We start from the raw sequence: 129,379 nt of genomic DNA, 5'->3' as shown, positions 1-129,379 counted from the left end.
GCTTCCCTCTGCCCAACAGCAATACCCGCCACTGGTGCTCAAGCTGTGGCTAATGTCCTTTCACCGTGTATTATACAAATAATATAAATAACTCGTCCTCGGACTTCAAACATGCCACTTCAGATGTATGGTGGGAGATTACAGAGTTTGTTAAAGCTCAGGTCTTCAATCACCCGGGCAGCTTCGAAGCTGCTCACTAAAATACAGATCAATGCTTCAATTTTATGGGAGGCCTGTCCCATGTGACCAGACTCAAATCCCTTATTTTATGGCTTGCTTATACATTCCTGGTGAAAAACGGTTTACATTTTGGGCCCCGGGAGCTCTCCTAAATCAGCTGCCAGGTTTTTGCAGCTGGTAGTAAAGGGAAGCGCTGTCATCGGGCTGCCCAGAGGTGAACAAACGAGCCGCCAAGCACGGGACCGACAGCTCTCCCCGAGCCATGAGCCAGCTCCCCGGCTGCTACTGCGGCAAGGACACCACTCTGGTGAGGGGACACCGGCTGCGACATCCTGGGCACCCCCCCAGCGGTGCTGGCCCCACGGCAGCATCTCCCTCAGGAGATCCCAAAGCTTCGGGGCTTCAGAAACATGCGGATGAAAGGGTTAAGCTGGGCTGGACGGCTGGGGAGGAGAGGGATGCTAATCCCCCAGCTCTGGCTGCTGCTAATTATTTGCTGATTCAGCTGCCGAGCTGAGCCCAGCCCCAAAGCGGGGCCTTGGCCCACGCCTGTGCTGGGGATGCTCGGGGCTTGGCGTCGCCTGTTTTCTCTTGAGAGCCAGAGCCAAGCGCGGTGCCCGAGCCCTGGCTGCCCTTCTGCCTTGAGAGCGGCAGTGCATGGCAAGCAGTTTTTGCAGGGAAACTGAGGCACAGGTTATCCCTGGGCAGAGCGGAAGGAGTCATGATTTTATCCTGTCATCTTCCTGCAGTGTTTCACCCCTTCCTTTCACCGGTGACTGTGAGAAAGGTCCCCTTGAAGGACCCCAAGGCCTGATGAGGACCAGAGCTGCCACCGCAATGGCACGGGGACATGTCACAGGGGCAGAGCTCAGCAGCACACTCCCACCTTTGCCCACTGCATCGTGTCCCCTCCTTTAATGAGCACAACAAGCTTCCAGTGTTTCCCAGCAGCAAAGTCCCTTGAGGTTACCACTAACAAAGTCCCCTCCACAGTCTATAAACCCCCCGTTGTTGGCTGTCACCTTGCCCGGGCAGCTTTGGCATTGAGTTATGGCTGGGCTCTTCGCTCTTGCCAGCCAAGCAGAGCACAAGGTCGGTAGCAGGCGATGGCCATAACTCCTGCCTGTATAACCACCTCCTCGCCCCGGCTCCTTCCCAACGGTGCCGTGACAGAAAGCAACTGCTTTGCCACAGAAGGGACCTTGGGCTGCAGCCAGCGGAGGTGGAAGGAGCCCAAAGGATGAAGGTGTGTGCCCCATTGTGCTGATGGGGTGGTGAACCCAAGCAAATCCAAAGCAATGGTTGGATGTGATGCTGTGGGATGGGAGGATGGCTGAGCTCATGGGACACACAGCTTTTCCCTCCCATTATTTCCTGATGAGGATACCGGCATGGGAATGGAAAGCCCCACAGCGAGATCTCACCCAGCCCACTCCCCGGCTCTCCTGCGTGAGGAGGTTTGTCTCCCCATGGGTTTACCCCAGGTTTTCCACCCGGGGTGGCTGTTTCCCCAGCTCAGCAGCTGAAACTGGCCCCAAAGAGAGCATGTTGCCTCCAACATGCCCCGAAGCAGAGAACAGAGCCGCTGCTTCACAACACAGGTGTCTTATGGTACCTAAATCTGTGATGGGATGGTCTGAAATCCAGTTGGGCTGAGCTCCTCCAGCTTCTGCCCAGGTGAACTTCAGTGGTACCCGGGCAGCACCCAGAGAAAAGCCAGCTCCTCTCACTGAGACACCCAAAACAAGGTAAAACCAGCCCTTGGTTCCTGATCCTGCAGTGCTGAGGTGCCAGTCTCCTGCTCTGGGCATGGCTGGGCAGGGTTCCCTGTCCCCCACTCTGGTGATGGCCAGGACAAGGCTGCAGGAAAATGTCAGGCAATCCTATCCCACCCTTACTAAACAAAGCAGGATTTCTGTCTTGAGGAAAGCAGGCAGCATCCTCCTGCTTCCAGCTATTTAGGGGATGGTTGGAGGTTTTTTCCCTCTTGCAAATGGGTAGCTTCATAAAGAGAAAAAAAAAAAAAAAAAAAAGAAAAAGCCATATTCATCTTGCTTTGAAAATGCTGTAAATAAATCAATTCACTCCCAGGGATAAGCTCTGCCTTCTCTTTGCGGTTGACTCCTGCCAGTGCTAATTGGAGCCAATAGGCACATCATGAGGGGAGCAACCCCCTTTACAGGCAACACTTTAGCCTGGCGAGCATGTTTACAGCCTTATTTCAAAGCCTTAAGGAGGAGGGATCTGTCATAAACCCTGGCAGCTTTTGCCGAGCAAACAGTGCTGCTAGAATATTTAAAAACCCAGCGTTTGGGTGGAAAAATATAGAAAACACATGTGTTTCCATGAGAGCTCTGCTGCAGCTCAGAGCTGGATTTGTGGCAATGCAGGGCGACCGGGGAGCCTGGCAGGTCCCGAGGGGACGAAGAGCTGTCCCTGGCAGGGATGGGGGACCAGGGCCCAAAGGCACTAACAGGTCTGAGCGGCCCTGAGGACTCATTGGGACCCCCACCCTGCCCGTGTCAAGGGATCCACATAAGATCAGTGCAGGGCTCAGGGACACATATTCCTTATAAAGTGTTTCTCCTAAAATGAGCCCTCCAACTTTCGGTGTGCTTGAAGGCTGTGATTTAGAAGAAATTCGCTTTTCCCAGTCAATGAAAGAGCTTGGTGTTTGTTTTTTTAAAGAAATAAATATCATGAGGAAACTATAGAAGTTAGTAAAGGTGTTTTCAGGATTAGTATTATCTGAAGAAAATACGGAGAGATTTCCTGCATTAAAGATTTCAATAAGGTTTATAGGGAAAGCACTGTGGATGGGTTGGTGAATGGGTGAAGGAGCCACGCTCTGGGTATGGGATGGTCTGACCACAGCCCTTGAGGCTGGAGAAGCAGCAGGACTGGCCGCAGCCAATGCTCCTCGATGCTGGACGCTGCATCTCTTGCTGTGGTGCCGTCTGCTCAGCACAACTGCCTCGTCTCTAACACTTGGGGATAAACTAAGTGCAAATAATCAGCAATAATTCAGGTCTTCCTTGTGCAGACCCCCCTGATGGTGCCCTTTGCCACCCCCCCCCACCCACAGTAGCTAGTGGTGTGATTTCCCACCCTCCGCAGGGTTAGGACCTCTCTGTCCCACAGCGGGGTAGGGAGCAGGAGGTTGGCAGGATTCCAGCGGGGACACAGCTCTGCCACAAGCCTTCCCCCAAAGATGAATGGCTGCCAGTTTTCTTAATCCAGCCACTTTGGAAAAATTGTTTGTTCTCATCCTGTTTGAAACAGCTTCAAAGTGGCTCCAGTCTAGACTGTGCCAAGATAAATTACAAACCCAAAGCACTGATATAAACCATAGGGGAAGGAGTCATTTGCTCTAATGTAATTAAAACAAGATATCATAATGTATGTAAGTATGTATATTTGCAGGCATGCTCTCTCCTGGCAGAGCAGCAGGGAAGGAGCAAGATGCTGCCAGGCTACTCCCAACAAAGGCTGGACCACCTCCATTGGGGTGGGGGCTTCTGCCCCCTTTAGAGAGGGGTTGAGACCACGCCCCCAGCTCCCACCAGCCAATCAGGCTGTGGGAGGCACCTTTGACATCATTACTTCTGGTACAAAAGGTGAAGGGGCTGAGCTCTGCTGTGGAGGTGTGGTGGTTGCTTGTGTCCATGATCCTGGTGTGTGGTAGTTGCTCATGTCCATGATCCTGATGTGTGGTAGTTGCTCATGTCCATGATGCTGGTGCGTGGTGGTTGCTCGTGTCCACGATCCTGGTGTGTGCTGGTTGCTTGTGTCCACGATCCTGGTGCGTGCTGGTTGCTTGTGTCCATGATCCTGCTGTGTGGTGGTTGGTGCCCATATTGGGGCCTGTGTGTGGTGCTGTTGCTGGAAGCAAAGGGGAGGACTCTGGAAGGGTGGCAGCATGCCAAGGAAGGCCCAGGCCATAGTCATGGTAGGAAGAGAAAGGAGAAGAAGGGCTGCCCCGATGCAAGAGGTAAAGCAAGGAATGCAGGTCTTCCAGCATCAGGATGCCTCTCATCAAAGTGCATCTGATGAGACCCTCCCTCCATACCTCCTGTGGGGGCAGCTGAGGAAAAGGGCCTTTTATCCACAAAAGGTACAGGGTGAAATAAACACTTCTTCCTTCACCTGGAATAGGTCTGATTTGTGATGAACTAGGTAAAAAAATATGTAACCCTTCCACTTTTAATTCAATTAAATCGAACTCAAGTGAAATAGGTGGGGATCCCCTTACCCCTTAAGTCTCCTCTCATTTACTAGAAATGAGGAGGAAGGAAAGAAAGGAAACAGAAAGGCTCTCAAATTTGGGGAAAGGAATTTAAATCAAATTAAGACAAAAATTCTAATTTTGAGACACTTTGTTGACAAATAAATACAAGAGTCCTTGATGAATAATGCTTATATAAATTTAAGAGACTTCTTAAAAAGTTAATGATCATTAATTTTTCAATATGACTTGGCATACAGACAAAGCTCAAAGAAATGGAATCCTATAAAAAGAGGCCATTATCAGCAAAGGTGTGTGTCATTTTGTTTCAATAGCATTATCGCACTTAAAAATTAAGATATGTGTATGTACAGCTGGAAATTAATACATGTATGCATGCATGTTTCTGAGCACATGTATGTTGCTATACATCATCCCCCCCAAACCGCATTCCTGCTCTCCCCAAGGCCACTGCCGTGCTGCAGCCTGGCTTTGACCTCCCTTGGATCTCCTCCCTGGGTCTCTTTCCCTGCAGCAGGAGATCATCCAAACGTCATCTCGGGTGTGAGATGCTTTCACCCCTGCGTTAACTGCCACACAGCTCTTTTGCCAGTTAGTCTTGAAATGGCTCTTCCCCCGGTGCTGCCCAGATGCTGGCCCCGAGGGCGCGGTGGCAGTGCCGATGGGGTGGCAACAACCCCACAGCCGTGGTGCCCCGATGTGATGTCTGAAGGACGCGTGTGGAGTTTCAGCTCATGCCACAAGAGGTCTCACGGATTTCACTGGGACCATCAGAGGACTAAAATCCTGGTTAATGTGAGCAGGGATAACGCTCTTGGGACCTCCCCAAGGCAGGTGGAGCGTGGTTGTGTCTGGGCTCTTACTTTTGTCAGGAACAGCCCTAAATCTTCTGCCTGACAGTCCACGAGCCAGTCTCCAGAGCTACTTTATGCCTAGTGAGACAGTTGCACATGAAAAGCAAATGGCTCTCATCGCTCCTGGCAAATCACCTGCAATATATTTTTATGGGATGCTTTGGGAGCCTGTGGGTGCAGAGAGCCCACAGCCACAGGGCACAACCCTGCCTGGGGCTGAGCTGCTGCTTTTATCAGGCTGTGCCCATCCCAGGGCAGGGCAACCTGCTTTGCTCCTTGCCTGCATCCCATTTACATCCCGTAGGAGACTTTGTTGGAGCTATGGCTCCGCGTGGGCAAACTGTGGTCCTGGCACCGTATCCTGCCCACATCCCCCTCGCAGGGGCTGCCCCCACCCTCCCAGCACCCACGCCGTCTTTGCAGCTGCATAAATTTCAGCTCGGTGCTTTGAAGTCCCCAAAGAGGGGAGTAGTTGTTTTTGTTTGTGGCGTGGCTTATCACTGTGATGCCTCCTGCCTGTCTCCCGCCACACGGCCCCGGCCCGCCGTCCGTGCAGCCCTGCTGCCAAGGACCGCTGGGCTGCCAGCGCTGGCTGATAAGGATGATGGATGGGGAGGAGGCTGGCTCCACCACGGCCCAGTCGCTTCCTGGGAGCTGGAGCCGGCCCAGTGCTCCCTGGGCCTGGAGGAATGCGTGTTGAAGGGACGGAGAGCTGGCACGGGATGCGAGCGGCTCCCTGCCCGTCTGAGCCCACCATCAGCCCTGACAGCGGGTGTGGATACCACACGTGGGTACCCCCACATCAGCCAGGGTCCTTTCTGTATCCCCTGGCCCAAGCAGTGTGGGCAGTACAGGCCCAAATCCACAGCCTGGAGGTGTCCCCCACCCTGCTCAATCACCTCCAGGGTGGCTCTGCAGCCCACCCTGGTCCCCTCTGTGGGATGAGGGCAGTGGGTGGCATTGGCAGGTGATGGGAGGCCGCAGCTACGGTGCTGCCAGGGTGGCATCACAACTATTAGCAGCAGCCTGATGGCATGGGGAGACCTGCAAGCAGATGGTCCTCGTTTGTCATGCCAGGGAGGTGCTTTTGTTTAAGTTAGGTGTCCTGGGGCTGGAGCAGGGCTGAGCGGCCCTTGCACACCCTGGTCCCTTTGGGATGTGCAGTGGCTCCAGCATCAGGAGGTCCCTACCCTGGGTTTAGGGCACCCCAGCTGGGAAATGATGCTGCATCACATCCCTCCATATCTGGGTCTCCCTGCCCTTCAGGGAAGTTCTTTGTAGTGATTTTCAGAGTTGAGCTGCTGCTAATATACCTGGAGCAACTCCCTCCGTGGGTCAGCTCTTGTTTCTGACTCAAAGCAAGCCAAGGGAAACTTTTTCATGCAGCTACCAACTACATCGTAGTTTCTTTGCAATGCCATTCTTACTTCTCTCCCTTACCATGATTTTTCTTTGCCTCCATTTGACCCACACATCCCTTCCTTTCATATTTCTTTCCTATTCCCTTTCCCCCAACCTGTTCCATGGAGGAGTAAACGTCTCTGCTCCCAGGTTCGAGCAGCAGAAAGCAGCCAGCCCAAATCCCCTTCCCCTGGCAGGAGTCTGGATTCAGCCCCCTCTAACAGGCAGGATAACAAAGAGCCCAGAGCGCAGAGATTACCGCTAGCCCATTCCCCAAAGCATCACTCACCGAGCTGTGCCAAATACAAACCTGGGATAAAACACACTAATTGCAGCGCCTCGGTCAGACAATGGAAAAATCGGATGCCTTTCCACGCCAGCCTCATTACAAGGGTTTCTTAAATGGAGGTTGTGCTTGTAATTAAATAGCCATATCTTGGCTCCCCAAGACAGAAGGAAAAGGCAATTTGAAAATGTATTAAAACAGGGAGTTTGGCAATTCTCCTGGATTTAGAACAATTCATGGATTTAAATTGTTCCATTTCAAGTATGTGTGCTTGCTTTCAATGGAATTAAATAAAGATGTGTAAGATGGAGGGAAAGCAGTGCTTTCCTGGATGCTTTTCCCTCTCCAGCTATCAAGGGAAGGGGTAACACTGGGCTCTGAGAACTTACTTGGTAGCAATGTGTTTTCTCGGCTGCTCTGTGCAGCTGACACTGTGGCTGACTCAGCTGATGAGTATAGGAAAGCAAGAAGTCCTATTAATGCCAAATTCTCTGAAGTTTTTCAGCCTGGCTCCTGGTTTTATGCTTACCTCCTGTACTCCCTGCCGTGCCTCTGCCCCTGGTGGGACCGGCTCCCTGAGCACAAGCCATGACTGTCTAAGGATGGACAGTCTCCTCTTCTCCAGCTGTTTTTTCTGCAGGGATGCAGCATTAAAAATAGTAGTTTAAAGCTTAATAACAAAGGACTCCTTGGGCACTGTGCCTTTATACACACCCTTTGATTTGGCATGAAACATTGGTAATATCATCATTATACAAGTTTCTACACCTACAGGATGAAACGCATCAGATATTTGAGAACCACATGAAAATCTAACACTTCTTTTACTCCAAGAAAAGAATAAGAAACCACCCTTAATTTCTCTTTAGACAACAGCTCTTGTGCTGGGAAGGTTTATCTCAGTGATAACAGCTCCTCACTTGACCGTGGGTAGCTGTTGGGGAGGAAGGGGCCGGCAGCACCCCAGAAGGATGTCCCCCCTTTTCACAGAATCACAGAATCACAGAATTATCTAGGTTGGAAAGGACCTTGAAGATCATCTAGTCCAACCGTTAACCTAGCACTGACAGTTTCCAACTACACCATGTCCCTAAGTGCTATGTCAACCCTACTCTTAAACACCTCCAGGAGAGAGCAACCTCTTTGCAGAGCACTTGCACACCTTTGCCTGCTTGTGCATTTATTAGTCACTTATCTGAAGCTCAAGTAACAGAAAAATCCCCTCCCTGCTCCCTCTGGCTCCTCTGGCATCATGTGTGCGTGTGTGTCAGTGGGCAGCTGAGAGGTGAACAGGAGATGAACTATGAGATGACTGACTTGGGTATCAGGGAGGATGGAGGAGTTGTTTGAATCCAGCCCAAATCCTGAGTTCTGTGGGCTTGACATAAGCATTTAAGCCTTTGCCTGGGATCTGGTGATAGAAGAGGGCTGGAAAGCACATTTCTTTTGTGGTTAAAGGTCCTTTTGTCGGTCCATAAATCCAGAGGGAGGTCTGTTTATTCTGTTTACTGCAGTTACCTAACCTGTGAGCCTCTGTGTAAATCATGGCAAGCCATGATTTAGAGGGGAGCTGGTCTCCCTGTGGCGTGTGCACCGTGTCCCTGCCCAGACCCCCACGCAGGCAGCGTGCTCCTCCAGAAGCTGGGAGATAAGAGCAATAAAAGCCACAGTTCTCTCTCCAGCGCCACTACTGCTTCATTTTTTTTGGCACAATCACGCATTGCTGCTAACTGATGGAAAGAAGAACCCGAGCCCAAGTTATTTTTCTTTCTTTCCTTATTTTTAGGAAGCAGCAGGCATTTCCTGGGGTTCCCTGACTGCAGTATGCCATTCCCACCCCGTCACCCCCAGGGATGTCCAAGCACCACTATCTGATGGGGCTTGGCTAGACGAGGAGGTGGCCAGGCTGATAACCCCCCTGCGGGTGCCCGGCACAGGCAGCTGGTAACCCAGCCTTCCTCACCTGAGACGTGCTGACTCCCCGGAGCTGAAATCGGCTGCCAGATAAGGGACTGACTCCCAGATAATGGTGCCAGCTGCTCCATATGAGCCCCCCAGGCCCCCAGGGAAAACTGCCTGTGTTATCTGTTGGTAGAGCATGGGAAAGCAAGAGGAAGAGGAGGGTTTGGGCAACTGAAGGGGAAAAAAAATCACCTTTGAAACCCCAGCCCTGGCATGCTGGGCTTGGACATGCAGGTTTGGTGATGGAGGAGGGATGATCTGAAGCTGGAGGACTGCAGCCAGGGAGCCAGCTCATCCTGGGGAGAGCAAGCCCCCAGCCCAGGGCGGGGTCCCCACTTCCCACAGCCTGGGCTCCATCCTTCAGGGTCCCTTCAGCCCTTCCTCCACCTCCTCTCACCCGTCTCCATTAAGCAGCCACAGGATTCCCTTGGCCTTCTCCGTTAGGATGTTGCTGCCAGTTTTGATGCTAACCATTGCGCTCTCCCCGAGCCCTCCCCATTTCCAGGCCAGAGCAGCGCAGGGGGGGATCAGCCCAGGTCCTCGCTGTTTAGTCTACCGATCAGATTGGTGACGAGGAGTCTAGCAGCTGGCAAAAAGCACTTTTATAATTGCTTAGATGCTGGCTTCGAGCTGTTTGCCCAGTGGATCTTTCTTTCTTTAAATCCTAGAGCAGGGGGAAGGGGAGGATGATTGGCAGGGGGATGAGTGAAAAAAGTTATATCCCTGGTGCTGAAGTCTGGGCAGCTGGAGAGGGTTCTCTGCTGACTTCAAAGGCTTGTGGTGTTGGTCACTGGGAAAAGTAAAGACAAGAGGCAGCTGGGAAATGCACAGCGTCCTCCAGGTTGGCTCGCTCCACCTTCAGGCTGGAGCATCCTTGGCTGAAAAGCTGGACAGGCAGCACATGGCTCTGGGTGTGCAGATGTGCATACAGGTGTGCATGTGCATTTGGTGGCCCCTCACAGGGAGGGTGAGGGTCTGAGGACCCCCCAGCCTGGAGCCTGTGGGCAGCTTGGTCCCTCCACCCCAGCCTCAATGCAGCGGGATGTCCTGCCTCAACTTCAAGGCTTGAAGGGTTGAGGAGCCCATGCCCCATGTCCAGCAACAGATGTACCTCATTTGCTGGAAACCAGAGCTGCGTTTCTGAGCAAAACGTGGCAGAGTGCTTTACTGCACACAGCATCACTGAGAGGCACACCGGGGCTGGCATGTGCCAAAGGGGGAGCCCAGATGGCCAAACCTCACTCAAAGCCTGCGAGTCATCTGTCTGGCTTCAACTCACGTGTGTGCTCAAGTGTGTAGGCAAAGCAAGCGACCTAGGATGGTCTTCAGGGTGTTGGGGCTCCTTCTTTGAACACCGATCAAAGTGAGCCCCACAGAGCTCAGGGCTGCTAGCTTGGAGTGGGATGCAGTCACTCAGAGGAGTCAGCACAGCGACCTGGATGATGAAGTGGATGGTCCAATCTGGTCAAAGAGATGGTGTTTGTTTTCTCTAGAAAGCCGGAGATGAAGGGGGACATGATAAGAGCTTCCCAAGACCTCTGAGACAACAGTGATCAATTGGTCTTGGGGCCTGCTGGAGTTGGGACAAGATGTAATTAACTTAATTTGCAACGAGAAAGCTCAAAGGTTAGATATTAAGACAAATGATTCAGGCATGGTAGGAGGATAGTCAGCCCTGGGCCAGGTTACATGAAGAGTATTTTAAAACCGAGCTGGACGAGGCTCTGTGGGGAGCAGTCAGGTGCAGGCATGGGGCTTGGAAGGACTTTAATTGCCCGAGCTTGGCAGCCAGGCAGGGGACACACAGCAGTGCCATGTGACGAGGACATCCCTATCCCGCATCCCTGGCTGCCCCCATTTCAGCAGCTCTGTCTGCCTCCAAATTAGCTGGATAGGCTTGACCCAAACCATCCATCTCTCTGTCACAGCACAGCCTGGACCACTCAACATCCCCTCGGCAGCTCCTGCCCTGTGGTGGTACAGGGACCAGCGAGACCTCCCCAAGCCCTCCCATGTCTCGTGGCACCACTCTGGCGGTGGCATTTCTAAGCCCAAGCGGGGAAAGCTAGGAGGCTTTTAGTCACTTACAAGCTATTTTACAGGAATTTTCTAAGCCTTGTTTTGGGCTGGTGCCTTTTGGCATTTTAAAGAGAAAAATTATGAGGGGGCTGAGGCTTATTAAAATCCGAAACTCGACCACTCCTGCAAAAACAACCTCGCTTGTTCCAGGCTGGTTTTTATGGCTGTTATATGTGTGTGATAAAAATTGGCTGGGGCTAGCGGCAGAGTGGTGTGGCTATTGCCATATCCCAAACCGCATGTTCACGGGTGTGTTAGTGATTTGCTGAAGCGCTCTGATTTTGGAAAGGTTTCATTCAGAGAGGGTGAGGAGCAGTGATCGTTTGGGGTTTTGATGGCTCTTTTCACATGAAGTTAGGTCTCTGGTTAAATAAGCAGAATTAATCAAAATTAGCAAAAAGAAAAGGACTTTCCTTCCTTTTTGGAGGGTGGATCCGAGGATGCACACTCCATAGCCACCGGCTGTTGCAGGAAAACTCCCAAATCCTGTATCTCCCCAAGCCCACACTCCTGCCCACATCATTTTGGTCGGTGCCTGCTGTCTGCTGGTGACTAAGGCGATTTATCTGCAGGATTTTGCAATCAAAGGGTCATGATAGGCAGGGAGGGATTAACCCCAGAAGGGGAGGAAAATCCCTCGCTGGCCTCCTGCCCCATACATCAAACACAGCGGTCCCACGGCTAATCTGCAGTGCGGCCGAGCAGTTAATCACAGAGAAGCCTGACCCTTTGAGATGAAGAAGACCTGAGATCTGGCTCCTCCAGCCCTGGGCCAGGCTGCCACAGGACCCTCTGTGCACCCTCCCACTGATGCCCATCACCCTCCTCCAGACTGCTCTCCCAAGCTCTCCCACTCCACACCTGGTTGGGGCTGGGTGTCCATTTGGCATCGCTTTTCCTGCAAAGGGAACCTGATGGGACGTTTCATCCCGTGCCCATGGGACAGGTTGGAGACAGATTGTTGGACATGGACACTCCAGCTGCCGAGACTCCCATCCCACCCAGCCACCAGCAGCTCCAGCCCCTCGGCTGCCCACTGAGCCCTCCTGCAGCCCTGACCCAGCCTTGGCATCGTCTTGAGTTTGGGGATCAGGTGCAGGGTGGCCGGGGGACAAGGAGGGTCATTAGATCCATCTGTTGACAGGCAGATACAGCAGCCAGCACCAGCGGTGGGCTGGGAGAGCTGCTCTCTGCACTGCTGGCTGCGGTGCCAGGCAGTGCAATGCAGTGCAGGGCAGGACAGTGCAGTGCAGGGGTGCAGTGCTGTGCAGGGGTGCAGTCTCCCCTAGGACCAGAGTGCCTCCCTGGGGGTGCAGCAATCTTTAGGAGCAAACTGGACCAGAAGCTACAGTGGTGAAGCATCAGGTGGGGTGACCCATCTTCCTGCAGGTGTCAGGGACGGTGATGAAACCAGGGCTCTACGGAGCTCAGAGGGGATGGGCTTTGGAGACAGCCTTGTCACACACCCCTTGACTGGAGGTGAGGGGCTGGGGGGCGATTGGGAGGGACACTGCCACATCCCCTTACCCTGAAACTGAGGTGGCTTGTGAGGCCACTCTGGGACCTGCCCTTCAGCCTCCTCTGCCTCACTTCATGGCCCTGTACATGGCTTCCTCCCATATGGTTTCCATCCCATGAGCTAATGCTTATTGCTGATGATTCTTTTGAAGCTTTTCCCAATTACCATGAGAGGCAGCAGTCTGCAGCACAAACCCCACAATCCAGCGTATTTATGAACTTGCTACCTGTACACTTCCCTCCTACCTTTTGGACCAGCCTGCACATCCTGTCCCCCATCCCAGCACATTCCCTCCAGTGTCGAGTGCTGGATCACACCCGCTGCAGGCTGGCGGCAAGGTGATGTGCTGGGGACAGCCCTTTGCTGGGCAATGCCACCATCTGCAAATGGCACTATGCCACACAGATCTGCCAAGAAGATATATCCCCACCAGGAATTCAGAGGAGAGCGATGGTGACCTTGGGAGCTGGATGGATGTGTCAAAGAGAGTGCGCACAGCTAACACCTTGGTGCCTCGAACACAACAACCGAGAGTAGCTATAACATCTGTCTGGCAGGTGAGTGGCCCCTGAACAAGCAGAGTAGTTTGATATTTGGAGAAAAGCTCAAGGGAGTTTTTATGGGGAAAGATCCTGGGTTTGCAGCTGTTAGAGTTTCCTTAGGGGAGAAGATGGCCATCCCTGCCCTGTCCACAAGCTGTCCTGTGGGAGGCAGCCAGGCAGGGATGCCCCAGGCTGAGCTCTTGTAATCCATGGCCACCTCCAGTTTAGAGGGAATCACCTCTGGGACCTGCATGGCAGCCAGGAGGGGAGTAACCAACCCAGCACCGGGGATTTGTGCTGCCGCCCTGGCAGCTGTCAGCTGGGCATGTTTTCAGGCAGCTGCTCAGTGACAGCCAAACCCCTGGAGAGCCAGCAAATCCCCCACCCACCTTGGTGCATCATCCTGGCAGCTCATCCTCGCTGGTCACAGAAAGGACCAGCACTGAAGTGAGAGCGTTGTGTTGGGCAGGATGCGAACGGCTCCCAGGGCGCAGGCAGCGCAGGCAGCAAGCGCATCCTGCACGTACATCTTAGGGGGTGTTGGGAAGGCAGGACCCCCGGGGAGGGCTCTGCTTCACCATCAGCATCAGGTAGTGCCAGACCTGTAAGGGATGGGAGCTGAGGGCCAAGGGGGTGAGCCCAGCCTGCCTGCAGCTCTGTCTTGTCGCCCTGCTCATCTGCAGTGGGAAAAACTCAAAGGAGCAACGCGGGATGCCCGTGTTGCCTGTGCTGCAGGGACTTCCCGACCACGGGTGACTGTCACCCGGCCAGCAGCATCCCTGGGCAGGAGGTGACCTGGGACCGGCTGTGGGGCCCAGACAGGAGGGCTGGATTGGGCCAAGCCCCGAGTGGAGCCACTGGCCACAGTCCACATGTGCCACCCCCTGGACACTCGGCGTAAATGACTGGAAGCCACTGGATCCCCGCAGCAGAAACTTCCAGGTCTGGCTGCTGTTGGTGGGAAAGGCAGATGTTTGGCACTCCTGGGACCCACCTCCCGGCACAGCAGGACCCAAAGGGACACCGGGGCTCAGAGACGGACCCTAGGATGAGGGGTGCCGTGGGGTGACTTAAATTTTGCGCCCCACAGCCCTGCCAGCCCTCGGTGCATCCTCCCAGCAGGGCTCTTGCTGTTTTGGGGGGGGATTTGGCTCTTCTGTCTCTGAGGAGAGCAAGGCACCGCAGGGAGCAGCAGGGTTCCATTAAATTCTCTCCAAATTTGCAAAGAGCACATAAACTCTGGGCTTTTCCACTGTCGGGTTTCTGCCAGCCCACCCCTCTGGGTTGCAGCTGAGGTTGGTGGCAGCTGGGGTGTCTGTTTGGGGAAATGGGGGGAAGGAATTGGCTCTCACTGGCCCTGAGAGCAGGGGACACAGAAACAAAAAACTGCCTCTTTTGGGAACCCCTGGAAAATGGGATCTAGTTGCACATATATCTATTTGCATCCATACATACACAAAGGCTATTGCTCTTGCAAAAGCGTCGCTGTCTCGCCTGGCACTGGCGCTGTGGGATGCCAGCTCTGGGAGCTGAGATGCTATCTCGGGGACTAGCTGGCAGTCCCAGCCAGAGCCAGGGCGTATCAACCTGTACTGCGGTGAGGACACCTTGCAAACATCCCCATGTGTTCCTGAGATTTATTTCTGGGCCAAAGCCAGGCAGGAGGAGGCTTTCTGAAGGCAGCTGCCTGCCATCAGAGTTTTCCCTGCCCCAGGCTAGCTGCTTTTCAAGCAAAGCCTTTGTCCCCACAGGTCAAACGCCCCCCTTTTGAATGAGGGGAAGGGCTGATTTCAAGGTTTTTAGGTGAAAGGAGGATCCTCCAGCTGAGCAAACCGGTGTTCTGGGTTTCCCTGTGAGTTGGGCGGTGCTTGGTCCCCGGGCTCGGTGGGCGGCAGATGGCAGCAAAGCCGGGCTCAGGCTGCGCCTCCGCTCCCCGGGGCTGTCCAGCTCTCGGGCCTAGCCTGGAAGAAGCCACCAGCAACATTTCCTTCCTAACTGATTTTCCTTGCGGGGCGAGGAACTTTTTCCCCTGCTCTGCCGTGCTCTGGCTCCTTTCCCAGCAGGAAGCGGGAAGCACGCTGGCAAATTCAAGCCGGCTCTGGGCTGCTCCCCATCCCCAGCCATCCCAAAGCTGCCACTGTGACCTTGCCAGGGCTCCGTGAGGCACGGTGGCAGTCCAAACATCCCTCTCCCTAGCCCATGCTGGGGTCTCATCCCTCCCGGGAAGAATAAGCAATTCCCACTGCATCGAGCGGTGGTTTCTGATCCCTCTCAAGAGAGAGCCTTGTGGGCTGGGGAGAGGGGGAAAGGCCCCCCCACCAAAACACTCTCTGCGAAAATAAAAAAAAAAAAGCAAAGCACAAGTCTGTGAGAGCCGTGAACAGGTTTTCAGTGGGTTTTCCGTGGCACCTGCCTGATGGCTGAGAGCACAGCCAGAGTTCACAGGGGTGCACAGCTGGCCAGGGCAGCTGAAGCTCTCCCTTGGCACCCGGTGCCAGGGTGATGCCGGGAGGGGGCCAAGGACACCCCCCTTCTTGGGACACCCTGGGGTGCCTCTTTACAGGGGTGGGTGATTTTGTTGAGTCATAGGTTGGGGCTGGCAAGCACCCAGTGATGCAGAACCAGCCAGAGGGAGGCTTGGGACTGTGTCACTCTCAAAGAAATAGTGGGGGAAAAAACTGTAAACCCTGGCAGGGAGCTGGGAGCATCTTCTCCAGCCCACCGGGCTCCTCTAACACCCCACATGGTTAAAAAAAAAAAAAAATAGGGAGAAAGCAACATCTGCTTTGTGAGTGCGGAGCCCTTGCTGGTGGAGCAGGTCCTGCCAGAAGAGTGGTCATAGGGACAGGGTCGAGCTGTCCCCAGAGGCATGGTAGGGACTTCAAAGCTGGGGCTAGGCCCTGCTTTGGTGTTATATGATTTTAGGAAGCCCAAGCCTGGCCACAGGGGCACATGAAGGCTGCTGCAAGCAAGTAGTGAGTCTGAGCCTGCAAGTGCCTCTGAGCAGGAGAGGAGATGGTTGGGACCAGCTGGGGATGCTGGTGGTGGAGGATCTGCAGTCCCCAATGCTGAGCTACCCCCAAATACCTCTGTTTTACTCCCTGGACCTCCTCTCTCTAGAAGTACGGATGGGGGGATTTCTCCTATGGGAGCCTGGTGCAAGGGAGGCACCACCAGCACTGGCACTGCCAGTTCCCAAAGGACCGGTGCAGGGAAGCCCACCACAGCTGACAACCTTTTGGGCTGCACCAGCACCTGCCATGGTGGGAAATTCTCCCTGTCAGAAGCAAACCCCTCTCTCCCTTGCAAGCTCTGCCTCTTTGGGCGTCGAGTTATCTCCAGCGCTGCTGTCCTGGATGCCTGTGTCACCCCACCCAGCATGGCTCACCAGAGATGCAGTTAAGAGCCAGGGCTGCCCTCTCCTGATTACACACGCGGGTGCTGAAGCTTTTATCGTGGGCAAAGCCCTGCTGGCTCACTCAGTCTTTTCAGCTGCTCCCGAGAGCCCTGTGCTCAGAGCCTGGCTGTGCTATCTGCCCTCTTCACGTGAACCACACCACTTGCAGCCTGCCTATCTGAAAAGCAATGTTGAGCAGGACAGGGTCCCTGACCTCTGCCCAAGGGAAAGTGCCATTTGCCACTACCAGTGGAACTGGTTGTTCCAAGGAAGGATGGATTTTGATTGCTCTTGTGCTGGTGTTGTGACCCCCTGAACACCAGCAGCTGCTGCTGGGACAGGTCCGGGCCAGGAGCCAGCTCCAAGCCCTGTCCTGTCCCTGGGAGTGGGATGAAGGGGCAGGACTGCCCGCCAGCAGCCAGCAGACCTTCAAGATGGGCTGAAAAGGGTTATGCAGTGCATTAGAAAATGTTTAAATGTGAGCATCCGACCTCACTGCCATTTCCCTGGGGGTTTTCCTCATGTTTGGGCTATCACACAACCAAGGAGGTTGCTAGAGGGGTTGCATGGAGAATGGCTTCACTAGGCAAAGCATCCAAAACAGCAGTGCTTGGGGGATCTCCACGGGAGCATCTTCCACTGCCCTGTGAGAGGACAGTGCCATCCCAAAAAGTCCTCAAAGAGCAGTTGGGGTCCTGCATCAGTCATCAGGTTCCCTGCTTGGAAAAGAGTCAACATGGAAGTGTTTGGTCCTCCAGGGAGCATAGGGAGGGGGAGACAGGCTGGAGATCCCTGGGAGGAGGTATCTGTGTTTGAAGATCAAGCAGACAACGTGCCCAGAAGCCCCACAGTTAGTGTGAGCACCAGCGGCTTTGGCCTCCACCAATATTATCAGCAATCATAACGTGCTGTCACCACGTGTGGAAAGGCAGAATGTGCCTTAATGATGCTCACTAAAGTAAATTATTAAATTAACAGCTAAGGCAGAAGCGACCAGCGCTGGCACAGGATTTGCAGCGCTGCGTGGAGCAGGATGGCTCATGCCTCACGGAGGGAGCATGTTGGGCAAAGCTGCCTCAGGACCCACTGGGAAGAGGAAGGGGGGAGCTGGTGATCTGGCAGGTGCAGGAGGGGAAGGATGTGTGCACAAGGACTGATGTTGCCCTGGGTTTTCCCCTCTCTGGTGACTCTGTCCCACCAGGCAAGAGAGAAAATTAAAAGCAGCCTCTAACATGGCTTTTGTCCTTCTCTCGCGTTGTACTGGGGAGGTCTCCTGCCCCACCAGCATTAACCATCCCCAGCTGCTCTGCAGGCTCCAGCTGCCATCCCACTCCAGGCTCCAGGTCACCATCATGTGCTCCTCCCCACTCAGATAAACGACGGAGATGTTTTGGTTTGGCAGGAGCTTTGGTTTTGCATCTTTAGGAGAGGAGTTACAAAACAATAAGATAAGGCTGTAGACTGGAAGTAAGCTCAAAAAGCCCTGTTTCGTATGTAAAGAGGTCTCTCCTGCCCGGCAGACTTGTGGGGTGAATTTGGTTTAGGACCTAATTGCTACCAAGGGTTTCTGGAGAGCTGGAAAGCCCTCAGTGCTGCCTTAGGGTGGTCCTGTGCTGACCTTGTGCTGACTCTACTGAAACAGTGACAAGGTTTTGCTGCGGGAGCAGGAGCTTAAAAGCAACTTGCAGGGCTGGAAAGGGGCAATATGTGCTTTACCCCGTTTGTTTTTTTTTTTTTTTCCTGAGGATGGAGACAATCTGAAAGGTGTCTCTCTCTGAAGAGGATGAGCTCCTCTCTGCGTCCTGTTGTTTCCACTGAAGTCTTGGCCCTGCTTGCTGTCGGATGAAAACGTGTTTAGAAACAAATGGGATTAGCTGAGAAGCATGAAAATTGAACAGACTGAAACATAGGCGAGAAATCCTGGCTCTGACTACACACAGCTTCACGTTGCATTTATTTTACTTATGATTTAACTTCAAAGTCTAACAATCAGCCTGACAGGAGGTCAGGCTCCCTTACAGGTCAGCACTGTTCCTCTTGCAGGATGAGGGAAAGCTCTCATATCACAGTGAAATCAGGCAGACAAAACATAAAAATATCCACCTGCAAATCCTGCATTTCTGGCCTGAGATCCCTGTCACCCAGCATGGCTGGAACTGGTCAGTAATTGTCACTACTGCAACAACTTCCATCAACTAACATCATCAGGCCTTCTTAATTTGCTTGGTACAATTGATACTGCATGATATAATCGTAAAAAATGAATACATCAATGCAGAACATAGCCACTGCATTCCCCAGCTTTGCAATTAAACTTCCCATCCCACATTAATTTCCGCTGACAGCGTTGGAGGCAGAGGATGTCTCGGGTCCCTGGGGTGGGTCTCTTTTTCCCTCGTTGCTCACTTGGCAGTCAAGAACCTCAGGAGCTCATTGGGAAGTACAGGGGCAGAAGAGCCAAGAGCAAGAATAAAGTCATTAAGTACGGGCTCTCGCAGCCTGGACTCCTGGTCCACTGACTCTCCATGGCAGTGGATTCAGGAGCCTCCTGGATGCTTTACAGCAGCATGTCCATGAGCATCCCGTAGTCTTGCTTGCCCCCTGGAGCTGGGAAAGCAGGCATTACATTCTGGGGTTAATTAGAGATACTCTGGTTGATGCCTTTGCAGCTGCTGATCTCAATGAGCCTTTCCTACAGCAACAGCTTCAGGCTGACTTTTTAAAACCACTGATGGAGCGATTCCTTTTCATTCCTCCTGTCTCCAGAACCAGGTGAGATTCTCCAGCTCTCCCAAGGGGCACTACAGATCCAGGGAGCTCCCTACGACCTTCCAGGCATTACAGCATTATCTGACATCCCCAGTGCAGGTCTCTGCAGGGAGGGGAGCAGTGGGATGGGGGGGGTTCCCCTTGCCCAGGCCAATCTCACTCTGCTGTCCCCAGCCCTGTCACCCCTCTGGCTGCTCGGCCAAAGGGAGGGCTGACACAGATGCTGCACGTCCACCCCTCCACAAACCATTCCCATCCCTGATGACCTCCCTGGGGACAAAGCATGAACATTAGCCCTTTTAGCTGTCGTGTTTGTATACACAGGCCTGCTGCTGACACAGAGCTCTTAATCCCCCCGCCTGTGTCCCATGGACCGTGCTTGTACAATGGTGGCCACGGCTGGGTGCTGGCACTGCACTTTACTGAAGCCCTTTTACTCTGACTCGCTGATCAGCTGCTGACGGGGTGTTATTGGGAGGCTGCAACAGGCTCAGTTGCGGTGCCAGCGTCCTGGCTAAGGGGACTGTCCCCAGCTTGACTTGGTGGCACCAGGACAGACTGACGGGGGATGGGGAGGACCGGTGTGCGCTGCTCTGTGCTTTGGCATTGCTTTGCTTCCAGTTTATCATCTCTCCCACTTCACGGGCCTTCAGCTCAGAGGTGGAGGTGGCTCAGCTCATGATGCAGCAGGCTGATGTTTCCTTTGCACTAGCAAAATATTTGGGAAAGCAAACACACAGCTAGTAAGGGTGGGTGGGAGTTACAGCCAGAGATCCCAGGTCACTGCAGGGCACAAGTGAAGAGGAGGGGATGCTCAGGGCAGGCTGGAGCCATGACCCCCCCCAGCACCCTGGGTGCTGGGTGCACGGGATAGCTGTGCTGGCTGGTGAGGGAGTGTCTGTGCAGGATGGAGCTCTCCCCAAAAGACAGTGTGGAGAGGAAAGCCAGGAAAAACAGCTCAGCACAGAAACCTCCCTGCAATGGGAGCAGGGATGGGAGCAGAAACATGTGCAGTGCAGGAGGATCCTCGTGGCACTGGGAGCATGACAGCCCCATGCAGCACATCCCTGCAGTTAAAGGGAGTTTAGTCACACCTGGGGGTCAGGCAGAGCCAGGCATGGAACTGCCCTTTCTTTGGCCCCTTTGTTTATGTGCACGATGCAGCTCTCGGTCACAGAGAGATGTGCTGTCCCTTTCTGGGGACCTTCGCCGTGTGGGTGGTGGCTGGTGCTTGGGGCAGGCGGGTGTGTGTAGACCCTGCCCTGCGGGTGATGGGAGGAGAGCTGAGCACTGTGTGGGAGAGCTGGTCAGGCAGCTCGGCCCCACCATTCAGGACTGGCTCCTGATGGGGTTCCTGGCTGGTTCCTCCTCCTCTGGTACCCCTGGGATGCCCATTGGAACCCGCGCTGCTGGCTGCTTGAGCCAGGCACCAGAGTCAATGTGGCTGCAAAAGTGGGGAGGAAAGCATTGAGGTAGGATACCCGGTGCCCTCAAAAGTTGGGGACAGAAGTCAGAACTCTTGCAGACAAAACAAGAAGCTTTTAACTTTTCTTCTCACCCAGCAGCAATTTAATTGTGCTGGGGGTCAGGCTAGGATCTGAATGGCAAAGCCCAGGGCTTTGCTTTAACTGCAGAGGGGTAAAACAATACTTAAATAACTGCCAGCCACTGAAAGGAGCAGGAGTCCCATGGGAAAAGAGAGAATTTGCAGCCGTGCGTGCCTGATGGTTTTATCATGAATGTACAACCTGCAAAGGGAGCAAACGAAGCTTCTGGGAGCTGCCTCTGATTTAGTATTTCATAACTTTGGTGGTTGATTTCAAGTCTTTTGGCTGTTAATTATCCTTAGGCACTTAGAGGAAAATATCCCAGCAATTCCACCCGTAAATCTTATTGATTCTCACCTTGAGTCTTTGGGAGCTTTTAGGGCACCTGCACAAGCTGCCACCACTTGAATTAATTGAGCTCTGTAGAGCAGCTGCTGGATGGTGCCTCCCCGCACATTAGGCACGAGTCAGAAAGATGTATGTCCCCAGCCAGCTCTGGTGTGAGGTGCTGATGGTAGAGAAACACGAACTCCCAGGACTCGCAGCACATTGCCAGCATGCTTCGTTTCTCCGTAGGAGTGACACATCCCTGGCTGGGCTGAGCCAGGAGCTTCCAGGGCTGCTGTGGGCAGTCCAGGACCTGGGAGGGATGCAGGACGTCTCCTCTGAAGCACAGAGAGCTTAAGGCATTTTGGAGAAGGATGCTAGAGCATTTATACCTCATTTCTCTTTGCCAAAGTGTCTGAAATAATTTTGCTGAAATTTCTGATGGCAGAGGGGTGTCACGGAGGGTAAATATCCATCGAAGAAAATATCAGCCTCAGTGGTCAACTTATGCCATGTTTTCATGAGCACCTGGAAATTGAAATGATTTAGGGGACATGTTAAGCAACCTTGGGCTACTATATATCTACAGCAAAATATACAAGGTGGGAAATTCTGGTCTAGAGGAGGTATTGCTTTCTACAGCCAATGTCATCAATAACTAGGAAATGGGGGTGTTTTCAGAATTTTTCTTGAGCAAACTGGGTTATTTATGGGCTTTGGGAGAGTCCTACAAGAACTGTGGCTTTTGGAGGAAAAACTTGTGATGATAAAAGCAGTTATGTATCATTCCCTGCCTCCAATCCATTTATTAAAAACATGCAAAAACTGCATAGCAGACTTCACATTTTTAATTATGGGATATTTACTCTCATTTAAATTTAACTTCTTAATACCAGGAAAATCCATGCGGTGCGTTCTCAACACAAACATGTTTGCAACACCACTTCCCAGTGGGCAGCAGATGGGTGGAAGCGGCGAGGGGCCAGCAGCTCTGCAGAGATGATGGGAGCTGGTTTCTACCCCACACATGGCATGAGTGCCCAGACCAGCACGGTGCCTTCGGCTGGGCTGCAACACCAAACCACTGAGCCCCTGGGCCGTGGAGTCCTGCTAAGTGAAAGCACTTTTTAATGGGGATGTAATGGAACTCGTTAGTGTCTGCTGTTTTATTACACAGGTTGAAAATTACTTATTAGTGTGAATGCATTCACTCTTCATGCTGATTGTTCATATGCTTTGCTAGAAGGGTCCAACTGCATTTATCTCAGAGCCAGGGAGTATCTTCCATCTCTCTGGATCACACAGCCGCAGACAGAAAAAGCCTACAGGGCTGTCCATGAGTACTCGATGGGTTCTCATCCCCTTGCCCTCACAGGGGAAGTGGAGAGTTTCCTGCCCTGGCTGCGTGTTGTGCTTTCGTGCATGGCCCCTCTCCCCAGAGCAGGGGTGTGAGCTCTAGGGTTAAAAACCTGGAGCAAGGAGAGGTTAAAATCTGGGTTAAAGAAGGAGATTCGGGGGAGGTCTCTCTGGCAGAAACCTGCAGGAATGGGCGCTTTCTTCTGGTTCTGAGCTAAAGCTGGTTGAAGTGTCAGTATTTGGGGTAGCAGAATAAAAGGTTCAGGTGTTTCATTTTAAAAGTACTTGAGTCCTTTGTGATGGCCACAGTGTGCCACTAATAGGTGTCTGCTGGGGTTGGGAGGCACCTGCCATGGCAGGGTGACAGGGACTTGCTGGCAGCCTGCTCTTGGTTCCACTCGCTGCTGGGGCTGCAAACTGGGACTCGCATTTGGGCTTCCACCACTTTGTGGGAGAGAACCTGATCCAAACAGAAATGGTTGGGTTAGGGTTTCCTGATGAGGATTCATCCTTAGGGCAAGCTGGGTATTTTTCATTGGGAAGCTGCCAGGTTTTCTGAAATTGAAAATTCCCAGTTCAATCTTAGAGTTGTAACTGGTGTCCCAGAGTTGCGGGAATGGTTCCGCACCATCATGCTACCCTCTTCTCGAAGAGAAGATGTCTCTCTTCTAGGAATGAGCTCTGAGTGCCCTTCGAAAAGCTTTTCCCCCGTGGGTGGCAGAGGTAGCCCTGCAGTTGGTTGGTCACGCTGCATTTGCAAGTCCCTCGGGAGCAGGACTGTGACACCCCTCTGGGGCAGCTTCACTGGAGGGTGGCACTGCAGGGCTGCTGCAGGAACATTTGCCCAACCTTAAGCGCATCATCCATGACAATATTCCTGCCTGGCAGGATTCATGGACCAGTAATAACTACATAAATAAGTCAAAGCATATGACTCAGGATAGGAAGTTTGGGCTTTTCTTGGCAAAATCCCCTTTCTCTTTTGCAAAGCATTAAAGGTGCCTGAGCTTTACTATTCTGCTGTGCGCATGTAAAGCTTGGGCTTTACTCAACCCACCAGGGAACAGCATGACCAGCCGGCAGTGAGCAAGCTGGTCTGGAGGTGCTGGGGAGAGGAGAAGATTCCCTTTGGAAGTGTGCTCTTGCTCCGAGCTGGCTGCGAGGTCGGCAGAGCCCCTGGATGCAGGGAAAAGAGACGTGATCAGGAGTGTGCTGCAGCTGCTGATGGGCATTCGGCCCTCAGGACCAGACTAGAGCAAAAGGAAAACTGTAGGAAACATGTATAATGGTGATCTCCTCTCCCCAGCACCAGACAAAATTAGGGAAGTAGAACCTGAGAGAGGGACTGAGCTAACACCCAAACAGGATGGTGGAGCTAAGGGGTCTATCAGCCACATCAGCTGCTTTGTGCTTCCCCACCACGCACATCCCTTGCTCCAGGCCACTGAATTAAAGCTGTTCCCAAAGGGAGGGTCAGGACTCCAGGTGAGGTCGCCACACCGGCAGAAATGAAACGGGATATTCTGGGCCAAGCAAGACCCAGAGATGCTCAAAGAAGTTAACAGCCACCATCAAAGTGTCTTTAAACCTCCAGGCCAGCAACAAAGCATCCAGGCATCTGTGGTAAATACACAAGCCACACTTTGGTCAGGGAGAAAAAAGTAAGCTCTTGTACCGAGCAAGGGAGGTGGGGAGCTCCTGTCCAAATCACTGCTCGGCAGAGGAGTTTTCCCAGAGACTGCTTCCTTGGAGCCTGCACAGGGCCAGCACAGGGCAGCACCTGGAGCCGCTTGGCATGGCCTGGGCAGGCACGGGGACATGTCTGGGGTGAAGGGTGAGGCAGAGAAGCAGGCTTGGGGATGACAGGTGCTTTCATTGAATTTGGGGAAAGCAGAGCTGGATTACTTCCTGGTGAATTTTGCTGCAGAAATGCGGCGACTTCTTGGCTGCTTCTCTGCGAGTCCCTGGAGTCGAGGAGCAGAACATCCTGGTGCTGTAGATGCTGAGCAGAGCAGGAGAAGATGGGTCCGGCAGAGGTGAGGACACCAAGGGAGGAGTGGGGCGCATGGAGCTTGCTAGACACGGTCAGTGTGTTTACACCAGCTGGAGTTGGTGCAGACTCAGCTTCCCTTCACGTGAAGGATGGGTGTTTGAGAGCTGACCAGCCAAGGCTGTTTCTCCCTATGGCTGATGGCAGAAAGGTTGCACGGATGCTTCCCTTTCTTCCCCTTCATCCAAGCATTTATTTTCTAACATTTAAAATTCTGACTAGGTTTGGCCTGGCTGGCCACCGAGTGAGTGTGAGGGGCGAGACTTGCCCAGCTCCTTCCTGCCCGGCAGCTCTGGAGCCAGTTTGGCTCTCGGCCACTGCGGGCTCCTTCCCACTCACGTGGCAGGCAGAGCAGTGTCCCAAAGGGACCAAGCGGCAGGAATGCTGTGCCCTGGCTGGGGGACAGGAGAGGGACCCCGCTGGGCTGCATGTCCCCCCGCTGCAGCCACCTTCCTCAACCAGTGACTGGCTGCGCTCCTCACGCAAGGACCTGCTCCTAGAGAGGGTAACGGTGCAAGCCCAGCTGGCGGGGAAGGTGGCCTGAACAGGTGGGAGCTGTGCAGCCTCCGAGCCGCGCTTGCGAGGAGCGCAGTGACCCCCGGCAAATAGGGGGCCAGGAGTGCAGGACACAGCTCGTGTTATTGCAACTGGGGTCTCAGCACGTCCCCTCTGGGTATTCAGCCAGGCAGCCAGGCCAGCTGGAGTTATATATAAACTTCCTTTTGGAATTTTACCAGCCAAATTCTTAAACGTATTTGGGATGTGGCACACGCTGGTGATCCCGGAGGCAGCAGCACATGAGGGTGCTCTCTGAGCCAAGAGGTTGGGTACTGAGGGATGCAGAGAGCCGAGATGGTCTCAGTGGAGCAGCATCCCTGACAGCCTGAGTGAGACTCCCTCCGCAGATCCGCCAGGCCCGTGATGCTGTCGCCCTTCCAAATGGAGTGCTGAGCCCCTGTTCGTCGCTCACCCTCTTCTTTCCTTCTAACAGCTCCGCTGTGAAATCGACTTTTCATCCTTCTCCACGTGCCATCAGCTGGGAGCTGCATCTTCAGTGCCTTGTCAGGCTGGCGGCTCTCCTGCGGGGTCTGCACAGATGAGTCCCCGGGGCCATGGACTCGCCAGGGCTTCCAGATGAACCTTTCTGGGCAGAAGTGGAGCAGAGCAGCGTGCTGGCTGTTATGGGGAAAAAGGCCGGGAGAGGCTTGTTACCAATAAAAAAGACACCAACTAAGGGCTGCTGTGTATTAGACAGGTTGTGCTAAATGACATCGGCAGTGCAAGCTGCCTTTTAAATGTGGATAATTTGTGTGTACTTACACAGAGGGTTCGGGCTGTCTTGCCGGCCGCAAGAATTCAGGGACAAATACCGGGGACGTTAGTGACGATGATGAGCGAGCGACATCCCATCAGCTAGAGATCAATCAAATATTTTAACCTGCTCAGATGAAGGTCTGCGGGTTTTGCCGGGCTCAGGACACAGGAGGGGGGTCCCCAGGACAGGGTTATTTCCCAAGTCCCTTCCTGCACCTTCCACCGGAGATGAAACCACCCGCAGCCGCCCGGTCCGTTACCCCCGGGCGTGGGCACCCGCGAGCATCCCCATCCCTCCCGCCCCGGGTGCAGCGTGCAGGCGACACCCCCGTGGCAGCCGTTGCTTCCCGGCCCACACCCCCCACTCGTGTTTCTGTGCCGGCTCGGGGGCTCCGTCCCGCACCGGGGAGCCCCCGGAGACCCCGAGCCGGAGAGGGGCCGGGGGCTGAAGCCGGGCGGCGGGACTTGCCCCCAAGCGCGAAGAGACGGGGACTGAAGGGGCGGCGCGGGCGGGGCGGGGGCGGCGGCCCCTTTAAGCGCGCCCCCCCCCCCCCCCCCGCCGCCTCCCGCGCAGCCGGGCGTTGCATCAGGCACGTGCGCGCCGCCGGCCGGCCCGCGGGGGCGCGCCCCGCCCCGCCCCGCCCCTCCCCTCGCCGGCGGCGCGCGCGGGGCCGGCGCGGCGCGCGCGCCCCCGCGTTAGTCGCGTGGTCCCCGCGCGTCTCCATATTGCGGCGGCGGTTGAGGGGAAGGGGGGGAGGGGGGCGGGCGGGCAGCGCGGCGGCGGCGGGGCTCGGGGAGTTCCCCGAGCGGGGCGGGGGCGCGCAGATGGCGACGCAGGTGGAGGCGCTGCTGCCTGGCGCCCCGCTGCTGCCCGCCGAGGAGCGCGCCCTGGTGCTGAAGCCGCCGCAGGACGGCGGCCGGGAGAAGGGCGAGCCGCCCATGGGCCCCGACGGCGGTCCCGCGGCGCCGCGGCCGCCCAGCGCCAAGCAGCAGAAGGAGGAGAGCAACAACCAGGAGAAGGAGAGCCTGCTGCGAGCAGGCGGCGAGGCGGAGGACGGCGGCGAGGCGGGCGGCGCGGGGCGCCGGGAGTTCATCGAGGCCCCGCCGCCCAAGGTGAACCCCTGGACGAAGAACGCCAACGCCGCCGCGCCGGCGGTGAACGGGCAGTCGCCTCCAGGTGGGTGCCGGGGGATGGCGGGGGGGGGGGGGGGGGGTTGCGCCGCCGACCGCGCCCCGGCCGGCCGCGCCATGCGGCACGGCGTGGGGACGGCGCCGCGCCTGCGGCCTGCCGGGGAGCGGGGCCGCGGCCGGCGTGAGGGGAGCGCGGCGCGGGGACGGGGGGTGGCGGGGGTGGGGGGGTGTGTGTGTGTGTGTGTGCGCGCGCGGGGGGGGGGGGGTCGCTGGAAGTAGGAAGCGGCGGCGCAGTCTGTGGCCATGAGGCGGGGAGCGCGTGTGCGGGGGAGGGGAGCGCGGCCCGGCCCGGGCAGCGGCCATGAGGCGGGGGGGGGGGGTGGTGTGTGAGGTGAGGCGGGGGGCGCTGAGGGCCCGGTGGGCCTGGGCGTGCGGCGGTCGAAGGCGCGAGGCGACCGGGCCGTGGCGGCGGGCAGGCGGCGATCGCCACCCCCCCCCCCGGTCCCCGTTCCCCCCCCCCCCCCCCCCCCCCCCCCGCTCCCAGCATTCCGCCGCAGCGCAGCGCAGGCAACGTGGTCGCTTCTCCGGGCGCCGCCAGCGTGCGGCTTCCCCCGGGAGCGCGGCCCGGCCCCCGCCGCTCCCCGCCACCGCCCCCCCCCCCCACCCCACCCCGGGGAAGGCGGCGGGGGAGGCCCTTTCCCGGCCCTTTCCCGGCGCTGCCCACGTGTGCGCGGCGGCGGCTCCCCCCGTCGTGCAGGCCGCGCCGCCTTTCTCTGCCGACTCATGGCGGCGGCCGGGGCGGCGGGGCTGGGGGCTGCGGCCGAGCGCGGCTCTGCCCCTGCACGCTGCCACCGCGGGTGGAGGTTGTCAGCAGCGAAGCGTGCGCGGCCGGGGGGGGGGGGGTGTCCCCAAAAGGGAGTCGCGTGGGGAAGCGGAGGGGCAGCGTCTAGCGACTGGGCGACGCTGTCCAAATCGCGTTTGTAACCCGCTGCTGTCGTCAGCAAAGGCTGAAATTGCAGAACACCATTTCCTCGGAGGTTGGGATAGGGGCTGATTTTACCAGCGGGGCTTCGCTCGTACCTGCTTCAAGTCAATCGGTGCCATGAGGAAAACGCAGAAGTTTTCCCGAAGCGTCTTGTTTGGGAAAGACTTAATTTTTTCCGGCCTGCCTCTTAACTCTAAAATCACACTGCCAGATATGACATCAGATTCCCAGTTACTGTATGTGCTAGTGTTTTGCAAGAACTGTTACTGCCTGGCATGATGATTCATCAGAGGTATTGATCTTTGAAAGATGGACAGCTCTGCAATTTCCACCTGTAAAGCTGTCGTCTTAATGGGGAGTATAGAGGAGAAGTGAATTGTGCCAGGTAAAAGTCCATGTTTGGGTTGTTTGGTGGTTTGTCACTGTATGCATCAACATAAGCAAAGCTTAACGAAATCCAGGACAGCGTGGCTGTCTGCATTTGCCTCTTGTGGTATGGCGTAAAACTGGTCACATCACTCCTTTGTGTGGAAGCCTCGCTCAATCACACAACCTTCTCAGGTAACAGTCCCTAGAAATAAACCAAAAGATGCAAAACCACAAGATTGAACATTCCTGTTTGGGGCTTACATCTGAGGCGTGTCCAGATTCGTTACCAGGCCTGTCGCAAAGGTGGGTGACTCGTCGGAGCGAGCAACTGAGGCAGGAGCCAGCAAGACAGGCTGCCCAGCACAAGGAGGGAGCCCTTGCAACTCCTGACAGGACTTTTTGAGGGAGAGTGTGTCAGTAGCATGTCCACCCTATGGTAAGGCAAGGGATTAATGCTGCGACACTCAGAATTTTGGGCCTGGCACAGTTGTCCTGGGAGTCCCAAAGGTGTTTAAATAATGGAATTCGTTAGTAGTGTGTTTTGGGATGCTTGGCAGCAGCGACTGGTTCCTGCAGTGCCCCAGACACTGCTGCTTGGCTCTCCTCTCTTGGGGCATTGTTTCTTTTGCTGCTTGTTTGTTAGCAGAAGAGAAAACGTGTAAAATAAACACGGCTGGCAAACTCCCACAAGAGGCAGGCTGGCAGCTGACCGTGCCTGGCGGCCCTTCACCTAAGTACCTTCTTGTAGAGTTTGCAGGCTCCTGTTCTTTGCTGCTTTGGGTGGAGGATTTCTTTTGGCAAATACTTACAAAAAGACATTTGGAGCATGAGTTTGTGTGAAAGGTGGTGTGGTGAGGTGAGTTGTCTTGTTGAAGTGACCTCCAGGAGGTTCGCCTAAGGAAAGTGACTCGTTTGTACGCTTGAAGCAGACTGAGGGCTTTTAAACTCTGGAAAGTCACTGCTGGATGTTTTTTTGGTTTTTCAGCAAAGCTTAGCATGGCACACGATACAGCAGTGATCCAGAGCAGTGCTTGTCTTCTGGAGATACTAAAGTTTCCAGCCCTGATCCTGCCAGAGGTAGTGAGGAGACCAAGGAGCCTAGTGAGGACAGCTCTGTAAAGATAAAGGGATCCCTCTATGACTTGTTTTACAGGCTTTGAAAGCCCTAATTTTTTATAATAATTATATTAATTATGGACCTGTGGAGGAGATTTAATGGACAAGACCTACTCCTTAGGTGTTCACCCATTCTATAATGGTCTGTGTTGGAACTGGTGCTGATAAAAGTAAAGGCACTGGAGCTCTCGCTCAGAATAAACAGAGCCTCCTTCAAGATCTCTGTGAGTTTCTGCTGTCTGTGTCAGAATATGGGTAGGGAAGAGCTTAACAAATGCACCTCTGGTGGTTTTGAACTGTTTGACTCACTGCAGCTGGGAAAGTTAAATGCATTCGGGGGGCTGAGGTAGGGACTGAAGAACATTGTCCTTTTTTGACAGATTAGGATTTATCTTCAGAAGTTGGTGTCTTGCCTACCTGCTGCAGCATTTTTACGCTTGAGGGTGGCAGTGAGGTCTGTAATAGGATGTTTGAGTCAATGTTTCTGCTTTTTCAGGAAGGAGGACTATTGAAGCAAAGCCTCTCCTTGCTGCTTAACCCCTCCTCCCAAAAGCGCAACGGCGTGACAGTAAGTGGAGCAACCATTAGATCGAGTTAGACAACAGTGATACTGCTGATGCTGTAAGCAGAGGCTGAGGCTCAACTGGATTGGCACAGCAGAACATTTTCCTGGTGTCCTGACAAGATGCGTGTTACGGTTCTATTCGTGTGTGTTTCAGAGTCAGGGTACAGGAGAGCAGGGGGGATCCTTTGAGCCCTGAGATAACACGCGGTCCTGTCCTATGTGGCAAGGCTTGTACTTGACACAGCTTACTGCTTGTGAGGGACGCTGGCAGAGCTGGTAATGATGCCTCATTTTTACTCTCTAATGATCTAGTAATGAGGTCTGTGTGACTGTCCCCTCGTTATTATACGTTCTCTTCTTATCATGTAAATAAATGCAGCCAGCAGCCTGACTGGCGAAGGCATGATGGTAGTGTGTGTGTCTGCAGTAGCAAAGGAAACATTTTCTGGCAAAACCAGCTTTACACTTTTGGCTATAAACCAAATCCAAAGTATTTTCTCAAATTCTTCTATAGAGCAGAAGTGTGGCTTGCCGTTAAGACAGCTCGACCTTCTGGAACATGCTGTACTCCTCCGCTGTGCCCTGCACCAGGGCTGGTGCTGATGCAAGCATTGGTGCAGACAGGTGTTAACAGCACCCCGTTTTGAAAACCTGCTGGATTTATTTCAAGAAATGTTGCATCAAGGCACTTGGCACTTCTTAATTTTTAAACCTATTTACATCTTGGAAGTAAGAACACGCAGGTTTTAATCACTGGCACTGCAATTGCCGAGCTTTGCCTGCACTAAGTTTAATGCCGGTTTTTGTTCTCATTGCAAACGCTCGGCCAGGAGAAAGCGGCGTATTTCCTAGTGGAGATGCAGGAGGTGTTTTAATTTCTTGAGTAGAGTTTCTTGCTTGCCATTTGGCAAATGCACTGGGCGGATAGGCAGTGCTTTCCAGAAGGCACACCTTAGTTGCTAGCAGCAAGCACCAGAGGTTAGCTGACTATTGTTCAGAGAGAGCGTGTGTTGCTTTATGCCAGAACAGACACTAGGTTGGCTACTGGTACTGAGGAGAAGGCAGGGGAAGATTCATTAGCTTCTCACCCTTTGCTGACTAACTCCCCATGGGGCTTTCCTTGAAACCAGCCTCCAGTACAGGAGATAAGATGTATGGGAAGCTTATTTTACCTTTGGCATTTCTTTGCATTCAGAGTAGACGTGCGCATCTGCCTGCTTGGGTATCCAGCTCGGTAGTGCTGTGCACACCTATTTCCAAAGTGTTGGGCAATTCTTGCTCTGTCGTGGCTTGTAATTGTGGAGCTCTCCTGGCTGTTTGTTGCAACAGAGCTGCTATCGCAGCAGGAGTCCTCCCGCCCCGCCCCAAGTTTCCTCTCTGAAATACTGTTTTGTTCCGATCCCACAACTCACGTTTGAGTAACTCTTCCCGTTTTGTCGGGGAGGATGAGGGTAACTGGAACTTGCTGCTCCAAAAAACTGTGAAGCTTAGTGTTTTCCCTCCCCTGCATACCTTTGCCCTTCAGCTTTGTGCTGGACCTTTGCCCTGCTCTGCACTGTTTGTTTCGGGAAGGCTGGGGAATGCGGCGCAGCTCCTGAGAGCTGACTCACTGGCCCTGGTTGCTGGGCTTCAGCGCTCACTTCTGCTGCGACCTCCGGTTCCAGATTGCCAGGTCCAAGGCATCGCTGGAGGATTCTCACTGACCACCTCCTTACCCTCACAGCTCTTCTTTTAAGCTGTTTATTGCCTGTGGTGCCATGGGGGTTTCCACCAGCGTTGCGTCTGGGATCACTGGACTGGGCAGCAGAAAGACTTGGGTCAGATGTGAAGACAAAGTGCAAAAAGCTGGGCTGGGAATGGGGGCACTGGGGCTGCAATGCTCTGCTCTCCCTTCCAGATTATGACACCTGATCCTTTCGCTGTGCTTGAATAGTGTGAAATTATCCTCAGGGGAACGCCAAATGCCGATTTGGATAGAGTTAGGTTGCTCTTTGCATACTTGAAACTACTTTGTAATGTATCTCCGACAGCACCTCAGTGGCAGTGCTTGTTTGGCTAAATAAGGAATGTGCATTTTAGTAGAAAGCTGTGCTGTCTAGACCAGGTTGAATGTTTTAATCCTTACTACAGCTGCAAACAGAAGGGCTTTAAAAAAAAATCTTAATGAAAACTTAAGTAGACTTGAATACTGCCAGAGGTCTGTGGTGTCCTTTATGGTGGTGCACCTCTCGGAGGAGCTCTGCTCCCATCTCAGGAACCAGGTAAACAGAGGTACAGTGACCTCGCTGCAGATCTGGCAGATAACTGATAGGAGAGCTGGGAAGGCTTTTGGCTCTGCTCTTACCGTAAGTCCAGTTGGGAGTGGTGAGCTTTGTTCATTCCCAACCATGATACCCATTTACATTATGGTCTCTAATATGTTATTTATCCTCTGATCGTTTTGGCATTGGAACCTTTGTTGACTTCCTACCAACGGCTTAAGTCTCCGTGCTGCTGGCTCTGTCACATCCCTGGCTTGCTGTGCACACAGGGAGCTTGGGGAACGAGGTGGTGGTGCAGCCTTGGTGATACCTGCTGGGATCTCTCATGGTGGTAATGCCATCTGGGTGGAGCTTTGCATGGGCTGGAAGTCATCTCCTGGGGTTGGGTAGAGTTCTGGGTGCTCTCTGGCATGGCCAGTTCTGCATTTGTCCCTTTCTTTGCTTGAGACCTGCTTTAGTTCCAGACTCATTCTGCAGGTCCAGGTCCTTGTTAGTGATCTCTGAGTAGAGTTGGGAGACTTTTCTCCTTGCATTGAAATAACTGGCTAATCTGAATATCTAGTAGCAAATGATACAGCTGCGTGACTTGAGCAGGTCAGAGGAGAGGTAAAAGAAAGGCTTTAGAGAAGTTAATGCAGTGCTGTGAGAACTTAAAGCAGCTACTTGTGTATTTAGGCAACAATAATTGGTGATCAGAACAAACGGGAACTGAATTTGGCCTTGAATAAATCAATTGCCAGACTTCTTTCTGGGGAGAGTCCCAGGTCAGGGTCAGTCTGGATTGCTTGGCTGAAAGGAGAAGTGGGTGCGCTTGTGAAGGTCTCAGAGCCACAGAGTAAAAACTGGCACAAGGCATTTGGTGAAAATAGGTTTGCTGATGGCAGTTCTAACACTGTGCAAGATGCACGTTTTTTTGAGGAAGGGTTGTGGAAATGGTGGTCAAGTCAAGTGTCAACATGTTTCTAAACAGAGGCTCATCCTGTAATTGCAGGTTTCCAGAAGATCCTTCTAACTGAACTTTCCTCTGTCAGAGCATGTGTGTGTGTGACAGTTTGGGGGGCTTCTGTGGGCAGGCCTGGGTGGGTTGCCTTTTCTGAACAAATTGGCGTGTGACGTGTTGTGGCTCTGCTGGTTTCAGTACTGCATCGGGCTGCCAGAGCCATCCTTAGCAAGTTGTCCAGCCCAGCTTTGGTGTGACACTCGCTATGGATTTTGCCAGGATCAAGAGCTCTTCCCGCAGCATTAAAGCTACATGTGCCGGGGGATATTCTGCTGTGACGTACAAGGAGAGAGGGAGGAGGGGCTGTGAACTGGCTGATTTAATACCTGCCTTATCAGTGGTTTACCTTCAGTGTCCTTCTGGAGCAAAGCTGACTTAGGAGCAGCAGTTTGCCTTGACACTTCCATGTGTTGCAGCACCGTACAGGAATGCGCAGCAGGCTTCAGTACTCTGCGGTGGTTGTGATTTTATTTTTGTTTTTTTGGGTTTGAATCATCCTGTTCCTTTACATGGTCACAAGTCAGAAGGATTGGTAGAGATCTCTGCAGCGGATAGCTTGGGGCTCTGATGGTGTGTGGGAGGTGACCATGGTGGACCTGGCTGGGTTGGATGCTCTGGCACGACAGATGAGGCGGAAGCCTCCATTTGCTTTAGAAATGGTCAATGGAGGTGGCTGTTGGTGTGACACAGGTCATGTCAGTGCTGCTCAGTCTGGTTCAGGTGGCATCAGAAGTGACACAGGCACCCTTTCTTTCCTTGATCTAGAAGATGGTATTCTGGTTCCCTCTGAAGCGTGCGTGGCACGCACAACGTGCTGGCAGGTGCAGCTTGCCCTGACCTGCTGTCCTGGGGAAGCACGTTCGCTTCCTGCTGGGCACCCCTTGAAGTGGCTGGAAACAGAGTCTGCAACCTGCTGCTTTAGCAGGCGGAGCTGGCCTGTGACCTGGCCACATGCCTGCAGGTGCTTCTCTGCACTCCTGACTTGCTCCCTGAAGTGGCCCTGGCCTCGGCTGGGGCCCAGGAGAGGCATCCCTGCCCCACAAGGAGGGTGCTGGAGGAGAAGCATCTCTGGTGCTCCACAGTGATCCTTGCTCGGTTGCTGTCAGGCTCTGCGGAGATCCCTTGGTGACGGTGAGAGTGATAGCCAAGGGGGCAATGGGGAGAAACGGGGGCTTGGATGGGGCTTGTGAACCTCACGTGTCCTTGACACACGAGCCAGAGTTAAACCGTGATTGGAAAGCCGGGGAGGGGGGGTGGGGGGTGGAAACGTGCTGCGTGTCCTTCCCGTTGGGTGCCAGTGCATAAGCCTGGGTGGGGGGCGGCGTGCAGGTGGGAGCCCAGTGCTGCTCCGTTCTTCCCTACGCAGGTATGGGGGTGCAGCCCCAGAGGCTCGGGGGGTGGTGGGAGGAAGCAGAGTGCGCCCTAAGCACACTGCTGAGCACGTTTTTCCAGCTGAGCGGCGGCGTGTGCCGTGCTCCTGCAGAGTGACTCTGCAGTCTGCAGGTCATGGCTGCGTGCTGGAAGGGATCCGTCGGCAATAGGGAGGGTGCAGGGGGCTGCTTATCTCTTCTCCTTTCCTGGTAGTCATTTGACTTTTTTGACTTGGCTGCTGGATGCATGTGTGGAGAGAACAGAGGATTTTCAGGGCTGGATATGTTAGGTTTTAAGAAGTCTAAAACACTGAGAAAAGAGGTGAGTTTTTCCTGACTAAACATGTGGGGAAACAAGTATGGAATTGGAAAAGCCACAAAAATGAGGAAAGGGTAGAGTTTTGTTGATGGGAAAGTAAGAGAAAAGGTGTGTGAGGAGATGGGTGTTTTAACCTGCCTGGTAACTCGGAGGTGCTGCCAGAAGGTGGGTACATTGCTAAATACATAGGTAGCACTATCCCTCCGCAGATTATTTGTAATACATATTCAGCCTTCACACTAAATTCACTCTGCTTTTATTTTTTCTTTCCTCTTTATAACTGTGCTTTTGAAAGCTTCTGGTCAGTGGTGCAAATGAGTGATTATTATTTTACTGAATGTTAGTTACCAAACTGACTGGTTTGCGCACTTACGGACGATGAAGCTAGTGATGGAATGAAATAGAGAGAACTTATAAGCCAGCATTCACTTCACTTCAAACTATAGGAAATTAATTTCTTCAGATTCTCCAAATTCAGATACTCCATTTTTTTGTCTTAAGTGTTGCAAAAGAAGCACTGAGTTTATTCCCACAAGACACTTAGGATTCTCACTACAATAATTTTATACCTTTACTGTGACCCTTCTAAATAGTCACAAAGTCAGCATAGCTTGGGAGCAATGTCTGTTTATGTCAGCTCTCCCAGCCTCACAGAACAAGCCTACTGAAAATAAAGACTTGACCATAATAACAAATAGCAATGCTCTTGGCCTCATCTAGTGTGAGAAGAGACATTTAAAGGAGTGACTGAAGCACTTTGCCCTACCTGTGTATCTCCAGACCGACTCACGTTGACAAGTCAGCTACAAGGCTGTGCAAGGGGGCAAGTAAAGGTAAAAAAACAAAGCAAAGATTTAAGTGTGAAGAGTGACACCAGTATGCATGATGCCGAGAAGTTATTTGACTGTAGCAGTAGATACTGAAATGTGGAGAAATGCATCCCAAAAATGTTGTTGGGAGGTTTTACTCTGACTGAAACAGAAGTGATAGAATATTTGTGCATGAGATCCCACCCAACCAGACAGAAAAGTGAATCACGGAGGTGTCTCCAGCATGTGCTCAGATGACAAAGCATGAGACTTTGCTGGCTGTAATCATATTAAATTTCACTTCTCAGCTAAACCTTGAGAGCTCGGGGGAATACCTAATATGATCTAATGCATCTTCTGAGTGCTCAGAAATCCTCTGCCACTGCAGACAGTCCTGCACTGAGCTGAACAAAAGGGGGACTGATTTCTTGTGGCTTCCCAAACTTGGGTGAATTCTTCTAACTCCCCCTTTTTAGTTGGAGAATGACAGAGGTGACATTTGCATGCTCTGTAGGGGAGGAATTTGCTCTAAGTGACCCTTGTTTTTAAAATGTAAAATTAAACCTGTAAGTGCAACTGTGAATACGATTTGGAAGAGATGGTGCAGATTACAGGTGGACAACCCTCTTGACTTCAGTTGGAACTGAAATTGGAGTTGATCTAAATAACAGCAGAGAAGTGGAACCAAGCAAGGATGGAGTTTGAGGGTGATTGGAAAAGCTGTGTGTTTGATTAAAAACAATCAAATAGACTGGACCAGAGGGGGGAACATCTCAGACTGTGAGTCTGATTTCTGATTCAGTTAAGAGATTTAATTATTTTGTCTTCACTGTGCTGCCTTGTGTATCCTACAGACCCCCTGCTTGGCCCTCTGCCCACAGCCCTAAGGTGGAGAGTGCCTCGCAATTTTCAGTTGTGGCGTTTTATGGCATCCCTGCCTGATGTTACAGGGCAGACCCATAATACTGGGGCTTTTGGGGGGGGGGGGGGGGTGGGATCCTCTTTCATGGAGAGGCTGGATTTCTGCTACAGTAATGGGTTCTCCGCTGTAGTGTCTTGCTCACTGCTTATTGAGCTGTCCTTAGGCAAAGCTTCGTGGTGATGTCTGAGACTGCCTGCCCTTGACGCGCACTTAGAAAAGCGTGTTGCAGAGCAGTGTGTGATGACCCTGTCAGAGGGAAATGCCATCCTGTATTGATTTCCACAGCGTGGGATCCAGTTGGCTTCTAGGCCACACCAAAATGGTTCCTGTATTTCAGCAAGAGTCCCTGACACATGTTAATTTTGCTTGACCGTGTCTGAAATTCTAGTGCCTGTTCAATATCCAGTAGCTTAAAGAACAGTTTGGGAAGGGTGACTGTGATCATTGGGCCTAGACTGGGTTGGTCTTCTGGAAGGCTGGAGACTTCCAGTGGTGTCACTTGAGGCTTACTGGTGATTAAAGGATGTGAGGTGGAGAGCTGGGTCACCAGCTGCTTCGCGGGAACAGTAATCGGGCACCTTTAAGGTGCCTTGTACTTTCTCCGCAGCTTTTTGTCAGGTGCGTGAATAGCAGTGTTAGGGCTTATGGTTGGAGCAGTAGTGCTTTGCTGCTTGTCCATTTTGGAGATGGGGGGAGGAGTTAATGGCAGAGAACACCCAGTGTTTGTTCTTTCCAGTGCAAGCACTGATAAGTGGATGGGAGAAAAAACAGCCGTGACCTTACAGTTATTCCTCGTGTGCCTGCGCATATACGAGTGTTGCATTTGCAAGACTGTCTGTTTGGAGAGATCTCGGGTTTTTTTCTGGTCAGGCTGACCAGATGCATTCCTCAGAACCCCGTTGGCATCTCCGGTGCTCGGAGAAGAGACCTGGACCCTTTTCCAAGCAGATCTCTGGAAGGTGCTTTTGCCAGGCACAGTGCTGGTCCCAGTAGTGATCGTGTCTTCAGCCAGTGTCGCAGTCCTGCTCGGTCAGCTCTGCTCCTCTTCTGTCTGGAAGAGACTGAATGTCAGCATTAAGGTACTAATTTAGTGTGTGGTGAGAAGTTAAAGCTAGGGAGCTATCTCACTCAGTTAATGCTCTGATTTTGGAGTAGGTGATTTTTGTCCCATGGGTGTTCCTTTTGCAGCTCGGTGATGCTGGAAGTCTTCATCCCTTTTCAACTATATGAAGTTACAGGGGCACCCCAGCTGAGCTTCACCAAAACCATGGTTGTTTATACACTAAAAATGTATTTCAAGCATTTGTTTCCACATGGTTTGTGGGAAATCAGTGTCAGAGCTCACACTGACTGCAGCTCTTCAGCCTCTTAGTGTAGGTGATAGGGGTGTCTGAGAAGGAAACAAGCCTCTCCTTTGGATGGAGAGCAGAAAACCATTTACTGGGGGTCTGGTGGTCTGGATACCCATGCAGAGGAAGTGATTTGGGAGCTGATAAACGCTTCTGTAGTTTTTTTTTTTTTACGTTGCACAGACCTTATTGGTGTCATAGGACCTAACCAACATCAGGTTAGGGTTGAGCCATCTGGTTTGGATCTTTTACCCATCTCAAGCTTCAGCTTCTCTTTGAGGGGGTAAAGATACTTGTTATTACAGTAGCTGAGCATTGTTAAGAGATATGGGAGGTGTTTGCCCAGACCTGGCAGCTGGGGAGGGTTGGGAAGATCTGGGTGGCTGAGAGCCGGACCCTCCCTGAGCCTGCTTGGCAAGTAATGAAGGAGGAGAGCAGGAAGCGAGCAGGATCTCAGGAGGGACGTAATTGTCCATGCTAATCTTTGGGTTTGGGGTTTCTTGCTTTGCTACTTTTTCCTAGCAGACCTCACCCCCTTCTCTGCTGAGCATTGCTTTGAAGAGGCCTGTAACTGTCTTGGGAACCTGTGCAGGCACTACCTTGGCCTCTGAGGGGGAGCCAGGTGATACAGATTTGAGCTGAAAAGTTGCCTGAGGATGGTGAAGGGATTCGAGCAGCACTGGTCTCTTTGCAGCAGATGCTGGACTATGTAATTTGGACCTTCTCCCTGCCTGTGCTGTTTGCACTGGGAGGATTGCTGGCATAGCCAGAGGAGCAGAACTGAATTGTCCCTGCCGGGCGGCAGGACAGATTAGGAGGAGAGATCCTCAGACATCCTGCTGTCCGCCAGCATTTCCCTTCCCCAGCCCTCTCCCGGGCAGCCAGCGCAGCCCTGCAGCTTTCGAGCCATTGTGACCGAGTTCTGGTCACGTCTCTGCTGCCGAGTCCCCGCATGACCTTGGAGAGGTCATTTTTTTGCTGACGTCCAAGTCTTTTGTCTGCAAAACGTGGAGGATGATTTAGTTACAACTTAATGGGTCAAAAGCCAGAACAAATCAGCTGGCTTCTCCCTGTAGCAGTAGCAGTGTGGATGAGCCCTGTGTCCTGCTGGGAGCAGCGGAGGAGCGTGTTGTCGTGTATGCTTGTACCTGTGCATGCAGAGGAGCAGCCCTCGCTCCACACACCGGTGCAGTGGTACCAGTCAGTGTGCTTTGGTGACCGACAGGTAACAGAAAGCAGATGGAGGTCATTTTTCCCCCAGTTTGGAGAGCAGAAGGGTAATTGCAGGGGGCTGGTGGCGGGCGTCAGGGTGCAGGGAACTGGTCAGAGTGCTGGCACTCCGCCTGCGGCTGTGCTGCCCCTCTCGGCAGTTACGGCTGTGGGTTGCTGTAATAACGAGTCAGCGTTTCTCTTGCGTCAGGGCTAATGAGCTGCTCTTCAGCTACTGCCTCTCAGGCCCTGCTGGGAAGAAGCAGCATCCGTGACAGAAGAGGCGTGCTGGTGGCAGAGAGGCTGGGGGCAGGCAGCGGGTGGTGGAGGTCCCTTCCTGACTAGCTACTGTGCAGGGAGAAGGGAGGTGAGCAGGGAGAAGGCAGGCTTCCTGTGAGGGGGTTTGGATTTGACACTGAAGCGTGGCTGGCTGAGGAGCCTGGTTAGCAGCATGCTTCTGCAGTGAGCGGGGGGGGCAGCAGAGGGGAGATGTGTGCTCATAAATGGGATAGCCTTTCTGGACCTGTCCCAGATACCTGAATAGCAGTGGTGGCCAGATAACCCTTGGGGAGGGGGTATGTGTGTGGATGCATCAGCTTTTCTCTTTAAATGCCCCATTTTAGCATATGGTCTTCTCCTGCGTTTAAAAATACCATCAGGCAAAAATTGGGATTCTGTATCCACCCCCCAGCACTGCCTCAAGAAGGAGTGCCCTCAATTTGGTTATGTCTCATGGGCTTTATATGCAGCAGCTCTGGGTATTGTGTTCAGAGCGAGCACTCCTGTATCTCATCTGCACTCTCATGATAGTCCTGAAAGGGATGCTCCGCGCCTGTCCTGACATCCTGCTGCCTGCCACGTGCCTCTTGACCTCCGGCTCATTCCTTCCTCCACCCCCCTTTGCAGATAACAGGGAGATTCATGAAACGTGGTTTCCGCTGAGATGTTGTAGTCTGTATGGATAATGTACAGAGCTGAGGAGGATGAAAGGGCTTGGGAAATACCTGGCTTGGCAGAGGCTGGCCCCGTGATGAAGAGGTCACTGGTTCCTGTGGTGATTATAGTCCCTCTCTTTAGACTCCAAGTCTTTCTGGTTTTGGGCCCACGCTGAGAAACAAAGTGTCTGCGTGCAAGAAGGGGAAGGAAATGTGAGACCACAGGGTCCGAATTTCATGGGTCTTCCTTGCTTGCATCGCGATATTGTTACTTCTTGCTCCTTCCCATTTGGCTGCCTGGGGGCTGTTTTGTATTCGCCCAGCGCAGCAGGCTGGATTTGGCTGGGAGGTGTGGGAGCTGGCAGCTCTGCTCCTGCCTCCCACATAGGGAGTGCCCGCTGCTGGGCAGGTAGCGGGTTGGATGCATCATCCTCCACAGCATCTGGCCTGCATCAGGATACCGGGCATTGGGGTGTCTTGGTGGGGGAAAAGAAGGTGGGAAAGCGGGTCTGTGTGGTGGGAGGAATTGGTGGGGCTGGTTTGCTGGCTTTGGCTTTCTGCGTTGGGACTTTGCTTGAGCAAAACCCCAGCCTGGTCTCTGTGCCTGGGTCCTTCGTGTTTGATTTTTAACCTTGGGAGCACTGGGAAGGGAGCTTACCTGGACAGGCAGGCTCAGCCCTGCAGTGTGCTAGACGGGTTCCTTGGAGAGCAGCCGTAGGGGTTTATCTTTGCCCTGTCAGCCACGCACGTTTCTGCCTCCTTCCCCACCGTGGCTTTCTTGGGAAAAGAAGGCGCTGCCTGATTTAGACTTCTCTTGGGCACCTCAGGTGCTGCCCTTAATTGGCAGGCTAATTTCTAATCTAGTCCCTTGTGCTTGCAAGAGAAGAAGGCATCCCAAGGGTCTTTGTGCCTGGCATTCCCTGACCAGCCCTGCCTCATGTGTGTCCTCCCAGCAATCCTACTTTTCAGAAGAGCAAGTCCTGCAGACTGCTCTGTGCTTGTTCTCAGCTGTGGGGAGAGCTGACTGCAAGCCCAGCACTCTGGGTTTCTGCTCTGGAGAGCTTGGAGTCAAATCTGCATTAATCACAGGTGTGATGAGTTATGACAAGCTCCGTCTCTCCCAGACAGGAGGGTTGAGGACTGGAGGCAAGTGTCCTTCCCCAACAGGAGTTGCACTAGCAGACCTCTCCCTGAGTGTGAGCAATGTCTGCCCCTGGTCATCATGTGCAGCCCTTGCTTTCTACTGACCTGAGCAGCTGAGGACCTTCCACTGCTTTTTTAGCAAATGTGGTGGCAAATACACTGTCGGGTTGCTGTGGTTTCTAGAAGGAGATAGCCTGGACCCCTTGGGGATAGCTGGTTGTGCAGATGGCTGGCCAGGCTGTGGCGTGCATTTGATTGAGAGTTGGTTGGACAGGCTAGCAGGAATGCAAACTGGAGAGCTGCACCTGGCAGGGGTATAGCAGTGGGAATGGTTGCCAAGGCCTGTAGTTCTTGGCTGACACAAAGGAATTCCTTTTCTCAACCATTGTAGTATTATTATTATTTGTTAATTTTGTTTTTTGCTAATAGCTGGTACAGCTAGCTGATCCAAACAGGTGGGATATGCATTAACCAGTGCTTCCACTTTGTTCCTCTGTGGAGAAGCTGTCTGGGAGTTGCCCAGTAGGAAAATGCAGAAGTTGCCTCTTGGGACCTGTTAGATCAAGTACAGAATGTTTCTACTCACTGTTGTAGGAGCCTGATCTCGTCAGCAACCATCACAGAAATACAAAATGTTTAGGTGTACCTGGGTGACGTGCTGGTGGAGGGTTGCAGTAGAACATGCAGTCTGCAAAAGATCCAGGCTGGCTCTTGGAGACCTTTCTGGATGTGCTGGCTTTTCCCCAAGATCAGGCCTTCAATGCAGACCACAACCCTGTGTAACTACGGAAGGAGTTTTGATTTTTTTTTTTTTTTTTTTTTTCCTTCCCTCCCCACCACTTGCTTCTGCTGCTTATACGTGGGATGAAAGCATCCCTGCCTGAGGGTGCCTTGAACATGGTGCACTGTTAAAGGTAGATAAATAGGAGCTCTTTGGTAGAGGCATGTTTTTGCTGTTTCTGCATTGGTTGAGCCTGGGCCAGAGAGCATTGCCCTGTCCAAGGGGTAGTCCATGCTGCAACTCTTGTGACTTTACAGCTGAATGTGTGTTTTGGGCAGCTGATAAGCAGGAGCCAGGGGCCTGCCCCTGTCCTAGGAGGACCTTGGCTTGCTGGCAGCCTCCCTTCCCTCTCTTCCAAGTTCCTTGAAGAAAACAGTATGTTGCTCTCTTGAAAGTGCTGTTTTCATAGCTTCCTGGGGAGCCTTTATCAACAGGGTTTCTCCACGCATGCTGTTGTGCGTGCTTCTCAAAAGAACAAATCTTTCATCTGATCCTTCCCAGCTACTTCAGTGAATGTCTTTCTCCCAGCAATAAATAGGGTCTGTCAGGAGAGGGACCTATACCTCTAACTGGAAAGAGCATGCAGGGTGGGAAGGCTGAGTAATCCGTTTCGGCATCTGACACCCTCCAGACTCCAGCAGCTCTGCGCAACAGGCCGTGCTTGCTGGCAGAGCCACCTGAGATGGGAAGGGGAGGGCGAAGGCAAAAGTGATTCCCCCAGGGTGATGCGTGACGTGCCAAGGTGCGGGGCATCTGTTCAGGTGATGGATACATGCTTCTGGCTGCCTGTTCTCTGGTGTAGGTGCTGTGTTGGAGCCAGGCACAGCTGTTGATGTCCCTTGAGGCTGCGAAAATCAAGAACCATCAGGAAAGTGCTCATTTTGCTTTTGCTTTGGCTGCCACCTGCACTTCCCAGCCGGTCAGCATGTTGGATGTTCTCTGTTCAGGTTTTCATTTGATAATGCTGGCCAGGGGGAGCATGGGGGTGCCACCAAGTAGCTCATTGTGTGGATCTTTGTACATCTTAACAAGCTTTTCATTCCTCATGGCTGTCTGTTAGAAGCCAATTTAGAAGGTTGTTTATGAGAGCAATACATTCAGGTAAACACTGTCTCCTTCAAAATCTTTCTCACAAGTGGTTGAATTGAGGTGGGTTCCAAGCTGGATTGATGTTTAACTTGGGATACTAAGAAAATACTTCCTCTGTTTAGCTAAAGCAAACAAATCAAGAGAGGAGGGACCTTTTAAATATGATTCGCACTCCAGCTGCAACCAATACTGATTTTTTTCTTTCTTTTTTCTTTTACAGATATATTTCCAACTGATGGCCAGTCTGGTATGTATTAATTAAAAATAGAGTTCTTCAAACCTCCTTCCGCCATGCCTTCCCTGCACTTCTCTTTCTGCAGAGTCAGCACAAACCAGATTTAGAAGACTGGTACAGGAATATGTTACACATTAATTAAAAAAACAACCCCCCCAAAAAAAACAACAAAAAAACCCCTCCTCAGAAAAGCAAACCAAAAAAGCCCCATTAATATTTGGCCATTCCTGTATGACAGTGACATGTTTTATGCTTTCATGTAGTGATGACTACAACTGCTGGAAGGTGACTTTCCTCCCATACGTTGTAGCATGGCAAGTTTGGGTGTCCAGGGTGAAAGAGTTTGGGAACTTTTAGGTCTTGATCATCACAACTGAGAACACTAACGTGTCAAGATGCAAATGTAACTCAGAATTGCTACTGTTACTCTGTATGTTAGTTGTATACAGCTTGATGTGTCCATGAACCTGAAGATCTATATTTGAATTTGCAATACTTTGCAAAGATGCAGACTTCCCTCTTGGCTTGTTTAGTCTGTGTGTTGCTGCTGAGTATTGCTGTTAATGACAACCAAGATACACACTGCGTTGCCATCAGTGCAGAACCAGTGAAAACTTCCTGGCACCAGCAGTGCATGCAGCCGTGCTGGGAGGGACCCTGCAGAAATGGATTGGGGTCCTAGGGAGGGAGGGTAGGCTACTCTGGGTGGAGATCCCAAATCAGGAAGGGGATGTAGTTTTTAAAAGCAGGTATTGATGATCTCAATTCTTGCCTTTCCCAAACTACCAGGAGCTCTTCATCCAGGTTGGTGTTGCTGAAGTGCCAAGACTGAAGGAAATGTTTATATTTTACGCAGTGATACCAAGACCAGTCAGTAAGATCCTTTTGTCTCAGAGCTGTAGTGCCCTGTGGAGATGTCCTGTAGCAAATGCACCAGGAGTGGGTGTCAGTGCCCGGCTTGGCCTTGTGCAATCTTAGACACATCACTATGTCCACCCATCTTTGGCTTCACACGGGGTCACATTTCCCCAGTTCCCACGATAGTGTGAGGATAAATGGCTGGTGATTGTGGAGGCATTGCATGATCGGGATTTGGAAGTATGGAAATCAGCTCCATTGCCTTCGAGCTGATTTCAATAGAAGCAACTCACTGGTTTTGAGTGGCCTGGTGTGACGTTGGAGCCAGTGTAATTTGACTTCATGAACTGAACAGAGGGCTGGAAGTTGTGCATGTGTATGTGTTTCCAGAGCTCTAGCCAGCTAAAGAGGCTATGGTATATAACTAGATCCACTGGAACGTTGCAGAAGATGCCTCTGTAGGTGTTGGAGAAGTAACCCAAGTAGTAACCCAACCCATTTGTACGTCTTCCATGATTTTCCTGCTTTCGGAACATGTTTGAGAGTGAAATATTAAGACTGGTCTTGAAGGAGCAAAGGTATATTCCCATGTGTTGAGTTCATAAGAGGCTTTTCTCCACCCTGCTGAAGATCTGTATTCATGGGGTGTTTAGTTTTGTCTACCTGTGCTGCAGACTGGGAGATGTCCTTTGGTTGGCATAACTCTGTCCTCTGCTCTCCAGCTGGTTGGGGACCTTCACAGCTGCCTCCAGGGTGGGGCATGAGTGTGTGTCTGCAGCAGATGATAGCGTTTCAGTAAGTGCATGTTACATGTCAATAGTGTTGCAGAAAACATTACCTACACAGCTTGGGTTGTTTGGTTTCTGTTTTTTTTTTTACAATTCTATATTTTTAAGGAGATAAGTGAAAGCTTAAGCAGGATTTCTCTTAATAGTAGCTGCACAGGACACTGTCCAGAAGCCCTGATACCTCAAGACAGAGTGAAGTGTGAATGCAGCAGCCAAAGGCAGGGTAGCACGGCTGGCAGGGGGCAGCAGGCTTGCCTGGAGCATACCTGTTCCTAGCATCAGGGTGGTTGTGCAGTCCTGAGGCTGTTGGGTTTGACTCCCTTACCTCCCTTTCATTGCTGAGGTTGTTTAACAAGTTAATTTGCTCAAGTATGTTACTGCAAATCACCAGAACTCCCATATCTATGTCAGTGCCTATTTTTTAAGATTAATCTTGTAAGGCCAGGTGGGTCTGTATGACTGGTTTCCCCTCTTGGTGAGAAGTCCGTTGTTCTTCTGCCTAAGGAAGCGGTTAGCATAATGATGGAGGATGATGAGTTGTGGTAACAGAGTTGGGACTTGCATAGGTGGGGAGCCTGAGCCAAAAATCAACCATTTTGTAGGCACAGTAGCTGTAGCATGCCCCAAAGCATGTTCCTGCTTGTTAGCGTATGGATGCTGGAGGCGTTCTGCCCTCAGCCTGGTGTCACGTGCAAGCGCTATGGAGGTGGAAGGGCAGCAGTGTTTGCGTCCCAGTTACCTAACAGACTTTGGAAATAAAACTGTTCTCGGAGAGAGGCAACTGGCTTTCCTTCTGTCTAGCACAGCAGTTCCTCGGTCCTCTCCTCTCCCACATCCAGCGACTAGGATTTGGCAGCTGTAGGGTGCTTTTCAGAAGGCAGCACTTCAAACCTTGTGATCTGGAGTTCAGGTGGAAAGCTGGGAGACTTCAACAGCCATGAGAAGTGCGGGGCTGGGCTTGGTGGTGTGATGACAGAGCGGAGGGATGGACTCTCATTCCCCACTTCTGCTGTTAGAGGAGGGCTCTGAGGGCATTTCTTCACCCGGACCTCTGTGGACATTCTGGCTGTGAACACCTAACCCCTCTGCAAGGCTGCCGATGCTGTCCACCTCCCAGGACTTGCTGCCACAGGGGGTGGTGAAGTTTGATGCCTGCTATTTAAGGAAATATTTTTTTCTTGCTTTAAAAGGATCTCCTGCTAGCTTTGTGTGCTGTTCCTGTGCCCTCCTAGCATCGTACACTGCAGACAGCCCTCCTCCTCTCAGTGGAGGAAGATCCCGGCCCTTTTAGTCTCGCCTCTTAAGGGGCGGTGTAATTGCTTTTCTCTGTGCAGCTGTAGCACTGCTGTGCCCTTGTTGAAATGCAGAGACCAGAGTTGACCGCAGGGTGCAGTTGTGGATGCACTGGTGTTCAAGAGAGCGGCAAGTGATGTTCTGTCTTGGTCTCACTACTCCTGATGTTTTGGGTTTTTTTTAATCTTCTGCTGCACCCTGAGCTGATCATTTTGGAGAATTGTCAGCAGTGGCTGAGATACCTTTCTCAAGTTATAAATGCCACTTTGAATTCAATGCTGTGAAGTTTTCCATAAAGAGATGTGGGTGATGCTCTCACTGCAAGGAAGCAATTTTTAATCCTTTATAAAGAAAAGGAGGAGAGATGGATTTTTAAATTAGGAGAGAGTGAGTGCTGTGTTGCACTCTTTGTAGCTGGGTGTTCCTGACTCCTTTGGGAAGGCTCACTCTGATTAGGGTGTTCTTACTCTTATGCTGTGTATTGAGACAGGGAGGCAGCCACCTGTAGCACTGGAGTTACCGGGATTGGAGAGAGTGGTTTATGCAGCAGGATCCATGTGATTGTGCACCCAGGAAGGAAGTTGGCAGTATTTGTTATAACAAAGTTCTTTTGAAAAATCTTGAGTTTCACTGTGTCTGGCTTAAGGTGCGGGGTGTAAGTGGGGATGTTGTATCTTGTGCTTGGAGAGCATGCCCTGAAATTGGCTCAGCTGAGGTACAGTAATCCTTAAGTAGCAAAAAAAAGAGCCTTTCTGCTTGCTCTCAAAGAGTGCAAGGATATTTGGCTGCCTTGTTGTCACGATTTTAATACTCTGGATTCGCCAGTGGGAGGAAGCCCCCATACCTGTGCTTAGTTTAATCCAGGTGGTTACGGGACTGTAGGATTTCTTCAGCTCATTTCTGGAGACACCCTGCTTAGCAGGTGACCTAGGTCTGACCTCTCTAAACTCCTGAGAGTGTTTGCTGCACCTGGTCCTACCACCAAATCGCTATTGCTTTCCCTTGCCCCGAGAGATGGGGCTGGATTTCTGCCTGGTGGTGGCTTTGTCTTCCTTGGCCTCACAAGCTGAGCTGCTGCTCAGTTTCCTTTTGTTATATATGCAGTCGGGAAGCAGGTTTGCAGCTGACTTGGTGCAGGCTTCAAGGGCAAGGTCTAGCCATCACTTTGCAAGCAGCTGCTGCACAGGGGACACGCAGGTCCTGCAGAGATCCCCCTGGAGAAGTAACCAAAGTTGGGCACAGGAATCACAGCAGGGAGGAACTAAGAATGGTGTTACTTAAATTACGTCACAGTCTCATTTCTAGAAACCCAGTCTCTGTCTCTCTTCTTTAAGATGACGGGTTTTCCAGAGGCACGTTTTGTGTGGAGTTTGCACCTTTGCCTTGTGTGACCCCTCACCCCCTCCACTGGCACAGGCAGTGGGAGCTGCGCAGACCCCTCCTAGACAGCGCGAACGCTCAGAGCCAGAGGGTCTCATGGCAGGCGCTTGGCGCTCAATTCCTGTCTCTTCGTTGCTAAATATTTACAGTGAGATGTACCAGATGCTTCCCAGGAAGGGTTTTGTCAGCTTCCAAGTCCCCAGATGCAGCCGCAGAAGAGACTGACAGCCACTGAAGGGATCCCATCAGTGCGATGTCCTGTGTTCAGCAGCAGTGCAGTGACCTCTTCTCGCTCATCCTACGGGCACCGCTGGTTGTGCTGTCTCATCGGCCGCAGCGGGTCGCAGGCGGAGAGCACCCCTCTGCTGATGGCAAGAGATTAATGATGTCTGGTCTTCAGGCTTTGTTTTTTTTTTTTTTCTTCTCCTTTGAAGCTCTTCCACTGCAGTGGGAGGGGGAGCAGGTGATGCTCTCAGCTTTTGTTGCCGCACATCTTTTTTTCGGGGACCTTCTCTCCACAGCAGTGGCACACGTGTGTGACTGCTGCACAGCTGCCTTTGCTCCCTCTCTGTTCTCAGCATGGCCGTGTCTGTCTCATTCACCCAGCTGCCATGCGGAGAGAGGGGTGGACTGATCCAGACGAGGCAAACTCCCATCACCAGCTCTGATCATCCCCAGCCCTGGGCGGGCAGAGGCTGGCAGCCAGAGCGTTGCTGCTGAATGCCACCCTCGCACTGGTCACACTGGTCAGGTTCCCAGTGTGCCTCCTGCTTTCAAGATAAGGTCCAGGACGTTGGGCTGGGCCCTGTTTGTTGCTTTTGGTGCTTATCAGCTTTTGCCGCTGACAAGGTGACCCACTGTGCAGCACCGAGGATGGGGAGGGAAGGTGCTTGTGGCCCAGGGTGTGTGCTGGTCTGGCCCCCCAGGACAGCCTGTGCGTGTGTGTGTGCACTGGGCTCGCTCTCAGGCCAGGCATCCCCCTCTTGGTGTTAGAACTGGATGAGGGACTTCCCGGGTGCCATGGAGGTAGGATCTCTGGAGGTGGCAGGTCAGCTCCTCCAAGGGGGAGCCAGGGAGGGGCGGGCTCACTAGGTCATCGTTTTTCCAACTAAATATAGTTGCCCGTGCTTTCATAAGGCCGGGATTTTTGCATCACGTGACTGTCTTATCCCTCCCTGCTGGCAGGGCCGGCAGTCAGTCAGAGTAGGGGATCGTGTGTCTGAATGGGTAATAATTAACTGTTAACTAGCTTTTCATTAGAGCCTGGCAGAACAAGCAGAGCAGTGCAGCAGAGGTAAGCAGGAGAGGAGGAAAACTGCTCCTGGTCCCTCCTGGAGGGTGGACAACCCCCTTTAATTTGGAAATCAGTTGCCCCCAAAGGTGAGCGGGCTGGGTCTTTGCTGCTGTGTTTTATTAGGAGTTGGGAGTCCTGCCATGCCTTGTGTGTCTGTCCCTGCTGTCCTGTAGTCCTGCTTATGTCACCTCTCTCTCTCCCCCACCACTGATTTTTATTTTTTTAGGTCGTGAACTATCGGCTGGTCTTTGAGCCAGCTTGGAGGAGAGCCTGACCCTCTGGCTCTTCCATGATTTGGCCTGCCTGCATGCCCCGGGCCCCTGCAGCCTTGCCTCGGGCACCCTCCTCTCCCAGCGCCGAGGTGTCCTTGCTGCGCCTCGCCACCCTGAGCAGCAGCTGGATCAACTCGTGCCTTTTCTCAGGGAACCCAGCCCGCCTGTGATGGACTGATGTGGTGTTTGAGTGGGAGTGCCACTGGCTTTTCTAGCCCCTCCCCCTGAACCATTTAACCTGACAGAGTGTTTGCAGGTGTCCTTGGAGGCTTTTCTCTCTTCCATGATGGCAGAGGTATTGCTGGCTAAATGCTCTGCCAACGGGAGACTTGTATGTACTAGACAAGCTGGGTCAGGCACTGGTGCTGGAGTAGCCTCTCCTGCAGGGCTGGTGGGGTGATGGGTGCCTTTCTCCCTGCTCAGGGAAAGCAGGGTGGCTCAGCAACCGTGGGCGCCTGAGCCAGCCTGCCTCCCTCGTTTTTGACAGTTTCTGGATTCCAGTCAGCCGGGTGACCTTGACTGCGCCCCCAGTGTGATGCCTTCTGGGATGTGGGAACCACCAGCTTTCCCAACAGGGACCTTTTAGTTTAGGGCTTGGTTTTCCTTAGAAAACAAGGGGGTTCCTGTGCTGTTTCATTCTGCACGAGCCTGGCATCTCAGGGATCAGTGCAGTGGTGTGAGCGTGGATCGTGTGTCAAAAGCTTCCTAGAAAACCTCTTCAGGGAAGAGCGTTGCTTGAAAAGGCGGTGGAAGGATGTCAGTCACCCTTGAGAGGGTTCATTTACTACCTTTAATAGTAGCTGTCTGTGCCAGGAAGAATCCACGGTGCCCTTGCTGATGCTGTTAACGTTAGAAATGCCTGTCGGCATTTCTTAACCTGCTCCTTCTGGAGTGTAGCTTGGTCACAAGTTGAAGGGTTTTTGTCTTGGACTGGGAGGCTGCAGGGAGGATGGTTATGCATCTTTGCGAAGTCCAGATCCTTCCTGGCTCTCATCTGCCCTGGAAAGAAAAGTCAGACCCAGCAGATAACTTGTGTGTGTAGAGCTTATGACAGTTAAGTGCATTTAAGAAGCAATGCTGTTTGTCAGCTCCCTGTGACCAGGGCTGTGTTACATGTGGTGCCCCTGCCTGCTCTGAAGGTCTCTGTGCAGGTCTGTGCTGCCTGTAGGAGGGTGCTGTCGGCAGAGAGACAGGCTCTGCCAGTGTCTTGAGCTGCTTCACCTCCCCCTGCTCCGGGGCTGTTTTAGGAGTATCAGCCGAGGGATGTGAGGGCTTGAAGAGCTGGGAATATAACTCAATGCCCGCACTCCAAGCCCCTGACAGTGCTGTCCTGGCATGCTGTATTGAACCTGCTTGTACCCCTGGCCTCTCTCCCAGCACTTTTCCAGGGCAGACTCCCCAGCTTGGGGAGCCTGCCTAGGACACCCAGGTGGGAGTGTTCTCATGCTCTCTGTGGAGCTGTCAGATGCCCTTTTTGAAGTTATTTTTAGCGAGTGATCTTTGCAGCAGTTGCAGAGCTTACATTGCAGAGAAGTGTAGGCAGCTCCCTACTTCCTTTGCTGTTACAGTAGGGCTTGTAAGGTGGAGCTGTGTGCTGAGGAGCTGCACAAAATTGCTTGGAAGGCTTTGAGCCATGGTGCCTGCAGCTTGTTTCTTGCTCCTACTGAACAGGCTTCCCACATGCCTTACAAGCCCGAATCCTGCTCAGCCATGCAGCTTAAGGGTCTGGTCTTCTGCTTGGTCCTGACCTTGCCCATTCTACTGCAGTTTTTCTTGCATGTGCAGGAAACTTCTGATGTTGCAGAGGTATTGCAAATATCCCTCTTACCTTTGTAAACAAGGCCAGATGCTGCAAGTGGTGGGGCCTGGTGTGGTTCTGTGCAGTCGCCAGGCACTGGTGGGAGCCTGTTGACACTCACTCCTTTGTGCTGGAAGATGTCCTTGTGATAGCATCTCTTTTAAAGCTGTTGGAGAACTCCATCCAGTGCTCCCTTGGTTTCCCATGCATGCACCTCCAGCTACAACTGTGATTTGGCAGGAGGTAGAGCTGTAAAATGTTGCAAACCCAGAGAAGAAGCAGTCTGTGTGCCCAGTTTGCCCTGAACCTTGCTGGTTTTTTGTACCTTATGATGTCTTTAGCAAAACATGAGCATGCCAAGCAGTCAGTGTTATAAATCCCAGGCTTTTCCGCTTGTGCATGGAGCTGCAGAGACAAGCATTTCCCATCTCAGTCTGGCATTAGCTCTGACATATGGCTGAGGCAGGCAGAGGTGGAAGCTGCTCCTTGGTCTCTGGAGGTATCTGCACCTCTCTCTGCACACAGGGGTGCTACCAAATTGCTCCCTGGAGAGACTGAGGTCCCCTCCTGACTGCCTGTGCTTCCCAGCCCCTTTGCAATAAGGGTGTGTTGTCCACTGCTGCTCTCTTGCTGATGAAGAAATGGGTGCAGCAGCCACAGGAGGTGGTCAGGAAGTGTCTGCATGTCCCTCAAGGCTTTTTTGCCTGTAACTTCAAGGGGGCCCTCATGGGATGGACTGTCAACAAGAAAATCCTTCAGCACTGCCTGCAGCAGGTGGGCTGCTGGTGGGATGAGGAAGGCTGTTGTCAGCTTGCAGGTCACATCTGGCCTGCAGGACTGATCCTGCAAATGTCTCCAGAGAAGGTGTGGTGTTGGTGGGCACAAAGCTCGCCAGCTGTGTCCTCTGATGGCTCGGTCAGGTTCAAACTCGCAGTTGTGGAGTTTGAGTGCATGGGCAGTGATGAGTGTCACAGGAGAGGCTCCGAATCAGTGTCTTGCCCCTGCTGCTGTGTGGGTCAGGGTGCTATGGGAGAAAGCTTGCTTGAGGCCTGGAGGAAGGACAGGGTCAGGGTTGGTGCCCTGAGTTTCCCATGTTGGCAAGGTGGAGATAAACCTCTGTGTAGCTCTTCTCTATTGGCTCCCTAGGTCTCCTTTGGGGCAAGCAAGGGGATTTTTGCAGCCACGGTGGGGTCCTGGCAGGCTTGGCTGTGGCTGGCTGCCTGCTGGATCCCTCTTTCTTACGGGAATTGCTTTACAGGTTGGTGCTGTCCCGCCACACTGTCCTGTGTGTCGTACCCCAGGAGGGACTTTCCTGCCCTCCTGGAAAGACTGAAGGAGCTGGCTGTCTCCAGGGGAGACAGCTAATCCCCAGGCTGATTTTTCTCTGCCTGGACAATGAGTGCATATATACAAATAGTGTGAGTGAGTAGCAGTCCTCTTTGGTGTAAGCTGTCTAATGGTTTCTGTCTTTACTCTTCTCAGAAGTTGTCGTACCACGGTGTCCATTGGTTTCTCAGGAGGTTAATGCAATACTTTTTCCTTGCTGTGCCATTTTGACTGGGGCACTGTTCCCCCTCTCACTTGCAGCCTGCCCAGACCCCCAGGCTGCTCAGGGCTCAGCTCACCCTTGCCCAAGCTGCGCTTGCTCTTTCTCACATAGAGACCTTGAAGAAGCATTGCTGGAGTGAGTGTCCTGTCGTGTTGGTTATGAGTTGTGGTCCTTGCGTGCGCCAGGACGGTCCCATGGAGCGTGGGAAGGAGGGAAGATCGTTCAGAGGCTGTGGAGTAGTGAAGTGGATCCCGTTGGACTGCAGGGTTCGTGGCCGACTGTCCTGCGCAACGCCCTCAGGCTTCTACCAGGGCTCTGGGGAAACTGGGGATACCAGTTTGGCTCTTCCAGCCCCAGCAGGACCTGCGGCACGGAGCATGCGCCCCTGCCCTAGCCTCTCCAGCACAAAGTCCGGGCTCTTGGCTTCAAAACTGCCTTCATTAGCAGTTTTTCCTAGGTGCTGGGCTGTGGGCTGGAGCAGCTTGGGGGCAGGCCGGCTCCTTTCTGTTGACTTGGCTGCAGGGGAAGGAGGGGTGTGCTGTGTCAGGGATGGAGCGTGTGTCAGAGCTGAGGACTCTGCATTCCTGCTGGGAGCCTGGGCTGCCCTCTGAGGCTGTCCCAGCTGGTGCTGGGGTGCTCTGAGGCCTTGTCTATGTTGTACATGAGTGGTACACCAGGAGCAGGTACTACAGCTTTCTTGCTAGAGGTGCAGGTATTTTTGCAGTATAACGTCAGGTCTCTGCCCAGTCCTGCAGAGTTCATCTGCCTCCTCTAAAAAAATCTATCACAAGCTGCATTGAAGGTAAGATAAGACAGGGAACCAGGCCACTGGGTGATGGGTTTGCTTTTTCCCAGGTAAGATAGTAAATATGTCTCCTAGGCTGAGCTCAGTGGTCCTAGAGTATGTGTCTCTCTTGGGGCAGGGAGGCATATTTATCTGTGAAGCTGCTGTTGCCCTGGTTGTCTGGTGCTTGTGCAATGGCTCTTCTCCTTCCAGGTACAAGGTGTTTGCTCACCTGGATGCCCCCGCGAGCTTCCCGCCTCGAGGGCTGTGCCACAGCCAGCCGCGGGCTGGAAGGAAAGCACAAGGTGTCTGCACAGCCTTGCCCTTCTTGGTGCTCGCCGGTTGTGTTGGGGAGTGAGAATCAAAAGCCAGGGAATGCTTTGACGGTGCCTTGGCCATGGGAGGGGTTTGGCTGCAGTCCTGGCATCTGGGACATGGTGCTCCTACCTGTGCCTTGTCCCCTTGGTTGTTAAGAAATAACCTCTGCGTGGCTGGGCAACCCCACGGGCAAACGAGCTGGTTCTGGCTGCAGGCAGCAGATCAAAACTCAAGACCTGCTTATCTGTTCCTGGCTGTGCCAGCATCTGCTCTGTGGCCGCAGGCAAAGCTGCTCCTTCCTTCCCTGCCCACTGTCCCCTTGCCAGTCGCGCACCACTAAAGCCCTGGCTCCTGCTGCAGCTGTTTTGTCTGTCCACTTGCACGGAGGGATCCTTTTTTTTGGTGGGGGTGGTGGGGGCGATCAGGCAGTGCTACTACAACTGAAAATTACTTACTGCCACCAAATAAATGCAAAAGGAGGTCTGTGAAATGCCAGGAGGTCTGAGACATCTGTCAGCAGCTTTTAAGGGCTCGGCTATCAACCAGGGCAGTGTCTAGTATCCCTCGCTAGCACCGCTTGTCCTGAGCTCCTGTCCAGGGGTGAGCGACACCCAGTTGCTCCCTATTTCCTGGGCTGATGCAGTGCCAAAGGGCAGCAGGGTTTGCCAGGGGGTCTTTTCAGCAGTGCACCACAAGATACGTTGCTGTCCTTGTAGGAAGGTTTTCTTCTGAAGCCTTAGCACCTGAGGTAGGTAGCCTAATGTGTTTTGCATGGGTTGGGTTTGGTTTTTTTAAATGTTTGGGTTTCTCTGCAAGAGAACATGAAGAGCAGTTTGGGGTTTGATGTCCAGGAGCTTGACTACAGAATCGCTGATGGATTGGAGCTGGGGCCCTCGGTTAAGCTGGCGTGCCCTGGAGGGTGCCAGACATGCACAGCTTCTGCTCGCCATGGCTCTCGGCTCTGCGGACGGTGTGTCTGTCTGTCTATCCGCTAGGATGGTTACACCCCCTCGGTCTCCTGCCTTGGTCTGAGCAGTCTCCACTGTGACTTGCAGATCTCGATTCCATCCGCGCTGGCGAGAGCCACCTGCAGCTCCCACTGTGGTGCTGGCCTGGCTGTGCTCCCTGGAGCAGCCTCCCTGCCAGGCTGCAGCACTTTGCTTTGCATGTTTTGTCTTCCACAGCACTCTGCAAATGCTAATTAGTCTTCTCAGCACCTCAGCTAGATAAGGGATCCCTGTTCCTATCTTTCAGATAAGGAAAGTAGCAAAACTTGTTTCAAACAATCTCCTTCCTCCCCCACAAAGATGGAGTCCATGGCACCCACCTCTGCAGCCTGTGCTTCTGCATCCTCTTTCACTAGAGGTTGTGAGGGGGCCTCTTTGACTGGTCCCTGAAAAAGCACAAGGACATCTATGACCGTGAGGCTCCTGAGCTGAAGCAGCTGGAGGAAAGGCCTGGATGCCATTGCCACAAGCTCCGGGGCTGCAGTGCAGTGGGAGCAGGCACCCGGCTGAGATGCTCACAGTGAGAGAGGGAGCCCTGCTCTTCCCCAGCCGGGGAGATCGGTGCCTAATCAGGCTGCAGAGCAAGTTCAGTTATTTTTTTTCACGGTGCCAGGCATGTCAGTGCTGTCAGAGCAGGCAGGGGTGCTCCATACCTGTGGAAAACGAGGCTGGCTGCGGGTTTGTGCTGTGTAGCGCTTGGTGCCTTTTGAAGCTATATTTAGTTGGTGACATCTGTAGGCGTTTGAGTGGAGGATTTTAGGGGCTGTTTTGAAAGCACTTGCTCTTCCTACACTATCAGGAAAGTTTAAAAGCCTTGTGGCAAACTTTGTGTCGTGGAACTGGGATTCTCAATGAAGTGCACGTGGAATAAGTGAGGGACATGTGGGACTGCTGCTGCTCATGGGGGGAGGCAGTGCATGTGGGCTGGGGAGGTTCTGGGGAGAAAGGGGAAGATTTGGGGATCTAGCTGAGAGCTTGGACTCTCCCGAGGGTGAAATCCCCACAGAGGAGCCTTAGGGAAGGGGTGCACGTGGGTCTGTCATGCCATGTCTGACTCTGTCATATTGACACTTCAAAGCCTCCAGCTCTGAGCAAGGCTGGGCCAGCAGGATGAATCACAGGTTTCAAGGCTAGGAAGGGGACCGGTTTTGATCATCTAGGCAAAGTTGTCCTGCCTTACGCAGGAGATCAAAGCCAGCTTTGAGTGAAGCTGGGTAGGCTATTCCGGGTGTTTCCCAGGGCATCCCAAGATAGCCTCTGCTGTGCCTTGGGGCTCTCTCTTCACTTCCCTCCCACCCTCGCCCCCCACCCCAGTCTGGGATGCTTTTCTTTGAAACAAAGCCAGCGGAGTCAGCAGAAATGGTTGCTCCTGCTGGGCGTGTGGCATCTGGCATGGGCTGCCCCTCCCAGGGGCCAGCGGGCTCTCCTCTCCCTGCGGAGCACTGCTGTTGGAGAGGGGACCCTTGTACGTGCTCCTCCTGGGGCTGGTGTGTGTGAGGCAACAGCATGCTGCTCTCTTGGACTCTGTGCATGCCCTGCGTGAGCCTGGGACCTGGGACCTTGCAGCCGAACCTGGGAGGGAGAAAACAAGTCAAATTTCTTTTTCTGCTTGTAAGGAGGTGGTGTATGAGCAGGAGCCAAGACAGGTCATGGTGGGGCTGAAGTCCTGTGTGAAGTCTGCAGTGGTGTGAACCCCAGCAGTTCCACTCTGGTACCTTAAAACACCCCAGAGGCACTCAAGTGCCTAGATACTTTTGACCGTAGCAGGATTTAGGCATTTCCCAGATCCGCCTCCTTCTCTCTGTATGTTCCCTCTTGTGAACTTGCTGCCCCGTGCTGGGATGCACTGGAGATCAAAGCATGAGCTGAACAGCGCCTGTGTGCCACAGGCTTGCGCGTCCCTCTTTCAGAGCTTTCCTCTGCTCCCTGGGGAGGGCTGGCCGCCTTGGTTCAGTGATGGGCCTTGCCTGTTCAAGGGCATGTTTGTTTTGCTGTGCATAACAGCAGATCAGGTTCTGTGTGGCACTTTACAGAGCGACCTTAACTCCTCACCACCCCTCCTTCCTGGCTGGCAAGGCCAAGTGGGGAGGGCTGAGCTAAGTCAGGGAGTGCCTTCCTGTGGTGGGACGGGGTTAAAGGTCTGTTTCTTGGCCACCTGGATTGATCAGGAGTCATCTGATCTTGATGGGGCCCTTCTGAGACCCAGGTCAGAAGCTGGCTCTGTTTTCTGTTCACCTTTTCCTCTCAGCCCTCCTTTGCTGAAAGGGGAACTGGCTTGCTTCCCACCTGCTTCCCTCCAGAGCTAACACCTCCACGAGCCTCAGCTGTGTTTTAAGAGTTTTGTTCTCCTCCTCCTTCTTTTGCAGAACATACAACTCCTGCGAAAGTGGTGAGGGCTGCCAACCCGAGACAGCGGAAAGGAAGCAAGGTAAGGCTGTGCTGCTGTCCCCCTCGCTGGCCACCAGCTTCTGGCACAGTTGTCAGTGCTGTGTGAGCATCTTGAGGGTCTGGTGAGCAGACTGCTTCCTTCACAAGCCTGGCTGTGGAGGGGTTGATGTGCTGACCTGGCCACTTGCAAGAGCATGGAGGAGAACATCCTGATTCTCCCATCTCCTCTTCAACGTTTTAGTGGTGTTGCATGCTGCCTGGACTGATTTTCTGCCCAGCTAGGCTAGGGGTGACTTTCTCACCTCCCCTCTTGCAGGGAGGTGCTTGGAGCACGGTACTGGATGTGGAAAGACTCTCCCCCCACACCCAAGGACACCCTGAGTCCCTTGTGGGCTTAGCCAATGCTTTGCAGTGCAGACAGGGCAGTGCCGTGATGGAGCGCTGTGTCCACAGATCCTTTCTTCCCTTGTGCAATCTGTTCTTTACTGGCACACGGAGAGTCAGGGTAATTGATTTCAAACAAAGAGACTCTTTTGGAGGAACGAGGGCAGTCTGTTCCAGAGGATAAATGTGATGGAGGGACAGTTGCTTCTGAGGATGTTGCATGCAGTTGGGGCACATCTAGGGACATGGGCTGTTGGTGTTGGCTCCCAGCAGCCAGTGAAGACACCTCTGAAACTTGATATGGCTTTCCTTAACTGTTCCATCTTGGGGAGAGGAGGGCCCTGGGGCTGGAAGGTGCTCCTGTCTGTGAAACAGGCATGGTCCTGCATTGGAGGTGGCTTTCCCAGGAAACTACCTCCTGGGGAGAAGAGCATGGCACTTGAATGTAGAGATATGATCTTATGGGGGACTCGGGGACTCCAAGTTAATTTAGAAATAACCCCACAAGGGCAAGGAGTAGTTTCTGTGCTCAGCCATGATTCGTCATGTACCTGGGCAGCTGTTTGGGTCCTTTCCTTTCTGCCCTGCAGGTCCTCTCTGAAACCTGGAGGAAGTAGAAATGATGGTAGTGGCCAGCTCACTTATTCAGCAGAGAAGTGACTGGTGGTCCCCCATGCGGCCATGGGGTGTGTGGGACGAGGGAGCTCCTATCACCATCAGATACCTCTTTGAATTTCCCTGTCAATTCTACCACATGATCCCTTTGCTTTGTTGTTGCCAGCACTTGGTTGCAGTTGGGCACTTAAGCGAAGCTCTGCCTGGTGTAACCTGCCACTGGGTGGAGGCAGCTTCTTTGATGGGGTGTAGTTGGTTCAGGGGGATTGAGGATGCTGAAAGCTGTGTGCTTTGCCTGTCCAAGGGACAGGGCTATGATGAGTGAGTTACCTCAGGCAGCTTGGTGCCAAATGCTGCTGCTGGGGCAAAAAGTTTGGTGGGAGCTGGGAGGGTGATAGCTTACAGGACTGGTGGCAGCCTCGTTACAATCCCTGATAGACTTGTCTGCAGTTATTTGGGATTAATTTGGGTGCCCTGCTTGGGTGGGGGGAGGAGCTGTTTGTATGCGGTGTGGGTGCCACCCCCAAACCTCCCGGGGACAGCTGTCTGCAGGGCAGCAGTGGGTGGTGGCGGTGTGTCTGGAAGGGCTTCTGGCTGCTGATGCAGGGAATAGCACCCGCAGCTTGTGCACTAATGAGACCTTTCTCTTTGGATACAAGGTTGGTGACTTCGGTGATGCCACAAATTGGCCAACACCTGGAGAAATAGCCCACAAGAGTGTCCAGGTGAGAATACAAAATTGCTCTGGTGAGCAGGATAAGGCCCTGACAGACCCTCCCCGTCCCTTTGGAAGCACTGGCTGAGCCATTTGGGGTGCTGAGTGTCAGTGCGGAGGCAGCCAGGAATAGCGTGCAGGGGATTTCCTTTTAGGGCTGCTCTGTGTGTTGGGCTCCCTCCCTCAGTGCTATTCTGGGAGTCTGGAGCCTGGTCTAAGCCCCCCTGGCTGGGTGAAGCAGGTAGGGCAGCTCCCAGACCTGCTCTCCTCAAGGCTGCTCAGTGCAAGAAGGGGGCTGGGCAAAAGTCAAGACTTCCACAGGAGAAACTGAAAACACACGAGAAAGGGCTGGTGTGCCTGAGGGGCATGGCCTTCCTCTCTTGCTATGGACATGTGTGTCACTGAAACCTTTCTATTTTTGGATGCTGCTTTGCCAGCTCCTGGCTGACTGTCAGGGCATGAGGGTCAGTCACCCTTTTGCCTTTGGGGCAGTCCGGTCCCTTGTAGGACACCCCCATCCAAGGAGCACCAGGCCTTCCTGGCAGCCCATCTCAGTAACTTCTGTGCCTGGGGATTGTGTCTCGCCTCGAGTACTTCACAGCATCTGTAGAGGCCCTTGCCCTGCTCAGATACAAGCCCTTCCCCAGGAACAGAACAGCTCTGGGGAGGCATGGAGCAGGGATGCTCCCAGCCTAGGGCAAGGTCCTCCTGTTCCTGCCTCTGCCGGGACAGCTGGGGTCTGCCTCCAGCTCTTCGTTCCTCCCACCTCTCACATCTTTCCTGCACTGGTATGTCTCCAGCAGCCGCACAAAGCACCATCTCTCCGGAAACTGCCTGTCAAGAAAGACATGAAAGAGCAGGAGAAAGGTGATGGGAGTGATGGCAAAGAGAGCCTGAAAACCAAATCGGATGAGTCTGGGGAGGAGAAGAATGGTGATGATGACAACCAGAAGTCAGCCCAGAAGAAGAAAGGTAAGGCAGGACCTGGTGGGGGCTGTCCCCCCCCCCTACCGCCTTCCCGGGGGCCTTGCTGCAGGACATGGTCCCAGCATGGGGACAGCTGTGGTGAAAAGGTGTTTGCAGGCTTTAAGGGGGCAGTGTGTCATTTTGGTGGGAGCAGGGCCCAAGTAGGGGAGTCTGTGTCTAGGGAGTGTGGCAGTAGCCTGCCCTCTCGTGTGTGCTCTGTGGTGGCACAGAAAAGCCCCTGACTGTGAGTTGCACCAGCCGTGGTTGACACGTGAGCCTTGGTGGGCAGAAAGGGGCAGAGGAAGGACAAATGCCGTGAAGCAACAGGGGATGGGGGTCTGTCATGTCCCTCCATGCCCAAGAGTCCAGGTTGGAGCCTTTCTGCATCCAAGCCTGGAGGGATATCTGAGGACAGGGTTGGTCCAAAAGGCCCTGCTGCTGCTTTCTCTCCTCCATGTGTGGGGGCTGTGTGGCAAGAGGGGGCTGCAGGGGACGAAGTAGATGTGCTCTGAACCTGTGTCACACCCAAACCCTGTCCTTTTGCAGGCAACAAACACAAGTGGGTCCCTTTGCAGATAGACATGAAGTCAGAGGTGCCTAGGGACAAAACGGCCTCTCGGAACAACCGGCAAAACGAGCAGCACAGGCACCCCTCCAACAACCGCAGCGAGCTGAAAGGTGGGGGCTGAGGCTGGGGACCAGCTCTCCCTGCCCTGGCTGCAGGGCAGAGCAAGCCCTGATGCCCAGGCACGGCATGGGGCAGTGGGCACGCTTCCTGCATTCAGAGGGCTCCGGGTGCAGCAGGCTTGCTCCAGGGAAGTGCTTTCATCTCATAACACTCCTCTGCCTCTTCTTCCCTGTCTGCTGCAGGCTGGCACCCAGACAACAAGCACGAGCGCAGCTGGCAGGACCACGACGAAACCTCCAGTGTGAAGAGCGAGGGAGGAGCTGTGCGAGGGACCTTCCGGGGCCGAGGCCGGGGCCGTGGCAGGGGCCGTGGCCGTGGCAGAGGAGGTGAGCACTGTATATGTGGCCTTGTGACAGCAGGGAGAGAACAGGACATGTGCCGAAGTGTGCAGGGCTCTGTGTCTGTGTGTGAGAGCTGGGGCTCCAAAGCAGGCTGGGGAGGGCAGAGCACTGTAGGGATACAGGAGAATATTGTGACAGGTCATCCCAGCTCATAACTTGAGCTGCTTTTAATAAAAGCAAATTATTTCTATTAGTATTTTAATAAAGGCAAATGTCTTTCCGCTACTTAGGCCAAGCTCTTCCACCTGTTTTCTGCCCCTTGCAGTACCCCTGTGTGCAGGAGTTAAAGCCTACGCAGAGTATCAGCATGCTTCATGTCATGTTGAGAGCCAAGCAGGAGTCATGGCTTGGATGGGGAAGAACATCTGCACTTGGCATTTGACAGGGCAGTGTCTGTGCTAACCCTGGCACAGCTTCAGTGTAGGGCCTTCGTGTGTCACCTGGGCTGCCCAGTTGCTCCTGGGTAAGAGGACTCCTGGCCTCTCTTTGGCTTGCTGTGTTGAAGCTTCACTGGGATCCCTTCTGCAGCAAAGGCTGAGAGCAGGAGGATGAGGGATGTGGGTGGGTGATGCCCCATTGTGGGCTGCCATGGGGGCCCCAGGAACAGTGCAGAGGGAGCTGTTTGTGCAGAAGTCCGGCCCCATCTGGCAGTGCAGTGTCTAGCAGATCCCAGGGCTCTGTGCTGACCCTTAACTGGTGTCCCACAGGGCACTTTGACTACCAGTATGGGTACCGGAAATTCGAGGGCTCGGACGGCTCCCGCACCCAGAAGTACGCTAGCAACATCACTTACTACTTCGACAACATCAGCAGCGCTGAGCTCTACAGCGTGGACCAGGAACTGCTCAAAGACTACATCAAGCGGCAGATGTAAGCACCACCTCTTCTTGTCTGAGTGTTGGTTGTTGGTGGGAAGTTCACAGGTACCCTCCCTGGAGACTGCGCAGCTAATCCCATGGGTAGGGTTAGAGCCGAGGTGTGTTGACTTTGCCACACAGCTTACAGCGCCAGCTTGCCCCAAGTCTGGGCTCCTCAGGCTGTCTCTCTTCAGCCTTGCAGTAGCAGAAGGTGGGGGGGAGGATTATTTTCTCGGTGGTGCCCAGAGGAAGGTGGCTTGGAGCTGCCTCTCACTGACGTGTTGTCCATACAGAGAGTATTACTTCAGCGTGGACAACCTGGAGCGAGACTTCTTCCTGCGTCGCAAGATGGACTCAGACGGCTTCCTTCCCATCACCCTGATCGCCAGCTTCCACCGGGTGCAGGCGCTGACCACCGACATCAGCCTCATCATCAAGGTGATGAACTTTCCTTCTTGTGCTTCTCACCACTCCTGTCTGAGGCCTCTTTTCTAGATGGGCTGTGGGTGAGATGTAAGCGGAGCCTTCCCTTGTCCTTGATTTGCTCCCTCCTCCTCTTGGTCCTCCTAGGGAGGAAGGGCTGGGGCTGAGCCACTGAACGTGCCAAGGCAGGGCCCTGAGTTAACTGGTTATCACTTGGTTCCAGGCTCTGAAGGACAGCAAGGTGGTGGAAATTGTGGATGAGAAGATCAGGAGAAAAGAGCAGCCAGAAAAATGGGCTCTGCCTGGGCCTCCTATGGCAGACTACACACAAACAGACTTCTCGCAGTTCATCAACTGCCCTGAGTTTGTGCCCCGGCAAAGCTTCCAGAAGGAGACAGGTGAGCACTGGGGCAGTGTGGAGGGAGGTGTGGCTGCAGTGCTGGTACTGCAGCAGGATTGAGACCCTAAGAGTCAGGAGTGTTCCCCAGGGCAGGGCTCTGCCATTTGCTTTCTGCTTGGTGGTGGGAGCTGGTGTGGGCTCTGTCCTCAAAATGCTGCCACCTCTGTGCATGGGGAAATGTGAGAGAGACTGAGGTTTTTCCTCTGTGGGGGCTGAAGGGATGCAGGGAGGGTCAGTCCTGCTTGGCAGTCTCTTGGCTGTGACTGGAAATACTCTACTACTGCTGGGCAGAGCAGAGGACACTCATGAACCCAACTTTTCCTTAATGGGTGAGGAGGGTACAAATGGGCAGCAGGTATGGAGCTGTCAACTCCATGTCAGCTGGGGAAGGATCTGCTGTCCTTCATGGGCTGCCCCCTGCTCTTGTCACCCCATCCCATGGGGGTTGGCAGGAGCCCAGGGCTGAGCCCGAGAGTAAAAGATCTTCTTGGTGCTGTTAGAAGGATTAGTTTGGGCAGGAGAAGATCTGTTCCCAGTGGCTCCAGACTGTCGTGGGAAGGTTTCCCCGAGAGCAGCAGAGCAGCTGCTTTAGGGCTTTGTGAGGAAACTGGGGAAACTTTGGGAAATGGTCACCTGCAGAGCTCTTTGGCCACTGGATGCTAGCTAGTCCCACAAGCTGTGCCATGCTGCCAAAATAACTTCCTCTTCAGTTGAGTGCCTAAAGTACACAAGCCCCCAGGCTCCCTCCCTCCCTCTAAAGCACCTCGTGGCTCTTGTTGGCTCTAGAGTCTGCTCCTGGCTCCCCACGTCCTGCCAGCCCAGTCCCCACCAAAACGGAGGAGGTCAGTAACCTGAAGACAATGCCCAAGGGCCTGTCTGCAAGTCTACCAGACTTGGATTCGGAGACGTGGATTGAAGTGAAGAAGAGACCTCGGCCCTCCCCAGCCAGGCCCAAGGTAGGTGGTGATGTAGGAGCTGCTGGGATGGGGATTTCACAGTTGTCTGGGTGACCTCAATCATAAGTAGGTGGGTTTCAGATCAAATAGTGTCTCTTGGTCATGGGAGTGTTGTCCTAGTTTCTCCTGGCCCCGTCTTGAGACCTGCTTTGGAGCTCTGTTCCTCAGTGGTGTAAATAAGGTGTTCTCCCCAGATGGGCAGCTTCTGGCTGTGGTAAGGGCTGCCCAGGGAAGTGGTGGAGTCCCCATCCCTGGAGGTGTTTAAGAGTTGGGTTGACATAGCACTTAAGGATATGGTGGAGTTGGGAATTGTCAGTGTTAGGTTAATGGTTGGACTAGGTGATCTTCAAGGTCTTTTCCAACCTTGATGATTCTGTGGTTCTGTGAAGGGGCAGTAGTTGGGTCTCCAAGCAGTAGACTTGTGTTGCTGCATGGTCTTCACTCTGTGTTACGCTTTCCCCCCTACCTGTAGAAACCAGAGGAGTCAAAGACACCACAGCAGCAAAAGCAAAAGGACCAAGATGAACCTGAGGAGCTAGACTTCCTCTTTGACGAGGAGATGGAGCAGATGGATGGCCGCAAGAACACCTTCACCGACTGGTCAGACGAAGATTCGGATTATGAGATCGACGATCGGGATGTGAACAAGATCCTCATCGTGACGCAGACACCTCCTTACCTGCGCCGGCATCCTGGTGGGGACCGGACTGGCAACCACACATCAAGGGCTAAAATGAGCTCGGAGCTGGCCAAGGTGATCAATGATGGGCTGTACTACTACGAGCAGGACCTGTGGACAGAGCAGTTTGAGCCAGAGTATTCACAGATCAAGGTGAGACCAGCTGATCTGAGATCGGGAGTGCGTGTGGGGCACGGGGAGCCTTGTGTGCAGCAGCCTGGCAGCCTTGTTGGTGTGGGGTGGAAAGGGCAGTGCAGCAGGTTACAGCTCACTCGTGGGGTAGAGCTAAGCCGGGATTAGTCCTCTTGCAGAGCTTGGGATTCCTGGTTGCCAGCATCATGCTCTGCTGTATCAGGGATAAACACAGCTCTGTAACGTGGCGTAAGGCTGCAGCCAGGTAAACAAAAGTGCCAGTAATGAGGTGACCTGGAACACGGGGCCCATTGCTCTGCTGTCTGCCAGGGTCTTGGCAGGCAGTACCAGATCTGTGGGGGGAACTGGGTATCTCTGCTCTGTCTATAGTGCCCAGTGCTCCCATGGAGACCACACTTATTGGGGACGGGTTCATAGATGGCTGGGCTGCACTTGGCCTGTGCTCTTCTCTGTTTTGGTGCCAGTTTGCATAGACTTGGGCTTTTTATAGAAAGCCCATCTGCTGCTTTGAAACATTTGAGTCCCAACTTGGTGACTCTCGCAGTTGGGGACTTACCTAGACTCATTCAGTGACGGAAATTATTTTGGCTGCAAGGTGGGATGGCCTGTTGGAGCTACCAGCTGGGCTCAGTGTTCCCATGTCTGGTACCTGGCACGTTGCTGAAGCGGTGCTGCTGTCTGGGGTGGCAGAAGCTGAGGGCTGTGGGGAGAGCAGCTGACGGAGGGACAGTGTGTGTTGGGGTTATGGGTCCTTCAAATACACGGGAGCATTGTGTCCCACTGCCGGTGTGGCTGTGACAGTGCAGGGAAGAGGCTCCAGGGACACAAGAAGGTGTCAGGGGCAGTGGGGTCCATGGCCAAGCTTGCCTTGAACCTGGTTGCACCGGCACTGACCTGGGTTGGTAAAAGTCTGAAAAAAGCAAGTGATGGTTAGTGGACCTGCCTCGTAGGATCCCTGAAAGCTTGGGAGCAGCCAGTGGCTCAGATCTGGCCCGTGCAGTGCCCAGTTTTCTGTCTGCTGCATCTTCCCTTCCTACCTCTGCGCAGCACCCTTCTGGGCACCCAGGCCCCGTGGCTGCACTTGGTGCCCAGCATTGTGGCTGCTGTACAAGCAGAGTGATGGTCATGCTGAGCTGATGGGGTGAGGGGAGAAGAGGGCAATTGGTTGCTTCATCATCTTCGTCTTCCAATGCAGCAAGAGGTGGAGAACTTCAAGAAGGTGAATATGATCAGCAGGGAGCAGTTTGACACCCTGACCCCAGAGCCCCCTGTGGATCCAAACCAGGAAGTCCCTCCTGGTCCCCCCAGGTTCCAGCAAGGTAAGAGACAGGGGGCACAAATGGGTGGAACTGAATTTGTCCTTATTCCCCCTGGTGAGAGGTACTTGGAGGTTGCGTAGCAGCTGGGGAGAAGGAACTGGGGCCACAGGCATGTGGGATTATCTTTCCCAGAGCAATGCTCTTCTCTCAGCTTTATGTTTTGGGGCTCCAGAAGAGGAGGCCCAAAAGCAAGGGTGTCCCAGTTGAGTGAGAAAACCTTGGCAGGCTTTCATGTAGCTCCCTGGATGTGACTTTCCTCTTGGACCCTCTCTGAGTACCTGGAAGGCAGCTGCCTGCTGGGCCTTGTTTGCCTGTGCGTGGCCCCTGGTGCCCTGTCTTCCTCTTGGGGAGGGAGGATCTGTCGCTGCTGTTAGCCCCTAGGAAGCAGATACTTTGTGAGATCCCTGGAAGCTCAGTCCTTGGATCTGCTGCTCACGCTTTGGGCTGTCTGGCCAAGCTGGTGACATGCTGGATTTGAAGCTGCTTGTCTCGGAGGGCTGGAATGTGTCCCTGCACTCCTGCCCCTGCTGCTTCCTGTCTCCCAGATGGATGTTCCTTGGCTGTAGGGATGCTGTCATGCTCAGAGCTCAGCTTGACCCAGGGTCGGGGTGTTTCTCTCTGTAGTACCTACAGATGCTTTGGCTAACAAGTTGTTTGGAGTCCCTGAACCTTCAACCATTGCCCGGTCTTTGCCTACGACTGTACCAGAATCACCCAACTACCGCAACGCCAGGACCCCCCGGACCCCTCGCACGCCTCAGCTGAAGGACCCGACCCAGACGCCCCGGTTCTACCCAGTGGTGAAAGAGGGCAGGACGATAGATGCCAAGGTGGGACCAGGGCTGGGGTGCGGGACGGGAGCTGGGGTTTCTCAGCTGGGGACTGGGGAAGAAGGGGACACATCCCTGATGTACCGTGTCTTGCAGACTCCACGGAAGAGGAAGACAAGGCACAGTTCGAATCCCCCGATGGAGTGCCACGTGGGCTGGGTGATGGACTCTCGGGAGCACAGGCCCCGAACTGCCTCCATCAGGTACTGGAGACAGGCATGCGGGATCACGGAGGGGCCAGAAGTTGGAAAGGGAGCAAGTGTGGGAGGGAAGGGAAAGGCAACATCTGGTTTTGCAGGGGAGGTTTCTTGTTAGGTGGCTGCAGAAAGGACTGGGACTCAACTTGTCCCTCCCGGAAAAAGCTGAGGAAAGTCTGAAGCCTTGGAATATTGAGATGAGACTCAGTTGGAACCGTTGGTTCCCTTCCTAGTAGGATGCCCCATGGCTCAGGTCCCAAACCCAGAGTAGACAGTCACAGGGAATCAGTGGGACCAACAGACAAGTGCCATAGCGTTGAGTGTGACCTCACTCCGCTGTTGGCTGGGTGGTGCCAAGGACGGGGGTTGACAGGAGTCTCTCACGCTCAGCTCCAGCCCCTCGGAGGGGACGCCGGCCGTTGGAAGCTACGGCTGCACCCCGCAGTCCCTGCCCAAGTTTCAGCATCCTTCGCACGAGCTGCTCAAGGAGAACGGCTTCACGCAACATGTCTACCACAAGTACCGTCGGCGCTGCCTTAACGGTAGGGATGCCTGTGCCGTGAGGTGTGGGGCAGGGTGTCTGTGTCCCACTGCATCGGGGGCAGGGTACGGCTGCGGAGGACACACACGGGGCTAAGCAGGGTCTTACGGGACAACCTTGCTGGGAGCTGATGTTTCCCTGCAGTTTGTGACAAGCGTGAGCTGTGGCTCAGGGTGTCGTGCGCCTGGGGCTGGGTGTAGTCACAGTGCCACAGGGCTCTCCTGTACGTGAGCCCCTGTGCAAGAGCTGGCTCCCTGGGAGAGGATCTGCCTTGTAATCATCCCCTCTTCCCGAAACAGAGCGGAAACGACTGGGCATTGGTCAGTCCCAGGAGATGAACACGCTTTTCCGGTTCTGGTCCTTCTTCCTCCGAGATCACTTCAACAAGAAAATGTACGAGGAGTTCAAGCAACTGGCTGTGGAGGACGGGAAGGAGGGATACAGGTAGGAGAGGAGGGGCAGAGTGGCCTTTTCTGGGAGGGGAGTGAGGGAAGAAGGGTTCAGTCTTTTGCAGGGCTCACAGCAAATCAAAAGCAGCATCTGTACCTTGCTTGAAGGTAGGACTGGGGTCGCCCTCAGTCCCCTCCTGCTGCTGGTACGCAGCAGAGCTCTTGCCTCAGCAGCGTCTCTGCCTGGGTGTTGCCTGCAGCGGTGTCCCATCACCACGTGCTGCTCTGTTCCCAGGTACGGTCTGGAGTGCCTTTTCAGATACTACAGCTACGGGCTGGAGAAGAAGTTCCGGCCAGACATATTTAAGGACTTTCAAGAAGAGACCATCAAGGATTATGAAGCTGGTAGGTGCCTTCTTTGTCCTCCCCTGGGATTGGCAGTGATGTAGCCCAGCAGCATGGCTGCCCCTGGGCCTCTTCTTGTGGCTTTGGGGAAGCCCCATAACACTGTAGGTTAATGTGTGTGATGGGGACCGGGTGGGTGTTGTGTTGTTTACTTCATGGGGGAAGGTTGAGTGGATGCTCACAGTTCTGAACGCTGCTGAGAGGGTGGAGGAGGGCAATGGGAGGCTTTAGCTCTCCCAAAACACTTCTCTAGAGGCACCGGTTCTTCTGGGATTTCTCAAGGCCATGCAGTGGCTGAGCCTTGCCACCACCAGGTCAGCCGAGCCTGGGGACATCCCCTGCCAAGAGGGCTCACCATTACTGATGTAATGAACCTCCAGGTTCTCAGCTGTGCCTGTCGGTGGGCCAGGAGGGTCCATGGGACAAGTGATGGGGAAGCCTGGAGGAAAGGGTTCTGATGTCTGGTTTGATTTTTGTCCTGTTGATGCCTGGTTTGGTTTTCTTCACCTCCAGGACAGCTCTATGGGCTGGAAAAGTTCTGGGCCTTCTTAAAATATTCCAAAGCCAAAAATCTGGACATTAACAGCAAACTGCAAGAATACCTCAGCAAGTTCAAGCGCCTCGAGGACTTCCGAGTGGATGTGAGTAGATGTAATGCCTGCACCACGCTGGCCCCTGCAAACACCCCTCAGCCCTCTCCAAGGACTGAGGATTTTGGGGGCTAGTCCCCAAGCAGTGCCAGGCAGGGGAAGTCAGTGACACCTAGTGTCATGCCCTGTCATTGCAGCCAGGCCAGGAACAAGTCGCAGGGTTTGAATATTGCACATCCACTTTGGGGAATTGGGTGAGCCCATCTTTGAGGAGGGAGGAAGAAAGGGAGCCCTGATAGCTTGAGTGGAGCCAGCATTGCGTGGAGCTTCGGCTTCTGGACTGTGCCCCTGTTGGGAAGGAGGTGCCCGAGAGCAAGTTGTCACCCTTGTGCTTGATTGGAAGTCAGTCTGACTTTTAGCAAATCTGGCTGTGGTAGATTTGGAGAGGAGGGCAGGTTCCTTGTGGATCAGGGAGAGAAGTTGCAACTGGAGGTTTGCAGGAAGGCTGTTCTCTGATCCAGGGGGAGGGCAGCTGCGTTTGGAGGAGGCTGTGCTGATACTGGGGTGCTTCTCTTCCAGCCACCCATGGGGGAAGAAGGTGGACACAAGAGATACCCTACGACGTCAGGGGGAGATGGCAGGAAGCGCTACCCATCCCAGTCTTCCAGCAAAACGGTCAGCCAGTGCCCATCCAGCCAAGCCCACGCCTCACCCAGCCAGCCTGCGCAAGAGGATGCCAAAAACCTGAGCCAGCAATCCCCCGCCCCGTCGGCTGCAGAATCGCAGACAGTGGGGAAGTAGAGAGGCTGCAGTGTCTGCTTCCTGCCGGGGGATGGGGTGGGTTGGTGGGGGACTGGCTCGGAGAAGGGGAGACGTGAGGGGGTGGGACAGGAAGGGAGCTGGAAGGTGGGTACCCAGGAATAGACCGCTTGGGAGAAACTTCAGCGCACACGATTTTTTCTCTTGTGGCTGGAAAGCAAAGATGATCTGCATCTAAAACACCCATTTTGCTATTACAACCCTGACCAGAGCCAGACCCGCTCCCAGCAGACCTAGCCTTTGCTTTCCCTTCCCTCCCCTCCTGTGTACACACTCATGTCTTAGTGTCTTGTCAAAAAAAAAAAAAAAAAGTTCTGGCTGGCTTGGAAAGGGGAGATTTTTTTATTATTATATATATATATCAAGTTTTAAATTATTGCTAGAAGTTCGTCTGGATTTACCAAAACAAGTCTGCTCTGTGCAGCCCCAACGCCTCCCCTCTGTGTCTCCCCTTGGATCACAGGGCAGCCCGCTCAGGAAGCTCGGAGGAGCGAGGTTCCCCGATGGGGGACCGAAGCCGCAGCGTGTCGCGATGCTGCGGAGCCTCTGACCTCCGTGACCTGGCTGACATCTCCCATTCCACGTACGGCGGTGCCTCTCCCACACCGGCCGCCGCGACAGGAGCATCGCCCTGTTCGTCCTCCTGATCCCTCCTCCCCAGCGTCTTCACCTCTAACTTTCCCAAGGGTCTGGCTCTCCCTCTGCCCGCCTCTCCCTTCCATCATGGACAATTTGGAAGTCAACCAAAGGACCTTTGCCAAGGATAGGCTTGTTCTGACTCCTTCCTGCGAGGACGGCTGGTGGGAGGCCGGCAGGCACCTGGACTCGAGCCTGCGTGGACGGTGCACCCACTGCCCCAGGAATGCCCATCGCATGCAAAGACAGGACTTTGCCGAAGGAGGTTTTCTCTTCCCTTGGAAAAATGAAAAATAATGATGACAAAAAACCCCCCCACAAGCCCCTCTAAAACAACACAACAAAAAAAACTCTTTAAAAAGACATCTCCCTTTGCTTTCTTCCTTGGAAATATTATTGAAGAAAAAGAAAAAAAAACAAAAAACACAAACAAAAAAAAAAACCACACAAAAAAAAAAAAGTTGCCTTATGGTGGAGCTGGACCGAGGAGGCTCTCTGGCTTCCCGCACCCTGGGGTGCGCTGGGCTCTCGGCCCCCCTGGCCCAGAGACTCCTCACGGCATTGCTGCCGAGCTGATCTTCCCCGCGGCCTTTCCTCTGACCCCGCAGCTCGCTCGGATGCCTCCCCCCATCGTGGAGACCCCCCTGCCAGCCCTGATTCTCGTGGGGGAAGGTGCCGAGGGCAGTCAAATCCAAGACTTGTGCTCACGAAGTAGTTGAAGCCGCTCCGTTGTGTATATACCATTGTAGCATCCTCCCTACAACAGCGACTGTACATGCTTACGGCCTCGCTCGGACCTGCCGAGCCCTCTCCGGGCAGGCTGGGGCAGGAGGTTGGTCTGCTCCAGTCTGTGCCTCCAGCGCGGTCGGGAGGTGAGCAGGGAGATGTGTCACAGCAGCTGGAGGGACTGGTCCTTGCTGCGAGCAAGCGGGAGGGCTGGCGTGTCCCTGGTGCCACTTAATGCTGTAGCCTGATGAGGGAGCGCCGCAGCCCCGGACAACTTGGGTCTCCCACAGCCGTCACTGGCCCCGGGGTTGCTCGTGGGACTAGCGCTGGGTGCGAGCGGAAGACCTGCCTGGCAGAGGAGGGCTCTCGCCTGGGTTTGCTTGTGCATCGTGTCTTGGCAGGCAGCTGTATGGAGTGTCCTGCTCAGGGCACTGTCCCTGCGCATCGCTGAGGGCTGAGATAACACCGTGCTGCTCCGTGCTTGGCTGGGGCGAGGGGATGTCTGCAGAGCTGCTGTGGCATCTACTTGGTTCCTTCGCCCAGCCACCAGGTGGGCTTCGGCAGGCAAACCCTCCCCGTGAGCCACGTTCCCTCGCAGGGGGCACGTGTCAGAGAGGGGAGAGCTGCTTCTGGGGCCCAGAAGTAGCACTGGAAGGTCCTGCTCCTGCCCTAAGGGTAGAAGCTCCTTTTCAGCCAGAGCTGCTTGCCTTGCTGCCGCTGTGCTCCGTCTCTGGTGTCGGGATACCTGCTTTGCAGCTGGCTTGGTTGTGGCTCCAGCACTCCGTCCTGGTGAGCTGCAGAGCGTGCTCCTTCACGCGGTGCAGAGCGGGCACCGCAATGGGCTAATCAAAGATGCAGCTAATTGCGTTACCCTCTCTGCAAAATCACAAGCTGGTAATGAACAGTGTTTTCCCAAAGTATCCAGTTGATCTAGAGCTGTGTCTCATAGCTGGGGAGGAGAAGTTGTGTCTCTGAGGCTGTCCCCATACAGCTGTGGGGCTGGCGGGTGAGAGCAGCCAGGAGTGGAGATGAAGAGGGCGAGCTGGGGCGAGTTTTTGATCAGCAGTGGCTGTGGATGCTCGCGGAGCCCTGGCTGCAGTTACCACCTTCCCGAACTGACACTGCGTTGAAGATGCTGCTTTAGTAGGTGGGGGGGGGAGGGAGGGGGGGAGCTGGGCTGGTCCGCGTGGAGCAGCTTTGTGAACTGCTGCTAGAATCGAAAGCACAGCTGGGTTTGAGTGAGGCTGGGTAGCTGCTACTTTGCTGTTTCCTGGTGGTGTGATCCTGGCCTGGTCTGTCCGCCCCTGCCACATCACCCTGCAGCTCGGTACCGCTCGCGGGCCCCATTTCAGCACGCCAACCTGTCTGAGTGCGTGGCTTGCTCTGTCACAGCAGCAGTGCTCTGGGGTTGCGGTGTGGTATCTGGGCAAGACGGGCAAGTAATGCTTGTACAGTGCTGCGGCTGAGACTGTTATCTCTGGATTTCCCCTCTCTCGTGAGCTGGAGTCAGATCTCTGAGGTTAAGGATGCGGCCGGGTTTGCCCCTGTTTTGGGAAGGACGAACCTCGGAGGCTGGAGATGGGGGTTGATCAAGGACGTTGGAGATGCGTTGCTGGGGTTTGCAAGTGGAAGCGGGTCTGGATGTGCCACGGGTGGTCCTTGCTGCTGTGTCCCTGTGCTCCTCTCGTTGGTGCGTGTTCTCTTTTGAAGCCAATTGTCCGTGTTTTAGCAACAAATGAAATAGGAAATTAAGAGGAACAAGCTCCTGCTGTGGAGTTGTTGCTTGTGGAGCAGACTGTGGAGTTGCTTGGGTGGTAGAAGAGGTAAGACATTTCCCAGAGAATTTCCCCAAATCTGAATTGATTCTAAATTATTTTTTTTGATTTCTAAGGCTGAGACTCTAGTCTTGGCACAGAAGAGTTTCCCCTCCCCCCTGTGCTGAGTCAGTGGTTTGTCACATCAGTGTGGCTGAGGGCCCCGTGTGAAACCCCCCCTGTTTCCCAGGGGAAGAAGAACAGTCCCAGCGGTCCCACCACCTTCCAGATTTGTGGACTGTGTGCCTTGTTTTACCGTCTGTTGGACAGCAGCGCAGCCAGGGACCGAAGGGAAGGTGGACCAGGCAGCCGTTGCTTGCTCCTGCCTGTCTTCCTCCAGCCTGAGGGAACACGGGGCCCTTCATGGTCACTTCTGCGCTGCACCGGGGCGGTGGCAGAGGGCAGGGAGCTCTGGGTGCTCTGGGTCCAGGGCTCCATCCCGCACCCCTGTGCGGCAGGAGGAGCCACGGCGAGGCCGGAGCTGCAGAGTGCCTGCTCCGTGCCAGGCTGAGGAGGGACTGACCATGGTGGGGCTTTCCCCTGGCCTGTGGCCTGCACGGGGACGGGTCTGTGGAGACACTTGGCCTCTTGCTTGTAGCTGCGTACCCAAAGCATCACACAGGGCTCGCTCCACCGCTGGACCAAGGGACAGCTGTCCTGAGAAGGGTTTGTTTTTGAGGAAGCTCTTGCCCTCCTCCTGGGGAGGGAGTTTGGCCTTGCTTTTAGCTTGGATGCTTCACCACGATCCCGTTTTGTGCTTTTTTTTTTTTTTTTTTTTTAATTTTAGTGGGCTGAGCGGTTGGGCATGCGGATTCCTGTGAACGCTGATGGGTCCTGCAGTTCGTGAGGGCTTCACAGTGCTGGCACCCAGCCGCCAGCTCGGCTGGAGGGAGCCCCGGCTGCTTTCGGAAGGGCTGGGGGAGGCTGTTGGGCCCGCAGGCGGAGTGGGGGGGGGCGATCCCCATCTCACCCCTCTTCTCCAGAGGTCCCAGGCTGCCACAGCCCAGGGCTCCTCGCCGAGGCCAGCCCGTCTTTGGGATTCAGGCGGTTGTAACGGGTACAGAGCTCTGGCACGGGGTCAGGAGTGGAGGTGGAAGGTGTGTTTTGGAGGAGACTTTATTGCTTTGCCATAATCATTTGGGGGGGGGGGACAAAAAAATTTAAAAAGTAATAATCCTGCTGCTCTGTTCGCCTGTCTGTCCCTCTTCCTGCTGCCCCCCTCGCACCCCAGATGGTGGCTTGTCACTGTAGCCCTTGGGGTCCCTCGAGTTTCGGCAACTGCTCATCTTGCTTGGGACTGGTCGACTGTACTGTAACAAAATGATGCGTTAACCTCAGTATCCTGCCACGTGTCTGTACACGTTCCGCATGGCAGTGCAGAGGGGGCCTTCTAGCTGTTAATGCCTTTCCAGTTATTTTATCAAAAGGAAAAAAAAAAAAAAAAAGGAAAACTGTAAATGTAGCAAGCTGTGTTTGCAATGCTTATTTTCTCCTGTCTCCTCTGAGACTGGTTATGTCACTTTGTCACTGTTTTGAAATGGATGCTAGGTTCTTTTTAAGAGAGGGTTGCTACACTTGATGTTAAATGCCTCACTGACTTTTTTTTTTTTAAAGTTTCCAATACAGGTAATAGATGAATGACTTTTTTTTTTTTTTTTTAAAGAAAATGTTCATCTCGGTGGCACGGAGCGGGTGGCTGGAGGGCAGCGTTTCAATGAGTAGTTTACAGTTTCACTTTCTGCAGACACTTGAACATAGGACCGATGTATCTGTGACAAGCACACCCCCTTGGTGGGAAGCTCGGGAGGAGCGGGGAGCGCCCTGGATGCCAGCCAGCGCCCCGTGGAGCTCGGGGCAACCCCGGGGTCCCCGCGCTGTCCCCCTGCGGCTCGCTCCCCAGGTGTCGGCCCCGCGCGGGGGCGGCTGGTGCTGTGGTGCCCCTCACGGGAGGGGGTGCCTGGCACCACTTGGTCCCTCGAGCCTCCCCGGTGCGGCCCCGCTCCCCCTCCTCCTCTCCCAGCCTGTCCCGGTCCCGTTGGGGTTGGAAACCTTTGGATCTGTGGCTCAAAGCCCCGCTGAGCTGCACCCCGGTGAGGGTGGCCCTCTGCTCGCTCGCCTGGAGCAAAAGGGGTGATGGTTCGATGTGCTGGCCCTTCTCAAACCCTGTGTGTCCCGACCTCAGCCTTCTGTTTCCCAAAACTAGAAAGTGTGTGCAACCTTCTTCAGCTGCATTTATCGTAGAGACAAACTTAAAATGACTCATCACAGACCATGTATCACTTGGGAGGAAAATCTTGTTAATATGGCCCGCTGTACATGATCCATCTTCTGTCGATAGTACATAATCTTTGACCCATGTGCTAGGATCATCATCACATATAAAAGGAAAAGAGAAAAATGTAAAATACTTGAATGAGAGCTTGTATTATAACATTAATATTATTCAGAGTATCTGCTTTCTAGGCTGATGTGATTCATTATTCTAGTAATGCTTTAGTCCTTTGTAATTTGTGGTAATTATGCTTTTTCCTTTTTAATACAAAAAAAATGTATAAAAATAAAAACTTCAAAAGACAATGCAGCCTGGGTTTTCTGTTCTGCTGACTTGCCCTCTCTGGGGGGCTGCAGGTGGGTGAACAGGGTTCATCCCTGTGTGGCTGTAGGGACTGGAGGAGGGTGGGGGGAGTTGGCTTCTGCGGGTGGAGCGGGGCTGACGGCAGGTAAGCGCAGCCCAGGTCAGCCCTGTGTGTCCCCTCCGCGGAGGGCAGGGTCTGGCAGCGGCGAGAGATTCATCACTCTTGTCCCAGGCCCCCAGGCAGGACTGAGACTTAGAAAATCCTGGGGAAAATGTGCAGCATGTCTTGAGATTGGTTGTGTAGGTGTGTATAGTTGCGCATAAAGGTGCGGGTGCTTTTTGTTGGGTCCTTTTTTGCAGGGTTTCGCTGATCTTCACCCAGCTCAGGGCAGCAGCAACTTCTTTCCTCGGAAAGTCTCTTTCTGTTGTTTGTCATCGTACAGAGTCTTGGTTTGTGCCTCCTTTTGGCGTGCGGGGAGCGAGGAGAGTCTCAGCAGGAGGAGGTGAGGTACAGGGGCTTCGTCAGCTCCCAGCTCTGCTTTCCTGTCCCACGAGGGGGAAACCTGCTTTCTGCTGGCAGACGCTCGTTTGTGGAGCGGAGATGAAGACCTGACAGCCTGGACTGACCATGAAGAACTGCTGGGGGGGAGTCAGGCCTCTCTAGCAGGGGAGTGTTTCTAAAGCGGTGCCCCACTGACTTTCCATGGGGTTGTATCCCATATCCCAGGTGTTCAGAATCTCAGAAAAATAGTGGTTTTAATCCTATCAATGTGGTTACAGTGATCTTGCTGGTATTTCTATTGAGTGTTGCTGAAAGAGGCCAAAGCATGGCCTGTGAAAACTGAAGTATTAAAACCTTAATAACGAGAACTCCCCAGGAGCTCCCCAGAGCCACATGGCCCAGAACACAGCTGGCTTACACACAGGCAGCTAGAACCATGGAGCAGTGCAAGTAATTCAGAAAAAAAAACCCCACACTCTAAACTTTGTTTAAAAATAGCTTTCTAGAGGTTTTCTTGTGTATTAGGTAGAAAATAACAGGCAGCAAAAAGGCAGTCATCTCAAGTAGCATGTTTAAGTTCAGCTTTGGGTTTCATTACATGTGAATAATAACTCATTTCCCAATTAAAATACTATTTGGCATAAATCATTGTCTCTCGCTCTGCTAGTCCCTGGGCTCAGAAGAACCACAGGCTGCTGGACTGGCTCACTCTGCTCTCCTGGGTGCCTCGGGGATGCTTTCTGAGAGTGGCGTGAGGCTGAGGAGGACCCTGTGTCTCTGGTAGGCTTTGCTTTGTCTGAACACTGTATCGGTTCCATGCAGATAATCCAGCACTCCCAGGACTCCATAGCACTGGTTGAACCTGGAAACCAAACGGAGAATAAACATCATGAAGTTACTGGGCTTGCCTCGCCCTTCCTGTTTCCATCTCCTTTCAGAGCCCCGATGAGCCGTCCCTGCGATTTCTGGTACTGCCCCCACCTCCCTCGCCACCCCAAGGAAGTCTGGGTGAAACTTCTCCCACAATTTCCCTCTGACATCGTCGTTACCAGAAATTGTGGCCCTGAACACCAGCCGTGTCTCTCCCGGGCAGCTGGGAGCCGCAGGAGCAGCGGGACAGCCACACTGCCGTGTCTGTGTGCTCCTGGAACACGGAGCTGCTGTGTGTCCAGCACCGGGGCACCGGCACAGCCTTTCTGCCCAGAGAGCGTCTGGGCTCCTCAGGGATCCATGTCCTGGCATCAGCCCAGCTTCATGCAAATGACTGATAACAAGAACTGGCACCCTGGTGTGGGTGTTGCCCAGCATTTGGGTGGCTACAGAACTGCCACATTGGCTGTTTCTGCAGAAGAGGCACATTGTTGGGGGAAGCGTGTGTGAATGCAGCACACAGCTGGGAGCCAGGAACGCTTCCTCCACTCCTGTGGTACGTATCCCTGAATGACCTGCTGAAACTCTGCTCTCTCCAGTGCAGGAGGAGGCTGGGAATCTGCCAGGAAGGGTTAATTGCGATTTTTTGGGCAAGGTGTTATCTGATCAGTGTTACTAACCCCAGTGTATGGGAGAGGGACAGACTGGGAGGCTCCCTGCAAATTTATTTCGGCTCTGTGACTTGCCCTTGCTCTGTCTTTGTTCTAGATCTCATGCAGTTTCCTCTAAATTTCTAGGAAGAGCCTTGCAGAGGACTGCCTCTGACCCTGTGCTTGTGCTGGGGAAAGTCCAGGTGATACCTGCTACTACAGAATCTATGTGCTTTCTTCTCACGTAATCCTGGGAAACTTGAAACGCACAGCCTCGGCTGTGGTGTCTGTGCTTTGGAGAAAGTTTCCAAGTCAGCTGATGGAGGAGGGTGGGTGTCAGTGAGGTGTCAGGCAGCTGTGGAGGCAGAGGGCTGGAGTCCTCTGAAATCCCCTTCTTTATGTGCTTTAAGAACTGACAGCACTCAGCCCGCCACAGGCGAACTGGAAAGGCTTCTCTGCTTGTACCCGAGTTACGCAAACCTGCTGCACCCTCAGAAAGGAGCTATGCCTGTCGGCAGTGCCAGGGCGCAGGTGGGAGGGGAAGGACAAGCTGAGCAGTGCCCAGACGTACTTGAAGTGGTGGAAGTCGTGGAACTCCGGCGACGGTAGGAAGGGCAGGTGGTAGCCGCAGTGCGAAATGCTTGTGGTTACGAGAGCGAGGGAGAACCACGCTGCGATCGAAACAATGTGAGACCCCATGATCATCGGGCCAGTCATGACAGGCAGGGTGTTGGAGAGCTAGAAATGAGAAGCAAACTCGACCTCATTAATTGGTCCACAACAAGCAGACTCTCCTCTAGGAGCTGAATTGTTTCATGTGGGTGATATATCGCATTAGTTTTGTGCAAGCAGCAAAAGGGAAGATCCGTCTGCAAACACCTTACTAAAATTACATAATCATCAAAGAAATCATTTACTCTGAGTTTTACTCCCTGCAAAACGTAGTCACAGCCCAAGCTCCGTAAGCTTGTTGTAGAGATCAAACCGGGGGTGTGCGGACAGCATGATTCCAGTAAATCTCCCTGGAGTCAGAGGTCTGAATTTCACCTTCACCTTGGAATAATGCTGGAGCTGCTCTTGGGAAACCCAGCTGTAGAGGGCATGGCCTGGGGGCATGTGCAGTCGAGGCAGCCATGTGATGATCCCAGCTCCATCACTTCATTGTGTCCTACCAGCAGCACAAATGGCTGTCGCTGCCCAGACCAAGCTTATTGCACCAGCTAGGCTTAGCTGGACTCCTGAGTATAAAAAGCCATTCTGCTGCCCAAAGATTGTCAATTAGGGAGACTCACAGTGCTGGTGCTGCAGCCCAGGGCTATTGTTAACAGGAGATGGTATTTATAAGAGGAATCTGAAGGTGGGATGGGTTTTTATGAGAAGTCTCAGCTGGAGCAGCACTGGGAGCCACTCCTGCAAACACTGATCCCAACCACCAGCATGAAAATCACGACAGAATTCTGAGCCCATGCAGTAACTCAGACTGTGCAAGTGTCACATCTCCTGCTGAAAGCACCATCTGGCTCCCAGCCCTCTCTGTGCTCAAGGAAGCACCGTTCAGTCAGTTCCTTATCTGCTGGAGGCCCTTGGATCTGTGCTCTTAAAGCTAGCAGAGTCCCGTGTAAGCTGGTACTACAGCTAAGCCTCTTGGCAGTGCAGCTTAGCTTCCTCTTCCTAAGAAAGAAGAGTCTAAGGGTGCATTTGCTTTTCTCCTCTTGGCACTCCTCCTCATCCCACAGAAATCCCACTCCGTGCAGAAACTGGAGGGGCACCATGGGAGAATCCACTTACTATGTGCTCTACCGGGTGAGCATAAATGGAGACCACGCCAATGGGGGCTGTCCATTCGTGGTGCTTCTTGTGAATGTGCTTATACAGCAGTGGGAGGTGAACAAACCTAAGCAGAGAAAACAGAGAAGGGCAGGTTTTGAGCACCACAAGAAAAGAACATAGTGTAACATAACGCAGAATTTCTGCTGGGGACTCGCTCATGTCTCCTCTTTAACGTAAAGATTTCAGAGCAGCTGGGAGTAACAGTGTAGGACTTCTGGCTTCCCTCTCTCTCTGTCTTTAGCACTGAGCCCTCACTCCATTGATGTGTCCACTGGCTCATGTTAAAATTAAGTCCAGATAAATCCCATAAATCAGTCTCTGAATGACTCATTTGCTCAAACCTTGGAGTCCTACTTAGGGGAAGACTTGCTTTATATTTTCACTGTTTTGACTTTTCCTACTGGCAGCTGTTAGAGTCAGAATTTTAGGTTTTCTGGGTCCTTCGTAAGAAATGGCTTTTTACATTTTTTGTGTGCATTCATCCAGAAGAGAAACCTACATATTTCTGAGAATGCTGCCCCTGCTGCTGCACAGTCTTTTGCAGGCTTTTTTCTTCCTTGCTTTAGTTTTTTCCTCCAACGTTGGTGTCTGTGCTTAGAAAGCTCAACAAGTGAATGGGAGATCAGTCACTGACCTTTTGAGCTTTTTTCTTTCAGGACAGTTAGTGTTGTTCTTTTCTTTTTTCAAAGAATACTGGGTCACAGCTTTTGTGTAAAGCTACCTGGTTTATTTCTTCCTTAGCTTCTAAGCTGCTCCACCTTTGTAATTTCACCCATTTTTGCTTACTGTAGTTACTGGCAGCACCAAAGCCTCATGTTGTAAGCGTGGATTTCAGGACCTGTAAGCCTTCCCATATAAATACAAGACTGGTGGGGATCTAGGACTATTCCTGTTGCAGGAGGTAGGTATAAGCTTAAAGGCATTCAGAAAAACAAGGGAGTCCTGTTCCTGTGCTCGGCTCACCTGTGTGTATAATAGAAGAGAATTTCCTCTATTAAGGTGAAGATGCTTAGTTCCACAAGAAACCAGTGGAAGGTGGGTAATTCCTTGCTGAAGGTGTTGCCCCACCATTTCATGACGTAGAACATGGGCACAAGCATGGGTAACGAGATAAAGAACTGATTGCACAGCGCTGTGTAGATGGCTTGGCGCAATTTCTTTGTGTCCACCTGCAAAAGAGAAGTCAGGACTCGAGGCTAACTCAGAAGCAATGCAGCTTTGAGTTGGAAGGTTAAAGAGCGTTAACATTTGTAGGCAGTTTCCATATTAGTTTTGGGATCAACTTTGTAACAAGCAGTCAATCCAGATCAGATCAGTAGCCTAATTACAAGAACTGCCTTCCTCCCTGCAGTGGATATACAAGACTCAGCTTGACTCTCCTTGAATCCTATCTGGTTGCAAGAGGAAAGCATAACAGGTTCTTCTCCCTGCTCCTAGCCTAAGAGACTGCAGGAAGTGTTTAGCCAGCAGAAGAGGCAGAGTGAGAAATACTTACAGGATCATTCTTGCCCAGCTGAATGCGATAGCGAGTAATGAAAGTTGGCTTTCCTGTTACATCAGCCACCATCAGGATTCCATTGAACCCCCAGAAAGCCAGGCCAGGCACCAATGCAGCCCCTGTGGTGTGAGGAAAGGGCAGAGATGTGTGAATAAACTGAGAGCTATGGCTAAATCAGAAACAAAATACACTGGCATAGAGAGGACCTTGCTGGGATCCAGATATGTCAGGTGCGTATCCCCTGCACTGAGATGCTTTAAAAAGGAACACGGGTAAGTTCTGACCTCCAGGTAAGACCTGGGGAATGGGGAGGAGGTTAGAGTGGACAAATGTCTCGTAGGTTGAAACTTGCCATAAGTGAGGCTAACAAAGGGCTTTTCTGAGAGGCTGCTGGATCTCTGTCATGGGTGGTTTTTAAATACAAGAAGGATAAGGTTGAGCTGATCCCTTGGACCTTGCAAGGTCCCTACCAGGCTTGTTCACCAGCTGTTAATCACAGACAGAGAAGAGTTTTATAGGTGCTACAGCAAGAGTAAAATTCACTAACTTTACTAATTTTCAGTAATTAGTTTTATTGAGTCATTCACTTCTCACAGGAGCAAAGTGTCTTCACAGGGAAGCCATTTCAGCAGCAGCAAAAAGATTAAATTTTTAATATGTATGGGGGGTCTAGTGGTGAACCAGTCCACAGGCAGCACAGTTGCACTTCATAGGCAAAAAGCCTACATGTGCTTTTTTGGTGGGAGGATTAGTGAGTTTGGGAAGGCGTGTCCATGTCCCCCTTTTAGATGTAATACCTGGATGGTTCCTCCTACAGCAGAGCTGTTAAAACTCACCGAGGAGGAAGATTGTCCACTCCTTTCCCTCAAACAGGTAGTAGAACTTTAGCCATGATGTTTGCCAGAAATGGCCTAAAGTGTCCCAGATATTCTGCACGTACCTGTAGGAATAAGCTTTTTTGGTTGCCCATCTTTTCATCATCCGCTTTTTCCCTTCTCCACGGAGAAGTTTCTCCTCAAGCCCCTTTGTTCGAACAATCTTACCCGGAAACAGAGTTCACCAAGGCAGTGAATATGAGCAGGCCTGTACCAAGGACGCAGGCAGTGATCTTCACGGCATCCCAGAGCTTCTCTTCCTGTGAGCAAGAAACAAGTTAGCATGTGCTGGTGTGCCCTACACTTGCATTTTTTTGTATTTGAAATGCAGGAGGTAGAGGTAGTTCTAAGATGGCCTGTTTTGTTTCACAAACTCTGTAAAGAACATAATAACAAAGCTGTTACAGGACATTGTGTGTAACTGAGGGGGAGAGTACACACATCCGTCTGCCGTGCTTACAGAGACCTGAAGTGTCACTGACATGGAATTTCTCTGGAATAACCAAAGGGAAAGGACCACTGATTCTTCCCTCTTTGTTTTTATTTGGCACACTTCTCGGTACCTGGAGGACTATAACGTAAGGGGCTTCTGGATAACTCAGAGCAGTAGGAAAGGAAGACCTGGGGGTAAGAAATGGTGCTCCATCTCAACACCTCCCTCCCTCAGTATTTTCTCCCTGCCAGCATGCAGTCTGCTTTCTCCCCACAGCAGTCAAGAACTGCTGTGCTCAGATGATCTGATTACCAGCTCCAGTTAATCCAGAACCACTCCTCTCAACTTTCCTCTTTGCTTTGAAGCCCGATTCTGAAGTCAGGCTCACATGCCCAGAAGCTATCTACAGGGTAGAGACCAGAGGTTATACAGCATAACAGAGGTTTAGTACAGGATATTACCTTTCCTTGCATAATTCACTTTGCTGTGCCTTTAAGCCATCACAGGTACAACTCAGCTGTGGTACTGAGAGTACAACTTGGCTAGTAGGTACCATGTGCCATCTGTATACAACAACTGCACATTAACAAGGAGCTAAAATACTCAGGTTCTCGGAAGTATTAAGTTCTCTAAATCCCTGCTCTCAGTCACAGAAATATTATCTACTGAAGAAATATTCCTGTGTACAGCATAAGGGCACCTGTGATGTTAGCATGACTCTCTTACCACAGTAAGGATTTTAACTATATAAAGCAACTACAAGAGAGTAAGAAAATTACCAGTGAGACCTTTTGATTCTAGGAATAAGTATATTCAAAATGCAGTATTCAATATATTTGAGCATTTAGTTATTAAAACCGAGTTGTTCAGCAAATATATGTCAAATGTATAATTAACTATCTGTCTTTTAGAGTAGCCCAAGTTGGAACTGGTTCTGGAGTTCAGCAATCTTAGTTTGGGTTTTCTTGGGTGAATATGCATTATATGTACTTATCTGCAACATACAGGTTTAAAAAAAATAATGCAATTCCAAAATAATACAGTGTAATAACCAGCTAGTGTCTTGTTCACTACTCTGTCCTTCCTGTTTTTTAACTGTGGTGGTGTGCTGCACAAACAAACTGGAGTAAAAATAGCATGATTCATAGTTGCTGTCCTCTTGTCTCCTGTCAGAGAGGACAAACAAGAGAGACAGCACACTAATAAATGTTGAATGCAGGTGTGTTTAGGGTAATGCAATATAGAGGAATCCTCTCTACACAGCTTTCAGTGCTAAGAGCTTCTTTAAAATTCTGTAACAGCTACAGAACATTAAACGTTGCCCAGGACTTGTCAGCAATATTTATCTGTCCCAGGACAGAACTTTGCTCATTAGCACTGAAACTTTCCTCATTAAAACAAACAACTGTTTCCTCCTATCATCTCTCTCTCTCTTTTTTTTTTTTTTTTTTTTTAAATCAACTTAGCAGCTGGAGAGGAAGTAATTTAAGGGACTCTTGCCCTACAGCTTGATGTTTGTGAACCCTATAGGTTTATATTAGAAGCAATGTGCTCAGTTGCTGGCATTCTCTCTGGGTGTACTGAACTACAAATGCAAGGCTGGCAAAAGGCACCTATTCCAGCTTCAGATAGTGCAGGCTGGGTTCTGGGCTGGAGATTTGCTCTCTTAGCAGTTTCATACTTCCAATTGCATCCATGTTATGCCTCACATATACTGACATGAGATAAGACTTTCTTAATCTTTAGACCCTGGAACACCATCTACATATTCTTCAGTAAAAAGATTACAAAAGCTATAAAAAGCTTTTAGAGATTTTTAACACAATCATATCCTATAAAACCTTCTTTCTCCTGGGATGAAGGAAGAACATACCAAAGAAAAACTCTGATGTCTTACAAGTGTCAGAATTTTTAGTTAGACCAAATAATATTTCAGATTGTTTAACATTTTCCAGCTGAAGAACTCAAGAGTTTCAAAAACTAGCAACTCCTAATACTCATCAGATACTGTGTATGTCCTGCTTTGAGATAGGAGAGTACCTAAAGCTCAGTACTTAAGCTATTTTAAAAGCCCTTTGGTTAGAAACTGTCTTGTTTTGAGGTTGTGTTTTTATTGCACGTGATTACGTGAATGAATCCCACACAGTGTAATTACATGAGCTGTAGAAGCAGAGAAGTTTACATAGAAAAAAAAATCTTGTTCATCAAGTCCAAGTGCTAACACCCTGTTTCTCTTCATGCCGACAGCTCCAGCACAGTAGTTTCCAAACTCTGATCCATGGATTGCTTGAGATCTTGCCCTTAAAGGGCTCGTACAAGTTGGCAAATTCCTGAAGTGTGGAACAGGGCTGCTGCCTGCAAGGTAAAGAGACTGGGGCACATCAGCTGGGAAACATATCGTTAAGCAGGACCACTTTGAGGACTGGGCCCAGTTAGGTGGCACAGCTTCTGGTTACAGGGGAGTGTTGTGGTCTCTTGTCACGCAAGCAGAGATAACAGGCCCTTCATCACTTGGTGCTGTAGCTGCAGTCCACTGGAAGGGAAAAATGCTGGAAAAATGTTGCTGTAGTGATAAGAGATGAGTTCCTAGTTGTGCTAAAGTGATCAGAGCGTGGATGTGTCTGTCACTTCTCTTAGAAGATGATTCAACACATCCAGCCTTCCAAAGCACCTGCATAACGCTTCCTTTAAAAGATGACCTTGGGCCTTTACCTGCTTCTGCTGCTCCGCTGTGGTGGAATATCCAGAGTCTCTCTTCATCTGAAATAAAAGGTGATCTAAGTAAGTGAATCTGGTATAGCTGGAGAGTGGAAGAATACATAGCTGACAATAGCAAATCCCCTCAACTTCGAGTTCAGTTGCAAAACTATAAAATATTTACTCTCTGTGCTCTGTCCTGTCCTGCCATGGAGCAAAGCTGTGCTCTTGAGAAGAAAAATCCCCTTGTTTCCTGATGAGTTAGTATTGTCCCAGAAGACTAACAGGGATGCAACAGTAACAAAAATGGGAGAAAAGCCAAAACCAAAGCTTTTGATCGTGGCACTGGTGTGTTGTGGCAGGGCTGCCGCCCTTAATCTGGCCCAGGAATACATTACACCCAGTAAGAACTCCAGCCCTCCACAGACTGCAAGGGAAGGATGATATGGGACATGTGCTCTTCCATAATGACAACATGCTGTTAGACTAACAAGGATGAAAATAAAAATCTGACTACAACAAAATGAGTTTGTACTGTGAAGAATTAACACAGTAGAGCCCCACACAGCCTTCACTCACGTGGCAGAGGAACTGTAAGTTACAGCCTAAACACATGGTAAGTCAGAAAATCATCGTTGCTTCAAGTCCAGCTACGGTCAGTTTGAGGGTTTGAAGTCCTAAACGGACAGGTGGCCACCTTGTAATAAATCTCCCTGTATTTGGCTCTGGCTTGACCATTTCTTGCTGGTTTTGGTAAAAAAAAATCAAACCCAAGGTTTAAGTAGCTGTTAGGGCTTCACAGCTGGCCACGGCCATGGAAGTATCTGTGTGTATTTCAGGACGTGCTGTGGCCGTCCTAGGGATGATTGCATAGCTGTTTTTATATTGCTGCACTCTTACCATAAATTATAATTAGCAAAAGCTAACAAAACATTCTTTCAGGTTTTCTTGGTTTCACCTAGTCTTTAAGAACAAACACACAAATTCTAATAATATGAAGGCCAGATTACTGAGGAATGTAGAATTTAATCCACTTTGCTTTTCATATTCAGAAGAATATTCAAGCACGGGCAAACCGTGTTACCCAAGGTAACAAATGAAAGCACAAAGACAGCAGAAAAGCACATACAAAGAAAAACAGTTGGAAAATTATGCATTAGAAAGATGATATTCTATTACCTTTATGATGGTAGCAAGCCTCTTGGGGAGTACTCTTGCAGCGTTTCAAAAAGGAAGAATACACTGCCAAAAAGAAGTCCCCGTATTAGCCAGGAGGTTATATTTTAGCTTTGAAATGATAGCTTTCTGGGTACATTCTTATAAATGAAACTCTGTTTATTTACAGGTGTTTCCAGCTCTATTTCTCTATGCTACATGTTAGTATGCGAGTCAGAAAAGTTGGACACCTTCTTCCTGCTTGGGTTCCTGCTTACTCATGGACAGAAAAGGACAAGGCCAGACCCCCAAACTACATACTTTACTGGAAGAAACTGATGTTAACTGGTTCTGAGAAGAAAAAAAAAATCAGGCAAAAAGTGATTTGAAACTTGAAACCATGAGCCTGAACTCCCATCCCTCTGTTTCGACACTAGGGCTGTATGTACTCCTATGGGAAATGCTAACTTTTGGTAGCAGCCTTAAAAAAAATAAACAAGTTAACTTTGTCTCCCTTGGCCAAAACCAGTAGTGTGAGAGGTGCCCTAAGGTGCTATTGCTTAAAATGAGAATGTGTTAAGGAAGTCACAGCATCCTAGGACTTCTTGTCTTTCCCCAGATCTACAGCTCCTCACTCTAGACTTTGTGAGCTACTAAAGTCAGTCTACGAGATCTTCCATACGTTTTTTTTCCTCTGATATATCAAGTTTACCAACCACAACCTTACTGAAAAAATATAGTTGAACTCTAACATATCTATCTGATGAAGAATACCTGTAACTAATCTCAAATAACCTGCTAGCCTGAATAGAAGAGTGTAAGTAACTTGCCACAGGACAAATTGATCTTATCATCATTTCCAAAAGACCTTCTGATCAAAATGATGCATTTTTTATTACGTAACATGCACTATATGCCCATCTTGTCACACAGGTCCTCTCAGGGCAGGTGTGCCCACTGTCTCCAAGAAAACACTACTAATACTTGCAATATGTCAAGCTTGAATAATCCATTCCGTTCTGAGGCTTTCCTCCATTCCAGCTTTCTTAGCAGGTTGTTAGGAGCCTTGAACAGTTTTGAGTATCTTCATGGAGGGAGATTCCACAGCTTCTCTGGGAAATCTTTTCCAGAATTTGACTACCTTCACTGTAATTTTTTTTCCCCACTAGTACCTAATCAGAATTTCCCTTGTTATAACTCATACCCCTTGCCCTTTTGTTGTGCACTTCCCTGTCTTCTCTACGACTACCCAGTAGGGAGCTGAAAACAGCAATATGGGACAGTGCAGTAAACAGTGTTGGCCATAGTTTTCTGTGGTTAAAGAGATTATTCTACTCTGACCTCGTAGTAGACAACATTAGATCTCCGAGAGGCACACATAAATGGGGTATCTCAGTTAGCTGCTTGCTGGAAGGCTGATGCTCCAGAATGGTTCCTCTATACAGCAGTCCTGTGTCAAACCCTGCTCAATCCTTGCATGCAAAGAGCTAGAAAGCAGAGTACAGTAGAAAATGTGACTGCTTTGAGTTTTTAGGAGGAGAAAGCCATTGCTTGATTGAGTCTCAAGAGGCAAGAGTTAAAATTATAATCACGTTTCTAGTAGTAGTCCTTTTAATATAATCCAATTATGATAGAATTCTTGCTTGCTTCCATCATAAGAAGTTCAAAACAGTACTGCCATGCCTGCTTACCCTCCCTCTCCCCAAAAAATCTCACTATACTACCTTTATTGTCACATTTACAGGACAAAATTTTACATTATTTACACTAAAACAAGATAAATTTTGATGGATTAGGTTTTCCCCAACATCTCATTACCTACTCTTTTTTGTCGGCTAACATCTCTTCTGATTCAGAATACACCAAATACATTAAAAAAGCATTCGTGTAACCATGGCTGTTTCAGCAAACAAAAAAGCCATTCAACTGCTTGGCACTGATCTCATGTTGGCATGTTATACAGCCCCAAAGCAACCAGTGAAGATCCCGGCTGCCTGCAGCTATTTCCAAATATTAGCTAGAAATGGTGCTGTTTAAAAAGAAGTTCCTTTTTAGTTATTTCAAATTAGTTAACACAGAATTTGATCCAAACCAAATTCACAAGCCTGAAGTAAAAGTAATTGTTTTTCCAGTCAGTCTCTTGACATTAAAGGGGAAACATACACTAGTCAATAAAGAATTCTAATACTTTTTTAAAAATTATTTTTCCCATGTACTTCATCATTTGTCCAGTAACTGTTCATTAAGTCACAGATCTGTTTTCACCAAATTTTCCACTTCAGGTATCAGAAAAAGCTAGTTTGTCTGAGTCATGTTTTAAAATGCTCAACATAACCTGAAAAGGAAAGAACTGCTGTATTTTTTTACATCTGTTTCAACGTTTACATTCTTATTTGTGTCCCATCCCTGCTGTCCCCTAACCTTTCTGCTGCTCAGACAGTCCCAAGATGAGGCTGCACAGTGCCCGCTTCTCCTTGTTTGGCACCCAGCGTTGTACCCAGCATTGCATCCTTGTTCCGACACCAGGCAGAGCCCTGCTGCTGACAGGCACAGCTGAGGAACAGGGTACGTCTGCTGTGACGGACCAGCTGCCTACCACTGTTCCTCAGTATTCCTTTCTCCCTCCTGCTTGAATCTTCTGTTGTAGACCTTACTTCTCTGGAATCAACCTTTACAGTGCACAGACAGTGGAAAACAACTGCGTCTGAGAGAAGAAAGGCTACGACTATCCATGAAAGTATAGAACGTATAGAAAGGAAGACATAAGGACAACTTACCTGGTCACCCAGAAAGTTGCATATCAGCCACGCTATTTGGACAGACACAGGAGTAGATGTCGTGTTTGGGGGATGTCCTACTGTGCCAAGCACTGCACAGATCTGAAGGCAACCACAGTTCCTAAAAAAGCTTACAGTCGTACTTTACACAGACACATGACATTGCCTTTTAATGATTTCCTCAAAGTTTCTATCATCTTTTCAAGCTGCTACACCCCTGAACTCTGGCTGCCCATTCTGTGCTTAATCTTTTCAAGCTGCTACACCCCTGAACTCTGGCTGCCCGTTCTGTGCTCACCTCCTGCTGATGGTAGTCTAGGAGAGGTCCTTTGTGTCTATTCAGAGCCCAGAGTTCAACTCCTCACCTTTCACTACTGCTGTGGAAACTTTATGAGGGTTTGGGCAAGGCGAGGGGGGTGTGTTTCCAAGCAGGAGCTGGCCGTCCCCTCCCAGACAAGTCATGTGAAGCCAGTGCCATGTCACTGTTAGTACTGGCAGAGTTCCCTGTGCATATGCGCATGCTGTCACTCAGTCAAGCGCCTGGAATACATCTCTGCAGGTAAGAGTTTTTCATCAAGAGTTAACGGCTGTATCTGAGAATAAAAAGCCACCTACACCTTAAAGGTAAGTAGTTTTTATAATGCACCAACTCATGTTTTGAGTACAAAATAGCTAGTGCCAGTGCAAGTGAATGGGTCAAAGGTGTATTTGTTAAAAGCAGTCAGGGTTACTGTGGAATTTGGTAAAAAAACAGCAGTCCAGTTTTCACTGTGTTGTACTAAGTCTATAAATTACACCAACACTGTTGCTACACAGCGTCCTCAACCAGTTACAGGTATTTGTTCCATCTGTAAGGACAAGATGCAAATAGGTTAGAATGTGCTTGGGCTCAGTTGTCTTTAAATATGCTGTTTACAGACCATAAAGTCTGTAATTATGGTATTGCGGAGAGCAAGATGTGATTTGCAGTAACGTTGGTCATTATTATGCAAATGTGGCCCCAATCTATGTTGCTTACCTAATAGACAGTGCCCTATTATGGACTGAGCTCTGAGAATTGAGGGAGTTACTCGCCATAACTTCCCAGATTTATATTTCCACATGAGGAAAAACCTCTGCCTCACAGTATATATGGTCGTTCACAGGTGAAGCAACACACGCTCTTGTCTGGTAAGCAACATCTCAAGCTGGCAGCAGCTAGAGCTGCAGAGAGATCTGCAATCGTGGATAATAGTGGTGCCTCATTGTCTGCGCCTGGTTTCTTGTACCTACTACTGCATCTTTATTTTTATCAATTAACTTTTTTCTGGAAGAAGAGTATTGCCAGGACTCCCCTCCCAACCTCACGCTGTTTGTCCTCTTAGTGCAATAAACATTCACTGTGGCTTCATTTCAGATTTAAGGCTGTGTTACTGTTTTCATTGACACTTTCTCTTGACTAATCCAAACTATTTCCTATTGGGGAAAAAGTCTATAATCCTTAGCTCTTGCTACTAATTGTTATTTATCAAAGACAGCAGGCTCAACAGGGAGGAATGCGATTCCTTCAAATTATTTACACACATGCAGAGGAGGAAGTGAAAACTGGCATTTCAAGAGAGGAGTCTATACGAGTGCTGTCCTGAGCTGATCTTTATTTGGACTGGGGCTTGCACTGGGAGGACTGTTCACCCATTAGCCAAAACCAGGTGATAAGCCAGTGAATTTCACAGTCCTCAGTGTTTCTTTTTAACCACAGTTCAATTCTGACACAGGTTATCTCTGAAATATTTATACCCAACAGCAACAGACAGCTCAGCATGTTAGTCATAAGGATGTAAATATAATTTACCTTCTGCCTCAAGTCTGTGTCTAGCGCTGGCTGGCAGTAATCTAGAAGTGGCTTCTCTCTGTTGGCTAGCCTGTGCCCTGCACTGGTGTGCTCACCATGGACACTCCAGTGTTTGTGCAATCTTTGCTGAGGCATGTAAGAAGCCTGATTTCATCTTAGCAGAAAGGCGTTTTGATCAGACACTTCATAAAATAACTTCTCTTTGTTCACTCCCCACAGTTTTTGTAATAGTCACTGTTTCTTTCGCTGTTTGAAAAAAAAACCTTAGGAGAAAAACTATGAATTAGCCTTCAGGATTGCACAAACCCACACTGATATTTCCTCTAATGTTGAAGAGGAATCTGAACTTAGCGCACGTCACCTAATCAATAATTACCTGCATTCTGAATATTTCCTGCATATTTCCAGCCACCTGCCAGGGCACACGTGTGCCACCACCTAGTACTGCGGTGGTACACTTTGGAAACATCTGTGGGGCAATGGAAGGGTTAGGAAAAGGTAAATGATGGCCTTGCTGTTACAGTTCAAACACGTTCAGCAACAGTTGCATCTTTTAACTCTCAATTCATGTTTTAAGATTTCCATAAGTAAGTTTTCTACCACTTGTGGTGGTGGTACCAAGCTCTAAAGGAAACGTGCAACCATTTCAACAGGGCACGATCCAGGACATAGAGCTCAAGATGACTTACGTGAAAATGTTGAGCTGAAGCTCTTTATTCCACCTTATGATGTAGCAGGTCTACACAAACTGTTTTGTTACTGTGGTCTTAACAGAACCGTATAGAGGGTGTGAGGACTCTTCAAGAACCTTCTTTGGAATGCTGGACCCAGAAGAAAGTTTGTTAACTTCCAAATATGAGAACAATGAGACTTTTTTAAAGAGCAGGGTGCCTTTTCCAGTGGTTCTTCATCTTTATTAGCCATGATCAAAAACCCAAATTCTGATCTCCTTAAGCAAAACATGTTTCCAGCTCTTACCACTAATGTTTGTAAACATCCTTGAATAGCTTTTTTTTTTTTAAACTACATTCAAACTGTTAAACTTTACAAGCATAATATATCACAAGTGATTATTTCCTGCAATACATTTTTATTAGAGTAGCAAGGCACACGTATTTTTGGTGTCCTGAGAAGATTCATCCTCTCTTTTTCCCTGGATTCAACGTACCTTCATGCACTGGATTTATGAACCAGAAAAATGACATATGCATTTTACTTTGAACTCTTTAGGAAAAAAAAATTTCTAACCTTATATTTACAGAGTGCTGTAATCCAACCTGATATATTTACCTGCTAACAATGTATGTTTTCTTGCACAAAATCCCAAACTCAAGTGACCATGGGAAGGAAGGTGATTACTTTCTGCCAACCTAGCATATTGCATAATATATAAATTATGCAACACAAGAGACGGCAGAGCTGAGAAGGCAAAATGGTAACTATCTATCATCTATGAAAATAAACTTTGAATCAAAATAACGTTCAATAATGGGATGTCATAAGATGCTGACAGCACCAAGTTCACTTGATAGAGAGCAGTACTCAGAAAAACCTCTCCTTTTCTAAAAGTTGTTTCTGCTGAGTTATGAACATTAATCCTGAGACACCGAACTATGTCTTAAGTGTCAAAGATACCCAGATTTGTTTTTCCAGATACCTGTAACCAAATGGTAGGCAAGTAGCCCAGATCCAGTGAGACTCCCAAATGGTGCGCAGGTAACAACTCTGTAGCAGTACTAGAACTGCAGTATTTTATAACAGATGCAACCCTGTCCAGAAGGCAATCTAAAAGAAATACTATCTAAGCTTAATTCTTAGTAGACAAGCTTCCAAATAAATTCAGTATCTGCAGTCAGCATCAGCCAGCAAAGCAAGTGTTGGCAGCTATGTTACACTGAGAGTTACATTATGCTGCTTTACTGGATACAAACGTCTGTTGCTAATGCAATTTAAATAGCATTTCTGGAAAAGGAGAAGTCAGCCTAAAAGTTTGCAGACACAGCAGGTACTTCAATGACGACCTCTAAGCTTCAGCAGGAGAAGGCAGACCTTCCTCAAGTAATGAGCTTGCTACGCACTACAACGTATAAGCAACACGTGTCAGGAAAGCAGCAGTTTGCCCTCACCCCGCTCCGCAGCCCAGCGCGCCCATGGCCAGGCCAAGCGAAGGCCTGTGTGTCTGCGGGGAGCCTCGTGCCTCGCAGCGGCCCAGGCCTGGCGGAGGCCGCAGCCTGGCTCTCTGCTGTGACCCGTTCGTCACTCTTTGGTGAGGGAGGGCTGGACGCTATGTCTTTGGGGGACGCCTGGCACTGTGCCTGTCCCGGGGGACCCGGCTGCGGGGTTGCTGGGGGGCTCCCACGACGGCATGCCGGAATTCCACCGAGCCTATGGCCGCCCGGCCTCGAGGCCCCTGTTTCCTCAGGGAGAAGCCGGCCCCTAACTAACTCCCTTATCTCTCCCCCCCGCCCGCGGACTTTGGACTCGCCCGCGGCTCCCAGAGCAGGGCGCGGCGGGCGAGTCCATGAGCCGCCCGGGGGGAGTGTGTGTGTGTGTACACAGCCCAATCCCAGGCCGGCGGCTTTGCGCAGGCGCACTCCGCGCGGACCCCGCGTGGCGCCCCGCCTCGCTCCGCCCCCTCCCCTCCCCTCCGCGGGAGCGCGCGCGGCCGCCGGACAGGCGCGCGCAGCAGCGCCCCCCGCCGCGCGCCCCGGCGGCCGGGCCATATCTCTCGCGAGAGCTCAGCAGCAGCCCGGAAGTCCCGCCCCCCCGAGGCCGCATCGCGCCTGCGTGCAGGGAGCGGCCCGGCCCCAGCTTCCGGGCAGGTAGCGTGGGGGCGGGGCAGGCGATGGGCAGCGCCGGAGCGGAGGAGTGGCGGGGGGGACTGAGGGCTGGAGCGGCCGGGCGGCCCGAGCAGGTGCGGGCGGGGCGGCCCCGGCCGCTGTGTGGGGACCCCCCGGCTGAGGGGAAAGGGGCGGGGGGAGGGGGCGGCACGTCGGCGGCGCCCTCCCGCTTCCCGATCGGGATGAGCCGCGTCCGGGCGGCCCCGGCCCTGCGCGGGGCTGGCGGCGGCGGGATGGGCCCGGCCCTGAGGCAGCGGGGCCTTTGTCGTGGGCTGAGAAGGGGGGGACACCCCCCGTGGCGGCGGAGCTGTGGCGGCTGGGTGAAGTCCCTCCGACCGCCGCAGGCAGCTCCGGGTAACGGCGCGCAGGGCCCGGCCGGCGGTCGCAGCGCTTGAGCCCTGCTTGCAGAAACCCGGCGTCGTTTTGCCCGTGTTCTTGCCGGAAATGGTAAACAGCCGGCGGTTTATCCTGGTGCAGCACTGCTGAAGCTGCCGTTAGTGTAAGCTGAAATACCGTGCTCAGTGTTCCCTGAATTACATCAGAGAAGCTCGTGTCTATAAATGTAGTCTGTAACGCATTCTGTTACTGTCGGTAAAGGCTTCACAGTAGCTGAGTATTAAATGTGAAGATTCCCTGCTTGTACATCTGATGCCCAAAGTTTCAGAGCTTATGCCAGGAGAAGAAGGAGGACAGGGAGAATGACTCTTTTCATAAATAACTGGACTGTTAATTGTGCATCCACTCTTGTAACTGGAACAGAGGCTCTAGATTTTCTTCTCATTCAGCATGTTTACAAGAGGCGATGAAAGCAAGAAGTAACTTTGTGTAAACTTTAAATGGGCTATTTGAAGCTGAAAATGGAAGTGTGACTGACTCCAACAGAGTTTTATATGTAGATCTTCCCTCATATAAAGCATTATTTATTTATCTGTTTAATGCAGCACACTGATAAGATCACGCAGCTTGCCATTCTACGCTGTCATCTGAATTCAACATCAGCTGTCTTAACTGTGGTCCCTGCAAGATGCCAGCAGCCCTTGCAGAGAACAGCCAGGTGATCTGTGAAGTATGGGCGAACAATCTGGAAGAAGAGATGAGAAAAATTCGAGAGATTGTTCTAAGTTACAGCTACATTGCAATGGTAAATATTTCATACTTGGCCTAATTGCCTTAGTCAAGGGTGGTTTTTTTTTTTGGGTAGGGGAATAAGTTGATTCTTGAGAGAGAAATTATTTCCTCCTAACCCTAGTCAAACGGATCTAGAAGTGGTGAAAAATAAGCAGTTCAGTAGAAACTTTCCATAATTTAATACGTGTAGCGTTGAGTATGGACTGAACTAAAGATGGGGAAGAGAGAGACCACATTAAAACCTGAACTCATTTAGTATTCAGCTATTCATAATTAGTTTGTGCAACAGAAAAATGAAACAGATGTACAGCTGGGTTTAAATCTTTAGTTTTCCACTGGTGTATTTGTCCTTTGAATACTTTTTCTGGTCATGGAAGATGCCGTGGTCCTGTAGGACAAAAGGTCTGCAAGTGACAGCTAGGCAGCCTCCTTTTTAACGAGTTCAGATGTTGATTCTTAGTGAAGAAAAATATTCTGGGTGTAGGTATGACAATGTATTCAGAAAGTTTTACTTAAGATGACCAGAATCTCCTTCCAGGTGGGAAGAATCTCCTCCTGCTCTTAAAAGTCTCTCTACTTGGCAGGAGCCAGTTAGGTACATAAATAACTGGGTTTAGTTACGATATTGCCAACTTTGTTATGCCAACTTTGCTTAGGAACGCTAAACTTCAAGATATGAAAAGTCCTTAATAAAAGCATGGCATAAAAAACATGCCCCTGCAGAGTGTGTCGTATTTCAGTGTAGAATGCAGTTGTGTAAGTGAATATGACTTTTTGTTATCATATGTCAATGGAAGATGAACTTTCTTGCTTCTATTTGATCTTACTGGCAGTGTGCTGATGACCTGTTTTAGTGGCTGTGCTGTAAGAGTGGACACAAAAATATCTTGGGCAAGGGAGAGCTTTTGTCAGATACACAGGACTGGATTCTTCATGAAAAGTTTTGCATACGGTCTAGTCAATAGAAGTTAACGTGACCTAATCTGAGAGTAAAAATAGTATGGAAGTGTGGATTTCAGCAGAGATAGCACACACTCACTGGCCAAGTAAAAATGTTTTTCATCTAGTAGATGGTTGCTCTGCTGTTAAGGTCTGTTTTAATTGGCAGTAGTGTTCGTTAATGTGGCATTGGCTGTTCCTCAAAAACGGCGAAGATTATCACTATCTGGACTACGGAATGAAGATGGTCAGAGTGCTAAATTTAACTTGTATTTAGAACATGAAAGAACCCTGAATAAATAAATTCCATTTTAGGAGGTTTAGGGAAAATGGGAGGGTTAGTCCTTTGTGAGAAAGAGATGTTTATATTATACAGTCGTGTATATTGGATGACTTTGTATGGATGACTGGAAGGAAACAAAACTGAAATAAAAGATACCTGTAATAAATGAATGCAGTAGTTAAATTATGTAGGGCTTTTTTTTAGTGTCTGACTTGTAGCAGATTAAAATCTGTATGAATATGGAAAAGGAGAAAAAAAAAAAGTGATTTTTGCAGAAGAATTCACAGAATACAGTGCTGAGACCTGCAAGTGTGGAACTCTTCATAGACTTAAGTGGTGAAATAAGATTTTTCCCTTCTCTCCTAGGACACAGAGTTCCCTGGAGTTGTTGTAAGGCCAATTGGTGAATTCCGCAGTTCCATAGACTATCAGTATCAGCTCCTTCGGTGTAATGTTGACCTTCTGAAGATTATCCAGCTGGGCCTGACTTTCACAAATGAGAAAGGAGAATATCCTTCCGGCATCAACACCTGGCAGTTTAACTTTAAATTCAACCTTACGTGAGTCTCTTGAGCTAGGGAAAATTGCCTGTTCTTTTCTGCTGAAGTGATGCTTTCCTTTGGCAAACGGGTGTCTGTATCTTCATCATCGCTGGGTGATTCTGAGCCATAAAAATTTAGATTGTAACACAGATTATGTGGGAACCTATTTTGGCATGACAGGCGTTCGCAGTATTTCTGGAAGTCAAAGCCATGCTAAAATCCTGTCCTTAATACTTATTCCCTTGATATTATCTATCCTCAATAATTTTGTGTCTGAAACTTCATACGTTTTACATATATATGTATATGTAAAAATCCATCTCTTTCTGCTAAAAATAAATGGATGTGCTGTTTTCAGCAAAAAGGAAAATACCTCTTTACAGATCCATGCCAAAACTTAAACTGGGATCTAAAAAAAAAGTTGGTGTAATTGTCACACCTGCTCAGGAGAATGAATCTTGTTAAATGGAGTGTGGCAGTTCTTGTCTTCTCCGTACTGCAATATGCTGGCTTACAGTTTAAACAAGTTTCATTATCCCTTTCCCTGTAAGTGTAAAGACAAACTCAGCATAATTGCCACTAGAGCTGCCTGGAAATAAAGAGAGGGTTTATCTGGCACAAAGACACATTTATAGGAAATCAGTCAGTGTTTTTATGGAACTGTCACTGGAAAACATTACAAAGATTTGTAGCTAGTGTGTGCAGATCGTACAGTTCTCGAACCCAAAAGTTGCAGTATTTACTTCCACGAAGTTGTGAGCCTCTTAAAAGTATTGAAATCAGAGTGAAGCGGTTTTCACAGTGTGATCACTTCATTTGACTCCAATTATCATATTTGGTATGAATTTTGCTCTCTGTGTGGTCACGTCCTTCCCTCCCGCCCTCCCTCAAATGAAACAAACTAGTGTGGAAGTCAGGTTCCTGCTCAGCTCTCCACCAAGCATATCCTCACTCATCTTTGTCTTCCTTCCTTAGTCAAGTATTATGCAATTTTGTTTACTCCCAGAGATGGAACTGGAGATGATGATATGGTGGCATGTGCTGTGAAGTGAAAAAGAAAAATGTAGACAGGAATGATGCTCAGTGCTTTAGAGTTGCACATCTTCCTATTTTGGAGAACTCCCCGTTTCTCCATGCTTTCATCTCTGGTGCTGCCATTTAACCTTGCAGAAGTGACATTTTTCAAAATGTTCTGTTCTATGGAGGTGGAATCTTTGGAGTTTGCACTAGCAACAGAATTATTAACTAGTTACAATCACAGAATGTTATGGATGTAGGAGGCTGCAGTAGTGGTATTAAAACTGATGCAATTTGGATTTTCTGGAGACACAAATGTGGAACCCATAGGCAGCCTACTGGTCACTCCAATTTTTGAAATAGAGTGTGGGGAGAATTTTTTTAAAATGAGCCTGAGTTCGTAGCACCTTGAGTGCAAAGCTGCTTTTCTCCTTCAGGGAGGACATGTACTCTCAGGATTCCATAGACCTCCTTGCCAGCTCTGGGCTGCAGTTCCAGAAGCATGAAGAAGAAGGGATCGATACCCTGCATTTTGCCGAGTTGCTTATGACATCTGGGGTCGTCCTTAGTGACAGCGTGAAATGGCTGTCCTTCCACAGGTACGTCAGGGTGGTTGCTGATGCTGTGAAGTGAGAAATCTCTTTTTGATTGAAATACTGCTGCTTTTGTCCATGGAGACATGCAGGTTTGAAGGAGAATTGGCAGCTCTGCAATTCTTAAATAAGCTTAAAGATGTGAAGGCCAAGAAGTAAGGGCACTTGGCACTTCATTTTGTACCAGCACTTACTGTGGTCTGAATTTTGTGTATGTGTTGCTTGCAAATCCTTTCGCTGTTACAGTCTTCCCCTATGGAGGAAGTGATTAACAAGTTGAAATGTGATTTCTGGACTTAGTAACTTGCATGCATTAGTAAAGTATGTTTTTTGTTTCTTCTTCCTTACAATGTTGGTAGTGTTCTCAACTTCCGTCTTGTATTTCCTTCCCTGTAGAGGAAGAAATCTGTGTAGTTAAGATACCTTTCTTGTAGTGTTTCAAGTAACTTGATTACAAAGCCTCTGGTCCAAGTGAAAGGACTTGAGAGAGGAGGAGGTGGTGGCAACAGATAAAGGGCTTCCTGCTTTTCTGTATTAGCCCTAGTGACAGAAACTTGCAGTGTGGGGAAGGATGTTCTTCCCAGTGGCTTAGCTGCTTCCACAAGAGGTTAGCGGAGGCACCCGGGGAGCATTCCAAAGTCCTGTACTGACGTGGACGATCAGGATGAATTCTGCCTCTGATCCAAAGTTTTATGAATGTCAAAAAACGTTAGGGTTTGAAAGCTACAGCATGTAAAACTCTTGTGAAAAATGAGATATGGGTACCAAATATAGGTGTTGTCTGCTTATCTGGTTTCTGTATGTTTTTGTTTTCAGTGGTTATGACTTTGGCTACATGGTGAAGTTGTTGACAGATTCCAGGTTACCAGAAGAGGAACATGAATTTTTCCATATCTTGAACCTTTTCTTCCCATCTATCTACGATGTAAAGTACTTAATGAAGAGCTGCAAAAACCTCAAGGTACTTGTATCTCCCCAGCAAGCGATGGATGGGCATCAGCACTGTAAATGTACAGTAAGCTGAGTGACAGAACTGCTGCAATTATCATGTCTTAAAACTGGAAGGTGTATAAAAGCCAGTAGTCACACATAAGCACCTATGGCTAAGTTTGTATCTAATAGATGCTGCCTCCCCAGTTTTAGACTTATCAATATGTGTCATATAGGGGACATTCCCATAACCTTCCGGTTTGTGTATCAGTAGTTTCAGAGGCTAATTATAATTCAGCATGCTTATCTTCCCTATGCAAGGTGGAGTGTTTCTTCTTACATGAACTACTACATGACTTGATTAACTGGTAGACACTCAGAGGGTTGGAAGTAATTTATCTGCTGAATCACAGCCTTGTTTGAGTAAAGGGAGGGAAAGGTCCAGCATTCGTAAACTATGAATGTACCTATAGTCATCTCAAGCATCCACAGCAGGAAAGCAAGGTACCTAAATTTGGAAGAGTATTTCTGCATTCTTCAACAGTATTTACCACCGTGTTTCACTCACAGCTGGTGTGTGTGTACTGCTGGAATCTTCACCGATTCATCATAGCCAGTGTTTGCCCTCATGTTTTGGAGAAGCATGGCAATTTTGGTAAGAGGTGGATCTTCCAAAATAAAATCTGTTCTGTGCTCATTGCAGGGTGGCCTTCAAGAAGTGGCAGATCAACTGGATTTGCAGCGAATTGGACGACAGCATCAGGCGGGATCGGACTCTCTTCTCACGGGAATGGCATTCTTCAGAATGAAAGAGGTACTGCAGTATTCTCCTTTATGGTTCTTTCCCCAGTTCCTATCCATAAATGTCAACGTGCTCAATGTGTGGTTTGGTTTGGTTTGTTTTTTTGAGTGTTGTGGCCTTCAGGCTTCAATCTGTCAGTAATAGGGATTGTTGATATTGGCACAGACTTCTGTTTACTCTTCTTCCATGTACTTATTTTAATTTGCATACTTCATCTTGGAGGTGGCTGACTTCAAATCAGCTGTTTAATTAACATGAGGTGCTTTCTGATTTAGAGGCACAATTAAACAATACCTGTTTTGTTTTTTTTTTTTTTTTTTAAATCTGCAGTTGTTTTTTGAGGATACAATTGATGATGCGAAGTATTGTGGGCGGCTGTATGGCCTTGGCACAGGAGTGGCTCAGAAACAAAATGAAGATGTGGACTCGGCCCAAGAAAAAATGAGCATTTTGGCTATTATCAACAACATGCAGCCGTGATAAGCGGTACCCCCCAGCAGAACATGGTTACCGTATTGGCAGCTGCTGTCCTCAACCTTTTTCCCTAATAGTGTCTCAAACAAAAGACATCTACAGTCTGCAGAAGGCCTGTAGTTTTGCTGAAGAGCTGCATCTTCATTTGAAACGCAGAAGAGAGTTGACTGAATTCCTAATGCCAGCATTTGTGGTTTGCCATCTTTTTAATACCAAGGGCAAAAGACAGAACCTACTGTGAATACCTCTGGTTTTTTCCTCTTTATACTGTACAGAATCTGCAAGGAAGACTTAACAGTAGAATGTTCAGTAGAGCTAAGGGTCTGGAAATCCAGTGAAAATGGACACAGACATGCACACAAATTTGAAAATTGTGCTTTATAAAGCTTATTTTAAAACTTCTGCATGTTGTGAGGGTGACTGCTTCACCTCATGTTTTCTTATTTTATCTTTGTGTAGTCTGTGGAAATTGCTCCCTTTGATCACTGCAGAGGTTTGGGAATGGATGACATTAAAATGATCCTTGCAGCTAAAAATATTCAGAGATTTGCTTTAACAACAGTGGGAATGGATATTACTGGAGCTGATTTGATCAGCTCTCCCTAGTTTCTAATTCTGTATGGTACAGGTTTGACCCATACTGAGCCTCAGCTTAGTTCTTAGGGTATTAAACTGTTCTGAAAGTAGATTAAGAGGCCTAAAGGTTCACCTTTGACAGGGGACTGGACCAATACTCTGATTTCAGTTTTCTTCAACAACCTACAAATGTTACTCTTCTCTTTGCAACACAAGTAGTTCAGCAGATGGATAAATATTTGTTCCTCTTCTCCCCCTTCCTTCTCCAGCCCCTAATTTTACTATATGCTTAACAACAGACAAAAGGGCTCCATTTCTTTTCATTATAAACATCTGAAAAGTAGTTAGAGGATGGAAGAACAACTTGGGATTCTGACTTTTTAAAACACAAGCTACTCCACTATCTTTTTTTTTCCCAACAGCTTTGTAATGACATTTCTTAAAAAAAAAAAAAAAACCCAACCAAAAACCCTTTTGGATAGGGCAGATGTAAAATTTTAAGACTTTGTCTTGCATTTTAAACATGCTTAAACAATCCATTATTAGGAGTTGAGGTTTAGAACTGCTATTTAAAATGCTTGTAAATACTACTTGTTTTTAATTTTTGTAAAATAAATTTTTTTAAACCAGGCCTTGTTTTGGATTTTCCATCAAGCACTAAAATTCCCAAAATTCAAGATTTGGAATCTGAATTTGAGCAATACATGCTCAAAGATGTTCAAGTTTCTTCTTTTACCATTTATGATATGCTACTGGGGTAGTTCTTAGTAAAATCTACCTTTGATCTTACTATACAGTAGTTGATGAAAGTTGAGCTTAAGATCTCTTTAGGGGACTTGTATTCTCTTCTGCTCGTCTCCCGGCACAGCTAGCAGTGTTGTGGAGTTTTCTTTCACTGCAGCATAGCCACTTAAAGTGACAAATCGTTTTGCTCATCTGTCCTGTGTGAAGTTTTCCTGCTCCCCCTCAACTCTAGTGGTTCTTGCTTTAAAGTGTAGGAGGGCTGTTTGGTTAAGCACTGGCTCCCCCTCCTGGTTTTCAAGTACTTTGTGCAGAATTTAACAAGTTCCAAGTTAGTGGCAACAATTTACCAGATTAACACATCTGTAGAAGGATCTTCTTTTAATATAACCCCCAGCTTTCACCGGCTGCTTTTCAAAATGTTCTGAGGCTTTACTCAGTTTGGAGCAGGAAACATTACCAGTATCAAGTCTGCATTGTGACTGGAGGAATCTGAAACAGCTCTTCATCTGAAAAATCCATCCCTCCTACTTTTTTTCAATAATCTTTATTGTACAATAATCTTTACTGTACTTACAAACTTTCTAAATTCATGACCTGCCTCCTATCCTACCATGAACTCTTCTGCTGCATTTAAAAGCTTTGAGAAATTACGAAGATAAATGCTATGTTCACTAAAGCTTATATAGCCTTGTTCTTAGGAAGAGTTAGTTTTTCTAACAAAACAGGCAAAGCCTTTAGGTAAACTGTAAGACTCCAGAATTTAGGATTGTTTTTGGCACTTCTAGAATAGCAGCTTTTCTAGAGAACTTGGTAGTACCTCACCTTTACAGGTGGCTTCACCACACAAAGCTAAGTCATAGCACACACTTTGTTTTATCTACCGAGTTTGATTTATGTAGAAAGTTTAACAAAAGAACCCAACAAACCAGGCTTATTTTTAATGCATTTGCCCGATTGATACAGATTTCTATCCATGAAATTAAATGCCAATTCATGGTGGTAGAAGACTTTATTTAAAGGAGGGAAAATAAATGCACAATGCTTTTAAGAACAATACTGGCTTAACGGTCAGTTTGCCTACAGAAACCATTGTTTTTCCTGAGGGCAGCTACTATTCCTTTTCTGCTGAAAGACTGATAGAGCTGCTCAAAACTGTTTCTCTTACATGTAAGAGAGGCATTAACTTCATTTGTTGGAAAGACTGTACAAAAATCCTGTATACAGTTCAAGGCCACAACCTACTGCTTTTCAATTTTCTAACACAATCTCCTTTAGTAGTAGTAGTTGTTGACCACAAGTGAGTCTGTATATAAACCTGTTTTTTAGTAGTTTTACCCAAAATAACCATGGCCATCAAAACAAGCCTTGACTCTAAGAAACAGCCTCGGTGTTAAGTAGCTGTAGGCAGCTCAAGGGAGACAGTTTTGTCTCAAAATGTCATGTCAAGAACCTCCTGCCAGCCCTGCTGTAAGTATTAGCGCTACCGTGTTTCCTAAGGAGAGCCGATGCCTCTTCCCGTAGCTCGGGAGTGCACTGGGATCCGATGTGAAGGAGCACAAGGCAGCACTCCAGCACGTCGGGGAACGGGAAGACCTGCAAAAAAAAGGAACATGAGGTGATGTCTACTCTTTCAATTATAATTGTTCAACTACAATGTATTCAGGCAGTGAGTTCTCTAAAAGACACTGCTTTACAGTATCTTTTGAACAAATACTCCCAAGTCAGATGCATTTCTTCCTCTTTTTTCCAGTGCATGTTTGACAAGGTTTGCCCCCTCTTGCACAATCACCATGACTACCTTCAGTTATAGACTAGAGAACAGAGGGGATGAGACAGCCTAGGAAACACTGTTTTCAAACATGTCATGTGTAGTTTCTACAGTTCCTAATCTAGAAAGGCCATTTTATACCTTAAATTTCTGATTTCACTGTTTATCAAAACTGGTTTTGCATACATAATTCTAAGTAGCAAGGGATTACTTTTAAAATGCATGGGAGAGATTCATACAGAACATCCCATTGAGTTCTCCCATGCAGGAGCTTTACCTACACTTTCCAACTGTATGGAGAAAGTTATGCATCAAAGAAAAATATTACCCTGATGCCATGCATCCATTCTCTCTCAAAATTGACAGATCACAAAGAAAGTTCCCTTTCACACAGAAAGTAAGGAATGGTGTTCTATGATGAGGCTGCCCTGACAACAAGACTGTCCTTTTTCAGAACCACAATGCCTCTTCTGAAAACTTACCTTTAAATTGTCTGGAAATTCTGCTAGTTTTTGCTTTGCTTTTAGAAGCTGCTTTGTTAGCTCAGGGAGTGTAATTGGTTCCTTTACTTCATCTTTACTGTCAAGAAAAGAGCAGGTGTTGTGAGTAACTTTTGCTTAAATGACTGCATAAGCCTCCTTCCTGGACAGGCAGCACAGGAGAGTTGGACAGGTGTTACATGCTCTAGCTCATTCCTGCCAAAGTCCCAAATAATTGTTCAACCAAGAGACAGACCTCTTAGATCATGCTTGTCCTTTTCATTATCCTCCTCTTTTCAAGCTGCCCTGTTTATTCACTGTACCAACACACCCTGTGTATCAGGAAATTATTCAGCTGTATTAAATTTATGCACATGGCAGTTCAGCCCCAGAAAATGCAAGACTTTTGAGCTGTATGTTGAAGTGTCCCTGGTTGACAAGCTTGAGATGAGAAGCAATCTGAGCTAAACAAGAAATCTGCTGCACGAACACACAAACCCCCCCAATGCTTTTCAATCCGTTAATTTACATTCTGAAGCTTACCAGTTCATCTGATTGCTGTCAGAGTGTGGTTTGTCTGATTCAGTCTCTGAACTCTGATGCAGGTTGCTTTCCTGGGTGCTTCCATTTGTGTTTTCCTGAAGATTGTTCCTCTGCTGCTGATGCTGGCGGATCATCTCTGCTAAAATCTGCTGGACCTCAGCTATATCTCTTTGGGTGTTCTGTAAAGCAGCAATCTCTTCTGAAAGAAGCACTTTGCAGCCATTCAGTTTTGACTGTCTGTCTACCAAATCGACTGAACTAGTTCTTGAGTTACTTTCTGCCTCACATGTACGAACTTCAGTTGTATTGCACAGGTTTTCATCCATCTCAGCTGCAGTTTGATCAGGAGTTTCTTCAGAGGAGGACTGACCTGAAATGTAACTCTTCTCCAGAGCTGTCTGCTCCCTGGGACCCTGCACAGGATCCAAACCAGCCTTCTGCAAGGCAAGGGTGTCTTTGGGTGGGTTCCACCACAGGTCATACAGCAGTCCGTAAGCCACAAAGCCCTCTAAACTTCTGCAGGCGTCCATACTCTGAGAATTTGTGCTGTCCAGTTTGTGTCTCAGGTTACCACAGCCTAATAATGAAAAAAGGATTACAAATAGTATGGAGATTTCCAAAGACGAAGACCAGATCTGGTAAATGAACAGCTATCTTGGAGACCCAAACCAGAGATTTGCTCAGTAGCTGGCAGAGTGGTGCAGGAAGCAGAAGAGCAAAGGCAGACATCTTTGGCATCTTTTTAAACACATGTAGCTAAGCATGAGACTGCATGGTCTCATCATCTACAGCAAACTTCTTTGGTCCCAAGCTGCACGTCAAGATATTCACGTGATCAAGAGCCACCAATGCACTGCATACTCTGCAGAGAATGAAGGGAAGGGCTGGTTGGAGGGATCTGTAACTGAGATGAACACATCTTTCCAGCGTCCTCATCTCCCTTACAGAACAGAATTTGCTCAGTTTCCTACATCACCCATGCCAGCTGACACTGCTGAGCTTCCTTCCACAGCCAGGAATTTTGATTGCCCAATGGTCCTTGTACTAGCCAAATTCCACAGGTTGCCACATATGTGGGTATGTCTTGCTCCTTCTAAACGTTATTATCCCTAGTAATATTAATGGAGACACAGCTGTGCTTACAAGGATTCCCCTGTCTGTCAGTACCAGGAGATACATAAGACGGGACGTACCTTCAGGAAGGATGATCCTGCAAATCTCTTGCATCAAAGCGAAATTACCAGCATTGTAACTGCGGGCCACAGCTCCAAGAATACTTTTCACTGCTTCATCCCAGGTAGCAGTATGATAGCTCAGGGCTGCAAGTGTCAGGTCATGGGAGATATGGAAAAGCACCTACAGGAAGAACCAGAGAGCATGATTAATAGTTTTACTGCAAAGTATGAATTACTCACAGCTTATGACCATTGTGGAAGAGCCCAGAAACACATGACTTAAAATTGCTTTTGGTTAATGACAGTGCAATGTACATAGTCTCCTTCACGCAGGAGATAGAGCACTTTTACATGACTTAGAACTGTAAAATCAGCAGCTGTGCTTGCATGTGTCCTACTAAACAGATGAGAAGTGGGAGCACACCAAAGGTCAGTGACTCACTGTGGTCAGAGAAGAGCTGCAGGAGCACCAGTCTACGAACAGACGCTCTGAACTCCAGGATAATTTAACAACAAGCAGCCCTGCCTCTCCAATCAGTTCGACACAAAACCCTGATTCACTGCTGAGACCACTCAGCTATTGCAATCACTCCCACCCAGCCAGCACATCTTGGTGATCTCAGTGCTCATCACTGACACTGTATGTCGGTTCCTACTCTGTGCAGAAACAAACGCAGAAACAAACTGGTGGCTACACAAGCCATCCCAGCTGCCTATCATCTACTTCTCCCAGACTATAACCTCACCCTGCAGCAGGGTGCAGACATCGTTTCCCTGGGAATGGCTGGCACAACACCACAAAGCGGCTGCATTTTACTGCGTGTGCCACGGTAACGCTTAGTGTGTCTACAGATCTAAATCCATTTACCTGTTTTGGGGGTGTGTTGTTGGTAGAAGGAGGATGCTCAATACTGTGCAGCTGCTCCCACGCACTTGCGGCTCGCTCGGTGGTGTCCATGCACAATACCTTCTGCCACACTTCGATCACCATGTCAAAAAATGAGACCTCTCTGTTCAGCTCCCAGCTATGATAACAGGGAGGCACGGGGGGGCTCTTTTGGTCACAGGGATTTCTTTCACTAAGGCACTTGCAAAGCAGTTCGTTAAGGCAGAAGACAAGTCTTTGTCCCTTTAACAAGACAAAAAAAAAAAAAAAAAAAAAGAGCACTGAGCTGCTGCTAGAAGAAAAACAATCCCTTACTGACCACAGCAAGTAGGCAAATTTAAGAACATCATGGGTAGTAGCAGCTTGTTAGTGACAGACTGTTTCTGAACTGCAGCTACCAAAGAACAATGCTGATAGACTCAGAGACTCTAGGGTCAGAAGGAAACCTCAGAACAAGCTGAGCCAGCCTTCTGCTTCTCAGTCCACACAAAAATGAATTTCTGGATTAAGTCTCCGGCAGATGGACTTACAGTTATCTCATTTGTTCCTTTAATGTAAACAGCAAATACTTTCCTTCACTTCTTTCTTCTTATGATCAGTATTACATACTTAAAATGAAATCCCACTTTTTTCAACTACCTCTCATATAACTAACAAGCATAGAGCGTACGTGCCTCCCCACCATGGTCCCTTTGCCTCTGCAAATACACATGCTGTTTCATAAGGTTGTTGCAATAAACTTCTAGAAAAATATTTTTGAGGCAAAAACCATCTCAAAGGACTACGTGTGGACTATTAACATATGGGAAGTTGGTCAAGTTAATCTGAAGAGAGACAACGCTAAAGAAAGCAGAAAGTAAATGACCAGACTCACAAATAAAGTTTTATGCTGCTGAAGGACTTCCTGAGCTCCCACCCAGTTCCTGGATAACAGCAGGTCTTGGGCACATCTGAAAGACAAAGTTGCTGACAACTCCTCCTCTCCAGATAACAGCGCAAGCTCAGCAGCAGTTTTAAGGGATGTCACATCCCCCTTTTTTGCCAACACCTTAACTGCATCATAGGGTGAGGAAGCCCCCAAATAACTGAAAAGAGATAAAAGCAAATCGACTTGATTAGTACTAAAATACTGTTTTTAAATTGTATTGCAACAGAGTAGCACAAACATACAAATGAAGATAAACGTGTAGTCTCCACAGGTTCTCAGAGCTCTCATCACTTTGCCTTACCAGAGTTTACTATAGACATACGGCACCTGATCTGACACAGAGCTACAAAGGGAAAGTCACACAGCCTAATTATCTGGACTGAAACCTCTGGGGGTGTGCCTACCATACACAGCTTGGATGAGAAATGGAAATTATAAATAGATTCAAGAGAGAAAGGTTATATGCAGTAGTTTATCCCTACTGCATTTCTCTGGATTTCATCTGAATCCTTTCACAAGTGTGAACGTCCTCAAAAATGCCAGAACTGAGATCAGCATCAAGTAAAGAACACTACTGCAGCCAAAATATTTCAAGCGTTACTGCTGCACATTTACAGTGGAAAGGTTGGAAACATCACATAGTCTTTCTGTATACATCCTAATCTTAGTCTTGCTAGACTAGTGTTCAAAGCCTCCCAGTAATGTCTATGGAAAGAGATGGCTCTACTATAGTACGGCATTTGGACCTCCTGCTCTGAACCACCCTCTGGAGCTTCTAGAAGGGGACCAGTGAGATCAGGCTCAGAAAGCACCTTAGACAAATAACGACCAGACCAGTTAACAGATTCCAGCTGCTACAAAACCCAGAACCTTCTTTGTTTCAGGCATGGAACCAATTCTGTCTTCTTCCCAGTAACACTCACCATTTGGCGGCCATGGAATAATGACCATCTTTCTCCAACAGAGCTGCCCAACTGGTGTAGAGATCCTTCAGAATTGGATCTTCTGGACGCAACCTGGCCTTAGCAATTACAATTGCTTCCCTAAAACACATAATGGAAACAAGATAGAAAAGTTAATTGACTGTGTACAAAAAGTGAACCAAAACATCAAATCTACCCCACTAGAAAAGAGAAACAAATCCTAAAGATAAATATACAGCAACCTGTAAAAATGGTTCACTCTCAGCAGCTCGACAGCCTCATACACTTTATGGATGGACAGGAGGTGGGAGGCAGCCTTCACATACTGCTCCTGAAAACACAGCTGCTTCGCAAAGGCTTCTACTGTCCAAACCCAGGCCTGATACCCAACTGCAAAAGAGACAATACAATTGGAGGCAAAATTTTAAAACTGGAAGAATTCCTATGGGATGACATCATCACTGCTTTCTTCAACATGTACGTCTTCTCTTCCCCAGATTAGTTTCTTGTTTCTGAACCATCCTAATACAAGTCACTGAGGCAGTGAAGCAGGGCTTGAAGATGACTGGAGGACTTTACTACGAGTAAAATAACTTAAAAGCATATTTAAACCAAGAGCAGACTGGAAGAACTGCTACGTATTACAAAAAACCAACTTTGTGCTTGGAAGGATGGGCCTGCTCCTTCAAGAATTCCCAAAGGAAACCACTCTATTTCCTGCTATCCCAACCTAAGGGTGCTTGTGGAAACATCCCGGCCTATAATCCATCATAAATAGGAAATGTTTTGTGTTTGATTTTTGTTGCCAAGCAGTTAAAGAAGCAACTTCCTTCCAGTCTGGAACAATCATGAGTTTCCAACCCAGAACAATCAGAATGAGGCTACCCTTGGCAGCTAATTCCATCTGCTCCCGTGTTACAAGAGCAAACATACCCATGGGCGAGATTGCTACCAGCTGGTCTGTCAGCTCTCCCCTCTCAGCAGCTGCCTGGAGGACACCCTTCATATCTCCTTTCCACAACATGAGCTGCTGAAAGAGGTCTGGATGCCCATTCTCCAAGTGATGTTTTCCTGTTGAAAGCAAACACACTTCCTATCAGCATGACTGCAATAGCATTATTTGCCATAGTAAAATAACTTGGCAAAAGTGAGATCACTCAAGCGTAAGGTATTGCAGGTTTGCAACTTAAGGATGAAAAAACTACTTGGGAAAAGTATGTCTTTTCTTCTTTTCACACACACCTGCATTCTTAATCCTAGACTTTAATCCACAGTAAAGAAAATTGAAGTATTCTTCCCAATTTCTTTTCTCCTTGAATACAACAGTTACAGTGGACATACTGTCAAGGTGGATTCATTATTCCACTTACCTTCCACATCAATCATCTTGTGCAGAGAAGCCCTGTCTGTGAACAGCCCCAAGTGGATGCAATCCTTGAGGTCAGGGGACACATCTTCATTATTATCTAAACCAGACAAAAAGAATTAATACTTAAGATTTGGTACAACACTGGGAACTGGGACCTGCCAAGTCACTGTACCACTCCATTACACTCAACTGTTGGCAAATACTCAAGTCTTCTACTTTTTTTCCCATATAGCAGATTTAACAATTTGCAGGTCAATTAGAACTTACATCTACGTTTGAATAGAAAGATGATGTCTGTGCAGAACATCTACTCTAAATCAAACATACCACATTCCTTTGCATAAGGAACAATACTGTGAGAATGCAAACATCTCCCTTAATGGCTTATCTTCTCCAGCCCACACTATACTTCTGAAGATGAAAAACACTTTGCATGCATGCAGACAATTCTATCTCCACAACATAGGATCCTACTCAAAACCTGTTTGGAGTGACTACAGAGTGCTGAAACACTGCAAGAGAAATTAAATAAGAGGCCATAACTAGTCACACACTTTGATAAAGATAAGGATCTAAAAAAAACGCTTAGTGGTCAAAGTCATGTCCTTGGACACAGGCTTCTAAATACTTCAGAGCACCTATCCTCTAAGTTTTTTAGCTTTAGACCAGTACCTTTGGTTTTCAGACAGGTAGCCAGCCTCAAGCAGTCCTGATGCAATTCATCTTTTGATCTGTGATCCATGGACGTGCTGAAGGGTAGAATAGAACGAGGCTTCCTCTTCTTCAGAGAGGCATCAGGAGCTGAAAAATCAGACATGTTTTAGTCTCTGCTGCACAGTTACAAGAGCCTCCTACAGCAGAACTCTCCAAAGTATTCCAAACCCCCCTCTTCCTCACACAGGAAAACAAAAACCAGATGCTTAAGTGCCACATACATCTCTATTATGACTACTCAAACTTTTGAATACTGGTTACTTTGTATATTTTTCTGCCCATCTTGCCTGGAATGAAACTAACAACTAAAAGGTAGTATCTAAGACCACACTAAACAACTACTCAAGTGACCTGACAAGCAGGGCAAATAAAAGAAGAAACAACTTAAAACGTTTTAAGAAATTTTAAAAGCACTCTCTTCTTTCTCTGGTGCTTATTTGGTGTCACAGTAGGAAGGGAAGCTGCAGCCAAACAGAAACGTAGAATGAGGAACTCTGCCTTGATGCAAGACTGTTAAAAGTCCCTGAAACATACTAACTTGGTTTCTCTTTAGGTGGATCCTTTTTCACAGGAATGGCTTTCTGGGTCACAAAAGGCTTTGTCAAGCTGAATGAAGAATAATCATACGCAGATGAAGATGTATCCTTGGACACTGTGGAGTTAAGTGATAAAAAAAGGAGAACAGTACATGGAAAAGCCCAAAGAATGTGAAGATGTCAAGTATGCTGCTATTATATTAATTTTAAAATATACAGAAACCAAGCTTTGCTTTGCCATAGAAATTAATAGCTTTTCAGGGAAAGGAAATATTAAGAAAACATGACAGAACTGTCAGAATACTAAATAAGATGTCAATAAACACTAACAAAGGTCCACCAGTATTATAGGATTTATCACCAGAAGGCAACACTGATCAAAAATGACACTGTTTCAAGCCAAACACAGTAACTTTGTTCGTTAGGCCAGAATCTTTTTAAAGACAATTAGTCCCAAACTAGTTTTGAAAATTATGAAAGGCATTCCAGAACCGTATTTCCTTCAAGTGGAGTATTTCAATAAACTGTATTATGAGAAAATCTGCGTGAAAATATTAAACCTGGTGATGCTCCAAGGGCTAAACAGTCTGGGAACCACTGAACTAAGATGATTTGATTATTACCAGTTGTGGAGACTTTATCAGGCAACTCTGCCTCCTGAGCTTCTTTTTCTCCTTCATGGTCCGACACTCCGTTTTCCTCTAGCAACGCTTCCTTCATGCTCTCATCTCCATTCATGGAATCACTTAGATCCTGCTTGGCTGGACTCTTCCCTATAGGCTTTTTCTTCTTCTTGGTTTTGACTTTTGGTTGCATACTTCTTTTTTTCTCTAATTCTATACTCTTTTTACCTGTAAAAGGTTGCAAAAGTTACCCTGGTATTATCTGTAGAGATTTTCAATCTATTAGCTGCCTCTCAAGATCAACATTTAGTTTCCAAATAAGGATATAACACAATTTAACTAGACAGAATTTGTTCCTGAAGAGGTAGCTGGCAGATTTGGAATTCAGCATAAGAATTTATCATACCATTTCAGTGTGGAAACTCTCTATTTCCCAGCTCCAACATCATCTTCAGGAAAGGATCTTCTGTTTGAATGTACTTACCCTGAGGAGGCCGTGTATGCTCCTGCTTTGAAATCTGCCATTTGTGAACAGAAAAATCATCTGCTCCTGTATAAACAGAATCTGAATCCACTGGTGACCACTGGACACTCAGTAGCCGGCCCTGGTGCCCTCGGTAGTTGCAGAGTGGCTCTTCCTTCATAACATCCCATACCTTATAAACAAGAAAGAAACCCAGTTACTCAGAAAGTCTCATCTTCCTCTGATAGTCTGCATTTTCTCTTCAGTGATTTGCACTTGTAGGAGCTTCTGTTTTAGGGTATTTGAACAGGTATTTCAAATACCAACATGCAAATGGAGAAAATTCAGGGCTTCCTTTGTTTGCATAGATACATTTGCATAACATCTTTCTTTTCTGAGGATCCAAAAGTGGTAGTATGAAAATGGTAATGACTGGACTTACAAATCAATTTGCAAGTGGCAAAAATATACTGATACCTATCAGGTATCCAGAACCAGGAAACAGTTACCAAGGGTAAATTTGCAGTACTTCAGTAGTTTATCTCACAAAAGCAGCTTTGCTGTTTAGTCAGCTTGGTTCTAAAGCACTAATGGATGACTTGAAACTAAAAGAAATACACTTCTGAGTGGCTGTGGAACAATACCTGTGCAGTGCCATCATAGCATGCAGATACCAGTCTTCCTTCGTGGTGGGGGCTCCAAGAAAGACTTGTGATTTTAGCTGTGTGCCCAGCCAGAGTTCGAAAAGGCTCTGTTATTGTCAAAGGACTTTCTGAAGTGCTCTCTGAAAGAATAAAGAACAGGATCAAGTATGGCCAGCAAGACAAACAGGGAGTAAACCAAAACAAGATGCCAAGACTTGAAATATAATCTGCAGACTGTTACCTATGACACTCTTCAGATTATGCACGTAAATAGTGGCATTGATTGAGCCTGAAGCTATCAGGTAACTCAGCTCTGGCTGACTCCCATGCTCGTGATGCCAACGAATAGCGTTAATCAGTTTATGATGCTGCTGGATAGTGCAGAGCAACTTCAAGTCTGGGGCCTGAAATATTTCAATTGAGCTGAAATGTAAGAACAACAGCGTAAGAATTCCAGCAGTCAGTGAAAATGGGAATTTTTTGTTACACTGCATAAGTGGAATCACAGAACATGAAATAGAGTAACTAAATGAGTTTTTCTTTTCTGGATTCATCTCAAACCCTCATTTAATACATCAGCAAAAGTGCGTTTCAACCACGAGCAGATCCTTGAAAAATAATTTAACATGATGATGTGGATCCTCCATGCCAGGAGCAGCTAAACCAAGTAACAGCAAGTAATGCTGTATTATCACAATTCAAATACATCGCCAGTGAAAGAACAGAGACAAATCAGGGCAACAAAAAGTGCTTTTGCTTCACTACAGTGGTTGTAGTCAAGATCAGCACATATACCACCTTAACCTACAAGGGAAACATACCCATCTTCATTGCCAAGAGCCAACAGTTTGCCATCGGGTTTCCAGCTGATCTCTGTACGTGCAGGCAGTTTGTGCTGTAGAAAGTCAAGACACAACTATTGTCAAAAATTCTTAAACCTCTCTCACATCCATTCAACAGAGCAAGACTGGCAACTGGACAGACTTGAAATTAGTCTGCAAAATGAAAGTCACAAAAGCGTCCCATTGCTTCTGTAGCAGTGACATAAGCTTGAGCGATTAAGGCTGAATGAACTGATGCAAGAACCAGTGATTATTTTTATCAGTTCAGTGAAACGTCTCAAAGGAAGTCTGTCTGGATTCCGGTAGGACCTTGATGCTCGATCTTCGTATGCTCCTTGGAAAGCCCTAGACATTGCAAGCAAATTCTATCATCTTTCAAAAGAAATCCAAGTTTACTTGTAATTATTTCTGTTCTTCCTAATTTAGATGAAAGTTACTTACAATTTACAATTTAGATGCCTAAAAATGATCATTTCGTTGCCTGTGACATTAGTCTCAATCCCCAGTGAGTCTTCTACTCAAGGAAGAAGCCAAAACCCAGCTGATATCAATCAATACAGTTTGACTGACTTCAGTTGGCTTATGCTAACTTAAAACGACTGAAGGTCTTACCCACTTCACTTATTTTGTACTTTCAACTAAGAAATGACTGATCATACTTGAGAAGATGTTATGGTCAGTTACCACCAACCACTCTGTATTAGCTGCAGTGTAAATGGAAACAAACTCCTGCAAAATCATGACTGCCTTTACTGCACCATTTATTTAAAAAAGAAGTTAATGTCTGAAACAAGAGAAGAGGAGGTAGTTAACTCATGCGTGCCCATCACGTGATCTAAGCTACAACATTATTCAGGACATTACTTCAAGTGCTTTGAAACTGGAAAGCTCTGTGTGAGCTAATTATTTTAAACAGCCACACAGAGCTTTAAAACCAGACTCTATACTTCAATTTAACTTTTCTGGCTAAGTAAATTAAGTAATTGATGCCAGGAACAGATGTGCCATGTTGACACTGGGGCAAGACGACACTCTTTTACAGAGGCAAACACATAAACTGTTTAAATAGTTTGAGCCAGTAAGTGTCTCTGAAGTTCATCTATGGAGACCGTGGTTTTCAAATTTTTTATTTGTTACAGATACATCACAAAGGCAAAATCAGAAACCTACAACTACAAGGCCACAGAAACTATGACATGGTTACCACAAATCCATTTTAAAAGTCAAAATAATACTCACTTTGATTGAATTAGTGTCTCGGATGACTTTGTTAATGTCATTTGCCTCTCCATTAAGCTTCCAGGGGTTGTGTTGAAAAACAATACCTTCTCCAGCACAACTATATAAAGTTACAGAGGGCTGTTCACCTTCTCCTCCTATACAACAGAGGAAAAAAAGCTAAATATACCATGTTCTTCATCAGTCTTAGCAGAAGTAATCACTCCCACTATAAAACAAAACATTATTTTAAAAGACTATATACATGCTTCAATTGCCTGTGATCTGGCAGCAAGAAATTCTCACAATACAATCCTCTGAAAGGACCTCTCATTTCTACCAATAGATCTCTCATAGCACAATCACTGCAAGCATTAAAATTCCCTTTAATTTTGATACTTAGAATAATTCCAGTTTTGTAGGAAGAGCCAATGGAGCTGTTCTGTTTAGTTCAAATCATAGAAGCCTACTTCTAGAGCTAAGGAACCCATATCTGATCTGACACAGTTACTGCAGGAAGCCTGTGCAGACAGGTACTGGTCTGTAAGACCCTGAAGTAAGCACAGAGGTGTGGTACTCCACTCCCATCTACTTCCTGAAGCTACCAGAATTCAAGAACTAGAAGAGATTGTTTTGCTCCCTTGCAAAACTTAACAGCTCCTCAAGCAGGATGCATTCTTAGCTGCTAGAAAGGATTGCTACCAAGCAAATGGGGCTCCTTTTCTTAAGGGAGGGCATACCAACTTCATGGCATCTGTGTGCTCTGCATAGAGGACCTGCTTTGTCACAGGTATTGGAAGACTCACCAGAAGACAGAGGAGGAGTTGGAGGTCCCCAGGCTAATGTGTATACAGTCTTCTTGTGGTAAGTACTGGAGATCTGAGGTGGTTTATTCTTAGCACTGGGCAGGAAAATAAGGAATCAGGGGCAGTCAGATTTCAGCAAAGGGAAAAAAAAGTTTAAAAAAAGAAATATTTCAAAGCAATTTATTTCCAGTGGTGAAAACGGACACCAGGCGCTATAACATACTAAAGTAATGGCTCAACCAAGCCTTCTTTAACATCTCCTCTAGGACACTGCTAAAAAAACATAACTAAACTGTCCTGGTGACCTGCACCTGCATGTTGCTCTTCATGCTCTGAAAACATCTTTCTGGCTAAAGATTTCCTTGACTAATGTCCTCCCACAGATGATCTCTGGTCACGCAATTTGAGTAAGATTACCTTAGAAGCTACCAGACATAATGGAGAGATGAAAAGGTGCACTGAAAATCCAACTGTTTGACTAGTTTTAATTTAATTCTACTCTTGTCTAATAGTAAAGAAATACCTCGGGAAAGACCATGCCACCTATGCATGGGAACATACAGGCAGGATCTGACGCGAATTTGAAAGCTACTTTCTTACCTGCTGGAGAAGGTGTCAAATATACCAACTTTTCCATCATCTGTTCCAAAAGCCAAGCAGCCTTCCTTAGTTGGATGCCAGGATAACTGCAAGGAAAACAGAAAGAGATCTGTAATGACACAAGCTACAGACACTTTATTTCTAAATAATAAACAGAAGGAAAACATCGAAACTGATGAGCAAACACCATCCCTTATACCCACCTTTCCAACTGCAGCCACTTGATTTGATCCCTCTGAGTATCAGAGGCTCTCCCCCTACCAACTATTTTAATCAGATGAAATGGACTAGAATCGTTAAAATACTACTTTATAGCTACATTATAAAATGGAAGTAGAGAATATTGTAGGATATGAGAAGACTTTTGGTGTGAACAAGAATAACTACTGTGTTTTAATGCTGCCAGCAATTTTACCAGGCAGTAGCCTCTGGCCAACCACTGGTCAAACCCAACCTGAAGACATCCACATTGGTTTCTGTGTGTGTCAAACTTCCTAGCAGCACAAGGGAAACCATGGATGAAGCAAGAAAGGATCACAAAGGAGAATAAAAGCAAGAAAGTAATGTAACAGCCAGCTGGACTTCAGCTCATTTTCACTAGATGTAATGCAAGCACCTAGGGCTGTATAAAGGTCTAAAGATTTGTTGCCAGATTCCAAAGCGCATTGTATATATGAAAAGAATCAAGTACAAAAGAAACAACGTGGCTTTACAGATTTTTAGTTGGAAAAACCTTCTTCAGAGCCAAAGAGAAATATTCTTCTAATGGAGTGAGAAGAGGAAAAGAGACAAGAGAAAAAGCGAATGAAAAGCACACTTACTGCTGTAACCTTGGACTTTATGCTTTGCCAGAAGGTTTTAACATCATAGATATTGTTCATGGACAAAGTATTCCACACTCGGATCATACTATCTCCAACACCGATGGCAAGACAGCCTGTGTCCACAGGGGAGAAGGCGAGACTATAGACGAACCCCCCAAGCGAGGGCATTGTCCAGCAACAATCAAGAGTTGACAGGTCCCAGCACTTCACCTGAAGAGTATTTAAGGAACAAGGAACAGTTAAATGGAGAGTGACTGATATGACAAGGGAAAACAAAGCACAAGTGAGATGAAAAATCAAAGGGTCAGATTCAAGGCTTGACATAGTATGTGATCTGCACCCAGAGGATTCCATGTCAGAGCTGCGAGTTGGAAGACTGTAATGGAATGGACAAAAGGACTACATTTTAATACTGTGGTCCTCTTCTGACTTCAAAACAGGAGGTGATCTGCTGCCTGTAAAAGGCAGAAAGTTTTTTTCAAAAAAAAAATAGATGCTTTAGGTTGTACAAGTAAATGTTTTTAAAAAGGAAAAATAGGCCTTTTTAAAATGAAGCATACAGGAAAAAAAGATGGTAAACTCCCTTTATTAAACGCTTACCAGTCAAGTCCAGAATGTCATAACCATTCACTCTACCATGGTAAGAGCTTGAGCTTACAAGCTAACAAAAATATATGCAGCTTGTGCTCAGAACAAATTTTAAGCAACGATGTTATAAAATGCTGCAGTAAACCCACTTGAAGAGAAAACTTGTGCCCTAAAAGGGGTAGCCTCACTCAGTCAAACCGTACAGGTACTGCTATTTTTATGTTAATTTTCTAAATGGTTCTTACATCTCTGTCCATTGAAATGGAAAAAAGGAGCTCTTTGTCTTGACACTTCACAGAACTCAGATTGAACACAATACGTGAGTGATTTTGTCCTTCAGAAGATCCTAGAAGCGTCCACTTGCGTTTCCCAGATTGGGCCAAATCCCAGAGTAGCAGTTCTCCTCTGAAAAATTTAAAATGTGTACTTCATTGTTCACTTCAAAAGAATATAGGCTATATATAGACTGTATTACATGTGTGATGGTACCCAGGCTGCTGTGTGCCCTACTTACCCAAAACAGCTGGATACAATTTCTGTGGAACGACCAGAAGGCCAGTGAACAGTCAGCCAAATGCGCTCTTTAACAGCAGGATCAACAGCTCCACCTCTTCTCTTTGTGGGTGGCAACTTCAAAGTCATCACACCTGCGGAACCAAGAAGGGATCATCTAGACCTAGTACATCAAAATTCTCTGGGAGAAAAAGTTCTGTGAATCTGAAGCTTTAAGTATGGTCCCCATGCTTTATAAACTATAAAGTTAGCAAATGAAGGCTGCAGGTAGAGAAGAACTCTTCCACCGTATTGTTATTGTTTATCTCACATTATTAATCTTACTTACTTCTGCCTCTAGTACAGCTCCATATTCGTATGGTCTGATCTTTGCTTCCCGAAGCCAGGTAACAACCTTTCTTCGTGGTTGTGTCCTGTGTCAGCTCCCCGTTTGGAAGTTTGCCTTCCTCTGACGGAACTACTGAATACCATTGAAGTCATGTTATTATACTTTAAAATTCAAAGCTTTATAAAAATTAACTGGAAATACATTGATTTGTATCAGAATGTACTTTATTTATCAGTTGTCTTTGCTTAGCTACTTGCTGACTTTCTATAAGGAATTCAATTCCCTAGAAAGACATTTACATGAACTAAAAATTACTTCAAACTATTAATCGCTTCTACATACCTTGAAGCTCATCTTGCCAAGCAGGTAACCTTTCTTCACCAGGCACAGGGCACCAGGCCAGACAATGTATTTCATCGTCATGGCCTCTCAGTCGATGAAGTACTTCTCTTTTCCTGCTGATATCAATTATAACCACCATGCCATCCTTGTAGCTAAAAAGAGAGACTTAAATTAATGAAGAGATTCCTGGAAAATAATATCTGACTTGATTTCTGAGCTCTTTACCAGGATCACTATCTCTGTATTACAGGGAAGCCAAATCACAAGCAGCAAGAGGACTAGCAGACTGTCAGAGCTCCAGTACAGCACTGGGTACCTGCAGCTGCTTTTACAGGAAGCGCAACCAGTACATGTGGCTTCAAGAATGACACTAATTCATTAGTAATACAGCTTTCAGAGACTTAAAAAACTACAGTGGCTTTTACACAAGGAAGACTTTTCCCTTTACCACAAATCACTTTCATTCCTTCCCTCTGGTGTCTGTTCTCCTTCAAGAGAACTGTATCATTAAGCCTAAAGGGCTTTTACATTCCTCCTCTGTTCAGTACAGAGCATCTAAAGCACTGGAATTGCAGTAATTGACAAAGGCCTAATCAAACTAAGAAATTCTCTTCAGATGAAGTAACCTATAACGTGACAAACACCAATCAAATCTAATTAAAAAATAACATCCTGGACCCTTACACTGTTATGGATTTCTGATCTACCAAATCTAAATGTTATTTCTGAACTGGTGCATACCAGAATAAAACAGAAAATAAATAACCTTGCAACTGTGTAGCAAAAATTAACAATACGGTTCTCACAGAAGAAGAACGGAAAACAAAACGTAATGAATATTTACCCAATTGCCACCAGGTTTTCATGGTGAGGAGAACAAGTGAGACAAAAAATTGTCCGAGGCTCTGGGAAGAACTGCTGGCTGTCACTTCTGTTGTGCCAGTAACAAACAATTATACCTTTTTCATCACCGGATACAATCAAATCTTTCACAAGGGGTGACCAGTGCAACGCTGAGATTGCATTCTGAAGAAAGAGAATTGAATACATTTAAAGCTGGTTTACCACTATCTAACACAGAATAACGGGCAGAAAATAATCTGTGAGTACTCCCCAGCATCAGCTGAACTGGTTCTAAAGCGTTACAGGTCTTTTGGGCTTTGGCACGATGCATTTGCCAACATGCTGCCCTGAGTGACAGTAACTGTTCAAATGTATGTTCTTAGTCTGGCCAGTGTGGAACAATAACTCGCTGAAAAACTTTTAATCGAGCTGGGTTAAGTGGCAGTGAGTTTGCCGTGCGAGCATACTCACTCATTCACTCACGGAGGCTTTGATGGTAACAGCTCATTAAGGTGATGCAACAACGCTGCAGACCTAAGGCCAGAACAAAAAGCTGGCCGGAAGCATTCAACGGTTTTAATTTCACCAGGTTTGAAATTCACGTTTAGTTCAAGTAACATCACCCTGCTTTGTGTGCGAGGCCTACAAACACCCATCCCACGCTGTGAGCGCTCCCAGTCTCGCCCCCTCCGTCCCCCGGCGGGCACCCTACCTGGTGCAGGCTGTACCCCCCCACCGGCGCCAGGGCCTCCGTGTCCCAGATTTTGACGCTCCCGTCGTCGGAGCTGCTGGCGCAGAGGCTGCTCTGCCCGGGGCAGTGGCAAAACGCGAACCCGGAGATCCGGTCCGTGTGCCCGATGAGCTCTCCTGCACCGACAGCGAGAGACCACCATGAGGCCCACCGTGAGCGCACGACACCTTCCCAAACCCGTCTCCACCCCCGACCCCCGGGGCTCCCGCCGCCCCCCACGTGCTCGAGCGGCTCCCGGCGGCGGGGCGGCCCCGCCGGGCCGGGGCGACCCGATAAAAGCGGGGAGGGGAGGCAGGGAGAACCGTGGGGGGAGGCAGGGAGGGCCGCGGCGGGCCGGGGGTCCCCAGAGAGAGGGTTACAGCGGTACCGTAAAACGCGGGTGCGGCGGCGACGTCCAGCAGGCAGACGCGGTGCCTCGCCGCGAAGCCGAAGAGGCGGCCATCGCTGCTGGTATCGCTGCAGCGGCTGCTGTACCAGTTGGGCGAGGCGGGCAGCACCCGCACACCCGCCGCCGCCATCGCCCCGGGCCGCTCCGCGCTACCGCCAAGCGCCGCGCACGCCGTCGCAAACCGTCGCAAAAAACGCGCTGTGCCGAGCGTGCCTGCCGTGAAGCGAGGCGGGGAAGATGGCGGCGCGGTGGGCACTTGGTGCGGGTAAGTTGTGAGGGGATGGAGCGGAGTGCTGGTTTCGGAGGGTCTCGCCTGTTTATTCCTTGCTCACTGTGCTGCTTCCTTCCAGGTGGTGCCTGGGCGCGCGGTCTTCTCGGCTGGGCGCGGCCGCAGAGGTGAGTCCGGCTCTGCCGGGATCCTGCCGCAGGCCCGGCCCTCTGGCGCCCCAGGTAGTGGGGTGTGGGCCGCCTCGCTCCGGGGTTCCCTGGCCTGGCTCGGTCTTCTTGTTAACTTTTCACCTTGCCCCGGAGCTGTGGGGAACAGGTTGCTCCGTGCCTCTGTAGTGTATTTCTGTGTACTTGGAGGCTGTGGCATGATGGAGGTGTCTCTTTCCTGACCTCTTTCTATCGAGCATCCAGATTTCCTCCAGCTCTATCGTGCAGGTCACAGTAACATAGTACCTGTTGTTCCCCTCTGTGCTCTCTCCAGTCATTGCTTTTCTGTAGTTGGTGGTCTTTCCCCTCAGTCAGGAGGAATGACAAAGTTGTGTTGGGGGAGTGTTGGTCACTGCTGACTGTATCCTTGACTTCAGAAAAAAGGCTGCTGTGGATTCTCAAAGCACAGAGCTTTGGTCTCTTGAGCCTGTGGAGGTAGATTGCAGAGACCTGTGTCACTGAAGGAAGAAGAAACAGGTTTATGTTCCTGTGCTTTGCTTATGGCCTTGCAGTTGGACAGTTATGTGCTAATTGTTTATTTTACTCGGTTCTTCTAGTCTGTATGTCTCCCACTTGCTGCTTATGCGTGATTTTTTCTAGAAAGGTGCAGCTTGTTTCTTTCCTGTTCCCCTTCTCACCCTTGTATAATCTACTCTGGTTTGTTGCTTGTTACTGTTTTCTTTTGCTTACAGTGTGTTTGTGTCCTCTATCTTTTCCTAAAGCTATGATAGAGTTGCTTTTCACAAAAGGTTGGATTACCTTAAGATAGAGGGAATGTAAGATTTCTTAGTTTGCCCAATGTATTAATGTGTTCTGCTAATACCAGGAAGGTAATACGTAGTTTATTACTGCTTAAGTTGTTAAATTGCAAAGTGATATTCATGTGCTTGTCAAATATTTTCCTGCATTAATTGATGATATTATGTCTGGTGGTAATGAATTGTTGTCTCAATGAGTGAAATTTTTAAGCATTAAGCAAATAAACTGGTTTTGGTAAATAGCTGAAAAAATATAATGTTTGAAATTGTATATTATACTACCACCTCCTGATAGGATGTGAAAACTTTAAGGTGTACGATGCCCTCTTGAAACTAATCAACGTGTTCTGTTTGTCAGTCGTTTTTAAAATGCTCTGCACAGTTTGGCTACTCACAGGAAGCTGCTGAAGCCTTGGTAAAACTCACAGTATCTGGTTTTAGACTCATATGTTACTTGCAGTCGAGTGGCTGCCCGGTACTGCTTGATCTGGTCAGCAGGGGGCGAAATGTAGCTTGGTTTTTCTGAATCTGGGGTGAGCGGGCTGACTCAAAACTATTGTTTTTGCTACTAGTTGTCTTACACTGACTTGATTGCGTTTTGAAAGTAGCGTAGAATATCTTTCCTTTCAAATTCAAGAATGTTTATAAACTTCTGATACTTTGTTGATACTCAGTCCCTTGAAAAGCTAGAAATTTTTACTGCTAAAAATGTTGTTGGTAAAAGTTGAATAAGTATTGGCTAGTTTTGGAAAAGATGAAGAATTATTTGTGCGAGTAGCGAACCCCACATAAGAAAAAAGGGGTGACTGTGTCTTTGTGTGATGATCCAGGGACACTTAATGTGGAACCTCATGTTACACCAATGTTACTTATGGTTCATGGTTTGCATTAGGAAGCCTGAGGTTTCTTGTTGAAGTAAAAAGCCATTTCAATGTAAACCATAGAGGACTTGAACAGTTTAATTTTGTGAGTAGTCAGATGTGTCTGTTCTCTTTACCAAAACAGGTAAGTTCACAATTTTCCAGGTAAACTGGGCAGGGACAAAGAACTCTGTGTTCAGCAGCAAAGCCTGTGGTCTTGTCTTGCAGGTGGCTAGCGTCTGGTGGCCTTTTTGCTATGTCATGTATCCACACAAGCACATCTCTGCAGAAATTTGGGAAGTGGGAGAAGAAAAACAGGGTTGTTTACCCGCCGCAGCTGCCTGGAGAACCTCGCAGACCAGCTGTAAGGATACACTGTGAATTTCCTTATGTGCTTATACTTTAGCAGTTTCTGAACAGATTGTCACTGTCTCTGGGTGACTCCACAAGGTGCCAATTTGATAGCTTATTTGTTATTTAAGATTTTAGTCAGTGTGGTGTATTTATACTGTAAAAGTTAACGTTACTTTGAATGGTTTCCATCTCTACATTATATTGGAGCTTCAAGTTGCTTGCAGCTGATCACCTATATGTGATGCAAACTGCAAAGGTACCATCCTCTGTAGAAGTCTCTGAAGTACAAAGAGGTAGAAGTTAGCAAGGATGTATCATTATACACTTGTTCTGTTTGTATTTACTAGAAAAGAATGTGATTGTATTGCTACTTCTGTGCACAAAGATAAAAATGTAAGTTTCCTTGGGTAGTGGAACTAGTGGTGCCTGTTTGATGTAGGTACAAGAGAGTGCACACTCTTCATTTCTTAATTTCTCTGCCTTATAGATTCTCTGTGGTCTGATAGTGTGTTGCCTCTTGCTGTGGCCTCCCCTTAATGAAGCTATTCAGAGGTTGTTTTCTGTCATAGTGGTTGCTTGAAATGTTTAATATGGACTGAGAGGTTCTAAAGTTATATGGGGAGGGACGTGAGTCAGATGTGACATATGGTTGCAGGTTTTTTTTCTTAGGAAACCATTTTGTATACACTGTACAGTGGGATTGTTTCTTCAGTCTGTTGCACAATAACTTGTGTTATACTGAGCCACAAACTGAAGCAAAGAATCTAAAATCCTTTTGTTACCTGTGTGGTCAGTGTAGGGCCTTCTGCTGGCTGTTCAAGACAACTTTTGGAAAAGTCAACATGAGTAACATGGTAAAGTTTTAAAAGCAGTGATAACAGATTAGTTTTTGATAACAGCAGGCTTATGCCTGTTTCTCCCTGTCCCTTCTTACTGATCATTTTATAACTGGGAAGTACAGTTAAATGTGAACAGAGGCAAGCCTCTTCAATGAAAACTTGCATGAAAACTAAGTGTTGTATTTGATCATGGAAGGGTCTAATCACTGCTGCTTTCCCTACAGCACAACCTGGGAGAATTTTAGGTTAATTCTTCGGTATTTCCTCACTCTCAAGAACTGATATTTTAGAATTCCATTTTCGTAATTGTTCTTCATTGGAAATTAATGTGTTAAGGTGTCTGTTAGGCACACTGCTCAGCAAAGTAAAGTATTTGCATCGCAAAAGAATTAGGGGTTTTGGACATGTGCTTTTGTGGGCTGCGAGCATTTATTGCTTCTGTGAACCTTATGGCCTATGACGTAGAAATACATGCTGTGTACTGTGCTGACTCGCACAGTGTATGTGAAAATGGAGTTATCGACCAACTCACTTATTAAATCAGTTTTTTAGCTGTTCATAAAGAATGCCCTCTCTTTCAAATTTATATAGATATTAAAGTTTACTAGCTAGTTTTGGTCTTTATTGGTACAGTAATAATGTTAAATGGATTTTTGGAGACAGCTCTTCATGCCAATCAAACTTGAAACCCTCTTCACTTCTGAAGAACTAATTAAGTTCATACTGGTAACATCGTTTAGTTGTTATCCCAGTAAGTTGACTTGACAGCAGAGTAGTATTTTTAAGACTGAATGGGCTTGTCAGGTTGCTTCAAAAGGTGGGGAGGAGGAAGGGAAAAGATAATGAAAAATATTACCCTTTTCAGGGACTTCTGTTTATAAACTAATTCTTGTAAGATTATATTAAAATTTTCTGTATACTAGCTGCTTTTTTTAATGCTTTCAGTTTCAAATGTTAAAGGTATGCCTGATTTGGTATGTTCATGGTATAGGAGGGGGAGTCATACTTTATTCCTAGTAAGAAAATAGATTGTGGAGCAGATGTGTATGCTCCATTCTTGTTTTCACAGCAAAATTACTGATCCTCTAACTTTTTTTGCACCTAGGAAATATATCACTGTCGGAGGGAAATAAAATATAGCAAAGATAAGATGTGGTATCTGGCAAAACTGGTAAGCAAAAAGTACTTTGCACTGTATTTGTAGAATGTAAAATTTAGTTGCTGTATTTGCCTTAATAACCTAGTTCAATCACAGTCTAATCAGCATAATAGAGTCCTGGGGAAAAGCATGCATCTGTGCAGGCGAGCAGTTGTTTGTAGTTTGGTTTAGCTACTTTTATCCTAGTATGCTCTTAAATGTGTACCCAGGATCACATGAAGATTATGCACTGTGGAAGAATTTTCGTGTTGGTTTCTGTCTAGTAGTAGATGGCAAGGGGAAGTTTGAAGGATAGTAATGCGCTGTAATAATTGTATTAATAATAATTCAATATTAATGATTGTATTGAATGTTTTATCAAGATTTATTCAATATTTAGCTCAGAAGTTCTATATGTAAGATACTACATTGAAGAAATGTAATTAAGGAAACTAAAGTCTTTTGATTTGCTATGCATAATGGCAAAATAATTTAAATATTGGCTTCTGAATAAGAGAAGAGACATATTTGTAATTGCAGAAGTTAACTTGAACACTTTGATTGCAGATAAAAGGAATGTCCATTGATCAGGCTCTTGCTCAGTTGGAATTTAGTGATAAAAAGGGAGCAAAGGTGATCAAAGAGGTATGTAGTAGTATTCTTTAACACTCCTAGTTGCAAGAAAACTTTAAAATCAATACCTATCACCAGAAGTTTGGGGATGTTTCTATTTCTGTGTTTTCCATGTTTCTATTGAGCCTGTTGGGAGCACATTCAAACAACATATTTTTGTAGCAGTCATGTAATGTGGTGACTTATGAGTATGCAGAGGTCACTTGTGCTGGCTGTTGTAATTTATTATCATTACAAGTTAAATGTGCGTCCCCTGTCTAACAATGCTTGGTGTTAAGTCTGTGATAAATAATGCAGAATCCTTGTCACTAACAGCTGCTACATCTATGTGCTTTGGTTCTTAACATTGTAAGAGATGAAGGGTATCGTCAGGGAAAGGACTGAGTTCTGTAAAGGCATGAAAGTTTTCCATACACTGTCGTTGTTAGGAGTCTCACATTACTCATTTTCTTGGCCAGAGCATTGATTTCTGGCATAATAATGACAAAGAAGTATCCTGTATTAACTGTAAATATTGAATAGCCTAAGTTAATTTTGCCCACCTTAGAACTGGTTTCAACTCTGGTGTCTATTTAGACAAAAGTCCATGGATGGAAGGCTGACAAATGCTGGTGGGAACCATCTTTTCCACTCCATTCCAAAAAATGAAATAAAGCTTTTCAGTCTGTATGCAAAGAACATACTTGTTAAAAGACAAACATCTTTTACATAATTTTGATCTCTATAGAATACTTTTTCTGTAACTAAGTAACACTTGCAATTTCTTCTGTGTTCTCTAGAGATAAGACATAGCACTGCTTAAATGGAAATACTGAGTAGGAATTTCTTTTCCTTTTGTTACAGGTTCTGTTAGAAGCACAGGAAATGGCAGTACGAAATCACAACGTGGAATTCAAATCAAATTTACATATAGGTACATTCTTTTTTCTTAGTGCAGAAAAATGTCATCCTATCCTGCAAAAAAGTTTTATCCTTAATAAGGTTTTGTTGCTTCAGGTCAGCAGAAATGGATAGAGGATAGTTTCTAGTGAGTTTATCTTTACTGAAACATGAAAGGCACACGCTTCCGACTTGCAGCACAACTGAAGTTAGTGTGGTTGTTGAGCCTTCAACCATCAGTTTGTTATCATTGGTGTCTGACTAATGTTCTTCTGGCATCTGCTACATGCATTGTTTTTAAGATGCTTTCATCTGAAAGTGGAATTTCTGCTCCCTATTTGAATGGAAAGTCCTGAAGAGGAAGATGCTTGACATGATTATGAAAGACTAGACACAAGAAGCAAATTGTTACTGCTTTTTAATATTGCCACTGAACACAGATGCTGGAAGCTTTCTCCGTGACTAGTACTACTAGCTTTGATTTTTTTTTGGAATCTAAACTTCTGTAAGAAACAGTGTAAAAGTAAATTAATATTTACAGTAAACTTCTTAACAAAAAGGCTTTGTTATAGATGATTACAGAATAAGATTGTAATAACCACAGCACTTTTTTGCCTAGAAAAATGTTAGAGAAATATTTACTTATAGTTGGTTTTAGGCCCAAAGAAAAAATTCCCGTTTTGCCAAATATGGTATAACTTTTATTAAGCTGACCTCATAAGCTTAAAGTAACCTGGATTGTAGAGCAGATTTGATTAGAATTCTTTGGAGCCTTCCAGGCCTCTGCCATAAGAAGGTTTATCTGCTAGTGCAGGACTGGATGTGTAGATAATGAAAATACCTATGATGAGTACAATAAAGGGAGAAAGGAGGAAAATGAAGTCTGTAAGACTCCTACAGGAATTCATGAGACAAACTGCTGAAAAGCAGTGGAATTAATACCACCTTCAGAAGAGCTATATAATCCAGTAAGTGCTCAGTGTAGCTTCCTTTGGATTTGTCCTTTACTACATATTTATCTTTGCGTGCATGCTTTCTAAATGCACCTTTTTGGTGTTCCTGAAGAGTGTTAATTCAACTCACAGGTTCCTCTACAGCAGTAATCTGCTAAATGTAATAGAAGAAAGATGGAGAGAATCCCAAGTAGAATTAACTCTTCATATGCAGTCATGAAAAATACACTGGCAAGACAGTGTTTCAGTTGCAGATGTGTAGTGGTTTATTCTTGACTGAATAGTCTTCTCTCCCCTCCCTACCTTTTTCCTTCAGCTGAGTCAGTGACGGGCAGAGGCCGCTATGAGAAGCGGATTCGTTACCATGGCAAAGGCATGTTTGGCATCATGAAAATCGTCAGGTGCCATTACTTTGTGAAGTTGGTGGAAGGTCCTCCTCCTCCTCCAGAGCCACCAAGGACTGGTTTTGACCAAGCAAAAGAATACGTGCAGCAGCTGCGAAGTAGAACCCTTGTTAATACACTGTGACAAACTTTTGTGACTACATAGATGTTTCTTGTTTGACAATGTAATTATGTAAAAGAATAATTAAAATAATGTTTTAGTTATATCTTTGGTGCTGCTGGAGCTGGATGATGCAAGAATGATCGTAGGTTTTTCTTATTTGTCAAGCCCTAGGTATGGAAAAATCTTGGAAAAGCAGCAAAAGATGTTACTCTTTCTGAGTTACTTGGACCACATCATTCAAGCTCTGGACTATCAAATCTAGAACATACGCTGCCATTATAAAGCTTGTAAGGAACTGTGGTTGCCCTCAAATTCACACAGCTGTCTGTTATGTATGGTTGGGTCTTTTATTGTAAAAATACATGCTTGACAGTCACATTGCAAGATCAAGACTTGGACTAAAATTTGACATCTTAAAGTAGCTATAACAGTGGAAAAAACCCAACAATAATAGTTGAGGTTATCAGGCACCAATTTATCGTTTCTTTATCTAGGCTGTAATGCTCTTTCCTTACAGCCTCTGTTGTACATCTTGGGCACTGTGTCTGGGAGTGGGGAATGAAAAAAATAATTTAAAGTTCAAGTTTTGACAGAGTCAGTAGGTGGCAATGTTTAGTTTGTCAGAGGGTGGCAGTGAAAACTTACGGCATCTTGGAACTCTGTTCTTGATTCTGACCATGACATTAATAGTCTGATATGTGCATGGAGTTCAGGCTGTTCTCTGTGGAAACTCAGTATGGGTAACAGGCACAATATGGAGAAAAGCTTGTCTTGGTGAAGAGTGAACTAATTATTCTGTACTGTCTGGAAAGAAATTGCTTTTGTAATCTTGAGGCGAGTAAAATGCTCTGTGGGTTTAATATTGAATGGCTTGTTGCATATACAAATCAGGCTTTCAGTTCTCCGAAAACGATCCCATTTTTATCATGACTTCTTTGAAGAGAAAAAGACTGAGGTCAATAGGGGGAATCTCATTTCACCTAGTCAGATTTTCAACTCATATGTCCAAAGATCAGCATAAAAAGAGAATGAGTAGTTGGTTGTTTATGCAAATGTCTGATATTTACAACTTTCTTTTTCATTCTGGGAACATTAGAATGGGAGATAGATTGCTTACCTCATTTGGGTGTTTTTACCACACCAGCTAGTAGTAGCCTTTCTTTCATGTGTTTACTTTTGATCAGTACTTGAATGATGGCAAAGGGACAGTTCCTATAAGGAAACAAATTATCTTTCTTGTCTTAATGAAGGTGGCATACAGCTTTTTCTTTTGGCTACCAAAGAAAAGGTCTCATGATGTTAGTGAGTGTTAGGGGATTGTGAAGTTACATGAGTATATGCATAGCTCAATACCATTAATGGGTGCTTACTTGCAGTCTGTTTTTCTGCAGTGCACTTACAGAGGCATTACTTGCTTTAAAGCCACGATTTAGTAACTTGTGTCTGAAAGGTGTGTTCCTGGTAAAACTCTATAGTCCCTGACGTGTTTGAAGAACTGTTTCTGGTGTGCTATGATAAACAGCTGTGCTTTGCTCTGCCAGCTGCCATTAAACTCTTTTTTTGTCGTACTGAATCTCTTACAAGTTATAGCAAACTTGAATGACTTAATCTTTCTGGGGGTCAGTGATCTGGGAGAAGACTTAAGGAATCGCAAGATAATCCAAGCTTAATCACTTGTCATGTAAGCATATAAAACCTGGCTTCTAGATATTTTATTCCAGTACCTGTTTCTCCTCTGTGGTGTAGATTTTGCATCAGATGCCTTCAGGACCTCCAGAC

General features: G+C 48.9%; 5 protein-coding genes and 1 long non-coding RNA gene across 15 annotated transcripts; 4 read left to right on the top strand and 2 right to left on the bottom strand.

The window, feature by feature from the left end:
* Nucleotides 1-26,645: 26,645 nt before the first annotated feature.
* On the top strand, nt 26,646-75,166 carry LARP1 (La ribonucleoprotein 1, translational regulator). The gene is made up of 20 exons (XM_074883791.1): nt 26,646-27,006; nt 43,403-43,429; nt 57,125-57,186; nt 58,805-58,870; nt 59,661-59,832; nt 60,373-60,504; nt 60,697-60,840; nt 61,563-61,725; nt 62,006-62,150; nt 62,359-62,533; nt 63,322-63,491; nt 63,964-64,323; nt 65,519-65,642; nt 66,267-66,472; nt 66,569-66,675; nt 67,060-67,211; nt 67,510-67,654; nt 67,895-68,004; nt 68,518-68,645; nt 69,174-75,166. Exons 1-20 carry the CDS (start codon nt 26,655-26,657, stop codon nt 69,393-69,395), a joined length of 3,162 nt encoding a protein of 1,053 aa, XP_074739892.1. The 5' UTR covers nt 26,646-26,654; the 3' UTR covers nt 69,396-75,166.
* A 1,054-nt stretch (nt 75,167-76,220) lies between these two features.
* Nucleotides 76,221-89,834, bottom strand: FAXDC2 (fatty acid hydroxylase domain containing 2). Of its 6 annotated transcripts, none has more exons than XM_074883797.1 (10): nt 88,452-89,831; nt 85,699-85,761; nt 84,535-84,582; nt 81,558-81,649; nt 81,351-81,454; nt 80,512-80,633; nt 79,980-80,185; nt 78,975-79,080; nt 77,758-77,924; nt 76,221-76,528 (listed from the first exon to the last, which is right to left on the bottom strand). In XM_074883797.1, the coding sequence occupies exons 3-10, from the start codon at nt 84,580-84,582 to the stop codon at nt 76,372-76,374; spliced, it is 1,002 nt and encodes a 333-aa protein (XP_074739898.1). In that variant the 5' UTR covers nt 85,699-85,761; nt 88,452-89,831; the 3' UTR covers nt 76,221-76,371. The 6 variants fall into 6 exon arrangements, with proteins under 6 accessions (XP_074739898.1, XP_074739894.1, XP_074739893.1 ...); XM_074883793.1 differs by lacking the exon at nt 76,221-76,528 and having other exon boundaries at nt 77,337-77,924; nt 88,452-88,572; nt 88,750-89,834; XM_074883792.1 differs by lacking the exon at nt 76,221-76,528 and having other exon boundaries at nt 77,337-77,924; nt 88,452-89,834.
* Nucleotides 81,646-85,991, top strand: LOC141949793 (uncharacterized). The gene is made up of 3 exons (XR_012630857.1): nt 81,646-82,016; nt 84,070-85,135; nt 85,865-85,991. It is a non-coding gene; the product is annotated as an uncharacterized LOC141949793 (long non-coding RNA).
* A 3,208-nt stretch (nt 89,835-93,042) lies between the features above and the next one.
* CNOT8 (CCR4-NOT transcription complex subunit 8) lies at nt 93,043-101,037 on the top strand. 3 transcript variants are annotated; one of them, XM_074884017.1, is made up of 7 exons: nt 93,043-93,104; nt 94,064-94,263; nt 95,839-96,032; nt 97,469-97,630; nt 98,441-98,585; nt 99,258-99,368; nt 99,687-101,037. In XM_074884017.1, exons 2-7 carry the CDS (start codon nt 94,147-94,149, stop codon nt 99,834-99,836), a joined length of 879 nt encoding a protein of 292 aa, XP_074740118.1. In that variant the 5' UTR covers nt 93,043-93,104; nt 94,064-94,146; the 3' UTR covers nt 99,837-101,037. The 3 variants fall into 3 exon arrangements, with proteins under 3 accessions (XP_074740118.1, XP_074740117.1, XP_074740119.1); XM_074884016.1 differs by lacking the exon at nt 93,043-93,104 and adding an exon at nt 93,116-93,196; XM_074884018.1 differs by lacking the exon at nt 93,043-93,104 and adding an exon at nt 93,487-93,621.
* A 1,103-nt stretch (nt 101,038-102,140) lies between these two features.
* Nucleotides 102,141-120,413, bottom strand: GEMIN5 (gem nuclear organelle associated protein 5). 2 transcript variants are annotated; one of them, XM_074884013.1, is made up of 28 exons: nt 120,224-120,413; nt 119,818-119,972; nt 119,107-119,288; nt 118,263-118,414; nt 117,921-118,052; nt 117,594-117,726; nt 117,325-117,484; nt 116,489-116,701; nt 115,668-115,753; nt 115,068-115,162; nt 114,283-114,419; nt 113,023-113,096; nt 112,443-112,624; nt 112,202-112,341; nt 111,579-111,750; nt 111,095-111,322; nt 110,474-110,587; nt 109,894-110,022; nt 109,223-109,318; nt 108,786-108,923; nt 108,095-108,242; nt 107,853-107,972; nt 106,876-107,086; nt 105,984-106,244; nt 105,134-105,296; nt 103,941-104,517; nt 103,401-103,497; nt 102,141-102,743 (listed from the first exon to the last, which is right to left on the bottom strand). In XM_074884013.1, the coding sequence occupies exons 1-28, from the start codon at nt 120,372-120,374 to the stop codon at nt 102,588-102,590; spliced, it is 4,602 nt and encodes a 1,533-aa protein (XP_074740114.1). In that variant the 5' UTR covers nt 120,375-120,413; the 3' UTR covers nt 102,141-102,587. The 2 variants fall into 2 exon arrangements, with proteins under 2 accessions (XP_074740114.1, XP_074740115.1); XM_074884014.1 differs by having other exon boundaries at nt 117,921-118,049.
* Nucleotides 120,414-120,421: 8 nt separating this feature from the next.
* Nucleotides 120,422-128,467, top strand: MRPL22 (mitochondrial ribosomal protein L22). 2 transcript variants are annotated; one of them, XM_074884019.1, is made up of 7 exons: nt 120,422-120,509; nt 120,595-120,640; nt 122,526-122,661; nt 124,596-124,661; nt 125,196-125,273; nt 126,105-126,174; nt 127,410-128,467. In XM_074884019.1, exons 1-7 carry the CDS (start codon nt 120,482-120,484, stop codon nt 127,619-127,621), a joined length of 636 nt encoding a protein of 211 aa, XP_074740120.1. In that variant the 5' UTR covers nt 120,422-120,481; the 3' UTR covers nt 127,622-128,467. The 2 variants fall into 2 exon arrangements, with proteins under 2 accessions (XP_074740120.1, XP_074740121.1); XM_074884020.1 differs by lacking the exon at nt 120,595-120,640 and having other exon boundaries at nt 120,487-120,509.
* Nucleotides 128,468-129,379: the final 912 nt, after the last annotated feature.

The sequence above is a fragment of the Strix uralensis genome, chromosome 14 (assembly GCF_047716275.1).
Source record: "Strix uralensis isolate ZFMK-TIS-50842 chromosome 14, bStrUra1, whole genome shotgun sequence".
Classification (NCBI taxonomy): Eukaryota; Metazoa; Chordata; class Aves; order Strigiformes; family Strigidae; genus Strix; species Strix uralensis.
Note: the sequence above shows the minus strand (reverse complement) of the source record. Positions and strands in the feature narration are given on the sequence as shown.

Excerpts from the sequence above, each read along its gene's own strand:
- LARP1 (XM_074883791.1), top strand. The coding sequence starts at position 26,655 with ATGGCGACGCAGGTGGAGGCGCTGCTGCCTGGCGCCCCGCTGCTGCCC. Across the intron at positions 62,151-62,358 it reads ACATCAGCCTCATCATCAAG|GCTCTGAAGGACAGCAAGGT; the intron begins GTGATGAACTTT and ends ACTTGGTTCCAG. Across the intron at positions 66,473-66,568 it reads GCAGGACGATAGATGCCAAG|ACTCCACGGAAGAGGAAGAC; the intron begins GTGGGACCAGGG and ends CGTGTCTTGCAG.
- FAXDC2 (XM_074883792.1), bottom strand. The coding sequence starts at position 84,582 with ATGAAGAGAGACTCTGGATATTCCACCACAGCGGAGCAGCAGAAGCAG. Across the intron at positions 80,634-81,350 it reads GTGGACAATCTTCCTCCTCG|GGGCTGCATTGGTGCCTGGC; the intron begins GTGAGTTTTAAC and ends CTCACACCACAG. Across the intron at positions 80,186-80,511 it reads AGCTGGGCAAGAATGATCCT|GTGGACACAAAGAAATTGCG; the intron begins GTAAGTATTTCT and ends TCTCTTTTGCAG.
- CNOT8 (XM_074884017.1), top strand. The coding sequence starts at position 94,147 with ATGCCAGCAGCCCTTGCAGAGAACAGCCAGGTGATCTGTGAAGTATGG. Across the intron at positions 96,033-97,468 it reads AACTTTAAATTCAACCTTAC|GGAGGACATGTACTCTCAGG; the intron begins GTGAGTCTCTTG and ends TTTCTCCTTCAG. Across the intron at positions 97,631-98,440 it reads AAATGGCTGTCCTTCCACAG|TGGTTATGACTTTGGCTACA; the intron begins GTACGTCAGGGT and ends TTTTGTTTTCAG.
- GEMIN5 (XM_074884013.1), bottom strand. The coding sequence starts at position 120,374 with ATGGCGGCGGCGGGTGTGCGGGTGCTGCCCGCCTCGCCCAACTGGTAC. Across the intron at positions 109,319-109,893 it reads TACCTGTCTGAAAACCAAAG|ATAATAATGAAGATGTGTCC; the intron begins GTACTGGTCTAA and ends TGTCTGGTTTAG. Across the intron at positions 105,297-105,983 it reads ACAACACACCCCCAAAACAG|GTGCTTTTCCATATCTCCCA; the intron begins GTAAATGGATTT and ends TTCTTCCTGTAG.
- MRPL22 (XM_074884019.1), top strand. The coding sequence starts at position 120,482 with ATGGCGGCGCGGTGGGCACTTGGTGCGG. Across the intron at positions 120,510-120,594 it reads GCGGTGGGCACTTGGTGCGG|GTGGTGCCTGGGCGCGCGGT; the intron begins GTAAGTTGTGAG and ends GCTTCCTTCCAG. Across the intron at positions 124,662-125,195 it reads TGTGGTATCTGGCAAAACTG|ATAAAAGGAATGTCCATTGA; the intron begins GTAAGCAAAAAG and ends CTTTGATTGCAG.